This window comes from Molothrus aeneus, chromosome 2 (genome assembly GCF_037042795.1).
Source record: "Molothrus aeneus isolate 106 chromosome 2, BPBGC_Maene_1.0, whole genome shotgun sequence".
In the NCBI taxonomy this organism is placed as follows: Eukaryota; Metazoa; Chordata; class Aves; order Passeriformes; family Icteridae; genus Molothrus; species Molothrus aeneus.
The window spans coordinates 70515003-70659181 of record NC_089647.1 but is presented as its reverse complement, the minus strand read 5'-3'; the positions used below and the strand labels follow the sequence as shown (position 1 = coordinate 70659181).

General features: G+C 34.8%; 1 long non-coding RNA gene across 1 annotated transcript; it reads right to left on the bottom strand.

Annotated features, from left to right (window-relative positions):
* Positions 1–28587: 28587 nt before the first annotated feature.
* Positions 28588–130639, bottom strand: LOC136571198 (uncharacterized). Its single transcript, XR_010785689.1, has 3 exons — positions 130550–130639; positions 31001–31053; positions 28588–30300 (listed from the first exon to the last, which is right to left on the bottom strand). It is a non-coding gene; the product is annotated as an uncharacterized lncRNA (long non-coding RNA).
* Positions 130640–144179: the final 13540 nt, after the last annotated feature.

Sequence of the window (144179 nt, the reverse complement as noted above, 5' to 3'; positions counted from 1 at the left end):
ATTAAATAGCATAGTATAAATAATAAATATTTAAAGGACTGTCAGTGAGAGCCTTGTTCTGAGGGTTTTAATACTGGAAGAAACAAAGAATCCCATACAGGATTTAAAGAGACAGGAGCTACAGGACAAAGCTGATAGTGTTTTGTAAATTATGTGTTAAGTTTTATTAAAAGTGTATGTTTAGTGTCATATATTTTTTCATGGTCAAGAAGGGAGGGGATTGTCCCATTCTGCCCTGCACTGGTGAAGCCTGTTGTCAAGTTTTGTGTGCAGTTTTGGTCAGCTCAATATAAGATATTAAACTATTAGGGAGAGTCCCAAGGAAGGCAACAAAGACAGTGAAGGGGCTTGAGGGGAAGATGTATGAGGAGCAGCTGAGGTCACTTGGTCTGTTCAGCCTGGGGGAGACCAAGGGGAGACCTCATTGCAGTTAAACCTTCCTCATGAAAGTAAGAGGAGGCACAGGCACTGGTCTCTTCTTCCTGGTGACCAGTGACAGGACCCAAGGGAATGGCCTGAAGTTGTGTCAGGGGAGGTTTTGGTTGGGTATTAGGAAAAAGTTCTTCACCCAGAGTGTTTGAAACAGGCTTCCCAGAGAAATGATCACACCACCAAGCCTGGCAGAGCTCAAGAAGTGTTTGGACAATACTCTCTAGTGTGACTCTTGGGGATGGTGCTGTTCAGGGGCAGGAGTTGGACTCGATGATCTTGGGGAGTTCCTCCCAACTCAACATATTCTGTGATTCTGTAAGATTAGAATCACATACAAGGATCCAATGAACAACTGGGCAACTCAGCATAATAATTTTTAAAAACACTCTTGTCTGAATTGCTGCAGGAGTTGCCTTTTATTCTACTCCAATGAATTTTTAAATATTAAGCAATTAACCTTCTACTGTATCGGTAGCAGTTGTTACTTATGAAAAATTTCCAGTGCTTTTTTCTTATTCTGGGACCACATTTTTTCAGTATTTTTTTCCCACTAGAACTGTGTTTCATGAATGTATCAGTTTAAATTTTGATGCACAATAAACAAATGGGTCCTGAAAGTATTATTTCATTCTTTCTTTCAACCCTTTGCAAATGTTTAGGACCTATAATACAAATGTCATCAGATAAGGGTATTAATAAATGTGAAATCTATAAATGCAATAACTACACATGCAGAATTTTAATAATCTTACTTGAATTTCCATATTTAAAATATATGTATAGAAATAACCTAGAAATACAGAAAATATAGGTGTTAATGTAGGTTTCCATCTAAAAGTCATGTTATCGCTTTAGTGCCAGTGGCAATTTGGTGTTGGATTCAGTTGTCTAAGCATATGCACCCAATGTCATTTAAAATATGGTATGGAATTCAGGGGGCCTACTTCCAGGGGTTGGAAAATATGTCAAAAGGTTTATGGTAGTCACATACATTTCTGGACATAAGGCCTAATTTCAGTTTTACCCTTATGTAGGAAGCTAATGTCATGTGATATTCCCCTAGGGGTCTTGCCTGGTCTTCAGTTGCTGCTCAGAAAAGACATAGATATCCCATTGATGTTCAAGCTATATACAAGGGTAATAGGTCTACTAGAGGTCCAAAAGAAGATCTATACCCAGGTTGGTAGCTGGACATCAGGAGAAATCCCAAATGGTGCAAGCCATCTAGCTGATGGCAGCTGTAGTGACCCTGTTTGTTTAGAGACCTAAATTGATATGCTTAGAATCTGGAGCTGAATGACACTCCAGAAACTGTGGATACCACCAGTCACCTTTAGAGGGTCTGGCCTGAAAAACATGCATCATTTGACATGAATCCCTCTGGTGCAACTGCCCAGGGAATCAGTGGAGGTGTCACCTGATATTCTCCATCATTATGCAACAAGTCTACAGAATTAACTTAACTGTATAAACGTGATTCATAGTTGTTCACATTTGACTAGATGAATACAATTCAGAACAGTTTATGTGGCACTATTCATTCCATTCAGATGACAGTCCTGAGACTTCTATTTATTCCTTCCAGCATGTAATTTCCCATGCAGCTTTGTAAGTTTAGACAATCTCTTGAAAGGTCAGATGTCGACTACTTTGATCCATTTCAACATTTATAAAAGGTGATGTTTAACATGGCTTGCTGATAAAACAAACCCCATCATTTTTATAAGAAATGCTTGCTGTATCAACTTCTGAAACACTAGGATTTCTAAACAGAAGTGACTTAAAAAGGCCAGTTTTGAAAATATATATATGTATTCTTCCCTAAATTATATATAGCTGATGGAATATATTCTGTACACATAACTCAGTACTAAAAGGAAACAAACATACTTCCTACAATTAAGTGCACTTCTCAAAATAACTTCAGACACCTCTGTTCTATAAGAAAAAATCATGATCAAAAAATGCAAAGAAAATAGAAGTTGCAGGTATTGGAATAAGATCACACTGCAACATGAAGGGACATTTCTATCAAAGTGGAAAGAGTAATTTGGCAATCTACATTTCAGAACTGTAGAAATCATCAGCTGGCTCCAACCAACCCACCTCAGGACATGGCTGTGACAAGTGATGATGGCGGCACTGCCAGGAAAACATAATGAAGAATGGGCAAAATACTGCACAAGAAGTGAGGAATAAGTGAGGAAAAAAAGCAAAAACATGAGGAACAAGCCTGCAGAAATCAAAGTGAAGGTATGGGAGGAGGTGCTGTAGATGCTGAACCATAGGTTCTTCTTCAGCTCCTGGAGAAGACAACACTGGAGCCAATACCCACACTGCAGCCTATGTCCAACTCCATGATACAAGAGTTGGATATCCTTCTGAGATAAAGGCAGCCCATGGAAGGAACCATGCTCGTACAGGGGAAATGTCGGAGGAGGAAGAAACGTCAGTGAGAAGTTGTTATGGACTGAAATAATCCCCATGGTTGATCTGTTTCTGGGTACACAGTAACAACCATAATGAACAGCTAACTTTTAAATTAAGAATATTGTGTTTGTGAAGGACAGTGATACAAAGTTATTAAATGCATTTTTGTATTAATTCTACAAAAATCAGAGTAGAAAAGAGAATATAGAGCTTGGAGGAATTTTGTATAACTGCTTGTATGTGCAACTCTGGTTCTATTTCTAGATAACAAGACAAAAAACACAGAAAATAAGTACTTCAAAAATAAATTATGATGAACCTTTATCATCCAAATAAGTGTGATATTCTGGTTATTCTCTTGAAGACAAATGTTTCTTTTGTTAATGTACCCGATAACAGAAGGTAAAGATTCAAAATGTCTTCCTAACTTCATGTCACTTCAAAATGTCACTTTCTACAGTATGTTTTTACTAAAAGTGTTTTCGTTTAAACAGGGGTATGACTAAACATTGGAGGACACCTTTGTATCTTTTTTGCAGTCTTTTGTTGAATCTGCAGCTCTATGAATGGTTTCATGTTCCTCATGTGCTACTTCCAGAAGCTGAGTAACCCTTACAGTTGAGGTTACAGAAAGGTTGACACTTTCTGTAAGACTTCTACAAACAAGCAGAATTCACTTTTGCATATTATGTTTTTGTTTGAGGTTTTTAAGTGGGAGAAGTGACTATCAGAAAAAAGTGAATGTGAGAAAGGTTTTAGAAAGTGTCATTTTTTCCTGCATTGGTAAGTAATTGGAACAGTTGTTTTTGCTTTTGTTTGTTTGTTTGTTTTTCAAAAAATGAACAAAAAAGAAGTAAATATTGCCATTATGTTTTGGAAAAAAGCTTTTAGCAAGCATCATGTTACATTGGGATCAGAAATAAACCTCAAAATATGCTCAAAAACCCCCTATTTTTACTAATGTTTTATATCTCGAAGGCTATTCTTCATGTATTATCATTATAAAATTGCCATGTATTGTCCAATAAAAACCCGAGCAATTACTTCTGTGATTTGGTTGTTGGTGGAAGAGTAGGATTTCTACTCTCACTTTCTCCAAATTTTTCAACATCTGAGAGGGCATACAACGACATAATGAAGGTTGCTCTGAATGATTAAATTTCGGTCTGCTTCTGAATCAGAAGCATGAGGGGAAAAAAGGAGGCTGTTTCATTCAGATTTGAAGTAGAAGTTTAATATGCAATGATAAATATAATTCTGCAATCATTGAAAATAATAATTATAAACAATGGAGAGTTTGCCTTTTGGAAATTTCTGGATGAATTCCTGCACAATTTGGTATGAGAACAACGAAGACCATTCTTTGGGTATGTGTTTAACTAAAGGACTTCCTCAGAATCAGTGATTCCACCATAGGGTCAAGTCTGGATGGCTATTACTCATTGTATCAAATTTCAGTAAGTGAGTTGGTATCTATAAAAGCAAACTAAACCAAACAAAAAATACTGCTACACAGGGAACAGATTCCCTCCCTCCAGCATTGGTTCACCATACTAACAAAGTGTTAACACAAAGCTACCTATTGCTGCCTACAATCGCCTTACTACAGCTGGTGTTTGTAGTGATTACAAAGATCCAACCCTGCAAGCAACCATTGTAGAGGAGCTAAATGATTTCAAATAATGGTATGTTTATTCTTTGGTAGCAATAGTTTTAAACCTCTGGGAAGAAAAAAAATGAAGTTATATTGTTAATCTTGCCAAAGAAACATTAGAAACTGTGACAACACAAATGAAAATCCATTTTAGACTGTTGAAGCAGCATAGCTCAAAGTGCTATCAGTACCCAGTCTCTTTTCTTGTTGAAATTGCAAAGTGAATGAATACAACTCAGAAAGAAATGGCTGAGGCACCTGAATGTCAGCACTGAATGTTCAATTATTTTCTCGATTCCTCTGTAGATTTTTAATGTGATGCTGAACAAATTATTTCAATATAACTCTTCACAGGTGATCATTAACTCTGCATTTCTCATTCCCTGGCGCTTAAACTGAAAATCAGGGTTCCCACAAGCAAAACCACTAAGCATTTGAAATGCATTTTGAATGAGAAGTGTAATTGGAAAATATTGCAGTGTTAGAATGCTGAGGCTCAGGAACAAACAGAAAACCTCAAACAAAAAACTCCATAGTAAATCAGGGGCTAGGCTAACAAGTATTTTCTTAATCACTCTATTTCAATGTTTTCTCAATTACATGAAAATTTCTCTAGGTATAATTGTGGTGGGTTGACTACTAGGTGCCCACAAATGCTTTTTATCATTTCTCTTCCTCAACTGGATAGGAGGCAGAAAGTATGCCAAAAAGCTTGTGGGTCAAGATAAGGACAGAGAGATTGCTTTCAAATTACTATCATGGGCAACACAGACTCAGCTAGGGAAAATTAATTTAATATTTCACCATCAAATTGAAGTAGGATAATAAGAAATAAGAACAAATATAAAAAGCTCCACATCATCCCCTCCCTGTCTTCCTGAGTTCAACTTTTGTGGCAAATTTTCAGACTTTCTATAGAGGGACTTTAGGTTGGTGCATAATTTGAAGAATCGGTAAAGGCTGGTTGAAAAGAGCATGAGTTTCTCCCCTGGCTTGAGAAAGATCCTAACGACTGAAGAGTGACTGGTGGGAAGTGGAAGCTCAAAGAAAAGCACCCACACATCTCTACCATATTTTGGCCTTATTCCTCTTTCACCCTGAAAAGCAAGCTTTGATATAAATCTGGTCATTTAAGGAGTTAAAGATGCATGGAAAGACTGTCTGACAAAGGTTAGACAGCTTTTACTGCCACCTTAGTGGAGGTAGGAGGACCAAAGAGTTTATTCCACCTCTTCAATCAACTATAAATTCTGACTGAAAGTAACTGAGACCCTCATTAAGTCCTATTTGCATATTGACTTTCACATCCCTCAGAATGCAAATGAAGAGAAAAGACAACACACCTTATATGTAAGACCACAATCCCCAAAACTCCATTTATAACATGGAGTTATTTCACCCCTTTGGGAAGGGACAAAAATCATAGATAGAAGGGGATTTGAGGCAAAAAGAGTGAGAGGGAAACTCTTCTGATTGCTCAGGATCAGTCAAAAGGCTTTTTCTCTCCTCCTCCCCTGAAGGGTCACTTTTAGGTGACCAACTGCATTGGAGAGGACTTGGTAATCTATCTATCTATCTATCTATCTATCTATCTATCTATCTATCTATCTATCTATCTATCTATCTATATCTATCCTTGTTATTAGATCTCTACTACTATGCATTCTGTCATGACACATATTAATACTCTGTAGTTAATGCATTTATCACCAGCAATGCTGAACCTGCCTTCCTGTTGCTTCCATAAACTCTGCTATTTGTGAATATGGGTCGTGTAAGTCTCATTGACCATGGCCAGACCAGTGGTATAGAGCTGGCAAACTGCACTATTTCTGATCTGTGATTGTGCAATTTTTTATTGAACTCAACCAGGCTGACAGTGCTAAATTGTCTATAATCAGAAATTAGGGCACCCAGCTCCTCTGATCTCTGAGGACCAGCTGTAATGCAGAGGGCTTTATTCTCTCACAGATTTCTATACTGTTAATGCAACAACTTGTCTCTCAAATTCTCTACACGTCAGGGGATAGAGGATAGGGAATGGGTGTTGTAAGCACTTTGACAAAGTCTCTCTCTGCCAGTCTTCTCTCCTCATGTGCTTTCTCTTCTCCAGCATGGGATCCCACTCATGAGAGATAGTCTTTCATTAAAGACATTCATCTGCCAATATGGGTCCTTCCAGCAGGCTGTAATTCTTGACAAATGGCTCCAGATTGTGTCTTCTCTTATCCTTCAAAGACTGCTCCAGCATGGGTCACCTGTGGATACACAGCTCCAACCAGCCTCCTCCAGCATTGGCTTCCTTCATGGGCCACTGTTTCTGTCATGAACCTTATTCAGCAGAGGCTCTCCATGAGGTCACATCTTCTTTAAGGACACATCCAAAAAGACAGCATCTACTACTCCATGATCTGCAGGTGTGGGACCTCTGCTCCCTCTGCTCCCCTGTGGGTGTCCAGGGACTGCAGGGGCACAGCTGCCTTATGATCTTCATCACTGACTGCAGCTCCAGCACTTGGAGCACCTCCTCCCTCTCCTTCACTGACCTTGTGTCTGCAGAGTTGTTGCTCTCACATATTCTCACTCTTCTGTCCCAGCTGCTGCTGTGTAGCAGTATTTCCACCTTCTTAAAAACATCATCAAAAAGGTACTATGAATTAGTTTAATTCTGTATAATACATATATTCTAAAGACAAATTCCTTAATATTTGTGAAGAACTTACCTCTAAGACCACATAAAAGCTGATGCCCTCTCTTAAATACATATTTTGAAGTAATCTTCATATATTAAAAAAATATTGGTTGCATGTAGAAAATGGTGAAGGAGGAGTGTGGAATTGTTTCTATATGAAGAGATGCAATTAAATACTTTCCCATTTATATATACATAAACAAAATGAACTATTTATGGCTTAATTTTCCTTTGTTTTCTGTGTATTAAAGGCATATTTAAACACATGCTCTAATTCTTTCTAGGAAAGCTCAGCCTTATTCCTTTCACCTGATGAAATTTTAGTGCACCAATTCTTATCTGCAAGAAAATACTCTAAGTTTAGAAGTCCTATTAATTTTCTTTCATTTCACTTACAAGACCACTGTACTGTATTGCATCTCAAATGGAATGTCAAATTATGTACTTTGTCTGCTTCCTTTGTTCTTCTAATTAAAGCCTCAGTTAAGGAAGGCCAACAGTCAGTTTGGCATGAGTTGCAGTTCAGCAATTTGTGCTTAAGAGAGCAATTCTTGCTCTCTTACTCTTGTTGATTGGTGCTTTTCTTCTATGGTGCCTTTCAAACAACAGATTTCTTTATGGATTAAAATTACATACAACAAAAAAAAAAAAAGAATTATTCAGTCAGTGAATTACTCACACTCTCTGCCACTAAGCAAATGGCAACACTAAATTATGCTTTTATGTCCAAAGTTGGAAACAGAAATTGTTATATTGCTCCAGAAGCAAAACTGAAAAGAGTAGAATTACAGATTCAGAGAACTGTAGAATATTTTGGGATATAAGGGATCATTAAATGTTGTCTAGTTCAAACACCCTGCTAAGAGGAGGCACATTTTTGATTAGATCATGTTGCTCAGAATCCCATTCAGCCTAACTTTGACTGCCCCATCTATCACCACTCCAGGCAAACCGTCCCAGTTTTTCAACACCCTCCCAGTAAAGAATTTCATCCCTATATCTTAATCTAACCTTTTTTAAATTAAAATAATACCGTCTTGTCTAATCACTAGATACCCTTGCAACAAGTCCCTCTCAGCTCTTGTAGGTCCCTTTTAAGTGCTGGAAGAGCACAGTGAAATCTCCCAGAAGCCTTTTCTTTGGGCCAAGTATCCTCAACTCCCACAACTTCTCTTCACAGGAGAGGTGTTTCAGCCCTTTGATCATCTTCATGACCCTCATCTGGACTTGCTCCAACGTGTCCATGTCATTTTCATGCTGGGGAACCCAGATCTGAACACATCACTCTAGGTGGGGTCTCACCAGAGACTCCACCTAGAGTAATGGGTAGAGTAGAGGGGCAGAATCACCTCCCTTGATCTACTGGCTCTGCTGCTCTAGATGTGAGTGTACATTGTTGGCTCATGTCCAGCCTCTCATCCACCAGAATCCCTAAATCCTTCTCAGCAGGGCTGCTTTCAACCTGTCCACCCTCCAGCTGTTATTAATACCAAGGGGCATAACTTTTCCCTTGGATGTACGAATCTCAAACCACAGCTGCAGTGATTTGCCACTCATTTCTACTTCATGGCATGAAATATGTATCAGCAGCATTTAAAAGTCCATTCCATGTATTGTTTCTTTACACTCAGCAGTCCAACAACATGTTGGAGGGCTTATGTGTCCCCAGTTCTGTAATCAGAATTCCACACAATGAAAACTCCACACTACATCTAGCTTTAGACTTTAGATTACCCTACCTGGATAATTTAAAATCCACCAAAATGTCACTGGACTGCTGACTCTTTTTGACTACCCATGGCAGGTAAGTAGGAAAATAATCGCTGTCCATAGTACTTGTTCATTGCCAACCAATTTCTAAGCTTTCTTACAACTTTGTCGTGATAGTGGGAAGGAAAGTATGGCTCAGCTACAGAATTCAGTTTTTAGTGTTTCCTTGCTAGCTGGTTCAGCCCTGACCAATACATTTCTGTGCAGTATTTTTAGAGTATGTAGATCTATCTTTTAGAAGTTCTTCCTACTTATATGGATACAAAGTAAAAGGGGATGGGAAGTTTTTAGTGAGATTTATTTTTTCTTTTTCCCTAGGAGGGTGTTATTAAATGCATTTTGGGACAGAACAAAACAGCCAAGAAAAAAACAATCAAACATGGCAACAGAAAAAAAATAATCTGAAGTCCAAGTACTGACTGAAGTCAATATTGACATTAGAGCAAAGATATTCAATTTAACAGTATTTGGCTGCAATTGCTTCCCTGAATTTACTTGCTAAAATTATGGAAAAACTATATAGATTTAAAATACTTCCTGAAATGTCAGCATAAAAAGAAAATTTGATTCATATGTAATAAGCTCTCCATGCTATTGTGGCAAACTTTCATATGCTATTTTCATTCTAGTATTCATGACACATATACCTTTTTTTTTTTATTATTATTCTCCTTTAAATATACTGGGGAACTGAATGGATAGTAGGAGGTACATTTTAAATAAAAAAATCCTCCCAAAAATGAAATTAGAGTGAAAAATATTGGTTTATGCCTGAAATAAAACCTCCAGAATATAAAAACTGTCATACTTAATTGAGAAAGTGATCCATCTAGTCTAGTGTCCAGTCACTGACTTTAGTAGGAATAGTTGCAATATGAATTTATATATTAATTTGCAACAGGAAAATTTTCTTATAAGTCCATTAGGTGGTTTTAAATAATGGCCATATTTAAAGCAAAATAATAACATTTATAATTTTTGTTTTTGTTATAATTTTTATAATTTTGTTATAATTTGCTCAGGAGTCTAGATGTACCCCACCAACAACGCTGAGTGCCAGCTGATGGGATGGAGGAATTCTGCCCCAATACAACTGAAGAGAGAAAGGACCCATGCCAAAGGGGCTGTAGCTACAGGCACACTCCACTCCTAGCACACAATTCAAGGTACTGGTAAGGTGTGATCACATCCCCAAATCCTGCAACCCTGTAGATGACTGACAATGTCAACCTCCAGGTGAAAAGTCAGAGTAGAAGGATGATTTCAGCACTGGAGCAAAGATACACATATTCAGAGTTGCTGATGGGGGATTCTGTATAATTTTTATCGGTATTACTACAAAATATTTTTAATATTCATTACATAATTTGTATGGGTAACACATTAATTGGAATAACATTTGAGTGATATAGTTTGTTCATTTTGCTGGTAATTAGATTTTGAGAGTATCAGCCATTTCTTTTTGTGACATTCAGACTTTTAATCCCACTACATGGACCTCCTTCTCATGGAGAGAATAGAAACAATTTTTTTTAAAGCTTTTTCTTTTACTCCTACATGTTTTCATAGAAGCAGTCTTTATACATTTGCAACTAACTTTTTTACTGTCTGACCTTCCTATTTAATAGGTTTTTTTGGGGTTTTCTTTTTTTTTTTTGTGTTTTTTTTTTGTTTTTTTTTTTCTTCAGTTGCATTAAACTGAGAAGAATAACCTATTTAATACTGGACTGTCTTAGGGACAGATTAGAAGGAAATCTCAGAGGAAATTTCATACTTTCCATCTGTGCCATGCTAAATAATATGAAATACTGTAAAATTATGCAATTTTTCTTTGCTCTTGAATCATAGCTCTTACCATCTAAGGATTTTTGCCCTGAACAAACCACATCACCAGACTGAAGGAATGTTTTCAGTTCACTCGCCATTGGTTCCTTCAGAATACGGGCAAGGGACCCAGTGCAATAAGGAAACAGTTTTTCTAGTATATATATCTCACATTTAAAGCATTGACTCAGCAAGAAGCACAGAGGGACACAAGGGACACATCTCATCACCTCAGTTTAACTCGGTGTCTATTAAAATTGAGCTATGTTATGCTTAGTCATAACATAAAGAAGCTGTGGATTGCATTTTCCACATTCCCACAGGGTATCTGAGATGCAATGTTCTTTCTTGGGTTGTGGTACTGCTCCTGGTTGCAGATAGGCTAGGACCACTTAGCCTATTGCTTTCTGCTACCACAGCACTTGCTCTTTTCAAGCTCTTTGTAAGCTCTGCTAGGGGCTGTACACAGTTTAGGACTTATTTCTAACCACAGACCTTGTGGCATTCACCACAGACCATCAGTGACAGATCATTCCCAAGCTAATGCCTTCAGCTGCATGCAAGCTAAGGTAAAAGAAAAGAGTGGAATGGATGCAGGGGTCCAGGCAGTGCTAATAAGTTGCCACGTGAGTTATGAGGACAGTATCCCACATATCTACATGTAGTAAGGCCAGAAAAAAGATAAAAATCCAAAATCTCCTCTGACTTGGTTATTTATCATTTCCACGCATAGTTAATTCTGCTTCATTTTCTCACTACCTGATACATACAAAACCAGCTTAGCTTGAATGTTGCACTCAATTATTCTGAACTCTTCATAAAAATACAGTGCCTGTTCTCCTGGAGTTTTTGGGGTGATAAATGTACTTTGCTGGCCCTTTGAAACTGCTATAGAAAATTCTGTTTAAGCATAGCCTTTCACATTTATCTTTGTCTGGAAATTTTCCTGTTGCTTCTGGTCAGTGCTGCAGACCATATTACTCAGTTTTCCTGCTCTTCTCATTTGGGGGAGAAATAAATTATGCTCTTCCCCTGAATAAAGGGAATCACCAACAAAGGTTACCTTGCTACATTTTTGTTCCTGGAATATGAACAGAGAGAAAAACAGATGTCAAGATACATAAGCAGCAGATTATTAGAAGAATCAAATAAGTTATTTCTCATATAAAAAATGTTCACATACCTACAATTTGCAAAATCACACAGTACACACCTCTGTCATACTAGCTCTGCTTCTGCTTGGTAGAGGTTTGCTATGTTTTAGGGTTTTTTTCTTGTTGTTTGTTTGTTTGTTTGTTTTTTAATACAATCTAAGTATTATAGGATTTCACAGAATCACAGAACTGTTGGAACAGGAAGATACCTCTGGAGCTCATCTTTCCTGATGCCCTTACAAAAAATAGGGCCTAAGACCAGTAGGCTGATCAGTGTCTTCTCCTAACAGGTTTTGAATATCTCCAAGGATGGAAAATATGCAGCCTTCTTGGGCTACCTGTGTTGGTGTTGGATCACCATAGTAGTAAAAATGTTTTCTGATGCTAAAAGTAATTTATGCTATTTCAGATTATGCCCATTGCATCTTTTCCTGTCACAGTCCAGCTCTGAGAAAATAGCAGCTGACCTGGCTCTGGGTAGGTAACAGATATCATTCAAATTTAGTTTGGACAAACAGCTGCTGAAACATTTGGAAAATCCAGTAACTGTTTTCCCACTGAGACTATTAACTGAGTAATAATTAATATGAAAAGTTAGAGAGGAAAATTGTGTGTTTTCAAAGATTTTAATTGAATTTCATCCCCCACTTTAAATACAACAATTTTTTCTTTTTCTCCAGGGACCCAAGAACAGTTAAATAGATAGCAAATAATGCTATAGATAGCATATAGATATAGATAACTGCTTGTATTTGCTAAAAGGTCAATCTTACAGTGTTATGATATCCTGCAAAGATAAAAATTAAAATATGTGATCTGTGCAGTGACATATCATCACAATGAAATTCATTAGTCTCTGATGTACCCCAGTATTTAAAAAGGGATCTGTTTAAATGGGGATCGAGAGGTATATAATAAAAATTTCATGCTGAATAGCACACAGAATTACTACATTGATTTTATTTCTTGTGTTTCTTGTAATCATTTTTTTCTCTTTTTAATATATCTGCTGCTATATTAGCTGTTAGGGCTGTAATTGGTTTTTATTGAATACATACTGTTTCTTCATGAAAATAAAAGCAATGTGATACTATGTGTGATAGTCTAAATATTTTCTGCCCAAACATAAAAGTTGTATTTACACTTAAATCAGACCTGGATTTGACTTCGTGGTAGTGACACAATGTCGACCTTATAATTCCATATCCTCTTCACCAACAGGGCTATATGGCCTTCTGTTAAAATTCTCTTGCACCTGGTATCTATTTGTGAGTGTTTTAAAAAAAAAGTGCATTTATGAATGTGCTTGTGGAATTGGAGAGAGTTGTATTGAGAGTGATGATCTGTACAGAAATTGCTCAGTTAGTCCATTATACAGTATTTACCCCTCATTTTCTAAAGCGATGAACACCAGCATGCTGTAGCCTCCTTCATCCTGACATCAAAGAAATTTTGGATTGTTGTGTTCATTACATGGTTGCCTCCAGCTGGTGAAAATCACTGGGGAGGAATGATACTCTATGCAAGTACAGGTCTTTTGAGAAAACTGGGCTGCCAAGTGCTTCAAAGAAATGCAGTCTGGTCCAGAGAAGATATTGGTAATTTTGACAGTTCCGTTTTTCACTTAAGATCCTAGCACTGAATAGAGGCTTTGGAAGTCGTGCTCACAGTTTAATTAGTTTGAAAAAAAATAGTGGTCAACAAAAATTTTTTAAATGGTCAACTGAAAATTAAAAAAGCCAGTTCCCAGCTTTCTTTAGTTGTATGAAGATATACAAACAAGTAAGTACCATTGCAGACATGCAATGGAGTCAGGATCCATGAAATGATAGCCACAATTTAGCTATGACAGTAGTGATCCTTCCAATAACCTTAGTACACAGGGCAACAAATGAACCACACCCAAGTGTCTAATGTATTTACACAGAAGCAAAAGTCTAAATTAAAAGAAATGTTTAATCATTCTGATAGAAAGTTGGGATTTATCTTCCTTTAACACAAACAGCTCATAACTGAAGTGAATGGAAAATATCCAGTTATTAAAAATATGCTCTTTGCTGCTTCTGCCCATGGTCTAATAATTCTAACACTGTAATAGGAGAATGAACAGAAAGACAATATCTTTCACTGATATTTTCCACCATTAACTTTATGGTAAAAAGACTTCATGGACAAGTAACAATGCCTCATTAAGTATATCTGATTGGGCAGGGTCTTCCAATGTCCCCAGTTTTAGCATATTGTTTAAAATGCATCACAAGCAGAAACAAAGCATTTACCTTAGCACAACTGCATGATTTTCTCCTGCTTTTCTCCACATTTCCTGCTGTTAAACACAGGTGCAAAGCTTTTGTCTTAATTTTAGATGTGGTAAGACACATATCTGAGCACCCTAGGATATTAGTGGATCATTATTGTTCTTGATATTGACATTGAAGAGTGACCTTAGTACCCTCAATTTTTTTGTGGGTGTATTATTCCTGTTGCTTAAATCCATAAATTGTTCTCTAAGGTGTGCTGTAATTTACCTCTGTGAAAAGCGAACAAACAAAATAAAAACAACATGGGAAACAAGCCTGGAAAACATAATTTTACCTTAAAGTTGTTTAGAGATGAGGATAACTTGAGAAGATGCATGGGCTTATTCATAATACACCCTTGAAAGAATTGGCTTCTGGCTCTGCTAGGCTTTCATTGCTTAAGGATGCAGTCACCTTTTACCTGAGATTATCCTATGGAGATCACAAAGCATCTTAAAGATCTGTGTTTTGGACTACCCTTTGACACCCAGTAAGATTCATAAGTCTGTAGTATAAAGAACTTAGAAGTGGTTCTTTCTGTACTTTTCCCTTGCTACTGCATTTTTTTTTCCAGATCTTCCATCTTTGAAACTCCTTTTTGAACAGGATGGAGCTTATTGTAATTACTGAATTACACCTGGGGAGCAGAAAGGGTATGACATTATAAAAAATGAGTCCTAAACTTCAGTAAACTGGATATCTATACTTTCTTACTTAGTGCCCTTTTTATAAGAGTTTGGCTGCAAAATTACTTTTTCCTTTAATGCACCTGAATCTTTCCATTGTTTACACTACTTTAAACTTCATGGAAAGAAATCACTTTAGATACATGCCTCAGTTCAGCTCAATTTCTCCCACTTTCCTGGGCCTTTATTGGAATGGTTGATAATATTTTTTAATTTTTAAATGGATTGAGCTTAAATATTGTTCCAGGTCCCATGGGTGTAGGTGAAGGCCCTGGGAGAACCTGGGAAAGATCATCAGGAGCTGACAACACAAACAGAGACTTGGCAACATCTATGTTTATTTCAACAGGTATGTATATTTCCATCAATAGAATAATTTCATCATCTCCCAGCAGAAAAGGTTTTGGGGGTCCAAGTTGGCAGTCCCAGGGACATGACCCAGCAGTGACCCCAAGAGGCTAAGAAAGCTGGTGGCATCCTGGCCTGGATATCAGCAATAGTGTGGCCAGCAAGGACCAGGACAACGACTGTTCCCCTGAACTTGACACTGCTGAGGCCACACCTCAAGTTTTATGTTCAGTTTTGGGATCCTCACTACAGTAAAGACACTGAGGTGCTGGACCGTGTCCAGATAAGGGCAACTAAGCTGGTGAACCTTGTAAGTTGCAAATTGGATAATGGGAGTATGAGCGATCCCACTCTTTCTGAGAGGGAGTTACGTAGCAATTCCTGGGACAATGAAATATCCCAATTGGGTCTAGCATGTAGTTAAAGGAAAGATTACACAGGAATTCAGCAACTGGAAGTTTAGAAATACTGTCCTAGCATCTTTTGCATGTAATAGATAGATAGGTGGATAGAGAGATAGATGGTAGACAGATAGATGCATTCATACATACATACATACATAGGATTTGATACCTAATTCATACATGCTCTGTTCCATCCTCTGAAAAACTGTATTTGACAGTAACCATAGCAGCAAACCTGATTAGGCATACTTGAAAGACCAAATGACATAATAGAATTTTTATTTAGGGTTTTAGTAAAGGAAACTTAATACTGTATACAAGTATATTCAGTTCTATTCTAAAATGTTTTGGTGGATGAAATGGCTGAAATAGTGACATTTTTAACAGAAGCAAAATATTACTTTTTTCATACATGCTTAAGAAATTAGAGTCAGCATTGTGTGGCTGAACTCATGAAAGTAACCTTTAGTAGGGGTTGTATTTTTTTTTTTTTTTTTCAGATCTGTCTTATGGCCTACATCTTTGGCATCTTTTCAAGCACTTTCTGCTTCTGCTGAGTTGTTTCTCAGAGCGAGTGTTATTTCAAGACAGATTCAGAGCAGTTATTATGTTTCTATTGTTACTTGATGTACTGCTGTAAACAACTCAAAATGAAGGAATAGCACACCCTGGGAATCTACAGATGAAGAATTTCTGGAATCCCTCTTTTCTTACCTGCAGAAAACTGTTACCTTTACAATACTGATCTCCATAAGGAAGATATTTAGTGGCTATTGCAGTGCAGAAGACATCATTAAAGTGAATTAAATACATGGAAATTTATATCACACTTTTGCCCTCTAAGGAGTTATAAAGCAGATAGGACAATTTCTTTCTCAACATGACTTTTACAGTACTGCATACATGATCCTGGAAGCAGGAACTGAAACATACTACTATTCACATCTTAAATTGGCCTTGCTACATTTAGAATATAATTTTCACCTGTTTCTTCCTGGGTCTTTTTGTGAGTTATCATCATATTTAATCAAATAATCATTGTATGTCTGTGTTCCAGCTTGGTTTCAACTTTACTTCTTCAACTTTTCCACTTCTATTAGGTATGAGCCCAAAGCTAAGAAGTAAGCATTAATATCTCAGTTCCTGGACTATTTCATTCACCTAACATGACAGGTTCTGGGAGTGTTTAAAATAGCAAAGAAAGGCAGTCATCCATATCCAAATATATGAGTTAGCTAGGCTGAGTTGTAAGAAGGGATTTCCAGAGACTCCTCATCTGACATAAACTGTGCTTATTTAAAGAAGTACAAGGAAAATTCCTACTCTCTATTTCAGCTAACCAGACACAGGCCAGCAGAGATAAAACAAAGACACTATTTCATTTTACCTAAAACAATAAGTTATTCTTGGTGGGAGGACATACTGAAATTATACTACTGACATGGGTGAACCTCACTCTCTCTGATTGAATTTCAGCCAAACTTTGGTCTACAATCTTGCTTGTAAATATATCCTTGGGTATCTAGGGCAATCTCATTCTTCCTAATTTTGTCTGATTTAAGTAGCCTAAGACAGTTTGTCTCAGTTTTATTGCCCACACAAAGGCATGACATAGCATTGGATGTTAAATTATTCTTCACAGCATTCACCTATTGCTTCAGAAAAAAAATCAGGTTTTCTAAACCACAAAGTGTTGTATGCTTGTTTAGGAAGCTTCTAATCCATGGTTTCTGGAATGCAAAAGTCTTTGAGTTTCATGGTATGCATTGACATCTGTTCTTTATTATAGGTGAGGGTCTTAACATCATGTCAAACTTCCCTGGGCACTTCAGGAATTACTGTGCTTGCAAATTTTGCATGCTTAGCAGGTGTGATATATCAGCCTTACAGACAAAAAAGAAAAAGCATCTCAGAAATGCAACAATATCAGAAAAATGTTTTGTCTATTCTAGGAAGGCCTATCTACTAATAAATGAAACAGAACTCCAAAAGAGTTTTTGCAGTAATTTCACAGTTTTCATAGTTATTAATGAAACAAAGATTTCTCACATATATTTGTAAAATACATGTTAAATACAATGAATACTCTGGACTCATTTTTGATCAAGTGAAGCTGAAACTGAAATTGAAGACTGAAACAGTCTAAAATAAGAAATAGTTTATGCTTTCTCTTTTTGAATTAGTCTATTATTAGAAAATAGCCTTTGTGAATTTTTTTTGAGAAGAGTTTTGAAATGCATGGCAAAAAAAAAAAAAGGAGAAATAATTTAACTTATAAATTACTACATAATCAGTCTACTTTGACATGTATAATCCACTACTTGATGAATACATCCTATTTTAAAAGAAAAAATATTTTAAAATACATTCTCATATAATGAACACCCTCAGATGACTCAAGCAAAATCAGAATTAGTAACAGAAGTGGATCAAAAGCAGAGATGTCAGTAGTAGAAATAAAATTGTTTTAGAAAATGCATTGATACTTATTTATATGCATCTCAGGCATGTGTAAGTTTAACTGTTGCTGAATTATGAAGATGAGGAATCATTAGGGTTTATATTCATGCAATCATACAAAAAAATTACTGTTTTGAACAATTGTGCCTGTTTAATCTTAGAATGTGGAATTATAAGCTTTGGAGACAGCAATAAAAATATTTAAAAGCAGAAACTGAACTGTAAATGAATTATGCCATGCTTTAACATGTTTATAGACTGACATCAATATTTCACCTAGCACAGATTAATCCTGCTTCCATGGGTGGCTTGAAGAGGTGCTTGTAGAAATGGAACTCTTCAAACCTGTATATATCTCTTGACTGTTCAAGTAAAATTGATCATTCAGAGCTTTCTCCACTCATGGAAATTAAAAGTCTTATTATGTTAGAGAGGTGCAAGCCACTCTTTAACCTCTGCAGAGACTGAAGTCTTCTCACCCTAAAGAGCAGATATTTCACTACCAGAAACAAAAGAAATTTAAGGAACTTAAAAAATAAAATGTTATTAAAGTGGGTTTTGATCCATGATAAAACAACTGTAAAATTTTTCATAGGAAACATGCTCAAACCACACACTTTTAATGCATCTGTCCATCAATGTTCCCAGAAAAAATTCCTTATGAAGTATTTGAATGTGCAATAAACATAGTTAAAAGAAATATAGCAAATATTTTATTAAAAAAAATGACCTAATTTAAAAAATCTCAAAAAATGACGGCACAAAAACTAGTTAAAAACAGCTTATAATTGACTATTGTGGTTTAACTCTGTTAAGCAGTTAAAACCAAAGCAGATACTCCTTCAATGTCTTCCAGTATAATTAGGGAAATAATTGGAAGACCAAAAATGGGAAAACTCATGGATTGAGATACAGACAGTTTAATAGGTAAAGCAAAACCTGAACTTTGAAGCAAATGAAAATAAGGAATTCATTCACTATTTCCCAACCACAGGAAGGTGTCCAAGCCTCTCCAAAAATAGGATTCCATCCCATGGTCAATTGTGAAGACAAATGCCATTGTGACCTTCTTCTTCCCCAGATTTTATTACTGAACATGATTCCATACGGTGTGGAATACTCTTTTTGTCAGTTAGGGTCAATTGCCCTGGCTGTCTTCCCTCCCAGATTCCTGTGCACTCCCAGTCTCCTCACTGGTGGCAAGGTATGAGGACTGGTAAATGCCCTGACTCTGTCTAAACACTGCTCAGCAACAACTAAAACATCTCTCTGTCTTCAACAATATTTTCAGCAACTATTGTTTGCAATTGCTACAAATCACTTTATTTTTTTTATATATATTCAAGAAATTATACCTATTTATATATTTGTAATAATCATATGATATGTTTAGATTAACCTTTGATAATGAAGCCCTATAAATATTCCCCAAAATGTGTTAGCAATCTTTACCTATATCAAATTTTTTAACTGGTCTCTGGACGAAAAGATGAGGCAATGTACATCTTAATCTTTATCATGAAGTTCATGTGAACTTGTGCCACTAGGATCTCTGGAGAAAATAATACAGTCTGCCATGTGATCATTTAATTTTTCATAAGCAGAAAAAAAAAGAGTTAAATTCATGGTTCTCAAATGACTATAAAATAAAGATGTATCAAATATAATTTCTTTCTTTGAAAGAATTTTTAGAATAGTTCTTACTAGCATGTGAAATATATGGTACTATTTAATGCTTTAATTAAAATTTAATTCAAAAAAATCTTTGCAATTGAGAATATTGTTTCAAATTGTTCCCTGGGATAAAGTTCCTCTAGGAGGATAGAAATTAATAATATCTTAATATTCTAAAAAAAGTTATCTTTTTAAAATACAAAAATATTATCTGTGCATAAAAACTGTCAAACTGGAATTATTAACTATTACAGTGAAGATGAAAGAGTTCTTTGACCTCAATTTAAAGTTTTTCTACCATTATTTTTCATAAGGAAATGGAAAAAAATCAAGCTTTTATCAGTTTAGGCAAAGGACTATGTCAGAATTGACAAAGTGTCAGTCTATTAGTGAAGAGTGAAAAACTTACTTTCCCTTAATTTTAAGTGTTGTTTTCAACAAATCCATGTGGACTATTAAAGTCCAAATCCATATAATAGAGAGATAAGAAAGGCAAATACAATTTTTGTCATTTATGGCAGATTTGCAAATGTTTTCAAATATTTTCCCATGGTTTTGGGAGTTATGAATTATTCTAATAGCTTAAGAATAAGAGACAGATACGTTAACATGTATAAGGGGTGCAGAAAAGAGATGTACAACATATTTTTTCCTCACAATAAAACAATAAACAAAAACCCACCTATATCTACAACAAAGTAAATGTACAGAAAATTGCAACAGTTTGCTGTACTAATAGTAAACAAATTAACAGTCCTTAAACTGAACACAAAATTTTAGTGAAATGACTTGTTTCACCAATTCTTGATTAAATATATATATATAGATAGATAGATATTTTAAAGTAAACTTGGACATTCTGAAAATATATTTTATTTGGGGGAAAATAGAAGTTTTTATGTAAAAACTCCAGAATTTTTTCATGTAATTTATGTACTTGCAACAGTCCACATTAGATTTTTTTATTCATTTATTAAGATCTATAATTTTGAACTACCAAACAAATTAGAGTACTAAATGATCTCAAAAGGCAAAATAAAACTATATCAGAAAGTGATGGCAAATAGTTTTCTCTGTTGAGGTTTTTTTTATGTTGGCATATAGTTTGCAATGATTTATGTCCTGAGTAAGTCTCTAGACATGTACTCTTTATTCTCTGGCTCACCAATAAGTAGCAGCTCCATCTCTTTGGCCTGCCCTCAGGCCATTAACAACTCTGCAGCTCACTGGCCAAACTTGGGATTAGGCATCTGTGTGCAACCCTCTACCATGACAGATATCCCTTGCTCAGAGACAGCCCAGAGACAGCTTCTGCCATGGCATCAGCTTCCAGATCCTAACACTCACCCCTTCCCATGTTACAGACACCTGGTTAGTATAATGGCATTCCACTTCTGATATCGACATTCCTTCTCGTGGTTTAATACCAAATTGACTGTGCAGGGAGTAAATGGACTTGAACATCAATGCACACTCCCTTACAGATATGTTTAATGTTGGCAAGTGATATATGACCTGCTTTTCCCATAAAGAAAAAAAAAATGTAGTCTCAGAGAAAGCTCATGTTGGCCAGTGCAGAAGTCTGTCTGTGCTGTGTGTGATACAGGTTTCTCCCTGAGTTACTCCAGATCCTGTCAAATAAAGGGTTGGGCAGAGAATATCAATATTTGATCAGCTGATTCAGATTTTTGAAGCACCTGAACAGGCTGTCATCATTGCAGGTATTCTCAGTCAGCTCTTAAAGATTCTTTGCATCTCTCACAGAGACTGGTGTGTCTCTTGGCTTTAATTTACAATCTCACTCCAGTCTTAACCCTTATGATTGAATTTCAGCCACTCCCAGCCTATGTCATTTGCCACAGGCCCCCATTAAATATGGGTAGAAGCTGAGACAATTGGGTTTGTTCATTCTGAAGAAGAAAATTCTCCAGGAGACCTAATTGTTGTCCACACTGCCAAATGAGAGAGCATGGAAAAAATGGAGCCAGAACTCCTCCCTGGTATGGAGAGCAGGGAGTGGAGGAAAGAATGAGACAGAAGGATTTTGTAGGTAACAAACAGGGAAGAAGAAAGGACAACACATAGGAAAGGTAAAAAGGAAAAATGAAGACAACAAATTTCAGAAGCAAACAAAAAATCATAGTATTTTTTGCACCTTGTGTTGGCAAATCCAGACTCTAAGGGCTGTTTGCATTTTCTTTTAGAGGAGTGAAGTTACATGTTTACATTTAGTGACCTGCAGTGGGGTGCAGTGTTTTCACTTTTAAGATGATTTGTCTCTGTTGTTATCTGCAACTTGTGCATTAACTAAAACTTATGCTTTTGAAAGAAGTGACTAAATTCTCCATAGGTGCCAAACATTGATGTGGTTATCTGAAAATTAGTTTATAAACATGAAGACTTAAGGACCTGGCTCAGTTTTTGTGTGATCATAGTCTCAAGCAACAAGCGCAATGGGTTGGGTCATTTTAAGTAAACATAAGTGGCATATTTAATGCTTTTTAAAATTATAATACATTAAATATGGTAACAAATCAATTTAAGAAATTAAATGAGTGTAAAAGCCTATCGATATAGAAACTAAACTCTGAGTTCTGCATTGAAAAACAGAAAAGAGATAGAAATAGTCTTACTTTCTTACCACCTCTAATAAATTAATAAATTGCTGGGTTACAGTTTTGATTAAACCTAATTACAAGGAGTAAAAAACCAATGGTATAAAATTATATTTTACTTTAAATTAATTAAATTAAATTTAATTTAAATGAAGATTCAGGATGTAACTGTATCTACAGAGTCATATGAATCAGACTCCTACTAGGTGTTATATTTTTATCACCAGGAAAATACAGAATGGGTGTATTGGAAATAATAATGTACTTTGGAAAGGCTCAAAGAATTCATTGAAAAAATAGAAATAAGAAAAAGTTCTTGGAAATACTACAGCCCTTAAGGGAGTTATTCTGTGTTTCTTTTTGGTTTCTTATCGAAATTTAACTTTTTATGTTAATCAGTGGTTTTGAGTGTGGAATGTTCAAGTATAGTAGGATGTTACTTAGAATTCATATTCATAACGTACTTTGATTTTCATGGAGACTAATGTTGTCTTTCTCAGGTGGAATGTAAGATTTGTCTCAGAGAAATGTGTTTGGATCTGTGGGACTAAACATGAACTTCAGTTGTCCCTTACATGGAGTTACCATGAGCCCTCGATACAACTGTCATGTATGTGCGCATATAGGTAGTATAAGACTTAAATAGGTGTTAATATATGGCAAAAACAATATTTCTGAATAATCTGGTGACTAGGAGGATGTTGTTTTTACATGGTCATTGCTGAGCAGGAATTTCGGTTTCTGTAGAGCTGTTTGCAGACTGCATGCCAATATTGTATTTTCTTTGTTCTTGTCTGAATATTTTCAGGTTTTGAAAGATTTATGCTGAATTTTTTTGTAGAAAATCACAGGAGTAGCCTTATTAGCAGTTCTTGGTGGGTGCTTTATCTCCTGACTTTTATAGATCTTCTGCACACTGAGAACAAACAGCAAAAGAATACAGACTATCTCATCCTTTTCCAGTGAGATGCATGCTCTGGGGAAGTTATTAATAGAGAAAAAAATAATGATTACATGATTTGTGATGACTTATTATAAGAAATAATGTTTTAAATTAAGTGTCTACTATCTGCATAATACTTCCCACTTTTGAGGGATACTTGCTTTATCCAGACTTGTGAATGGCCCATTCAATTGTGAAAATATTTGCGCAAAAAGGTGTTGTGAACATAAAAAATATAATCAGTTTTAAGAATTTTCAGATTAATTAATGGTTCCCATAGTCATTAATTAGCTTCTGTAGTAGGTAGTGCCTAAATAACTGGCTGGAGGAAAAAGAAAATGAATAGGCAATGAAGGATGGTTTTTAAGCCTCCATGTTAACTTCTGGCAGAAACTTTCAATGAAGCCAGATTTGATTTTCATCCATGCTTAACATCAGTGGTCATGTGCTCTGTTTTGTCATAGGCAGCTACCTGAAGAAGGTTTCTGTGCAAATCCACTGCTGAGAGCAATGATTTTCACTGCTCTAACTGCTATTAGTAATATGTTAAGGGTCTCACACTTATCACTTCTCTCCATGTTGGTCTCATAGTCAAGATTTACTATGAAAAGTCTGGAAATAGCTTCTGATCTTTAGAGGAAAATTTTAGAGTAACATTAGTCTCCACTGTAGCCTTTACACTTTTATTGGTTTAGCTTACTAGGTCAAAGGACTAAAAATATTGTCCAAAAAATAGAGATTTATTTTTTCTATTGCTCTTGTTTTTTTTCTTTGCATTAGGTACTCCCTAACTCTATGAGTAGGGTCACCAGCTTGTCCGACAATATTAGACCATTCAACACCTCCCAGGTTTAAACTAGATTCTTTAGTTGCCCTGAAATATCCATCTTCATTTTTTTTATTATCATGATCCATCAAAAAAAGATTATGGAAAATATTCAAAGGTAAATTGCAATTCCTCGTGTGAAATTTATTTTTATCATTACTGGGAAAGTAAATAAAAACCACAGTATATTTCCATAAATAAATTCTAGGAAAATCAGCATCTGCCTTCAAGCATGTAAGAATATTTTCCTGTTAATACATTCATCAGAAGTTATTCATATAACTTCATGTAAATTAAGCAAATTTAATTGTGTTTTATATATATCCCAGTGTGAGTCTATTTGTTTAAAATACAATTTTCATTTCAATGCCTGTACAGCAAAATATTATAAAGCAAGGAGGAAGAGATAACTTTGTTTTCTCTTCTATATGGCTACTTTATTAGCTATAATTGAATGTGCAAGCTAATTAAATTTTCCCATTTATTTAAAATTCTGTTATAACTCCAGATCTATACTTTGTTCATAGATATGTGAATGGGTCTGTTTGAAAGCCTGTATATGGCTTCCTAAAGTTGGTAAATACACCATTTCTTACTGCTCCCCATTTCTTGAACAATATCTTGCCAGAGATCTGCGATTACGATCCTAACTATGACAAGATTGGAAAATCATCAGGTGGGGTTAATTTGCATAACTCAATTGAACTCCATGGAGCTGTGCTGATTTATGTTGACTGAGGATATGGTTTCACATTTGCAATTCTATGTCTAATATTAATTTCTAGTTAACAAAAATTAGGCTTTTCTGAACACAAAATTATGGATTCTCATTTTATTGTGTATTGAGTTTTCATGGCCAGGTTTTGCTAGTGGGGCAAGTTGTGGGAGTTTGGCAGAGTAGTTTCCATGTCTGACAGCCAATACAAGGTGATTTAAGACAGACCCAAAGCTTGCCAAGGCCAAGCCGATCAAAGATGGTAGTAATGCCTCTGTGATAACATATTTAAGAAGGGAAAAAAAAGGATTATGACACAGAAATGACAGAGGTCAGAGAAGAGTGAGAATATGTGTGAGCATACAGACAACAAGGCCAGGGAGAAAGGAAGGGAAAGAGGGGCTCCAGGTGCTGAGATTCCACTGCAGCCTGTGAAGAAGATAATGATGAGGCAGCTGGCCCCATGCAGCCCATGAAGGACCATGGTGGATGACTGAAAGTAGGCTGTGACACTGTGGGAAGACCACATTTTAGCAAGGTCCTGTTAAGACCCAGAGACCTATGAAAAGAGAAGCCCACACTGGAGCTGGTGTCTTGGTAGGACTTGTGACTCCATGGGGGACCAACGCTGCAGCAGTTCATGAAGTCTGTGGAAAGGACTCACACTGGAGAAGTACATGAAGTACTGGACCCCACACTGGAGCAGGGACTCCTCCCCTTGAGAAGGAAGCAGCAAAAGAAACATGATCTCACTATAATGCCCATTCCTCATCTTCTGTGCCTCTCAGGAGGGTGGCCAGTAGAGCCTGTGAATGAGGGAGAGGCAGGGAGAAGATATTTTTAAGATCTGATTTTTACTTCTCATTATTCTAGCCTGATTTGTTTGATTATTAATTAAATTCATTTCCAAAAGTTGAGTTTGTTTTACCTATGACAGTAATGAGTGAGTAAACTCTCCCTATCCTTATCTGAACTGTCAAGTCTTTCATTATATATTTTCTCCCCTGTTCAGCTGCAGAGGGGAGTGATTGTGCAGGTTTGATGGGCATGTGGCACCACATTCTTATTGATCTAAAGCTAGAATAATGTGAATTACTTCAGTCCTTATGTAACTGAACAAAATCTACCCATATGCATTGAGCAGAATAACAAGACACATGAAATCATCCTCGGGAAATGATTATTAGTGTAATTTCTTTTTGTTTGTTTAAATAAAAGCTACCAACAGGATTGCATGTTCTGCGGTGTGGGGTTATTCAGCTTTTAGCAAGCCAGCTGCGTGGAGTCAAGAGCTCCTTCAGAGAGCCCAAAGAGAAGAAAAAAGCAGCAACCTCTCAGTGAACATGAGTGCCCTTCGGCTAAAGTGTATATAAATTCTATTATCTGATATCTTTCTTCTTTTAAAATTTTAATTGAACATGGACATAAAACAAATGTGAATTTTTACTCTGGTATCTGGGAAATTTTTCTAAACATCTAAGTCTCCACATTTAGCTCATAATAGAAGTAGCATGCTCTGTCCTTTTTGATGATAATGCCACAGGAAACAAAACCAAGCTGAGAAACAATATAAATGCACTGTTGGAGTCTTGTTCAATGTTATGTGTTATTTTCTTAACTCTGAGAGTTGGAGGGTACGGAAATAAAAGCTTTTAGCAGAACAGCCCATATGGTGAATTCATAATGTGTGATCAGGACAAAACAATTACTATGACTAGTCCATGAGTGTATGTTTCAGTGATTTTAATTAGAGATAAGAATATTTTCATACCCTCAGATGCATGTCATGATTTTTGTCTTGCTTTACCAAAATCTGCCCTTCTATTTCTAAGGGCAGCTACAGAATCACTGAATCACAGTAATGAAGAAGAGTGGACTAGTAAGGAGAGTAAAACACTGCATGCTTTGCATATTTCATTAATGCTATCAGATCTATTGCTCTTTTGATGAGAAACTCATGAAGTGACACAATTACAGTCACAGGCTTCTATTAATATATGAAATAATTCCTGCAAAAGTCAGAAATAATTTTTTCAAGGTCTTTATCTGTGGTTTTCACATGTCTTTGAACTTATTATCTGCAGAGATGCTGCAAAAAAACCCAGAGGTCTTTCCCATTAATTAAGAAGGTTGGGTGCCTGTTGGAGCCTGAGTTCCTCTTTTAAGGAAACAAGGTAGGATACATGGTAGTTGCATTCAGTCCTAACCATGCTGTGGAGGTTAAAAATGGATAAGGCTGGATTCAGAAGTGGCTAAAACACCTGCATTCTGGAAATGAGGTTTAGACAGAAAACAGAATCTGTGTTATAGATAATGTTGTTAAAGGAGAGTTGTTCAGGCCAGCCCATCATGAATAGTAATGAGATATAGACTGCTGAGACAGACAGTTGCTACTTATTGGCAGTGATATATTGAGAGAGAATGTATCAAGTAAAATCCCGCAAGCTGTGTGTGTTGCTATATATGTTCCAAGTCTGTAGAGTATGCAAAGTCAGGGGTTTCTGACACTGCAAAATTCATCAAGCAGTCTGTGCAGAACTGTAGCCACAGAGATGCTAAGAACATCATCATTACCAGGAAGCTACCTTGTAAGGAATAAAAACCAAAAAGACCCCAAACTCCAACAACCAAAAAACCCCAACTTTTAGTAGGATATAAAGACTTTTTTCCTTGGAGTGCTGCTGTACTGACCAGATTTTAAGTAATGTATGGTCTGTGACTTGTAATAAAGTCGTAGTCAGTTATAAATGTGCAGCAATTTTTCAATGAGCTCTTGATCATTTGTCTCAGATAATGCATTTTTAAAGGTACTTAGTGTGGGTAGAAAGGATTGTAAATGAACACTTCACAATATAAATCTTGACTTACTATACAACAGCAATAAGAACTCAAGATGTCTGTACAAGATGGATACTAATAGCATGTTCCCAGTGCATATACTTAGCCCTGAAATAAAACTACATGAATTCACGTGTCTACTGATTGCTAAAGCTTTGTCTTCTATTTTCATGTTTCTTATTTTGTTCCATTTCTTTTATTTTTATTTTTAATTTTTCTCCTCTGATGTTGCTATCACAAATTCCATAGGCATGTGGTCTCATAATTTTTTTCTGATTTTGAGAAAACTACAGTCCCCATCCCACACAAGAAATGAATTTGCAAAGAAAGCCAACAAAATCAGGCAATACCTTTGTTCCTACTGATTACTTTTTTATACATGGGTCCCCATACCATTTGTTTTGGAATGAGTGTGTTCTGAAGACCTGTAGAAAAATGGAGAAAAAATTCTTTGCAGGGAAACCCATGAGTTTTTCCAGCTTAACTTCTTGATTGATAAGTATGTAATTTCAGAGCTAGATGAGGTTGTTCTGAGTCTTGTACAACTGTGTTTTGAGCAGCCTGAGGAATGAAGATTCCATAGAAATTTAGTTCCACAATCATTTTGTGAAATGATATCCCATGTGGGCCAACATGCTTATAATTTCTGTGGGAGTTATGTGTTGGAATTGTTTCTTAACAATCAACATGGTGTTACGACCTGCACCTGAAGGCACGGGGTTACTGGAGTTCTTGTTAATAGATCACTTGGAGAAAAATAGAGTGAAACAACACTGACAGACCTGTACTTTTATATATGTATATATAGTTTTATTTCAGAACAATTTGATTGAAATAGAAAGCAGGTATGTAACTGTTTTATTTATTATATAGCAACATAGAAGTATAAAAATATTGCTTAGGAAAATACATAGGAGAAAGAAAGAAAGAAAGAGAAAGAAAGGATAAAAGTAGAAAGTGAAGAGGAAGATGTCACCACCCATGTAAGCAGTGATGAGACTCAAATGTGACAGTTTTGAGGTCCATTGATTGAAGTGATGGGTGCAATCTTTATCTCTTGGGGGTGGGGGAAGCCCATGAAACACAAAGTTCAATGGTTTGACCTACATTCAGGTTTGGGTGGGAATGCTCAGGTACCTCCCATGAGCAGATAAACTTTTACACTGCCTTTTACAACACTGTGGATTGTGCAAAGTTCTATGGTGGAAGGCCCCAGAAATGAGCCTGGGGGTGTTTCAGTGGTCTCTGGTGGCTTATAGCACTTTTCAATGACATGACTGCTGTTTTGCCCTGCTTCTCTCACTTTAGTAGAGTCAGCAGTGCCTATCAGAGGGTAAATGGCATGAGAGAAGCATCACACTACCTCAGAAGAATCTGCATCTTATTGATCTTTTTCCTTATCTGGCCAGAAAACAGCTTGTTTAAGGCATTAGTTGCAGGCTATCAAGTACACAATAATTCTGGGGCTCAGTCATTTTGTATATAAAAAATGAGTTCATCATGCTTATCCTTTGGTAGTGGGTGTTGACCCCTTTGTTTCATGTGGATCAGAATTTTTATCATCACACAGCCAAGCCTCTCCTCTTCCCCTTCAGTTTGGGGGTGCAAACCTGGCCTCAGCAAAGTAGCTGCTGCTTTTGCAAATAGCCAGTTGTTTGAGTCATTAGCCTTTGACATTTCAGCCTCTCATATATGGTACATAGTTGTGATTTTTGATCTGACATAACTATAGCTCACAGTTAAAATTTTTCACTCACCTTGATTATATAAATTAGTTTCAGTTTTAATTGCTTCACACTAGAAACAGCTTTTGAACACTGCAGAGATTTAACCTTTGCAATTTTGAAGATTTACTTAATTTGCCTCTATTCATGCCTATTTACTCTTTGCTCAGTAATAATCATGAAAACAAAGAGGGTAAAGATAGGAGCATTTTTTTGCATTTCATGACAAATTGTATACAGTATGCTCTAATTATTCTTTCAGCATGCCACCTGTGAGGGGTTCAACACTCTGGAAAAGGCATGAGGCCCTCCCATTGCTCTTCCCCCAAAGACCTTCTTCTTTTTATAATTTCTGCTACAGCATACAAGATCTGGAATGTTCTCCTGCTCATACTGCAGGAGGAATGCTGTCACCTACAGAATCGATAGTCTGGGAAAATATTTTGGGTGCCCTCTCTAGTTACTTTCTTCAGAAACTGGTCAAAGGAATCCCACAGTAGCAACAAATAGGTGCTCTGACTCACCATAACACACATACAAATTGCAGATATAGTAGTACAACCTGTCACCTGTGGGCTAGCTTTATAAAATACAGTGTGTCAATTTAGCTCTACATCTATTACAAAGATATCACCTTATCTTAGTTTAAGAAACTGTTGATCACCTCTTCCCCATCTCCAGAAAGAAATCTGAGGTCCAACGCATTTTCCTGGGTCCTGGTACTCTTCTTAGATGATGTTAGGCCAGGACTGAGCAGCTTGTTAATTTCTTCTCTGCATCATCCTTCCACAGCAGTCATTTCTCGTGTAACCTGTGAGGGGATGTGCAAAACTGGTTACTTTTTCCAGTCACAGGTATCTGGTTGTCCACTACAGATTGAAGTAATTTCTTGCTTCACATTCCTTTTCACTTGTGATAACTTTCATGACATCCTAAATCTAGTTTAAGTTATTGTTAAACTGGGTTGGAGATGAACAGTGCATTTGTGGGTGAGAGATCAACTATTCATCATTTCCTCCCTTTCAATTTTAACTGGACAGATGGTTTTACAAGACCCTCAACTCTACTTGAGTTACAATACCTCCCACTGCTTCTGTAAAGTGTTTGCAATTCAATATGTGTGGCAAAATAACTTCAGGTCTCTTCCTGCACAATCAATGCCCTAGATACTAAGGAACCGGGCTCAAAAGTGACTCGAGAAATCTAAAAAAATTTTTTACGTGGGCATTCAACCTAAATACAGAATCAGAATTAACCAAATTTCACACAGCCCTAACTTCATATTTTATAATAATTGTTTGATATTCATTTTTCCATTTCCCCTACAAATTATCAGCTGATAGTTCTTGTGGATTTTTGTCTTCATTCTTGAATTTGGTCTAACTGATGCAGTGTCTGTTTTCAAAAATCTGCCAAACTTCAAAAACTGCTGATGTTATTAAAAAACCCTGCCTAGAAAATATTCCTTGTGCAAACATAAACCATGAAAGAAATACTAGGATCATTCTTACCTGTTTGTCTCCATTCTGGAACTCATGCTGCCTTTTGTATTACAGGTTCCATTCTGTACAAAAAAGCATAACATATTAGCTCTTTGTTCTTTGGTTGGGGTTTTGTTGTTTTTGTTTGCTTTTGGGTTTAATTTCTTAAAATCTGGTCATAAATTAAACTCCATACATCATTCTTTCTGAGTCTCTGTTATTTAGAATAGGAAATTTCTCTTTCCTGCACTATTTTCATTTGAAGTCGATACTACAATACATAATCGCAAAGATTATCCAAAAAATGGAGAGCAATTTTTTTTAAAATTAAATCTGAAACTATATATTATGGTCTTATATGCTTCTTTTAATTAATTCTTTTTAGTAATCAATTTGCATTAATCATTTAATCGCTCAAAATAAAATTTATTAATAATTTAAATACCAAAAATATATCTCTCGAATTTCTTGCTATAATTTCCTATATTTATGTAACATATAAATTGATGTATTATAGTTGTAAAAGGCTGTAAAAAGCTGTTAAACCTCTTAATATTTGGAGCAGGATTTGCTACAAGATAAAATTTCAGCAGTGGAGCAGTTTCATCCTTTAACATTTTCAGGAAGAAGAAGCATATTTGCAGAAAGAGATTAGGGAGAGCACAGGTAGAATCAGGCAAGCAGAAATGACTGAGGAGTGTCAGGTTTCCACAAGCAGAGGATACCAAAGGCAGTAAGACAGAGGTAAATTGTAGATGAACAGAAAATGAGAATGGGAGCATTTATCAAATCTCTAACCTACGCAAGATTGCAAGTAAAAAATTAATATAAGGAAAAGTAAAGATGGGGCAAATAGCAGAATAACAGCAAACAAGCAAACATACTGTTCTTTCCTTGCAGTACTGGACCACAGAAATACATAAAAATACAATAATACTTGTTATTGTAAAAGACAATAAAAACCCCTCTGCAATAAGCAACTATATTTGGTGTTGATGAGATGGGTTCATAGAACTTAGAATTACATAACTCATCTTCTCAGCATCTCCTGGATGAGAATACGAGGTACTTTGAAGGAAAATAGAGAAAAACTCAAGAAAACAGCTTATCCTTGCAAATTTCCTTCTGATATTTCCATTGGTAATATAGTCTTGTTCTAGTATTGTCTTTTGTTCTCACAGTAGTAAATGTAATTCATAATGAGGAATAGCAGGGAAAATACTGTAGTTTTAAGAAACTACAAACACAGAGAATGGCTTTCCTTCCATCTAATTTTTTTACTAATACCAATATCTGGTATAAATATTTGTTTTCCAATACATGCTATAGTACTGAAGTTTTGAACACCATCAGAACAAATTTGATTTAATTCCTTTCTCTTCAGGATTGTACACAACTATTTTTTAAAAAACATCAGCAAAAAAGATCTACATTATATTTGATAATTTTGGGCATCCAATAGGTAGATGTGTGCATACTAAATAGGTGATTTAAGTGTGGACTTATTTCTCCATACTTATTAAAATTTGTCTTTACCATTGCTACTTCATATGCATCATTTTTGACAAATACAATTTGAAATTACAAGGAGTTTACAAGAATGAACAGTATATGAAGGCATAAATACCTTGTAAAGAATCCACTATGAAAGAACTTAAAAAATGAATAACTATGTGCTGCATATTTTGGGATACAAAAGAACTGAAACAAGAAAAGCAACAGCTGAACACAACACTATTTTCTCTCAAAACTTTTATTCTAGGTTTGTAAATGCTACAATGAAATATATAAAATGTAAATATATCTTACATAAAATAAGATACAGGTCTCTCAAGATGGGCTTTATCCTGAGATTCAGATACTAGAATTAATTGTGTCTACAATATAGCTGTTAGTAACATTTTGTGAACTCTGCACTTTTGTTTTTGGATTACGAATTGAACTTTTATTTAATCTTACTTTTAAATGGGGTTGGTCATGACCTTCAAAATGTCAATTGATGTTTGCACTGCAGTTTTAACAAAGGCCATTTGAGGACTAAGCTGAAGACATTTATCATTACTCTAGGTGGTGATGGAAGTGAATTACCCTGAGTACAAACACACTTAAATCACTTAAAAATGGAAAAATATAAATGGAAAAGAAAAAGAAGTCTCTGACCAAGGATATATTTTGATGTAGGAGTTGTCTATATATGATCATGCAGTCCTCATCCTACAGATCATGGTCTTACATACAGATTCTGAGTCAGCACACCTTTTCAGGCATATATTTACACTACCCTGCTGCCTCACAGCTACCCAGATTATTCTTATTTTAAGGACCATAGTTCAAGATAAAATATACATATTTTTTATGTATTTTACATATACATACATAAATATATTATGAGCTTGAAGCAATATTCTTTGGAGCCACATTACATATCAGGATGATTTTCACAGAAAAACTGCAACAATTTATCAGAGTATATATGGAGTATCCTGGTACAGATCAAGAAAATGCTGAAACACTTTGTTTCGGCTGAGATCCTCATTTGTGTTTGACAATTTTGCACAGGTCTAAGGCTGCATTAGTTAGCATAAATTAGCCTAAATTAGCATAAGAACTTAAGTTAGATTAAGTAGTAATACTATAAGGAAAACACATGAAATGGAAATAATGATAAAATAAGAACGCTTAAGAGGTGCTGAATGTTCCACAGCTGACATTTAGATGTATTTAAACACAGAATGAACAAATTGGACTAGTTAGCACTAGTTTGACTTCAGATTATCAGAATGAAGAGCATTTTCTTGAAACATTTATATTCAGATAGCTTCACATTAGTGATTTTATGATAACAGTATGTCTGACATAGAACAGTGAGACTTGGTATTTGCGTTCAGAACACAAGGCTGATCAAATCAGTTTTGCAAATAATGTTTATATGTAATTTCACCAAGTTTTTTTTTAGTGAATGTGCATATTAAACAAACTTGTAATAGTTTACTTTTTTTTTAAATTGTTATACAGCTCACAAACTGATTTATTTTATCATTTCAGTTCCTTGAAATAAGTTCAGCTATTATTGTTCAAAATTCTGACTTCATGTCACCTCTGCACAACCAAATTCCTTCCTTTTCCTTTTATCAGCTTAATCTCTTCTAGCACTCAATTTTCTGTTGTCAGATGTTTTGTTATTACTCTCTGAGATTTAACAGGGAATTTGATGTCCCCAGTAATACATCTGATGTATCTTTTTTTCTAATAAAATCATCAGAATTTATATATTCGAATACATTTGTACATGGCTGATGAATTGAACCTTTGGTAGAATAACAGTGTGTTTAACACCACTGAGCAGACACCAAAAGGTAACATGGCCTACAAATTCAGTAACAGAAGGGCTTGAGTGGGAAGATGTAAGTAGAAATATTGTGAGTATTGTGTCTGAAATGAGCTGTAGACAAGATGTCTAATCAAGAGAGAAACTGGCTAAACTGTGAAAAAAGAGAAAACAGAGAACTAACCCAAATTCAAAGTTCTTACTACAAAAATGGTCTTTACACCCATACTTGCTTAAAACCCTTTACGGGTGTCATCTAACTACAGTCTTGTTCCTGTTCTGGAAAATCTAACTTATTTATGTCAGTTCTCATTAATATCTCCATCAAATATCCTTTAAGTCACAGCTGACAATGGGGAAAAATGGGACTCAATTAGATATTTTTGTCTTGGCAGTGGGAGAGAAAGGGTAAAAATCCAAATTGCACCTGAACCTCTTTTAAGTTTAGAGCTGCTGTATTTTTTTAAAATATTTTTCCTCAGCAATTTAGAGAAAGTAGTGAATAACAAAAAGACACAGTGAAGTTTTCATGACAATTTTGCTTTTGGAAGAGCCAGAGCAAGAAGATCTGAGGTTGACTTCTGGGAGCTGGTAAGCTTGATGAATTTTGAATTTGTGCAACCATTTATGCAACATGCAACTTTTAGAGAGAGTGTAATAAATGGATAATTTGAGTTGGGAGTGGGAATCTCTAAGAGTATATAATTCACCCTCCACTCTTTATACTTTTAGGTATGTCTAAAAGTATATATGAATCAGAGGTATAAGTCGCCTTCAACACCAGTATTCTATTAACTTATGCAAGAGATATTGCAAAGGAACAGAGCATCTTCAGGGGTGGCAGAACATGTCTGTAGCAGTAATTTTGGTAACAGTTTGAGTTGACTGCTGATTTTGTGGCAGTGAAAATTACCAAATAAATCTTTTTGATGTTGAAAGGCAGAACTATTAGTCCTAACCCATGCTGGCAACAATAGAGTAGGGAAACATAGGTGGGAAATTTAGGGGTGAAATTCAGGTTGCTATGGTTCTGACCAGCAGGGAGTCCAAGTCTCTTGTCAACAAGGCATCTCTTATGTAATACTGCTGGCTGCATATGCAAAACCTAAAGAAACTGCATGGGACAGATGTATTTCCCATTAACTAGAAGAAAACCAACCTGAATAAAAATATCATGCAGTATTATTTTCAGTAAAAACAGAGGGAAAACCAACAGGCATGGAGGAGTATTTGGACTTGATGTAGACAAAATCTTTTTACATGAAGACAGGAAGCATATATATAGAAAAGCAGCTCTATTACTCCAGGTACAGAGCCCTGCTTGTGTCCCTGGGGCCTTTGGGCCATCAACACAAGACCCTTGAGTGCAAGCTGTGGGTGCTGTCCCTGAGCTTACAGGGGGATGACAGCCAGATTTACTAGAGGAATTGATTAAGTAATTGAAAAAAAAAAATTATGGTGATTTTTCATAACAGAGAAAGATAACAGAAAGATCTCTCAGGATGCCTGGTATAATTTTTTTTTTTTTTTCAGTATGTTCATTATTAGCCTGGAAAAAGCTAAGGGCTGCATCTGTGAGCTTGTTTCTGTGTGATGGAGAGCATTGAATGCAATTTTTATTTTATTAAGGCTTGTCATAACTTAATATTAAAGTTATCTGATGAAGTACAGATTTGATATGTAGAGAGTGAGGGGGATTGAAAATTTAACTGACTCATCTGGGGTTAGGTGGGTTGGACTATATAGACTCCAGAGGACTCCTGACTTCCACAATTGTGTTGAATAATGACTAAGATTCTGTCAAGATAATGTCAATTTTGTTTACATAATGACTAAGATTATGAAGATATTATGGTGTTTTCTGTTGCCACAAGGCAATATAGAGTCAGGTAACCTCAAGAAGAGATCTAGGCTACTCTGTGACATAAAAACTGAGGTTGAGTGAGATGGGAATAGCACGTTGTTAATAATTTCTCTATCTCCCCCATATATACACATGGTCTGTAAATAACACACACATGACAGTAGAAGTGTTAGCACCAGGTCTCGAAAAATCAGATTATTCACTCCAGCTTGTTAATTTCTCCAAATACTGAGAGATGTGCAACAGTTTCAATGTCACCTTGGCCCTTTGGCATGATGGCAGTTGTGCATGGAGGTGTGTGGGCTGTGTGAATGCATGGAGACTTATTTTAATTATTCATTACTTCTCAAGTTTGATAGCTGGTGTGAGCTGCCAATGATGACTTTAAAAAAGTTAGATTTTCTATTTTTTTTTCTAGTTTCTACTCAGGTGAGGTCTAAATATGATCAAAGACTGGGACAAGGTTCACATGAGCTGTTACCTTTGGGAAGTATCTTTCTTTATTTCATTTCCAATGAGCTTGACAAGCACTTGTCTACTGGTCGTGTCCTCATGTGTAATTCACACATATTGCAAAAATACTTCTGAGACAGTAACTTCAATAGAATTGCTTTGAATATGTTTGAAGTTCAGTGTGATTAGGCTGGAAAATTACAGCATCATCAGTCTTGGGACTGCAGAATTACTGCTGTTAATATACTGATTCAAACTAGGACTGAAAAAGGTCATTTCCAACTTTGTGGAGCAGCATACAGAGAACTAACACATTAGCAGAAATTGGAAAAAAAAAACAAACAAAACCCTTCAGTCAAAGGATTATTTATTTATTTATATATATTTCTTTGACTCATCTAGGAATCTGGAAATGGATTATAGCCCTCTATTGCGATACAATTAGGCACATATTATACAGGACTTCTAGTTATTTGGGTTACTTTTGGTTTGTTACATGATGGCAGAAAGAGTGCAACATTTTCAATAATACATTTTTTCCCCCCAAACAACCAAAACACTGTCTTTGACCATTTATTCTGAGCTTTTGTAACAGACACATACTCAGAGGGACAACCTGACTCTTCTAAAACTTCTAGAAAAATTAAAGAACAAAGTAACAGGGTTCTTATCTTAGTGCCACTGTCTCTGACATGAAAATGAATATTCAGGTGATGATTGTAAGCTTATGATCATGGTCAAAGGAAAAAGAAAATATTAACTATAATAAATCACAGACAGAATTACTTGACAATAAAAAGAAACATTTTTGACTTAAAAATCAGTTCTGGATTTCTTAGATATATTTCTTTTGTTTCACATGTGAGATTTCCAAAACATATGTTGAATGTAGAGGAGACATACAGCAAAATATCCTTTCATTACAAAATTTAATTTTTTTAAAATTCAATTTTTACTTGGTTATCAAACCTAGATATCCTATGTGCTTATCTCTCATTTTAAGCCTGTCCTGATGAGAATTAGCTAAACAAAGCATCTCAAATTGAGCTATGAAATTTACATGTTTGGAAGTGTGACTGCCAGAGCCTTGGGAATGGTCAGACTGGGAAGTTTCCTTAACACTTGAGAAAACTAAGGGTTTCTCTACCTTTAGAAGATCAAGGGGGATTTTTTTTCTTTTTTTTTTTTCCTTTGGCAGCTACCTAGTAGAACATCATAGTGGTGACAGGAAGACTTTTGTCCTAGGTGGACAGCAGAAAGATGAGACAATGAACAAAAACCTAAAAAACCTGGGAAATTCTGTCTGTTCAGAAAATCTCTCTCACCGTGGAAGTGATAAGTGTTAGAGGAAGTTTTTAGAGAAAGTGTGGAATTTGTGCCATTGGAGATTGTTAAAAGTCAACTAGAAGGCCTTAATGGTATTAGAGAATATTAAGGAACGCCTTGGTGCTATTACAACAATTAAGTGATATTTAATGAGTATTGCATCAGTGTGAAAGCAGTCCATGAATAAACACATGGATAAAACTATAGAATTTTATTCTTTTTTATCTTTTTTTTTTTTTTTTTTCAATCAGGTAATTATCTGGGGGTTATTGCTTTTGCATGTTACAAAAAAAATTATCCAGGCTTTTCCTTTAAAACAACATCTTGTTTTAGTGCTTCATTAAATATCACAACTCACACTTAGATTTTTTAAAAAAAGATTTCAGAAAGAGAAAGGATGTTTTATAGCTAAAATTCAGGTTTACCTACACTTAACTTGGCAGAGTAATTACTTTAAAAAACAAATGACTTGGAATTTATTCTAAAATATCAGAGAACAGAAAAAAAAGGGTAAAAACATTTTTAATGCCACATAAGATGATGAAAAATATAGGAAAGAGAAACTGTTTTTTTCCCATATGAAGGCTTCAGGTGGTCATGGCAACAAGAATATAAACCAAAAACCAAACAGAAGAATAAAAGCTCTATTAGCTAGGGAAGCTGAAACACATTCAGGATTTAATATCAAGAAAGTATGTAAAAATTAGTCCACACTTACTGGAAAATCTGGAATAGTATCTTAGAACACTTAATTTCCTGTTATAAGAGCCCTTGTATCTCACTCATGAGTAAATAACTTTCATCAGCATTTCTAGGACGGGAATGATTGTGAATATTTAAACTCAATAGCAATTTAACCTGACCTTAGTTTGGTCAATTTATGGTAGTGATAAGACGTAACTTTTATGGGAGCAGTTACCTGCTACAGCAAAGCAGAGCTCAATGTAATGATAGACTAAGTACATTACCCCACTAACTCACTGTTTATACTCTGATTTGAAATGTGAGGTGCAGTATATCTTTGAGAATAGGGAAAAAGGAAAGAAATCTTTTCTATTTCTACCATGAATGAGAATTTTTTCTAAGTTTCATCAACTGTATCAATTAATTGCTAATAAATTATAAGGATCAGACTATATTTTCATGTCTTAAACATGTCCTGTGCAGTTCACAATGAGAACTGAAAAAACAAAACTGTTTTTGGTAGCACATTTGGTCACATCTGTTGGTCTCACTGTCTGACTATATGCAAAGAATAGGAAAAAGTTGCTCACATTTTGAGCTATTTCATCAAGGAATTGAAGATTGTATGAATCCACAGTAGAAAATGTTGTTATTAAAAGCAAAAAATATTTGGAAACTCCGAATTTAATCACGTGTGGAAATAAAAATGGACACTGTGTGGAATACCTGACACTGATGACAGTCAGTCTATATTAACCATCCCTGGTTCAAAAATGTGTTTACAAAATCTGAGTAAATGTTAATTATTTCAATAACATGGCACATGGCAGCCACAATCTCTAGCCTTAAGAAATATGTTAAGTGGAGATATGAAGGCAGAAAGAGGGTTTACATTTGAAGAAACTTCAGTTGTCTTATGTAAAACACATTATCTGTGATACTCCAGGATGTGTTCTCTTTTCTGTCCAGCTTGTGTAGCATGCTGAAACAGATATGTAAATTAATACACACATACACACACAGAAAGATGTTTCAGGAAAAATCTCAAAATGTTTTTCAAACCCATTCCCTGCCATTATGTGCTTACTCAGGTTAATATAACCTGTCAGAAAGAAGAGGTGCTACCACTAGGCTGTCATAGCCATGGAATCATCAAACTAGTATGTGGCTGGTGCTCTGCTCTGTGGTATTTCAGTCAGTGTGTTTGACATTTCTCAAAAAGCATTCTTACTGAGAACTTTAATTGCTCTTTAGGTGCTTAGCTAAAGCAGAGAACCCATCTGTTACAAGACTTTCAAAGTTTTTTTGAAGGCAAATTAATATTTAATTTATTAATGTGTACTTATTAATATTACTCTATCAATATTAATTTATCTTTTGAATACGTTTTATTCTACACAATTTACAGGCAGGTAATTATCACATTAACTATCAGTTAGGATGTAGCTATAGCTAGACTTAGAAAGTTGGTTAGGCTTTTTCTTGTTTGGTAGATTTTAGGGGGGTTTTTTGTGTGCATATGTGATTTTTGTGTTTGATTGTGCCTTGTTTGCCTTTCTTTTACTTTTCTGAATCTCTCAATGTAACTTAAGTCCATTTTGCAAGTTATTTACAAGAGACTTGGAAAACAATTTATCCCCCTTACATTCACAGCAGCTTTTCATCTACTTGAATACTATTATCATATAACTACTTCTCTGTTATACAATAAGCAGATAGAATGCTCAAATATCCCTTTTTATTGTTTTAGTATACTATGGTCTCATTTTGTATGCTATTATCTCGCACCCTCTGAAAAAGATAATATTCCTATCCAGTAATTCAATATACCACATTCTGGAAATTCTGTTGCCTTCTTTTATTCCCCTAATTACTTGTTTCCTTCTTCTATACATGCCACTTTAATTTCAGTTCTTCCTATTGCTGCCAATCTTTACAGCCAAAATCAGTAAAACAGAAATTAAGTGAATAAATAAAGAGGAGGGAAGACTGGTGCTTGGCAGTTCAATATTCAGTCTGGCAGAGCTCTTCATTGCTTCTTTACTGTTTATTTTGGCTTATAAATTCTGCACTTCAAACAAAATCTACACATTACTTGACAGAATACAGTAGTGCAGCAGTCGTGGAGCTGTCTCAGATTTGTGTGACAGAAACAGTGTAAAGTTACTCATAGATTTGTAGACCTTGATTTTGTGGCATAATATAGGCTATACTTAGCAGAAAACAGTTGTATCAGTTCCTGTGAGATTCCTCTATGTGTAGGGAAACATTCAGCTGTAGGAAAGATGACAAAGATCAATGCATTACATTTGAATCTTCAAGAGGAACAGTACTCTTATTTCTCCAATTCATATCAAGAACTGAAAAAAAAAATCCTGAAAAAAAAATATTCTGAAGCTTAATTTTTTTCAAATATATTTTTAAGACAGTTGTGACAAAATCAATTACTTTACTGGTATTTATATATATTTCATAGACAATGTGAAGATATAAAAGTCGTTCTGCAGTTATGTTTTAGCATATGTAATTACATATGTCTTAAAAACACTATTAAAAAGTATCTATAGGTAAAAACATGTATAAGATATATCAGTAAATGGATATGAAAGCTTGTGTTTTTATTGTATGTAGAAAAATATTAAATGGCCTGATATGTCCAGTTTGTGTTTTTCTGTGGATCTTAAAGACCATCCTATTTTCAAATGAAGGAGACACCATGATTGATGGAAATGGAGTGCTGAGAGGAAATTGACATCATTTACTTCCTTTTCTATCAAATCATTATTTCAACCTGCCAACTTCCATTTTATTTTAACTCTCAGGATAAATGCAATACATGTAATTCAATTGCAATAGTAATGCAATTGTAATAGCAATGCAAGAGTAGCAGTATATTTCTTTGCTCACAGGAAGCTGTGGTCAATGCATGGTACACTCATCATATGTATGTCCAAACTGCCAACTTTGTAGCCAGATGTGAATTTATTTAGTAGTTAAAAAATAAGAAAATTTTTAATACATAATAAATTGACAATTAACAACTAGACCCTCTAATCCTGTGTCCAGGTTGCAAACAGCAACTTAGAGGCTGTGTGCTTCTTTTTCACAACCCTTCATTCATTCATTCATGTTATGACACTGCCACCTTTGATGATGTATTGGGTTCATTTGTCAAGTCCTGTGTGTTGGGGGCTGCAGGGGTAGCAGGGGAGAAGGAGGCAGGGACTGGTGCCAGCCTGCTTTGCAGAGGAGCCACAAGTGTGAGGAGGAGAGAGATGCAGACAAGGTCCTGTTGTGGACTGACCACAGCCACCCATTCTCAGCTGGACTTAAGGGTTAGGGAGAGGGAAGAGTCGGGAAGCAAGGAATGAAGAAAGGAGGGCGTTTTCAGTTTTTACTTTGGTTATCACTATCCAACTCTACATTTAATTGGCAATAAATTAAGCTAATTTTCCCCAAGCTTTGTCTGTTTTGCCAGTGATGGTAAGTGTGAACTATGAATTATTGTTCACACTTATATATGAATTATTATAAGATGCTTTTGCATCTTATTCCCCACCACCACCCCCCTAGAAGAAGGGGACTAGAAAAGCAATTGGCTGGTCTGTCAGCCAGTCAAATTCAACTCACCACACTGTACTAGTTAATAATTTTTTTAAATTAAATCATTAAAATAAATTAAATTAATATGTATGCTTTTATAAATAACATTATTATATTCAAATATTTTATTAGTCAGTTGTGGAATTATAATTATGTTAAATTAAATAATGCAGCATTGTTCTGGGAAAATCTTACTGCATTTTCTTATCTCTTTCCAAATTTACATTCTCGTCTAGCTTCCGGTTATTATTTATTTATAAAACCTTCATGGTTTTCTGTCTGTATATGCTGAAGGCCTCTATGTTGGGGGAAAGAGGTGTCATTTATATTTTATAGCCTCCTTCCATTTGCTTCACAGGAAGTATAGATTTTTTTGCTTGTATGTTTTCACTATTTATTTTTACAATAAGGTTTGCAATTCCAGATATTGATTTCCTTGGAAATGTCTTAAATATTTACCAACTGTTGTGGTACATTTCTGCTCATATCTTTTTTGTCTAAAATTCCATAGTTTTCAAATTCACAAGAGTCACTTTTGTAAAACTGGCCTTTTCCTTTCACCATAAAACTGAGATCTACCAGAGTGCTCTCCCATATTGGATAAAGGTCTTACAGAGGAAAACAATTTTTTCTCTGCAAATTGTAAATTCTGTAGATATTTTATATTTGAAGTTTGAGCATCAGAGTATATCACAGATTTGAGCACTGCAGGTTTTATTTTTCAGCTGAAAATCAGTAAGCTATTGCTTCATGCACTGGCTAACCTCCTCCTAGTGTGTTTTGGGGACTTACTGTGATATATTTTGGTAATGGAGTCCAAACAATAAAACCTTCCTTGACAAAGTGCACTCTCATTCCCCTTGTCCCAATTCAGTTTTAATTGCAAATGCTATGAATAATATTCCTGATTTTAATATTTCAGTCATGAGAGTGTTCCTAACACAGAGATGTATCTACCGACTAAAGTGGTATTTCCATTTATTTTGATTTAATCCTTGATTTTGTACAGGCACTCAAATAATTGTTGAAACACAAGTTCAAGATCATAAAAGTGTCTCTCTTGTAATTAATGAGATAAAATTTATTTTAGATCAAATTAATTTTTCTAATACTATCCATAATATAATTAAAAACTGAATTAGAGAATGGAAGGAATTTATTCATATGCTCAACCTAAAGCTTTCCTTTTAGCAATTCTTTTCACAATTCTAGGGATTGCTTGACAGCTGACTTCCAGAGTCAGCTACATCTTTCCTCAGTGATCAAAGAGGTGATGGGCGTTTCCATGATTGTAACATTTTAGTGAGGGCAAACTGAGATGTTCTTCACCCAAAGAACATTCCACAGCCATAACAAAGCACAGTAACAGAATCCTTCATACCAAATGTGATCACAGGGTTTGACCTCCGCAATCTATATCTTGGTCTCCTGAATTCCCTGATGCAACTACTTTGTATGCCTCTGACTGGTGCTCATATTAATGTGCTAGTTGAATATATGTGAACAACCATTTCAAGATAATCAAGAAGGGCTATCAAAACTATGCAATAACAGTTTTTAAAGAATGATGTTGACATGTGAGACATAAATGTTTTACTAACACAGATATTAGTTAAGTCTGATTAAATGGAAAAAATTCAGGGAAATACTGAGCAAATCCTCCAAAGATTATTGCAATATATATTTGTCATGCTCTTTGAAAAGAATTATTTCATGAAGATTCTCATGTCTGAAAATTAGATTTCTCAGTTTAAACCATGCTTTCACGGTAGAATGAAGAGTAGTGGTATATGCTTCAGAGGAAAGTGAGCCAGACTTCCTTAGATAGCCATTGCACATGCTTACATATGGTCAAATGAATCCCACACAGCGTGACTAAACAGAGTTCAGTCAAGTTGACCAAAGAATTTAAGCTGTACAGACTGAATACAGACTGAATGCTTTCTTTAACAGCTCTTATTTCAAATTGTATTGCATCAGTATTTATGCATCCTAAGAGAATAGGGACAGAATTCACTTTGTTTAACTTTGAGGAGGAATTTCCGAAACACAACCTAAGATGGATTTGTAGCATTCAGGATTATTGAGCATCTAAAATTTATGAAGTGGTCATAGACTTTATAGACACCTACTTTAGATTAGGTGCCTAACTCTTAGTGGGATAAATTTAGGAAGAGATTTCCCATGGTTATTAATCACTATCCACCTTTAAAAGATAACATAATTGAAATACTTTTACAAATATAAATATGAATACAGAACAATATATTTAACTCCTTCCTCTCATCTTCCTTGCAACTGCTGTTCATTTGGGGAACCAAAAAATAGAATTTAAATTCATATTGATGAAATATTTGTCAAATAAAAAATTCATAAATCTGAAAATTCAGAAAAATTAAGAAAATTATAACATTGTTTTTCATGTTTTCTTCATATTAGACATTCCTCAGTGACTTCCCTCAAAGTCTGTTTGTAGCAAAATTTTGAAATAATGAAATGTAAATAAAAATCTTATTGTAGTTGCTGTTATTATAAGTGTCAAATGTTAGGTCACATTATTACATTTCATATGAAATGGTCAGTTTAATGTGTTATGATTGACAAGTACTAACGGCAGCATTGCTGCAGTCAGTGAAAAAATTAGTCATTCCAATAGAGATTTTGATGTTAATTTTCTATGAATTTACTTATGTTTGCAAAAATTATCATCATATATGTAAATTAAAACATTTTATGCATTTAAATTATCATATATTATTTATTGAGACAGCTGTCAAGATTAAGCCATTTAGAATTTCACCTTGAAGGTGCTGTTGGTTTTGGCTTGACATAGCTGTTGTGACAGCAAGGAAAACATGCTAGGAGCTTCTAAGTAGTCTTTTTTTAGCTTTTATCCAATTTTGTCTTGTAGTTTTTAGTTGTATTTTGATGCCTGAGCAAAAAAAAGAAAAACTGAGATAAATCCATAAACCGAGATAAACCCAGTACAATTTTCAGAAGTAAATAAAAATGTCAGATAGTGTTTTTATTTTGGAGCATCTTTTTTGGCATACACTGTAGAGCTTTGATTTTTTTTGGGGGGGGGCATTTTTTAAATTTTGAAAATCAGCAAATCAATAGAGTATCTCAATGGGTGGTACTGCATGCTAAGGTAAACAAAATACCAGGATGTCTGAATGTGTTAGGAACCTTCTTGGTCCTCAAGGTCTTCAAATAATTCTTACAGATGTGCATAGGCAATGAATTCAGAATTCAGACATCAGAAACCTAAAATTGTACATCTTCCCAAACTGCCACAAATTCAGTCTTTATAAACAAATACTAACCTTAAAATCACATTTACTTTAACATTTTTATCCTCCAAACTATTTAGTAGTGTTCTCTAGAAGAAAATTTTTAGATTGTATTAGCAGTGTCTTAGCCTAAAAAATTTTCTTCAGAATTGCTAGTAAAAAACTTTTCAAGTTAGTTACTCTGCATATGTCACAGTGAAGAAAGCTAAGGAAAATGCAAACAGCTTGAATACAATTATTTTAAATAACAATTAAGATTGTGGAGAACAGTAAAAAAATAATGAAGAAAAATAAAATAAATGGAAAGCATTATTGAAGAATTTAAAACTTTTTGCACTTAGTGTAGATACACATCTGCACATATGTATTTTCATAGTAATTCTGACTGATACACAGATGTTTTACATTTATTTTACACATGAAAGTAATTGTTTCAGGAAAAAAAATGCTTTAAAATATGCCAATTTATATTGTCTGTGCTTTTTTATGTTTCTATGAGGTCACATAGGTATTGAAAAATGGAATTTAATGATTTCTGAACAAATGAAAAGAAATTAACATCAACATTTTACTAGAATAAGAAATACTCTCCCAATTTTTGACATGAATAACAAAAATCTTACAAATAATGTAGAATTTTTATAATTTGGTTTTAAAAATAGTATTTTTCCAGTCTTTTTGACATAATTGAATCAAATTTTTCTAGGAAATATATATATTTATATATATTATATTTTTATATATTTATATATATGTACAAACCATTATATGTATCTATGAACTATTAATATATATTCACCATGTATTTTATAAGTACATAATTTTGGGGGGGTTGGGGAGTTGTTGGGGTTATTTTTTGTGATTTATAGTCTGGTCTTACTTAACAAGAAATATATTGCAAAGGATGTGACATACAGACTAGTAATAACAATAATAATGAAGGGCAAGACATGAAAAACTTTCTTTCCACATTCCTGATTTTGTAAATGAATGAAACAAATAAATAAAAGAAGCTGTGCATGTTTCCACTATACTGGGTGCCCATCCATATTCTGAGATAAATAAATGAAGACAGCAGCTTTCCTAAATATGGGTTTCTAAATTTTACCAGTAGTTAATTTTACAACCAATGGGCTAAATCAGCTGATGTGTATTGTCAGACTTAACTCTACAGTGATTTACACTTTTTGTTTCTGAAAAGAGATCTTTCCATATCTCTCTAACAACAAAATCAGATGACAAATCTGGAAAGTACTTCCCCTCAATGTCTTGTGGCTTTATGATTTCTTGGCTGATCTCTGTCATGGTCTGGTTCCACTTTCAGCCATGATTATTGAAAAGAAATGTAGTGCTAGTTCAAAATCAAGCCTAAGGACTGGAAATTTACACATTCCCATTTGAATTGCTGTTGGCTTCACAGATAATATTTTGTGTATCACAGGTCCTAGAACTCTGCACATTGCTTTAAAGACATTTAAAGCTGATCCACTTTCAAATGCTAGAATTCTACTGCATGTAGAAATAAAGCATACCTCATAAATGTTAGGTATTGCTCTGAATTTTCCCTATGCAAATGATTGTAAGTGGAATCTAGGCATAAAAATGGTATGATGTTTTAGGTAGAAGCATTCCCTTATGCTTTATACAACTTCTTTGTGTTATCATCACAAAAATAGATGTCTCAATGTGGTCCATATAGATGTACACAAATAAAGATCAGGATTAATTTGTTTTGGCTTTACACATTATCATTGGCAAAATACCTAGCTGCTATTTTTGGTAAGTTGTTCTTGTTTAGAAAAAGACTGTGGTTTGTTTTTGTTGTTGTTGTTTGTTGTTGTTGCTGTTTTTTAGGGGGTTTTTGGTTGTTTTTATTTTGTTGGTTTTAGTGAAAGTTTTTGGTTTCTTCTAGTGAAAGTTCTTAACATTCAGTACAAGAAGACTACACATAGAATAAATATCCGTTTCTCATACATACACTCCAGATTTTTATTGGAACTGGGTAAATATTGAATATCTCAAATCATCAATGAGAAAAAAAATCAATTTGAAAAAGTTCAGGGGAAGAAGATAAAAGTAATGTCTGGCCTAAAATAAGCCAAAAGCACTGTCTATACTTGACTGGCAAAGATCTCAGATCTGAGATTCCTTCTCTCTTAGTTGAAAGAAAAGGGAAAACATCCACTTTCATAATTTAAAATGCTTTGGGATATGCAGACCAAAGAGTCATTGATAGGAAGCAAGAAAGGAGGGACTTTAACTGGCCTCATGTATATTATAAATAAATCAAATAAACATTGCATGATTTCAGAGCTCTCAAAATCTGTCCTTGGTCTGTGCAACTGTCTAATAAATCCTAACTTGCTACAAGAAGCCTCATGCTCTGAAAAATAAAAGTAAACAAAAAATAGAGAAATTGCTTGTTTGTTTCTTGTTTCTTTAAGCCTTAGGGAACATGCTACTCCATCATGTCCTAAGTATTTATGGTCTACCTCACTAAAAGGATTCTGAAATTTATGTAGAGATGTATCCAAGAGAATTTAAAGCTATGCTATAGCATAATGCTATAAAAGAATATTTTCTGCCTATCTGTGGTTCCCATTTCTTTCAAATTTGTATTCATATGATTCTCATACACCTTCCCAAATAAAGTTCTTCTGAAGATTAAACAGTTAAAAAACCCAAAACAACCAAACAAAAAACTTTGCAAATAAACTGGAAGAAGATATTCTTTAATCTGTTTGTCAACAGAAAAATTCCATGAGGCAATATCTGTAACTATTCTCAGACCACAGGGCTCATGCACATTCTTCTGGTTTATCTGAGTGAAAATCAAGTTCTAAGCTTATAAAAACCCATAATATTCTGGGTTTTCTTTCTTGTCAAGTACAGTATTTCAGAGTTTATTTTTTATTCAACTCTGCCATGACTCCGTTTCTCATTTCAATTTTCTGCTCCATGAAAGGCCTCTCATGCCCTTTTAATATCTCATCCTCTTTATAGGTAAATTCAGACGTATTTTAGCTTTTTTTTCCCCCTCATATTCCCTAATATTTTCAACATTCACCTTGATCCTGTAGCCTTGGCAAGTTTCTCTTTCCTCCAATGAGCCATATGTCAATTATTGCTTTTATCCATGTTTTCTCTTACTATAAGGCACTTGGCCATGCTGAGTAACCAAACCAATTAAAAACACCAAAATGTTTTTTTTTTTAATAAAAAATAATATTACATGTAACTACTCTAATTGAGTCAATATTATTGTGGGGTTCTTTTTTTTTGGAGAATTCCAGGATTACTAGGAACAGTGGTTTTCAGCACTTCACCTCCCATAAAACCCCAAACCCTTAATATTTTTCACTTTAAAAGCAAAAACAAACCACAATCGAATTATTGTTCTCATAAAACTCTTTTAAAATAAAGAATTCAATAGTGTATTATATAACTAATCTTTTTTTTTATTTTAAATTACTATAATTAGATTTTTATTAACAATAATATAAATTAAAATCTGAATGAGTACCTACCTGCATTTTTACATTAATCACATAACGAAAAGTACAAAATTTATTAGTGTTGCACCCCGAGAGCAACATTTAGTTAATTAATACATTGAAAGCATTATTTCTGTATAAGCAGATTCATTCAATCAAAGATTACTTAATTTCTTCAAAGATGATTGTTACAGAAATAATCTTTTACTTTGTCAATAGAAATTTTAAATATTAATAGATTCTGACTTGACTGCCTTATCTTGGGAGCCAGAAGTTATTAAGAGGATTTTTAAAGGATAAGACTAACCCCGGGACAATCCTTTCTCAGTGAGAAAACTATCACAATACCACATTTGCATTCTCAGAGTGAGGTAAAATGGTGAGTCGGTATTTTTTATTAGGCCAACTCTCATATTTGGGGAAAAAACTAAAAAATAAGTCTTGCAAGTTTTTTTGGGTTTTTTTTGTTTTTTTTTTTTTTTTAATTTGTACCATACATTCAGCCATATAGTAACTGCTGACCTTACATTTTATGACTATATATACTCCAGGAAGAAATTGGGGCAGTTTAAATGTAGTGCTCAGTGTTTGCAAATCTTCAAGTACATCCACTGCTGTCCATCGACTGCATACAGAACCTATGCACCTTCTTCAGAGGATTGCTTCAACATGTGCTGAAGATATGGAGGCAATTTTGACAGCTAAGCTGGTTAAAATGATTCCAATATTATAGTTTCAAGCTTTATCTATGTAAAAGAACAATTTCTACAGCAATTTTAGGCTGGTGCAGTGATTTTAAAGCTTGGGAAAAGATAAAATCTAATCAGTATGGCTGCATGATTAAAATAACGTGACACTTAGGACCATGATTGATGAGGAATTTGATTTGGACTATGTCTGGAGTTGACCAAAGATTTGTGAGAAGCTACATAGAGGGTGTTGTACAGAGCCTTTTGGTGAGCAGAATTCAGTTGAAAAAGAAATGTGTTTGAAGATTATTTTGGCCAACTGTTATAAAATATATGCTTCTTGTGCCTCTTGCACACTTTCAAAAAAGAACATATAAGCATGAGTAAGACTGTGTGTATTTTTTGGTCATATAAAAATTCTTTGAAAACTTAAGGTAGCTGACAGCAGGAAAACATACCATTCCATGGAAACTGTAAATCAGTTAGTGTTTCAGATTAGGAGTAATTTTTACCTTACCTCAGAAGGAATAAATAGATGACATTCACAACAGGATTTCTTTTTTTCTCCAGAAGAGCAGAATGCTCACTGGAAGAGTACTGCAGGATTCATGCATTTGCAGGTACAACTTTTGCTTTTTCTCAGGTAAGAAAGGATGGAAGAGAGCAGGAGGGTTCTGCTGAAGGTCAAGAAAGTCATAATACCATTTGTGGAACAGAGCATTTAATTGGTATTCTACTTGCATGGTGTCGACCCTGAACCGATTGAGTTACAGTGTTGCCAGAACCTAGGAAGTCACACAGCATTAATTTGAACAGACCTCCAAGGGTCTCATAACTTTTCATCCAAAAAATATTGAAGAATTACAGAAATCAAATTTGGTTTTATTTTCAAGTAACACAGTCAAACAGCTCTTAAAGTTAATTAAATTATTTAATGCGCTGAAAGAAAAAAGTACCACTTACATACTGATACAAGTAAAGCAGAGAAGGAGGCACAAAATTTTTGAGTGCTGTCACATTTGACATAACACTTTAACTTCTCATTAATGCGGACATTTAAAAGATTTATTTTTCTGTAAATCTTCCTCACAAAAAGCTAACAAATACATGAGTGTTGAAAGGATGTTTTATACATTTAATACAAATATCTGGAATACTGACTTTGGAAGGTAAATGAGGTAAGACAAGAAAAAGCTGGCAGTGTGGAGACCTTTTTCCCCTACACAGTATTTTAAGTCAACACAAAAATCCCACAGCTTCTAAATTGTTGTGGTGCTTTTGTCTGAGGGAAAATTAATTTTCTTCACAGCAGCTTGTATGGGGCTGTATTTTGGATTTGTGCTGAGCACAGGGTTGATAATATAGAGGTATTTTCATTATTGTTCATCAGGACTTACCCAGAGCCAAGGCCTTTTCTGCTTTTCCCACTGTCACACTGATGAGGAAATTGAGGTGTCCTGGGAGGTTGGGAAGAGATATAGCCAGGACAGATGACCCCAACTGACCAAAGTGACATTCCGGACCATGTGGCATCATGCTCAGTACATAAAGTGGGGGAAGAGGGAGGAAGGGAGAGACTTGGGGAGTGATAGTGTTTGTCTTCCCAAGCCACCATCATGTGTGATGATGTATGGGAACCAGCTCTCCTGGAGATGGTTGAACACCTGCCTGCTCATGGGAGGCAGTGAATTAATTCCTTTTTTTTTGCTTTGTTTGTGTCTTTCTCTGTTAAACTGCCTTTATCTCAGCCAACAGTTTTCTAGCTTGTACCCTTTAAATTATCTCCCTGATCTGCTAGTGGGGGAGTGAGAGAGCAGCTGCCTGGGGCTGGCTGAGGTTAAACCATGACAATAGCAGCTTTTCATAATTTTGTGCCTTTCATTATTGAATTAGCTAGACAAAACTTTTTCTAGTAAAACAGTGCACACTCTATTTAAAGCTTTTTATCCTAAAATACAGAAAAGATTTATTTAGTTAGGGCATTAAAATATAAATATCTTTTCTATAAATTGAATGCCACAAGATAAAGAACACAGGATTTCTTAAGAAATTGAATGTGTACAGTTCATTTCATTTAATTTATTGCTAGAATAAGTTTTATTAATGCAGAAAATAAATTACTGCTAATGGGGCAAGTTAATATTCCACTCTTTCCTAGATGAATTATGTATAGTATGCTTTGTTTTTGTTTTCTTTCTGGTGGTATCTGAAAAACTATACAAGAATTAAAGTGTTTTTATCAGAAAATTTCAAAAATTTTTCTCTTGTTTGATGATGATTTCTTTCTTATATTATTTCTGGCTGCAGATTTATAGCTGTCAGGACTTCTCTATGTAATTAGCATGATGGAAAGTCCAATATTTGGTCAGATAAAGCAGTGTGTATTTAAATAACAAGACAGGTTGATAAGTTTAATGAAATGGTGTGCGACATTATTCAGCAAAGTTTTCAGTTAGAGAAAAGGTCTCCCATGTAATACTGTGAGATTTAAAGTTTTCTTCTGTTATCTCTAAAGTAATTAATATAGTTTGTCTTTTTTACAATTTTACATATAATATCACTGAAAAATATAGATCTAAAGACGAGAATTTGAATGAAAAACTTTCTGGAATTACACTGACTATTCAGAACCAAGGTTTGAACCTTTGTCTTCCATTTCTTATGTAAATTGCCTAATGCTAGAGTCCTTTCTTATGTCTGTTAATACATCAGTAGAATTTGCTTGTTTCACAGTGACTATCATAATCCACTATAATACAGATATGAAATGACAGATATTTTAAAATAAAAATAGACTTTTTCTATAACAGTTTAGCTCTGTTCTTTCTAGTTCAAGCATTAACAATGGCGATAAAAATTTCACATTTCTGTAATAAATGTGTTGATGATACATGAACTAAAAAAGAAAAACTGCTCTCATTCACTTATAGAAAGGTTTAAATTGAATCAAATTTACTGAGTGGAGTAGTATTGACAAAATTTGTTTTCCAAATTCCCTCTCTGTCCTGAACTGGTCTTTAAATTATATCGAGAGGGAAATTCCATTATCTATTTAAAACTAAGAACAGAAGAGAGAATTTCAAGGTCATACAATCTTCCAAAAACTGAATTCTGAGCAAAGCTTTCATAGATTTTCTAATAAAAACTTGTAATACTACAGCTGACAAGGATTTCATTCTGTTGGCAGTATACCATATAGAGCAATATGAATGTTATTTTAAGAGCAATCTCTTAGCAAGTATCACAATCTGTTGAATCCTTATGAACTAATTTCTTTTTTTAACATACATGGAAATTAGCAATAAATAAATTGCTTTTCTAGTTCTGAATTTCATTTACTCTTGGATATATACCTCATGATTTCTGATTGCATCTCCTAAGTTCCTATAATACACATTAACTAGGAAATAATTAGATTCACTCAGAAGCATCAAAATGTGTTCTCTCTCAAGCACTGGTAGTTTTCACTTGTCCTTCAATCACTTCATAACTAACTACCTATTCTTTTTGCAGATAAGTTTCTTCTTTCTAGGTGGAAACACAAGTAACATTTTGAAGACAGGGATGTTCTTACTGTGCTGACCCCCCATCACTCCTATATTATTGACTATCAATAGATCCTTGATACTCTTTCCTTTTTAATGACAAAAAGGTTAATATCCTATTTCTATTTCACTTATGATTACTTACTATTACTGGTAAAATATTAATTCTGGTTATTTATTTTTCACATTTCAGCTTTTGGGATATTATATCTACTTTTTCATTTCTCTCATCAATGGAATTTATCCCTCTTAATCTTCTAAATTAAATCTACAAAGTCTGAGAAGACTACAACAAAGACAGTGAAACTGGATAAGTATATCTTTCCCAGATGGTTCTTAAACCCTAAGATAAATTTGATCTGTTCTTTGAAATCTTTCCAACTTTTAAATTAATTTTTTTTTTTTTTAGGAATACTGATCACAGCACTTATTAGTAGTCTCACCAATAATATCTTCAAAAACTTACATCATCAATATACTCTTATATAAAACTTAGTTTTAAATATTTTAATTTTGGGGTTTTTTTTGCTACACAGAAAAAATAATTTATATTTTTCATAGTGTCATCATAGAAGATAATTACGTGTGTTCCACATTTCTAGGGGTGCAAGATGAACTTAATACTCCATGAAATGTTTATAGACAAACGAAGGAAGAAGCCACATGAACAAATAAGAGACACTCTAAAGAAGGTTTATGGAGAATATCTAAATGGATCAAATAATAAAAGAAAAACTAAAATGCTGCTGACAGAAAAGACTGATTTTCTCATATTATGCCTTCCTCTAGAAGGTTCACATTTAGGAATTTTCAATTTAGTCTTTTTCTTGTTTCATCTTGAAACAGAATACTTCTGGTAGTTAAGCTGAGTGAAACCATTTTGTTTTACTTTGACTAAACATCAAGGTGAGTTTCTCTGGATTGTTACTGTGACTGAAATAAATTATCCTGCATAATACAAAACACAAGTCTCTGTTGTCTTTCTGGGAATAGACTCTGTACCCAGGCATGACCTATAAACCACATGTACATGCTAAGTTCTGCTTGTATCTTTGGGGCTTATTTTGAAAAAAAAATAACCAATGCATAATGAGAAGAGTTGTCAATTCTTTGACCTTAGGCCCAACAAATTCAGTAGAAAAACTACAGGACTCATGAAGTACTAGGGCAACTATAGTGTACATACAGATTTATAAAGAAAGTTAAACAAACTAATTCTGACTTGCCTTGATAAACCAAATTAATTGCTTTGATACTCTATGAAGGAGAAGGATTTTTTTATTGTCATTCTGACAACTTTGAGCCTTACTTACTGTGTGGTTTTCTCCTTCATATGTGTTTTTCATGTTTCGTTTACCTGTAATTATTTCATAAATTGCTTCTCTCCTCTGTCCTATTTCCAGATAACATTTTGGAAAATTTTGTGGCTGAGTTAGGTTATAAAAACTATTAAGATGCATCTTCAGATTGTCACTGTGGATAATCAGAACACATCTATCAAAATTTTGGGAAAATAATTTCTACTCAGAGTTAGAGGAAAATAAGAATATATTTTTCCAAATGTTTTTCTTTGAAATACAAGTAAATATTAGTTTTAAATGCATTATTAGCAATTAGGTATACTTTTTTCATCTTGCTACTTCCTAGAAAGCTGTGTGCTATCACTTTTACATCCATATGAAAATGGCCTTTAAAAATTGAGGATTTGAAGACAAGTATTAAGAGGAGGAGAAAACCTACCCATGATAAAAATGACATCTTATAGGACACTGAGAAATTCCTGATATTACTTTCTGACTTTTGTGTAGCATATTATTTTAATATGCTAATCTAGCTTAGAAATGTTCCAATTTATAGATGCCAGTTCCTTAATTACCTCTAAGTAGTCTATTAATGAAAAAAAAGGAAGTTGTTTTAGTTTCATTAAAAAGATCCTTTGTCAACTCTATTCTCCTTTAATTGTTCTTCAGTACATTTGAGCTTTCAAAGGGAACTAATCACTGTAGTCTCTACAAAGGGGAATTGTATCAGTCTGCGAGAATTCCTAGGAACTGCAAACAAAAAAACCTAAGTAGAGGTACAACAGTCCACATAATTTTAGTAGACTTTCAAAAACCTTGTGACAAGGTGCCACACAAGCAAGTACTACAAAAAATGGATAACTGTAGATAAAGATGGTATATTTAATCATCTCATCTCTCCAAAAGTATATAAAATACCTAAATGAAAAATAGATTATCATTATTACATTCCAGTATACAAAAAAAAATTAATAATAAGGGATTTTGAGGTTATATCCTAGTTTCATACAGTTAAATACTTCCAAGAGTGATTTAGAAATTAAGTTAATGGTAAGGAAAATACTCCAGAAAACAGATTTTTTGATTGATTAGTTCTAGACAGATTGAAAAGAGTGAGAATATTTCTACTTAATAGAAGTCACAATCAATAAAAAGAGAAGGTGTATTACCCTACAACAGTTGAACTTTTCCTTAACAAGCAAATGCTTCCAATATTTGAATTCCCACATTCGTGTGTATAGTCCTAGGCCTAAGGATTTGGATTTGAACTAGTGCAGTTATGGTGGTAATGGTACTTCCTGATATTTGGAAAGTAGAATACTGAGAAGAAATATTAACTAGAACATATAAAAGTAAATTTAATCATCACCAGTCAAACAGCAAAAACTGACCTCTTAGATCAAGCTAGAGCTGACTTCAGATTAAAGCTCTAATCCCATCAACAGCTATTTTTGCTAATGTAACATACAATTTTTTAAATTAAAGTTTAGAATAAGTTTTAATCAATTCACTTCAACGTGGAGTATTTCCTTCAGTTCAATTCACCAAAAACTAACCCTAAAATTTTCATAAAATCCTATATTTCTACTCAGCAAAAAAATGTGCAGAAATCAAGTCAATGATCCTGTATTGCCAAAATCAAAGCAATTTATGTGTATATAGACTCAGAATAGAATAGGAAAGATCAGCTGTGACTTGCATCCCTCTGCAGTGGAAAGGGATAGCAAGGTATACGAATTCTTTCACAGGAAATAGAAAGTGAGCATTCCTATTGATATCTAGCCTACCTTGCTGTATCATTTAACACATGATTTTCCAAGTCAACACTTGATTACAATGTTTGAATATTTAATTCTGGAGATTTTTTGAGGAACTCCTTTACCATTATATAAATAATTTATGCATTTTCCATTACTATTGTAACAAAGCAACCTTACAAGCGATTTGTCAAAATTCCTGGAAACAAAACACATCTAATCTATAGCTGCTGAACTATATAGCAAATATAACATTCCTCAATTAACTACAAGTTTATCATAGTAAGATGTTGTATTTCTCATTCATTGCTTATCCCAAATCTTCCTCAGTGAGAAGTGGAAAAAAATCTGTTTGAAACGGCAGCATTCAAAGTGGGTTTCATAATATGATGTTGGGACGGTTCAGCAATGAATACCAAAGCCCCAGTTTTATTTAGGTTTTGATTACAGGAAGGAAGAGGAATATTCTAAGAAAAGATGCAGATTTAAATGAGAAACAAGGCTTCTTTCTTCCAGGAAGAAGGAAAAAGTAGGTTTCTTCTCATGCATTTTGACATGTTTACCACTCAGAGAAGTAATGTATTTATAGGAGAATCCCAACTTTTATCCAGTTTTAGAAGTGTCTTAAACACAGCTTGAAAAACACCAAGAGCAAGAGAGTAAAGGTTATTGCTTCCCTGGAACCAAATGCCAGGTTCATACAAGGCCAATACCCTGAAAGAATTCCCTTATTGCAGGATACTTCTTAATACCCTAAGCCACTATAAAGGAGCTAATTATTCTTCCATGTGAGTGAAAGGAATTAATTAGAAAAAATCCTGAATTTTTATGGAATGTACATGAAGAGATGCGGCTTCAAACATTTGAGATATGTCAGTAAAAGATGCTTCTAGAGACAGAAAATTTCAAGCAGGTGACACAGAATGCTGCCAGTTCTAGCTGTTCATCATCACAGAGGAAAAAAAGATCACCATAAAGAGGACAAGCTGGGTAAAAAAAGCCTGGAAATTGAACTTATAGTCAGGGTGTTTTCATTTTTATTGTTCTAACTATGCTGACCAATAGATTTTATTTAATTATTATGAAAAAATTTGTACATGAACAATTTCTATGTGTCCTAGTTTCTCTGAACTAAATTAGAAAAAGGAAAATTTGTTTGTATCAGCACACTTCTGACTTTAATTTAAATTCTGGTGCAAATCACATTTCTACTAAAATGAGCTGAGAATGATTTTCTTTGTTATTGATTTTAGATTCTGTGGCTTAATGCTCTATGCTTACCCTGCCTAATTAAATAAATCAGCATTTTTCAAGACCAGAAAATATGTATACTTGTATGGGACTTTGTATGTCTTTTGAGCTAATACTCTGTTAGGGGTAATACAGTATTTTGCTTCTTGAATGTGTAATTTTCTTTGGAGTGGTGTTTAGAAATAATTATATATTAATGTTAAACTGTATTGCAGGCTTTTTTTTTTTTTCTGAAGTAGTCAATTCTTAAAAAAAAAACTGTTTTCCATTCATATGTCTATGACTTATTTTGAGGGAAAAAAACCCCTAACAACAGTATAGTTTTATGTGCACATAAAAAAAAACAAACAAACAGATAACAAAAACCCACAACACAAACCCCTCAAAACCCCTAGAATGTCAATGACCATGTAGTCAGGAAGAAAAGTGAGAATGCCAGAATATTGTGCTGAAGATAAGGCCTGTAGGACAAGTTTAATTTAGAAGTTGCCATTTTAAAGGTGCTATAACCAGTAACATTCCCTGAAGGTTTCCTCAGCTGTTGCAAGCATGTCTTGATGATATGCTGATTTCATTTCAGTATTTCATAAATACTGTGTTTGTTAAACTCTCTTAAAAGGCAGTAGGAGCTTTTCTGTGCTGCCTGTAGTATGGATAACTTCCTGTATTAGCTCCAAAAGCACAAGGGCAGGAAGTTTTCACTATGCACAGAGCAATGACATTCAAACAACTTCCAATAATTCTGGCGCTGGATCCTTCTCTGAGTATCAGAAATGGGGTCATACTTAGAGGCAGGTCAATGAGCACAAGTACAGGGGATTCTCACCTATTTTACTTTTGGAGGTCTCCTGGCATCCATAGGGTTAAAGACTGTAATTTTTGTTCAAATTCAGGTTCTTTACTAGAAAACTGTTCAGATTTAGTATATTGCCTTCTAAGTATATAAACATAAATTGCCAGTTTTATTTTCCAATAGTAGCAAGAATTTTAAAGACCCTCGAATGTTTCTTCTCAATAGTTATCACATTTTCACAAGCACCTAGTTTCATTCACTAGCTATAAAATGTTCTTATCTTAATTTCTTACTACTGTCTCTGTCAATTCAATGTAAGTATAATAATATTGTGATATGAAAGAACATGAGAAATAAAAAAAGGAAAATCTGAAGCACTGTTCCTAATTTTGCAGAAACCATAGTACAGACAAAAAAAAAAAAACAGAAAAGCATTATGAGTCATTAACATATTGCTAGAAACCTTACTTTTTAAACTTCTCTATATCAGACTTAAATTTAACTGCATTTCCCAAGGTTCAGGGCATGACCTGTTTCAAAGGGTCTGTGCCTGTAATCCCTATTCTTATTTTCTGCTATCAAGGCATACAGGAAGTGTGCATGACCTGGAATGCCTATTTTTGGCTCACCAATACATTCAAGCCAGTACATTTAGAGGTTTTCCAGTGTTAAAATAACTGCAGGTCCACCCTTCCCCTTTCTGCTTAAGATCTGCTTCAAGATTAAATCCTTGCACTTTAAAATATAGGAAAAATTATGACAGAAATGTACCTAACAAATTGAGATCTGTTTTAATAGAGGTAGAGAAAGTAAGCATATTTTGAGAATTTACTTCAAAGTAACAGAGGAAATTTGATTTATAACACTTTCAATACTCAGTCCTTTTTGATCAATGCATTCTGCACTGTGAAAAATTATCCATACAAACTAGCTCCTAGAAAGAATTGTAAGAAATTCTCCCTCTTGACCCTTCGAGAAGAAATGACTAGCATTTATGGAATACCTATCTGAATGTCAGACTAAATACTATTTCCCTATTTTTATTTCACAGAGTATTTTTATTTTTTTCCAGTATGAGTTTCATTTATATCTTATGTTCATTTGGTTCCTACAGATCTGCACAAAATACAACCTACATACATCCACTGCATTTTGCCATTAGACACCTAAATAGTCTAAATCAATTTTAAACTGATATCTGAGATAATAATCTGAATGTTAATGCCAATAAATTTGTAATAACACCTTTTACAGCAAAAAAAAAAAATCAACCATTTCCATTTTTATAGAACTGTAAATAGGGAAAAATCATTATTAGTATTTAAAATACGCTGGTGAAAGATTCATTTTTTAATTTAGATAAATATTTTATAGCTTTAGAGACAGATTTTGTTATACTGAATTTCTCACAGTAGTGTAACCTGCTTTTTAATTTTGACTCCTAATCTGTGTTTCTAGATGTGTCCTTCATGTAAAAGCCCCGTTTTAACTATGAAACTATCAATATGAATTTCTCTAAATATTTTTTTCACAATATTAATACTGATGAATAAAATAAAATTTTAAACAATTTTTAAATCCAAAGACGCGAGATAAAATTCAAGTTGACATATATGGGTCAGCTGTTAAACATGTATTAGCACTTAGATCATAGTAAAGACTACCAGTTGGCTAGTGTCAGTCAAGGTTCTTTTGTGCTGTCAGTTTGGTCTTAAAATTAGGACTTCCACTCTTAAAGAAATGTAGTCGGGGGAAGATTCTTAGACGTGCCACTTCATAATACCTAAATTTGCAAACCACTTCAACTAAAAAAATAATAAATGTTATAGTCAATCTCCTCTATTTACTTCTGTAGATCTCTGTTCTCTGCAGACTTGGTAAACCATGTGATTCAATGGGCACTGCTGTTTTTTAAGTCTTTGTAAGGTACAGAATATGTGTGTATGTAAATGTGAACATATCTCACAAGATCTTGAACTGTGGGTAGAGATCTAGATACCCAGCAATAACCCAGTTATCTACTAACACCTTTATGAACCTTCTTAGGTACATATAGTGACATTTATACAACTAAAATAAATATGATAGGGACTGTAATGTGGCTGGCATTAAAAACTTCCATATTATTAAGCACTATTTTTCTCCAAACCAAGGTACTACTTGCAAACAATACGTTGTAAGTGGTACCTGATTCATGCCAGCTCCCAAATCAAATCCAGGAATTGTTTGGTTAAATACTGACTGGAATGGTCCAGAGCCATGCCTGCAGATCATTTAAATAGCTTAATATTTCAGAGGAGTGAGATCCATTGAATGAGAATATTTTCAGGGAGTGTCTGATTTTCTGGCATAGATATAGCCTAGCTGAAACAGCACATCTAGAAATGGAGGGCACTTAAATTCTTAGTATAAGGAATATAAAGTAACCAGGTTGTTCCAAAGATGTTGGAGAGGCAAGATCTATCTCCCTGAATTATCAAAATCATATGAACTTGGTCCATCTATTCATCTGACAAGTCATGGACTCTATATTATAAATAAGGAAAAAGAAGTAATGAATGCATGGGTACATATGCAGAACATGTTGAAAACAAAACAGGATACCACAAAAATTAGGTCATAAAGTGAAAGGCATGGAAAGACAAGTGCAACTCCCTCTTTGTAAAATGCCTATTGAAGTTAATCCACAGAACTACCAGAATGACTCTGGTTCATCAACATATTCTGTTGACATTGTGGTCTTTTAAGCACACCAAATTTTACATAAGAACATGATAAAGTCAGTAAATTCTCAAAAATTAATGCAGAGCTTTGGAGAGGAGTAGTTTATATATTATCTTTATCTTATAGCTCTAATAACAATAATGAAGAAGCTCGAAAAAAAATGCCCACTTTGTAAAAATATGTGTTTGTACCTGTCCACCATAGGATTGTTCAGTCTCATCTCCTCAAAATCTCAGCTTGGTTTGAGATGTCACAGATTTTGTTCTGCTTGACTCAGGCAGACACTGAAAAGAGTAATTTAATGCTGCAATGAAGTATAATAAAGCATTCAATTCACAACCAGTGGCCTTCACCCATGTGCTTCAGTCATCAGAAGCCTGTAGACCAGTTTTCCAGTGACAATATTTCTGTTATGTTTGTTCTTTTTTTTTTTACATTGAGCACTGATTTAAAAAAAATGTGTTTCTTTTAAACAATTAGACTGCATAATATGAGTTGAACTCCAGTTGCCTTTGGTAGCTAACTTAAAGATTTTCATTTCCAAGTTTATTTAATGAGCTTTATTAAAACTGTAGAAACAGCTGAAACAGTATTAATATAATATAATATAATATAATATAATATAATATAATATAATATAATATAATATAATATAATATAATATAATATAATATAATATAATATAATATAATATAATATAATATAATATAATATATATTAATAATACACACATGATACATGTTCTGGTGTTGTGACCTGCCACTTGATTATTCTTATTCTTTTCAACATTCTTTCTTTATTTTTTTGGTTTTCATCTACTATGCTTATTATGAGGAACTTCCAATTTATATTTTCTCTTGTGAAGGCCAGCCATAAAGAAATATTATCAAACTAGATAAATGTAGTGGCTTGCAGAAGGACACTTAACTTTTTGTAACATAAAAATATTTGGATTTTTACAGTGTTAGACTTTAATATTAATCTTATTTCCTATGACAAGATGGAAAATTACATATTAAATTTGAAAAAGCACCCTTAAATTGTCTGTACAAACCCACATATTTTAGAGAAGTATGAGAAAGGAAAAGTGCTAAGAGTGAGATTTTTTGTTTAACTTCAGCATAAGAAAGTAACTAAGTATCTAGGCATAACTCACATTTTAGTAGTTGTCAATAATCAGTGCAGCTGTACCCTGGGTATAGTTAACATTATTTATCTGCTTTAAAACAGAATGAATCACTAGCTGGAAATGCCTCTCATTAACTTGAAAAAGAGCTTTGATATGACTCCTTGACTACATTTTTGAGAGTCCAAGTGTCTCTGAATCTTCACTTTGAGTTATCAGATCTGTGAAAAAAATATAAATCAAAATTTCAATTTTTCTGTTGCAGTTGTATAAACACAACATAGCTTCTGATTTCAGATTAAGTAGACTTGCATTGCACTTTATATTTACTTACTTATTTGTTTATTCTGAGAGAAGTTTGGACAATGGGAAGGAAAAAGAAAAAAAAAATCTCAGACTCTCCATTTTTTGATTCACATTTTTTTGCCTTACCCAGTTTATAATGTTTTGTGTGAGCAGGGGTCTTACAAGAATTTTCTACTATTGGTCTATGCTCCATGACAGCAAGGCACAGATTCCAGGCCATTACCCCCCAGTCTACTTCTAGTATTCATTCTTTGTGGCACAGCCTGTAACACTGTCAGATTAGTTATGCACATTTAACTTACAAGGATATTAAACTGCTTTTAACTGCACCCCAGGCAGATTTTTAACCTTGTCCAGTACACAGCTGTATCCTTTATTCGTTGGCTCCCTTTAAGAACTTCTGTAGTTCTTTCAACCAAAAGGAAGAAAAGGAAATGGAAGAAGACAGAGAGATAGAAGCAAGTCTTTCTTATAGAATTCCTGTCTGTTGGACATATAAGGTTCCTGGAATAGATCAGACTCTTATTTAACTTTTCAGCTCCTATACAATGTATGTGATTGAATTATGGATACTTTCTTAATGCATACTTAGTGTAGAAGAGCTTAGAAAATATACACCATCATTTGATAAACTCTTTAGCTAGAGTCGGTTAAATCTTTAATATATCTAAAGGCAAGAAAATGTGTGAAATTGTTGATTTAATGTAAGACAACTAAAGAATTAAAGAGTACAAAGCCCGTGAAAATAATTCTATAAATGTGAATTTCTTGTATTGGAACACTCATTTTTTATTTTTTATTTTATTTGATCCATTGTAAGCATAACTTCAAATACCCTGAGAAAATAAAAACTGTAAAAAGTAAAGGAAAAGCCCTGACATGGCTGTGTTATAAGACATATTATCTCTCATAATCTAGAGTTTCAATACCCATTTACACACATAAATGTCATAAAACTATTGTAACAATATTTGTGTTCACTCAGACTATAGCTTCTCAATCAATACTTTTTCAGAAGGCTTAACAAATTTTAAATGGCTTTTTCATACTCTGCAAATCCTGACAAGCAAGCCAGATTTTTTGCTGTCACAAAGTATAGGGATATAAATTCATGTTTGGCTTCATTTTTCCATCCAGTAAATAACTTCACTGTTTCCACTGAGCAAATGGGGTGTCAGTCAGAAGAAGTGACTCATTTAATGAAATGTGAGTTCACACACAGCATAGTGTCTTAAATGCTGCTGTGTACTCCAACCAGTTTAGTACCTAGCATTTAAAGTGGCAACATTTTATTGAAGCACTGTAATAGTAACTTTGTTAACTACCCACAACTGTCACAAATATTTTCAATCAACATTTTACTTCATGAAGCAAAGCTGTGTAAAACTTTCATTACAGAAAGCAAGCCCATGCAAAACAAGATTGTGTCGTGTTTCATTTGTGAATGCAAAACTCATCTCAGTTTTCTGGCACTATCTGAAGTACAGGAAAGATTCTGGTAATGTATGACTGTCTCTTCTTGTGAATTTATTTATTTTCTTCCAAGTTCTTGAATATAAAACCACATTGCCCATAAAGACTGCTGTTATCTTCTTCCTTATCGTATGCTCTTGGCAAATATATTCTACTTTATTATATGATTTCCTTTCCAAAGCTTTCTGTCATAAGGAATGCATCCAAATAAAGATGAAAGGGGCACACACAACTGCCAAAAATATCTAGTCATTTTGGAGAAGTTTTTCCAGCCTCTTCCATTTTTGAAAGATTGCTTTCTGACTGCATTATCTGCTTGTTTTTAACTATTTTTTTATCAGTTGTTCTTTTGGAGAAAAAAGAAAAACTGGAAAGTCTGCAAATATCCTGCCAGTCAAAGAAATCCTTATATAAACCCCCCTAGCATTTGGAGGTGACTTTTCTAGTTTGTTTCTTTAGAAAGGGACTGATGGCAATCTCTGTAGATCCTCTTAGAGAAACACAATATGGAAAAATAAGGAAAGGCACCCAAAGAAATCATGTATTGCCATTCATTTCCACAAGGACAGGAATGTTTTCTAGGTAAAAAATTTATGGCACATGCTCTCTTATAAGGGGTGGAATAAGTTAGGACGATTAAGAAAAGCTTGTCAGTTTTTGGGTTTCAGGGTTTTTTTTAATTATTATTTTTGACTTGTCCTGAATTCTATGGCATTCCACAGAGTCTAGTATTTACACTTTTCAGTGCATATATCTTTACTATTATTTGTGTGCATAAGTCATGTAAAGTGAGGGATGTCACTGTACATTCAGATTTTTTGCCTAATAGCTTGAAAATGAAAATTATTCTGTTCAATTTTCTTTTCAGTGTGTTTCTTTATTGTTGAACAAAATCCCCATGAATTAAAAATAGGCATGATGGTGTTACTGGAATGATGGTATTTACTAAGAAAACTCATTAATAATCTTTATTAGAACATGAAAAAAACTAAGAAAAGGTAGGATATGCGAAGAGAAATGTTTTGTAGAAAAACCTTACTTAACGGCAGAATTTATCAACAAGAAGATGGTCTACTTTAAAATTTGAGGAGTGGTAAAAAGTACATGGTCCTTGACAAACATTTTTAAATCCTGATTGAATTTAGCCACTGCTAAAGCACTCTGTAGGAATCATTACTGAGATGCAAATAAGCCTTCTCTACATCTTCTTAATTTTTTCCTCTATCCTTCCTAGTTTTTGCTCCTAACTTAAATGCTCCAGAGAGAAACTAGAAATTTCTTTGCCCTAATAATAAAACAAGTTATGGAAAAAAAATAGAATGTGACCATTTACATAATCTTACTAAACATGGTTTGGATTTTTAAATGAAATAATTGGAAATTCTTTTTAAAAAATCATCATATTCTTAAAACTACTTTTAGGGGACACTGGGTTTTGAGTTTGGGTTTGATTTGGTCTGGAGTTTTTTTCCACTCTGAGGTAGATTTCAAAATGTTCACAAATATTCATAGCAAAATGTTGCTACTTTTTGAATAATTTTGGTTTTCAGTCTCTTCTTCAAATGTATACATTCTATATGGTATTTGCCTGTATTCTTCTACCTAATTTTGCAGGGCCTAGGAGAATAAGCAGAAAATAGATCCATTGGGAAATTATGCAAGCAAAAGTTTCATAGAAATAATCTGCTAGTAAATTTTAATGGCTTTTATTTCTTATTTCTCACAGAATAAATTGTTGGGGGGTTTTTGTTGTTTTGTTGGTTTTTAAACCCAGCAACAAACAATGAGCTCTACTTATGTAAATGGATCCAAACAGTATCACAGCAAAATTTTAATGAAGAAAAATTTGATTTGGAGGGGGGTAGGGCAGGGATATTAGTGAATCCAATAGGGTTGAAATGAGAGTAGAGTTTTATGCTTCCCATTTCCTTCAAGTTTTTCTGAAATATGGCTATATGAAAGGGACTTTCTTTCCATCTCCTTTTTGGAAGTCAAAAATTATATTTCATTGTCAAAAACATTACCAAGAATATTTCATTCATATAACAGGAGTATTTCATCTTCCTGTGTACTAGCATTATAATTCATTTGTAAAATCCCCAGAAATATCCCCCGTAGTTTTTCTATATTTAATAATTTCCTCTGGATAATTTATTTCTGTTGATTAATCCTAATGATATGACCAGCCAATGGACATGAGGACACCGGTAGATACTACCTCTGTGGAGTCTTTCCTGGTTCAATCAAGAATGAACATCTGTTAGTCCAAAAATGCAGGTGTGCCATAAATATTATCAAACTTGGAAACAACCTGAAGAGAAGCAGAAGAGATATCCTCTGCTTTTGCTAACTTAATCCTCATAAATATATTAAATTCCAGAAATCTAATATCTTGAGTTATTTCATACCAAAATCAATGGCAATGCCAGAGATTTCCTTTAACTGTGGAGCTTTGTGTCTTAAATTAATGTGTTATGTATTCTGAAAAACTAAAGATTCTGTTATCCCTATAAAAATTTCTTCAAAGCTAACAGATAAAAGTAGAGCCTAAAAACATGAAGAAACTAGAACTAAACTACTGATCCATATTCTAGACCAAAACATATATAAAATATAGTATAAAACTCCAATATAATTGGTGGAAAAAGATCATCATTAAAAAATTTGTGAAGGAAAACCAAAATCAAATCATCCCTTCACTATTGAATCAGTTGTCCATAGAAATCTAAATAGTAAAAGTTTAAATAGTCCTGAAGCCAGAGCCATGTGGGCTGCTCACGTTCATTTAAGGCTAAGGAATCACACTAACTGTGGTGTGGGACAATGACTTTCATTAATTTGCATAAGGTGAGCCATCTGAAAATGAGATCACAATGTCACCCATTCCTAAAATATAACTCAGGTTTGACAGTACAAGAAAAGGCATCTTATGGGTAGTTTCCATTCACAGGGATTTTCCTGGCCTTCCTTTCTCCCTGTATTGCAGCAGCACATCTGCTCACACATTGAGCTAGTTCATGCGGCAAAGTCACCAGGGGAATAGGAATGCATGTCTGGATATGAAGGGAAGAGGAACAGGGTCCCATCTTCTAACCATACAGCCAGTCTTTTACACAGATCTGAAGTGGGAAATGCAAATTACACCCCCCCACACTTAGTAAAAGTTATAAAGATTAGATCTCTGCAGGGGTTTTTTTTTTGGTTTATGGGTAGGATTTTTTGTTTGTTTGTTTTTTTTGGGCTTTTTTTGGTATTCTTTCCTATGGGAGCACCTAATACACAGTAAAGGCAATGAATCAAAACATACAAGAGGAGAAGGATCCTTCTTTCTGCAGAAAAGTCAGTCATTTGCCTGTAAATACTTGACTGCAGTTGAGGTTCACTTCCCTGTTTGATCCCCAGACCTGTACAGATCTAAGCTCCAACCCATAAAGAAATGTACATACGCCCTTCTGAGCACATACATGGGAGTCTACTCCTGTGGAGAGGATGGGTGCAATAAACTGGGAGAGCATGAAATAGAAAGAAAAATATCCAAGCCTATAAATAGAAAAGTGGGACACTGAGAAGGAGCACAGCAGCCAGCTGCCTGCAAGAATAGCAGGTAGATAAGATGATTTTTCCTTAAGGTAGTAATTAGGAGTGGAAAAGCCAGCTGTGAGAGAGAGCGACTCAGAGCAATAACACTTTTTTAGAGCACTGTCCATCAAGCCTTTCTTACCCCTGCTCTTTACAAAATTATTTATGAATACTTTCTTACATGAATACACACAAAAGAAAAGCTGGTAGATTTTCATAACAAAGGTTTTAATCCTAAAATAATTTGTGCGTAAATAATACCATAAAATGTCGTTAATTTCTATATTTTCCCAGAAGCTAACACATAAGTTAGCAGGACAAAAAACAATTGCTCAGGAAGTTGTTGTGATAGTTTTCTATCATGTTCCCTCAAATTACCTTGTTCTTCACTGCAAAAGTGTTATTTATGTATTACAGGACTTACACAAATAAAACATGACAGCTCTGCTGAGTTGTACATTGGATTTTAGTGAAAGAGTGATTTTGGAAAAAATTAAAGTCAGTCAAAAAAATCTCGGGTTGTTTGATTATTTTCAAACTGATTTGGTTCCAAAACTCATAAAATTAAAGACTAATAATTTTATTTTTATTAAATTAATTATATATACATATATATGTAGATGTATGCAGATAGATAGATGTAGATACTTACATAGATGATATCAATGTAGGTACAGATGTAGATATAGATAGATATAGATAAAATAACTGTACCTTCTTAATAAATTGGAAGATTGAAATACAAATACAGATGTCTCTAAAACAATATTTTCTCATAAAAATATAAATAGTCAGACATGCTGACATTAATTTTGTATGACAAAATTAAACCCCCCACAATATTTAAGGATGATGAATATCACTGCCTAGTAAAATCATTCATGTTTGATTAACATATCTATTAGTGATGTTAGTTTACCACTGCATAATATTTTCAGTAGAAAATTTTATATATTATTATTTCAAAGATTGCATTTCTTCTTATTGATCGAAGTATTGAATCTTCAATAGAAATAAATGGCAGCTAATCCAATTTACATAATTTGGAAAAAAAGAATTCTTAAATCTTACTTTTCCTCTTTTCTTTTTGAAAGAACAGATTTTTCCATGCTTACTTGTGACTGACGCACATGCTCTTTTCTGGATTTTGTAACCTGGGCAGAGCTAACCAGCAGTGGGTCATGTGTAAAAGCTGCCCAGTTATGAAATCTACAGTTTGTGAGAGGGTTTTTTTTCTTACTAATCAAGCCTTCCTCTCTATTTCTCCAAAGCAGAAGTCTCTAAATGAAATAGACAGTCTTCCTGAAACAGATTCCTTGTGTTTCTGCAAGACCAGTACTTGTTTCTGTTGTGATTGGTTTTCCTCCAAGTATTTCACCAGGATTTGCTGATTGAATAAAAATATTAAAACCATATCAATACCATATTAAACAGATTCACTATTGTAAAGTCTAAACAATATGATATTAGTTTCTCTTTCCATTTGTCTCTTGTTCAGGTATTTTTTAAAATCCGTGTTAAAATTAAATCTGAAAATTAAAAGTGCACAATTTTTTCATCTTATTTATTAAGTTTTAGAATAATCTGCCAATGAATCTCTGCAAGGGTTGAGTATCTATTAGTGGGAGTTGACAGACCTGAAATAGATCACAGAGAATTTTATACTAAATTGACCAATTAAAACAGGAAGCTTTTCTTGGAGATTCATTTCTCTGTGCTTTATTATTTTTCTGTGCTTACTTGTTCATAGCTGATTGATGTTTCTGTGAGAAAAGTATAATGGGGCAGATCTTTTGAAGGCACTTTTATTACACAGGCAACACTGTGAGAATAATTATACAGTCATAAAAAAAATGCCAAAATATCTTCCCCATCTCAAAAGACACTTTCTGCAAGTGCCAGTCAGAAGAACCTGTCATGACTTCAAGATCTGTTTCTTCAGTTGTCAGGGAGATGGCACAACACATCATAATGTGACAGTCCCCTTGGGGGGGCCAAAATGTGTTAAGGGATTTTACTCCCTAGGATAGCAAAACAGGCTGTTTTAAATGCTATTAAGGCCATAACTCTGACACAAGACCAATTTTCCCTGCCTTGACCAGAATTCTTGAGCAGAGCAGTCCAATCCAATCTATTGAAAAGGCCAGTTGAAGCAAAGAAAAAAATTCAAAAGACGTTTTAGGTTTTGGCACCCAGTTCTGAAGACAGCTGGAGTCAAATGGCTTTTTAGTTCCAAGTACTATTTGGTGCACTGTAAATTCTACATAGAAATAAAAACAGAATTAAACTTTTGGTAACTAAGAAGGTCATGAGGAAAGATTTGTCTTAAAATGTCATCTCAGAATCCCAAATAGCATGATGTCAGTAAAATTCAGGTGTATATATCACATCAAGTCCATAACATTTCCTGCAAATAGCTTGGGAAACCTCATTATAACTTTAACTTCTTCAGGTGATAAAGGTCATGTTGTAAGTGGTATTCTCTACAGCTTTTTGAAACCAGAAAAATGTCTTGTGGAGAAAAACTGTATTAAAACTGCTGACCTATCTTTTCTGTAAGATCATCAAGGATTTCAACACAGAGATACACAGAATAAATTGAATAAAAGGGAAAAATAATCTGAAGTATAACAATACTGAATAAATTATATTAAAATGCAGTACTAAAAGAATCATTTAATAAAAACACTGTACTTGGCTGAAGCGTCCAAATAAATTAGTGTGCTTAGTTGAAATATATATTATGGTGATGCTGCAAGATTCTCACCTGAAATAGATTCTTAAATTTAAATAACATATTTTATTTTCTGATGAACTGGTTGTTAATTTATAGCACTTTTTCTGCAGATTACTCTGGAGAGACAATTATCTTGAATCGTTATTTCCTTATGTGACATTGGTTTTTTTGATTTATAGTTCTTTTATATGCTACATCTCATCATGGTTATAATGGACTTCCAGTCTAAGAAATAACAGGTTTGAGCATTAATTAACACATTGTTATTCCCATTTTGGTCTATTTTTCAATGTTACCTACAGCTATACAGAATTTTTCTCTTTCTTTGAACCCACACAGGGAGCCCAGAGTCATGTCCTGGCCTGGGAGGGCCACAAGCACCACACTTCTTCTGGCTGTGACTGTGGGGTACTGGTCTAACTCCACCATAAGTGCACACAATTTTATTTTGCTCAACCCCAGGAGCTTTATCCCTCTGACCCAGAGGAACATTGGATGACTGTAACACCAAAGAAAAGGGTTAGGAATTGAAAAGATTTTGTCTATTAGCGAATCTTCCTACTCTTACTTGGGTCTGTTTGTGTTGGCATTGTTTGTTGAAGTCTGTTAAGAGTGAGGCCACCCTTCATATACTCTCGTATTATTGTAATTGAGTTAGCAACAACTACTTGTTATATCTTCATTACACTGCTGAGATTCTAAGAAGGCAAAGTAAGCACTTTTTTTCCCCTAAAAGCCTTTTTGACTAACATTTGGATCTACATATATGTATTGAAGTCAGTGTAAGAACAGACTTCAAATTCAACAGACAGTATGGGGTAAGGTCAGGTACAGAAGTAGACACCTGCACCTGGGCATTTAAATTACCGGTAATACAAGGACAAGACTGAACATAAATGCTCAGTGGCATTTGACATGCCTTAACATACATATATTGTTTGAACTTCATCTGACCTTACAGAAAGCATGATTGTTTTCAACACCTCATGTCACATATTCCATATATATATGTATATACATGTATCTATTTCCCACTGTTTGGGCAATGACTGAACCAAAACCAAGGTTTACATTGGCTGTAACAGGAACTTAGATATGCAGTTTACATGTAGACATCTACATGTAGATGTCACAAGGACTACATAATTTCAGTAACGTCTAAGATTTAACATGACAGTAATGTTTGCCTTACTTTAGAATTACATCAGCTGTGAATGATACAAATACACACATTAAAGCTTCACAGTTTTCACTTACTCTTTTACTTCCTTCACCCATATTTATATTGGGTGAATATTTTTACCAAAACACATCTTTGAAGATAATGGGTCCCAAGTTATCTCATAGATATTTAAATGTAAAGTTTGTGATTACCTCTAAGTCTTGCCAGAAAGCAGGAGTCTGAAAAATATGTGATTGTTCTAGCCTTCTGATGGATCTCTAGAAGCAGCAGGTAAGGTGTAAGTATTTTACAAGATCTACTGTCCCCTAAGGCCTAGTTTTTCAAACAGAGTGAAAGAAAATGCATTGGCTGATGTCACAAGTTTAAAAACACATATTGAGTAAGTAACCTTTTGGGAAGCCAAATCATCAAATTTGTAGACCCGGGCCTCACATACAGGCTTTGGCTAACTTAGAAATGTAATGGCAAAGAGCACAAGTAAATTTACATAAACTTGAACATCTTGCTCTGAAAATCCTGAAGGACTTGAATTCCTAAAATTGTATATTTTATCTAGCATGTTTAAGTTTTGACTATGATGAAGTTTTTGAGACAAAATGTTTGTAATGTGGCTACCTATATTTAGCAGTGAGAATTACAACCAAAAGGTGGCACTACTGTATGCACTAAACATTGGGTCTGAAAGATTATTACAGAATACACTGAATTGGAAGGGACCCATGAGGATCATCAAGTATAACTCCTGACCCTGCACAAGACCATCCCCAAGAGTCACATCATGTGCCCAAGGGCATCATCCAAATGCTTCTTGACCTCAGTCAGCCTAGTGTTGTGACCACTTCACTGGGGAGCCTGCTCCTGTGTCCAACAACCCTCTGGGTGAAGAATCTTTTTCTAACATTCAATCTAAACCTCCCCTGATGCAATTTCAGGCCATTCCCCGGAGTCCTGTCACTGGTCACCACAGAGAAGTGTCTGTCCCTCCTTCTCCCCAATGAGGAAGTTGTAGCTGCAATGAAGTCTCCTCTTAAGTCTCCTCTTTTCCAGGCTGGAGAAGCTCAGCTGCTCTTCATAAAGCTTCCCCCCAGACCCTTCCCCATTCTTGTTGCCCTCTTTTGGACAGTCCCTAATGACTTGATATCTTTCTCATGTTGTGGTGCCCAAACCTGCACACAGCACCTGAGGTGAGGCCACCTCAGTGCAGAGCAGAGGGGGAAATCCCTTCCCTTGCCCAGCTGGAGATGCTTTGGCTGCTGCCCCCCAGGACACAGTTGACCCTCCGGGCTGCTGACTCATGTTCAACTTGCCATTGACCAGAACCCTGAGGTCCCTTGTTGTGGCACTGTTTTCCAGCCTCTCATTCCTTGGACAGTACACACAACCAGGGTTGCCCCAGCCCAGGTGCAGAATTCAGCACTTGCCCTTGTAGTACTTCATATGGTTGGCGATTTCCCAGTTCTCTAATCTGTCAAGGTCTCTCTGCAGGGCCTCCCTGACTTTAAGGGAGTCAACAGCTCCTCCTAGTTTTGTATTGTCTGCAAATTTGCTTAGTACCCCCTTCCAGTCCTGTGTCCAAGTTATTTATGAAGATGTTGAAGAGCACAGGACTGAGGATGTAGCACTGCTGAACCCCACTGGTGACAGCTCACCAGTCTGATATTACCCCATTCACTGTAACTATTTGTGCCCAACCCGAGAGCCAGTTTCTCACCCATCACATGATGTGTTTATCCATCTGAATGTTGGACATTTTTTCCAGGAGGATCCTGTGAGAGAGTATCAAATGCTTTGCTGAAATCCAATTGCTGTTTGGAAGCCTTATATACATACTCCTACATGTACTTGTACTGTGATTTAAATATATTTGTGTTTATACTGTCCTACTGCTGTTTGTGATTATGAATGAAGAACAAGAAGCAGAAATTCCATTTTTTTGTGTTACTTTAGTGACTTTATACTTCCATTAAATCTTTTAAATTCACAGACCAATGGCAAAAATAGGATATATATACATATGCTGAGAAAGTGGAATAAATGGATAAAAGTTAAATAAAAATTTTCTTTAGAGAAGTGTAGTGAAACTTAGTGGCTGAAATACTCTGAATCTCAGAAGATTTATTAATTTTGAATGGGAAACATTGTCCTAAGAAAATTGTTTAGACTTGGGGTAGCCACTCCATATTCTTGTTCTGTATTTAGAGAACATACATTTTATCTTTTGTAATAAAAGTGAAATATTAGTTTCTGGCAAGACGGTTGACCTAAAATAAATTATAAAATTAACTACAGTTATTGCATATAACCATTCTGGATCAAAATCAAAGATTTGTATTACATTGCCTTTTTTTACACAGAAAAAATCTATCTATTTAAAACTGTTAATTTCAAGAAATAGAAGTGGTCAACATAATTTGTAAAATATGATCTTAAAATGGGTAACAAGCACTAAAAATGGACAGCTTGAACAGCACAGTTTCCTAATATTCCAGAATAAAATTCATATGACGTACCTCTTGAATTGAAGTTAAACATGTTTGTCTTACACAAATGTCTCTTAAAAAATAAATAATAGTTGTTAAAGTTTTTCAGTCTAATGAGAGAGAAGTTACATTTTATCTTTCTTACTGTATGCTACAAGTGTTTTTACTCTTTCTCAGTAGTTATTTCACACTGCTTATTAATATCTCCCTAGCTGATCCCTGGGTCTTGGTAGCCTCACCACTTATGCTGCATGAATGCAACTTTACTGCTTTGAAGTCAGTCAGCATTTTCCCTCTGAAATATGTTCTTGGTTCTGTGAACAGCCTACAAAGGCAACTCCCATTGTGAAATTAAGAAGAGTTGTAGCTGGGACTTGGGCCCATCCAGCCTTCTGAGCTGTCGTTCACAGTTCCAGCAGGCTTTGAACCCCAAACTCCCCCATGTGTTGTCATACTGCTCTTCTGAATTCAGAGAAACACTGATCTTACAGTCACCACTGTGGTGAGACAATCATATTATTTTAGATCCTGTGAAATAGAAAAGCCAACATGGTTTTGGAGCCACAGACAACTCAAGGACACTCAAGGCCAAGTGCTGTAGGTGTAGCCCAGCTGCTCAAGAAGGGGTTAAGCTTGAGCAGTCTGACCACAATCCCCAGTCAGTGTGTACAGGCTGGCCTCCAGGTCAATGATCAGTCCAAGTGGAAGATAAACTTGGAAAATATTCAGAAAAACAATGGTGTTTTTAATTCCCCTTTTCCCCCTCCACAAAGGCAGAATATTTTTCTATGACATTTTTTAAATCAGTCAAGTTGTGATGGATGCACTCAACATCATATTAAAACCTTTTCTTGCTAACACCTCTGATACTAATCCTTTAAGCCAACCAAATCATTCATTTGTGACACAAGTGAAAATATATGGGAAACAATGAGCAATGTCAAGGACTCTGTACAGAACTCCAGAGGACAATTAGTAAAGGTTAATGATTTAGGAGACCCAGAATCAAAGGAGAGAAGTTCAAACCAAGTTACCTGCTAAGAATATAATTATGTCTAAGCTAGAAATCCAATATTTCTCACCACATCAGTAAAAATAAGGCTGACAGACACTGACCTTCTATGTTCTCAAAGAAAGATTGATTATTTTTAAGGGAAAAAAAAAAGACATTCCTTCTTCTGGTTATAAGATATCAGAAAAGCAGAAAGTAACTTCAGTTCTCCCACATCTCTGCAAGTAGAGACAGAAAGAGAAGAGCTGTTTGAAGTACTTTTTTTGGCTTTCCTTGATTTAAAGTTTTGAGTAGCATAGGAGGATACTGAAAGTTTCTGATGGCTTTTAAAGAACAGGTGGAATTTAACCTGACCTACTGTAGGAGAGAACTCCCAGGAAAAAGGAACTGAGAGAAGACAAAAACCACAGGTGAAGCCAAGAGAGCAGACACGAAAGATGGATTCACAAAAGCTAATTTTATACTATACAGGCTGACTTCATAGAGCTGTCTCTATAGGACTTACTGAGAGTCAGATGTAATACAAAAAAAATCTAAAATTATTCTCTTATTCTGAATTATCTAGTGGACTTTCCTATCTTTTGCAAGTGACTAGGGAAGTTAGTGCTTTTGGGCTAAATTTACAATTTGGGTGAAATGAAGTTTGATAATCAGAACAGAAAGAAAAAAATTTACTTAAAAGTCAGTAATTAAACCTGAAATAAAAAAATTTTCTTGTTCTTAAAAGAAAAAAAAAAACATCACCACCACCACAAACAACAACAAAAAAACCCACAGAAAATTAATTTCTAGAATTTTAAAGACTCCCAGATTGATGAGAATTCCTGAGAATATTATTTGCTCAGAATATATTCTTTTTCTCTCTTAAAAATATAAAAATGAAGTAGAGAAATAATGAAGTAATGAAGTAATAAATGGAGTAATGATTTTAAAATTTTGAAAATATTTTTTCTATATTTCTTGTGGCATTTATGCCTTCTGCCACTCTAGTACTCTTATCAGCATTTCTCTGAGACTTCATGAGAATTCACTTATGCTAATATTATGAATTTTCTTCTAAGAGGAAAATACTATTTCAGAAACAGGTGCAAAATGCATACAGAAATTGAGTTTCTAGAATAAATCTATATATTGTCTTGATATAAACTTCACTACAGGTCACATAAACTTCTCAGAGCTTCCTGAGTTATCCAGTTATGAGACATGCATCAGGTCAGTGGCACTTCTTTCTTCTTTTTACTCAATACTTTAAAATTGATTGATACCTGTCAAACAAGGACAGGAAGCAGAGGAGCAGGTTTACTTAACCTATGAATCTGTCTCTGTGCAATCACAAGTATGGTCATGTATATGAATTTTTATATATGTATTTGTACACACATATATATATATATTTATTGTTCTGCTTTGATGAATTTCATTGTCTCCTGCTCAGTATTTGTAGATGTTATTAATTTTAAAATGCAGTATAGAAGGAACACACAGAGACTCCCTGTTTTTCATTCTCCCTTAATCCACCCACATAAATGAACAAACAACTCTTCCCACTGAACACTCCCTCCTAGCACCTGGGAATGTTAGGAAACTGTTACCTTCCTTCTGCTTTTGTTTGTAGAGAGCTTAAAAAAAGATCTCCAGATTTCAGTGTTGACATGTTTGGCCGAGGAAATAATTGTTACAAAATGGAAAAGTAAGCAAAAATCAACAAATAATGGATGCAAATTTGCATAATAGTTTTGATTGAAAATTCTCTAGAAATGAGACTGAATGTTTAAATGAACTCATTAATGCACTAGTCTTTTTAACCTAGTAAAGTAGTAGTAATTTTTGTAATTATTATTCACTGCTGAAAAAAGCCTTAAAATAGCTGTGTTAAAATAGGGTGTTATTAGAAAAAATTTAAAATATAAAAAGGACAAGAAATAAATACCAATCCTCTCACAGAATTGTAAACCTGGAAAATTCTGGATGTCTATTTGCATCCCAGACTATTTAAATAGGGTTTCTATTTTATTAATATTGAGTTTTAAAACAATTCTCTAAAGAAAAAAAATAATTTGAAATGTTATGTAGAGATTTCAAAGTAAAAACCTGTAGTCTGTAAACTTACAAAAAAATATCAATTGGAACATTTTGTCTTAATTAGAATCAATTAAAACATAGGTGAAACTATTTAGGAGAAATTGTGATCCTGCTACAAGATATTCCTAATTTTGACCCTTTTCTGTTTATGGTAGTGTAATTCAAATTCTCTCCTTGTGGCACTCTGTCTTTATAATTTTCACTAGGATATCTTTGTTCATTTGAGTAGATTCTCTGCCACTAGCCCCTGGTGTTTTTTTTTTGGTTTCCTGGGTTTAGGTATCTCAGTGCTTGTCATTCTGGGTATTCTAATTCCCTGAGGATTTTAGTTCCCTTTGATTTTATTCATATGCACTGATTTCACGAAGATGCACATACCCAGAGCACAGATACTCCTTCTTTTGCAGTAGTGCACCCCAGCCTTCCCTTCATAGCCCTAACTGTGATACAGAAACACAGAAACATAGAAAAATTCTATCATGAAGGAAAAGCAAGTGAGAGACAACTAATGATGGAGTCAAGTCCACTGAAGTTTATTGCAAATTGAGACTCTACAGAGAGCAGACATAAATCACAGAGCAACAAATATTTACCAAAAGGCGAAGAATGAAATATGAAACCCCAAGTGAGGAGGCAAGCACAAAGAGTGAATCAGAATATTCACTAGATTTTTTTAAATTTAAATTTGTCTATTTATTAAAGGATTAGTTTTTGTCTTCATGCTGCAATGGCTTTAATCAGCTAATCTGTAACTCACAAAAAACAGACTGCAGTCTAGGGCTGACAAACCAATATACAAGATATGGCATTGAACTTCAAGTACCATTCCAAGTATTAAAATGAACAGTTGGACTGTGTGTATTTGACTAATGTCCTGGGTCATTAGTGATGTAGAAACAAAGGGATAACAAATGGTTTTATCATAATTCTCATTGTTTTCAGTTGGGAGACTGAAAAAATTTATCCAGCAAGATATCACGACATCGGTCCAACATAAAACTGACATGAGGGGCAGCTAAGAGAGCAAAGAGAAGAGAAAATTGGATGCATCCTAAGCCCTTACTCTTGCAGTCTGAATTAAAGGCTTTTTAACAGCTATTGCCTTGCAAGTATGGGGCCATTCAGTGATACACCCTTGGCTACACCAGTCATATAAGACTTTGCCAGCACCATTCCTTTCAAAATCACTTTTTCAAAACTGACAATTTTTTCCAGTAGTGATTTAGGGAAGTCTAGAAAAAAATTATATTTTCTGACTTATTTTCTGCTTCCAATAGACCTAATTTTAACCACTTGGAAGTAGAATCTTCTGACGTAAATGGTCAGGTATAACTTTCAAGGACTTTGATAACATCTGTTTTTTTCTACAGTATCAGATTTAAAACAATGGCACTTTTCTGACAGAAATTAAGTTACTTCTCAGTGCTCTGTCTCAGGGTATTATGGAAAGGAAAAAGGATATGTTAACTATTAAGGATTATCAATATACACTGTATCACGGAGTGGAAGATATGAGGGGCAACTGGAGACAGATTAAAGAGAATCAGAAACAAATCAAAACTACATATTCACAGCTTCCTGCTGTGATAATAATGAAAGAGGATGAGTTTCATCCAAACCCCCTGAAAATTACAAGCCATGAAACAGATAAAAAGCTAATATTTATTGAGGATAAGTCATTTATGTTTTATTACTTTTAACATTTTTTAAAGATTCAAAACTAGTAGATGTTGTAGCAGAAGTGAGTTAGATGAGGAAGTAGGGATTTAAAGGAAGAAAAAACATTGTCTTTACAAAAAATGATCAAAAAATAATGAAAAAAGAACAGGAATACAAACGCAAGGAAGGAGATATTTGTGATTCAGCATCTTTAGAATGAGCTGGATTTACAGAAGCGACATTTTTTTCTTCATAACTTGATACTGAGATTTTTGAAGATGTTAACATGATTGCAAATGTATTTGTGACAGGGCTAATAACTCCATCTATGAAACCTAGAAAAAATCTGAGTAGGAATAATAAGACTGCCTGAAGCATTTACATTTTTTGACACAGAGAGGAAAAATCTTATTTAAAGAACTTGAGAATCCCTTTTTATTCCTCCCCATCTTCATAGATGCCTCTTCTTCCTGATAAGATTGCCATGAAGTTGGCTAAGCAGAGTCTTCAGTTTCAATTATGCACACAACCTTGAAGATGTTAGATTTTATCACCTGCAAAGATGGGCATCAATTATGTATGTGCAAGCCAGATTTTCTAGGAAGTTAGAATGACAGAATGTGATGGAAAATACTGTGAATATTTTCTCATTCTCTCTCCACTGAGAGTTTTCTAACAAATATAATTTGATCATTGGTTTTGATCACTGATTCGGCTGTGACACTGGTAAAAACAAATGTTATTTATATGCTTCAGGGAAAAAAAATATATTTAGCTTCTGGATATATTGCTCATATTATAAACAAAATGAATCCATGTTATTATTTCACTTAGATTTCACAACAGTGTAACAGAGGTAATGGAATTACTTGCACATAGCAGGAAAAAAGTAAAGAGAAAAGCAGGCCCTTTTTTTAAAACATTTTCCCAAGATTAAGAGGTCTGAATTAGATTTTTCAAAAGCAAGATGAAATAAGGTTTTAATTAACAGATTAAAGTACTTTGTTCCTATGTTGGGCCTCCCTCATTGTTTTAAGATAAATTTCATCAGCCCTAGAACACAAGACTTCCTTTAGAGGTGCACTAACATTACATATTGAAGACCAATGAAGATTTAGTGGGTGAAATATTCTTTGAAACATACAATGTTGGTCAGCCAGAATTGTTCCTGAATTTGGATTGTACTCAAGTGAAAGGAAAGAAAGAACATTTTAATTTTCATGTAAAATAATTTTCATTAGAGAATTGGGCAAATTAATAAAATATTTTATTTCAAAATGAGAAAAACCACTTGGATTAACCCCAAAAGAGTTGGTTTTTTTTCTTTAGCTTCTTTAGCTGAATCACCAGACTCCTATTGTTACAGTTGTTCTTATTCTAGATAGATTTTTTACAGTTTTGAATGTTCCCTCATGATATAGCATCAGAAGGATTCTAAGGTATGGAGTTCCATCATGTAAATTTACTTCATCAAATAAATGCATATATCAGAAATTCATCCTCAATAGGGATGGAAAAAATCTTGAAATATTGGACTTTATCATAAAAGACTGTGGAAGAAAAGGTTAGACATGTAACCAGCTATTTATTATAGAAACCTAAATGTAAATCTCATATTAATTAATGAATTTAGAAGATGGAGCAATAGTTTCAGAAGGAAAAATTCAAGAGACAAAAACCAAAATATGTTTTTTGGACATCATCTAAACACTAGTTGCAGTGAAAGCACTTTTAAAAATGCTTCTGTATTAATGATTCATATTAACATGACAAGAATTAAACCCTTCACCTTATTAGCCAATATGTGGTCCATGAAAAAAAGTGAAGACATTTTCAAGTAGCTGAAGCTGGTGAAGAAAATTATTCAACAGGGCAGATATCATCTTTTGGCAGACAGCTTAGCAAAACAGAGTTGAAGTTTCTAACAGCTCATGTTCCTTTGTTCATTCCCTTTCTTCTCTCTTTGATCACTGCTTTGGCAGCATCTATTATATTACTGAAAAGCCCATTTCCACTAAATGGCTGTGTTGATTTGGAGTGACAATGTTTTTCAGTCACTTCAGTAAATGAGCATTTCTCCTCAGCAGTTTTCTGAGAAGTGCCAAGAAAAGAGAGTACTTTCAAAAAACTCTGAAATTACATGGCTGGATTCGTGAGATAACTGCATTACTACAACTGATGCCTTTTCTCTGTTGGACAAAATAAACCCTTAATAATAACAACAACAATGACAGCAGACACCTGTTTTAACCCTAGAAGATACTGGGAGTGGGGGGATGGGGAAGGAATACTAGGAATATTTTGTGTCACTTTAATGACCATCAAAATTGAGAAGAGGAGATTACATTATTTTCTACGATGTAATTGTGTCAGAGGAGAGGTGAAGTTCTGTGTTTGGTATGTATATTACTTGTTCTTTTCTCAAATAAACTTTTGACTATTAGATTGCAAGACATCAGCAGCAACAAAGAAATAATAAAAAGGAATTCTCTAGAGACATTATGCTCAGAATTATGCTTCACAGTTTTTTTTCTATGAAGAGGAGTGATCGTGGATGATAGAGAAAGTTCCTGATGGTGTTTATTTAACTCAATTACTAGCATTTGAGTGATAACTTCTCTTTAGGCAAGTAATTTTCCTATATCATCCACTGTGCTGAAAGGAATAAAAGTAATTTCTAGTCCCTGACTGTAAGAAGCAAGTCAGACACAAGACATTTTGTTGTCTGCAGAAAATCACAGTAGCCTGGTCCATTATGGGATTATTTGTGCATTGAGTCCATGTGAGTTACTGTCATTCCTGTATTCTGGGGAACAGATGGTAATAGGTAATTTAAAGTGAGGAGTGCTGACTTACTCTTATTCAGGAATTTCACAAAATTCTTCTACTTAAGTAGCAATTAGAAGTGAATAATTTTGCAATTTTGGTTTGGAGTGGGACAGAAGGAAAACAAATATTTCATTTTTTTACCAATCCTTCCCAAGAGCAACAACTGTTGCTGGCCCAATTTGAAAAGGGTAGATAAAATTATTCTAAACATTCAGAGAAAGCCTTAGTTACGAAGACTTTGGATATGCTAATAGAAGTCTTACACCTTTCCAGTTTAGTATTTGTATACTGGGGTGTTTTTGCCAAAATATTTATAAGAGAGAGAATGAAAAATAAAAATATTGTGATTTGGAGACCAATATGGATGACAGAAGGTATGGGATGAGTCCCTGAGCTAATAAACCTTTATTTAGTCAAGCAAATTTATTATAGAAAACAAACAAAAGAAATTAGAACTTTCATTCTGCTTGGTTATCTTCCTCACTTTCCCACAATATTAAGTTTATAGACTCATAGAATCATTTAGGTTGAAAAAGACTTTAGAGATCATAAACTAGTTCACTAGATGTTGGCTTCCTTTCCCTGCAGGAACATTTTTGCTGCTCTAGGAAGGTCAGGCATAAATTTCTGTTGCTTCCTGCTATGCAGCTGCTGGTAGTTACCAGTCCTGTGCATCACTAGATTAGGCACTTGCCTCTATGCTTCTCTCCTATCTCCAGGACCTTCTCCAATTTTGAGAGCTTTCCTACAGCTAGGATCTTCCCCTTATTCTTTCTGGACTTCTTCTTTTCTCAGCCTCCTCTTTGTTTCAGAATTCCTTATTTTTTGTAGCACTTTCTTTCTGGAACATCAAGTCCCTGGTTTTCACAATCAAATGGACAGTGTAGATAAACAAATGCTCTCAGTTTTGTAATTTTATGGGGCTTTGTCTCCTGTCTGTATTGATTGGAGGATTCACTTCTGTTTAATATAAGTGTTTTCCAAATTTGCAACAAGTTCATACCAGGACAACTAGCAAGTATCAGGCTTCCCCTTGAAACTTCAAGAACTCACTTAAGCACATTTACTCACAAACACACAGACATCCAGTTAGATTCCATGAGTTTACATTCAAAATTAATGACTTATTTCTCCTTTCTTTGATTCCATTTTTTTTTTGGGGGGGGGCGTGTTGGGGTTTTTTTGGTGTTTTTTTTTTCACATACAGCAGATGGGAAAGTGTTTTTCCTCAATAAGCAGCTTTTCTATTAATAAACAGACTTGTGGAGAGAAGGGAAAAATCCTTTCCATTTGCTTTTGAAATGTGAAATGGTGATCCACATTGTGCCAAGCTGAACCCTTGATCATTTTGTTTTCTGGCTTTGCAAAGTCTGCTGTAGATACAAGTTCCTGCTAAAATAGAGGGATTAGGGAATTTGAACAAAATTTCATCCTCACCTGTAATACATATTAATCTATTTTTTAATTCCTTACATGAGGAAACATGGATTTTTCATCTGGCTTCCTCAAGTCCAGAAGAGACAACCTGAAGGTTTTTTCCTGTATAGACTCTGAAAATATGTACCATTTCCAATTCTGACCATAATTTATCTGTAGATATTGCTGGTCTGAGAATAAACTTGGGTTCAGCTTGGGTCACAAGTTGCCATGAATTTCTGGAAAACATACAGAAACATATTTCTGTCTGGGAGTCTTTCAGGTTTAGAAAGAGCTGAGCAAGGTCTTGAAAAGTTCATCACTACATTATTATTTTATCAAGTTGCCTAAATTCATACAGATGCTTGGGCTTTAATCTAAACAGACAAAAGAAAAATCATTCCTCTTACTACTTTTTTTAATAAACAGTTTTACTGCTGAATTGATTCACAACTGCATTAGCTCAGAGATCTAACCAAAGTTCTCATGGAACATATTTTTTTGCAGCTGCACTAATGGAATGGCAGGAAACATTTCAGACAGTTCTGCATCTGTTACAAAGGATACAATACTCTAATGAAAGAGACTACATCCATTGGATCTTGCATCTAATTCCAACAAGTGTATCAAACATCTTAAATATAACAGAAGGAATAGTATTAGAGTGCTTAATATTCTGTCTATATACAGATGGATTTCACCTTACCATCTACACATTTTTGAAGCTTAAAGTTTTTGGGGTTTTTTATGGTAATGATGGAAGATTTTATACCATAGTAAACTAATTAATAGCCTAATCAGGTTTCACATAAAAGAAAATCTTCAAAAAAAAGTATAAATATTTAAATAGTTTTAATATTTGGATTCATGAAGCACACCTCTGTTATTTCTATTATGTTTTGTTTTGCTGGGATTTTTTTGGTTGTTTCTTTTTTTATATACTTCTAGTTTTACCACACATTTTACTATGACGGTTATTAAAGACTTTGAGGATAGGACATTACTGCAGCTATTTTAATGAAAGATTTTATTCAAATTCCTACACATAGTCTGATAAGAATTTCTTAACTGAGGTGTGTGATGTAACTGTTTAATTTCTCTGGTGTTTACTTCATGTCCTTTTTATTTGTATTCTGTTCAAAGCATATGGCAGAATACCAAAAAAGGCAACCAGATGTTTACCTTATTGTTGGATAATACTTCCTGAATTGAATGAAACTGCAGAGAAGGTAAAAGGGATTGCTATTTGTCTGTAGCCAAAATATCAAAAGTAGTTTGGAGAAATCCAAAAAGTTTGATGAGATGAAGGTAATGTGGAATCATACAAAGAAAGAGTTAAAAAAAAGCTAGGAAACAAACAAACAAACAAAAAAGGGTAAAAGGGTAAAAAGGGCAAAAAGGGTAAAAGAAATTTTCCTGGGGATTGACTTTGTTGCAGTTCAGTAAGACCCTGAAAGTCTCTGAACTCATACCTAAACAAAAAGCACACCCTTACCTAGGAAGGACAAAGAAAGAAAAATGGCAGATTTGTTACCAATTCCTTTTATTTCAAGTTTTTAAATAAATCCAATTCTATTCTGTTTCAAAGAATGCCTTATCTCAATGTGTTTACTAATAATATATGCAGGTAGAGTTTTCAAGGATGACAACAAGTGAAGGGAAAAATGTTACAAGAATCTAGTGAAAGCAAGGCTTATTTTGTTCCTACTAGATATACTATTGCTCAGTTGCTGATTTTTTTTTTTTTTTGGTAAAATTTCTCTGCTAGTTGTGGTCTTGCTCCATATTACCAGATTTATGTTTGGTGAAAAAAAAAGTCAAAATTTTACTTCACATACCCACCACATTTACTGCATATAAGTATCTTCTGCTGGTTAAGAATAAAAACACAAGTAATTTTTCTTTGTAGTGTTAACTGCTTTGAACCAGCAGTTCCAGTGCCAGCATGATATGCAGCAGAGCACTCTAGCACAGTGGACTTGGGAGTTCTGAACTGGAGCAACCTCAGGGGCAGCCAAGAAAGCCACTGGGAGCCCCCAGCTTGTGCAACAGCAGCTGGCAGACTTGAGCAGGGCCACAAGCAGTGGTGGCCAGCAACTTGCTGCACACCCAGGACCTCAGCTGCAGGTGTGTCCTGCTTTCATGACAATACTGAACATGCAGAAGTGAGCACACCCGCGGGATGACTGTCCTGGTACAGGAAATCCTCTGCTTAGTAACAGATGTCAAGGAGGAAGTGACTAAGGGGAGGAGCATGAGGGAGCCTGAAAGGTAGATTACTGGAATCACACTCTGCCTTCCCCAGGACAGGCCAGACAGGCAGACAGGACACATGGTATGGAGGATTCCCTGTCTTTTCTCTGCCTGGCTGAATGTGTTGACTCAAGCAGTCGGGGGCAATGGTGATAAATTCCACCATGGCACAGCAGACACATGACTGAACAGTGCCATGACTTCACAGGTACAGAGTTTTGCAAGTGAAACTGAACAATAGCAAGCAGAAAAGTTCCTCCAGGTTGGGATGTTGCTGAGGTTAAATTGTCCTACAACCTGTGTCAAAATAGCTTCCATAAAGAAGATAACTTGCAGACACAGCTGGTGAATGAGTCAAGGACCTGCTATTTGTGAAAACACAAGAACTGGTGGATTATGAGATGGATAAAGGCCATGTTGGGCATAAAAATAATGAAAACATAGTTTTCAAGTTATGGGGACATAAGGAACTGCGTTCAGCTTTGGGTGTCTCTTTACAAGGAGAACTTTGAGGTGCTGAAGTGTGTCTAAAAAAGCTGTTGAAGGGTTTGGAGCACAAGTCTTGGGAGGACCGGCTGAGGGATTGTTTATCCAGAGAAAAGGAAGCTATGGGGAAACCTTATTCCATTCTACAACAACTGGGAAGTAGGCGCAGAATCACAGAGTTCAGAACCACAGAATATTCTGGAAGGGTCCCACAAGAATCATCAAGTCCAATTCTTAGGTGAATGGCCCACACAGGTATTGAATCCACAACCTTGGCATTATTAGCATCAAGCTCTGACCAATGTGATGATATGGGGGTTGGTCTCTTCTCCCAGGGAGCAAGTTTCATGATGAGATTAAATAAGGGGCCTCAAATTGTGCCAGGGGAAATTTAGATTGGATATGAGGAAAAATTTCTACTCCAAAAGAATTGCCAAATTTTGGAACAGGCTTCCTAGGTAAGTGGCTGAGTCCCCATTGCTGCGGATATTTAAAAGACCTGCAGCTGTGGTGCTTAGCAACATTGTTTACTGGTGGACTTGGCAGTGCTGAGTTAATGGCTGGGCTTGATAATCTTCAAGGTCTTTTCCAACCTTAGCAATCCTATGGTTTTATGAATAATAAAAATTTATCTACATGATGGAAAAATATTTATTGCATTTTTAAAAGAAAGCTAATGATATCTCAGTTCCTGTCTTGATTTCAGTATTTTTGCTCTCATTACAAATTGCTTTGCATTTCTCAAAATACTGAGATGATGTCAAATACTCCTATTAATATGGGCAAAAGGAAGCATATTTAACAGAGATGATGGGTAAACATTTAATGAGGACACTTTGAATAATTCCTAGCTGTCTATAAATAGTTGACAAAACTGATTATGAATTTAGGCGTCGTGCCTGGTGTATGAAGTGAGAAAAAAGCAATCTGAATAACTTTAAAGCTTGTCTTTGAAGTGCTAAGGGTGATATCCATTAGGTCACTTAGGTTTTGGGTGGGGGGTTGTTGGTTGGAGGGTTTTTTTTAATTTTACTGCATTATGCTTTAATGGACTTATCGATGAGGTAGTTTTTAGGGAATTCTGAAATTCCTGTATTTACTGTAATTTGATAATATGGTGTCTGTTTTCCTTATTATTCAATTACATGGTGGTAATTTAAATACTCCAAACTACACTATGATAATGAGCTCTTCAGGGAATTAAACTTAAATCCGCCTGGTAACTGAAACTAGTAAAGCACACAGCATCTCACATATCTCCTGACATGTTATTTTGACATCCTATGATACCTTTACGCTCCCTAGTTCTCCTGATGGAGCTGTTGGTATTGCTAATTTTGCCCAAAGAGCTGAAGGTCAGGATTTTTCAATCCACCCAGATCTGTTATCTCTGTGCTGGGTTAATTTAGACATCATCAGAGCATTGATGAATATGGTCGAGGACCTGTAGAATACTCCTTCTCTTGGTGCAACCAGTGATGCCCCAGGATCACCTTTAGCATGGTAAATAGCAGAGTATGTCTTGCTGTGCTTTCTTCATGGTTATGTTTTAGTTTTGGTTTTGCTACTCTGTGATTCCTAGGACATGTAAATCCTTTCTTTTCCTCAACTCATGGAAACCAAATTTCAAGAAAACACTGACATTGCACAAACCAGAGCTACCTTTTAGTACAGTGAAATATATTCCTTCTTCCAGAATTCAATTGTATCACCCTATTTCCCATGAATAACATTCTAAAGTTCTGTCACATTGCCAATGCTCTTCAGTTTTGTAGCATTTGCAACTTTTGTCAAGTTCTGTAGGCACAGTCTGGTCTTTCTGGTATGCCTTTGGTCTTGCTATGTTTCTTTTTTTTCTATATTATCTCTTGGGTAGTCCTTATATATATTGTGCCTGTGTGTACTTAGCCTTGCTTTGATTTCTGAGGCTCACATATAAAGTTATATTTATGCCTATTTAACCTCAGGATTTGCCATATATATTTCATGGCATAATTTGCTACCAATGTTAGCTTTAAATGTCTGCCAAGCAAATAAAAATAAATGTGAAGAACAGATGATAAAATGCCACAGTTTGTGCAATCACTTGTTTTCAGGCACATTTCACATAAAATAGTAATTGTGGAAGCTTCAAAGACTGTCTGAAAAACATTAGGTACAACCATGTTTCTGCCTTCTGGGCAAAACTGTTCTAAGCAGTTCAGTTCCAGCACTGATTCAATAGTCTTTCTTTTTTAACAAATTTTGAAATGCCATTGTCACTGATACTATAAAAAACTATTGGGATCACCCAATGGCTGGTGATCCAGTGCCTCCAGAAATTTTAGTTTTTGCCAAGAAATCTGGGTGTTTTTTCCCAGGCAGTTTTAACCAGCTTCAGCATATTCTCTTCTTGAGCTACTTATGTTTGACTCCTCACAGCTGAGGCACACAGTCAGGAACAGAGCTCAAATGGACGATCAGCTGCTGAAGTACATTTTATGACAAGATTAATTATTTCTAGAAGTGCCAATTCCTTAAAGTTAATCTGAATGGTTAGCTTGGATTAAAAAAATGACATTGTAGATATTTGGAGCAACAAGCTATGTTCCAAGACGTTTTGAAAACACTTGAGGCTGACGTATACCGGGCACAGTTGACATTCTGTCTTTATAGCCAGGAAATTGGTAAGAATGTCAACTGCACTGCACATCTCCAGCATCTACACAATAGATGACATTTCAGGGAGATTGTGTATTTTTAGCTTTTTAATTATTTTGAATTTTCAGATTTTTTTGGGGGGTAGGAGGGGACAAGCAAAACATGTTTGCATTTAATTTAGACAAGATTCAAACTTTAAATAAATACATATTCACATTAAAATTTTGACTTTTATTAAATTCCTATATCAGTAAATCAATTTCCAGAATTTCTTAAGTATAAATAATAGCTTTATCTTGAAAAAAGATTTAAAATAAGAATATTCTCAAACCTCTAACAGGTAAGATTTAGGGTTTTTTCTGAAAGAAATGCTGTAGTTATGTTTTATCATACTATTCCAACAGTGTATGCCAGACAGTTTTCCTAGGCTAGAAATATTAAATAAATAAATAAATTTTATTTTTCATTTCACATGAAATAGAGAAGAAAATTCAGATACATATATACTTCTCTACTGTCTATTTGAGGCAAAGAAGACTATTTCATCAATTTATTTAATTTGTGTCACTGTGACAGCAAAGTCCCATAGCCTTAAATTAATGCAAAAGACAGAGAAAGATTCTATTTCAGTTTGTGAAAAAGTTCTGCAACAAAGACACAATGGGCAGTTAAGTACCCTGGGCATTACCACAGTTTTTGTCTTTATTTCATCAAACTGACAACACAGTCACGGTCCTTTTAGCTACAGCTTACACTGCATTTGTTGTGAAAGTTCTTGAGTGTTTTGGCAAACTGAGAATGCTCAGCATGAATTTCATCTAAGTAAAAAATCACAATGTGACTTGGAATTAGGTACTGAGCCCTTTTGAAAAGAAGAAAGGGTACTAATATTCTCAGGTTTTAAAAGAATACAACCAAAATACATTTTCATTTTTCTGCTTTCTACACAAAAGCAAACTATAAAATAAAGGAAACAAGAACTAAAACAAGTCTCTAGAAATTATCAATCTCTAGAGAGATTGATATCACTCTCATCTCACCCATTTGAACAATGTATGAAGGCACAGCTAGAGAACCTGTGAAATCAAGGCATATTAGTGCTTCTTGTGCTAAAATGCGATTGTATTGCACAGTATCATAGAATTGTTCAGGTAAGAAAGAACCTCTGGAATTCTTCTACTTCAGTGTTCCTTTTAAGAGTAGGATCAATTACAGTAGGCTACTTAGGGCTGTGTCCAAGTTGAATTATTCATGTCTCCAAGAAGGGAGTATCCACAACCTGTCTGGGAAACTTGGTCCAGTGTTTGACCATTCTACAGTAAAAAAAAAAGCCTTTCCTTGTGCTTACACATGATTTTTTGTATATAAATTTGTATCTTAAACAAGTGCCCACCACAGTTGTCCATTCACAGAATTAATTGATATTAATTAATATTATTGAGAGCTGGTTTTCTTCTTCCCACCCCCAGCAGGGTATACCCCATCAGGTATTTAGACACATTGGTAAGATTTCCCCAAGCCTTCTCTTTTCTCCTTTTCTCTTCTCTTCTCTTCTCTTCTCTTCTCTTCTCTTCTCTTCTCTTCTCTTCTCTTCTCTTCTCTTCTCTTCTCTTCTCTTCTCTTCTCTTCTCTTCTCTTCTCGCTAAACAGTTCCTGTTCTGTCAGCCTCTCCTCACGTGTCTGACACTTGAAGTCCTTAATGATCTTCATGATCCTTTGCAAGATTTACTCCACTATGTCCATGTCTCCTTCCTACTGAGGAGCTCAGACATGGACACAGCACTCCAGAGATGGCCTCTCCAGTGCTGAGTTAAGGGGAATAATTAACTCCCACAATTTCCTGACAATGTTCTTCCTAATGGAGCCTGGGAAGTTACTGGCCTCTTGTTCTGCAATAAACAATTGCCGGCTAATTTTCAATTTTCTGATCATCAAGCTCTTCTCTTCTCCAGATGCTTCCCAATACTCATGTACTCATGTATGGATTTATTTATTTCCAGCTACTCTGAATTTTCTTTTGCTGAAATATTTGACATTATTATTGGCCCTTTTCTCCTTCCTATCTGAGCAGTTCTTCCTTAATTTTTTTTTGATGCTTTGTTTTTTTTTCTTTTCTTTCTTATTTCATAATTTCTTTAGATGCATCCAATGTAAAAACTATATAGTGCTGTACCCAAAAAACTTAAAAAGCATACACTATGCTTATGCTTTCAGAAAATACACACTTATTCTATTATTTACTTGTCTGTATGCATATGTAAACACAGACCATTATGTCATACATATAAATGACACATACATATATTCATAAATATATTTAAGATTAAATGTATTTAAGTATCAATTATCAGAAATAAATAACATTATATAATATATTTAATGTAATTCATATGATAAGTGTTCTTAATATATTTCTTGAATATTTAATATGTTTTCAAAAGAGCCCTATCTCTATTTAACAGCAAAATAAGCCAGGTATCTCCAGCTGTATTCAAAAATTAATAATATTGAGAATATTCCCTAATGTTTATGATTTAAGTATTTATGGAAAGTTTCCTTCCCTGCCGCTGATTTCACTCCCTTTATTTTATATTAAAAGTGGTTTTAATTTTAACTTGATTAATTCTCAATGTAAGTTACTGATAACTTACTGGTTTATTACTGGTTGTAATAAATCTTCATCCATGAAGCTGAGAAGCTACAAATCCATCTCTACTCTGTAATACAGTAAATAGTTAAATGCACTGTATATTGATATTCATATTATATGATTTTTTTCCTTTTTTGGAACAAAACTTGGCTAATTTTAAGAGGTCAGCCAATACAAAAAGTTTATTAATAGAATGCTCAACTCTTCTTTACTAAGCTTTCTTTTTTTTTTCATAAAATATCTGCATTATGAATGTGCTTCTATCTTTGAAGGATGTCAGTGGAAATAGGCAGCCTAATTCCAATTTTATGACATCTACATTTTTGCTCTGTGTTGTCACAGTCATCATTTTAAGAATACATTTTGCAGATTTTATCTATATATCTTTAGACCTTTAGACATCATAACTAAGGAAATCAACTATAAAAATAAAACACTATGGGTTTTCTTTTCTGTTAGTATATAAAACCTCTAACAGAAAATAGTTCCATTGTAGCACTCTCTTTTTGCTGGAAGACTTTTGAAATAGCAGAAAATTATTCTCTTCTGTCTGTGGTTCATTGTTCTCTTCGGACATTTCCTACTAAAATTAACCAGAGCAGGCTCCATTTCCTATCTATTCAATTGCTTTTATTGGGTTATATCATGCCTGTTCCCTCAAATTGCTCAAGGATTCAGCACATAATACAGAAGAAAACCCCCCCAGCCGAAAGTTATGCTACTGTTGGAGTGACATCTTCTATCAGCATTGTCTTGCTTACCTCCACAATTTCACTGTGCTGGCATCAGAGCAGGAGCAATTCTTTCCTCTCCGTGGCCATGCTGAAGGCCACTGTGAAGTCTCTGCAGTACCTAACTTCAGTGTATAAAGTTTATGTTAGCAAAACAATTATTGAAGGTCTGTTCCTGAAAACTTCTACAGCTGTGAAATTGTAATTTAACTAAAGTCTAGTGAGAATCACTGACTTACCTTAATGCCTTTGTTGTACTTGCGTCTGGAGTTACCAGTTATTTTGAGTCTGACAAAATAGGACTGTTTTCCTTAGTTAATTAAAATCTTAGATGCTGTTTTAGCTTCATAGAATTGTTGGATTTAATTTGGCCCTTCTACCTAGTTACTTTCAACCAGGCTGGCTTATGCTCAAATGTCTGTCATTTTCTAATAGTCCATTTTGGAAACCGGGTAATTTATTATATTAAACATATTTCTACTCTGTCATTTACCTCTAACAGAAATACAGTCAAGAGGCAGCTCATGAATGTATACACAATTTATTACAAATATGGAATGTAAATGTAGAGGGGGTAGTAGGGGCAGGAAAGATAATAATATAATTTGAGGAAAAAATGAACACAAATAGTTTAAAGGAAAATAATTTACATGCATAATATAAGTGGGAATAATTCCAATTGACAGAAAAATAAAATTATCATAATATAATAAGGGCATTTCATAATAGAGTTATGAACCTGTTGTATTGTGCTTGAAGTTTCTAAGCTGAAAGTAAACTTCATCTGCAAAGATCTCACCCCTGAACTGAGATAAATGAGACTGATACCTCAGCAGAGACAGAGAAAACCTATGACAATTAGCCAAGGCATTTATAAACATACCTCTTACATGATCTTGCAAACAAGGACTGGAGAAGTGTTATTACCCCAAAGCCTTCTCATTTCCAGGCTCAACCATCCAAGTCTCTTAGCCTTCTGTCATAGGAATGTCTCATGGGAATTTCATGAGGTTCAACAAGGACAAATACAAGGTTCTGCACCTGGGTCAGGGCAACTCAAGTAACGGGGCAGGCTGGGAGACAGAAGGATTGACAACAGTCCTGCAGGACTTCAGGATTTGGGGATGCTGGTGGATTAAAAACTGGATATGAGCTGTCAATGTGTTCTTGTAGCACAGGAAGTCAATTGCATCCTGGGCTGCATCCAAAGCAGCATGGCCAGCAGGGCAAGGGAAGGCATTCTGCCCCTCTACTCTGCTCTGGTGCGATCCTGTCTGGAACCCTGCATCCAGCTCTGGGGCCCTCAATGCAGAAAAGACATGGACCTGTTGGAGTGGGTCCTGAGGAGGGCCACAGATACACAGAGATGGCTAGAACTCTCTTGTATGAGAAACCTCTGAGGGAGTTGAGATTGCTCAACAGGAGAACAGAAGGTGGGGAGATCATATTGTTGCCTTTCAGTATATAAAGGGGTCTTACAGGAAAGGTGGGAGAAAATTTTTAATAGGGCCTTTTGCTATAGGAAAAGAGACAACAGTTTTGAACTAAAAGGTAGATTTAGATATATGTCATAATTTTTTTTTTGAGAGGGTGTTGAAACATTGGAACAGGTGGCCAAGAGAACTGGTAGATTCCCATCCCCATTCCAGGTCTCTGAGGAACCTTCAACCTGTAGTTGAAGATGTTTGTTCATTGCAGCTGCATTGGACTATACAATCTTTAAAGGTCCCTTCCAAATAATACTATTCTATGATTCTATAAACATTCTTAGCAATATAGGTATTACACAGATTTCTGTTGTGCTGATAAATTCTAAGGTAAACCAGAAAGGCAAAGCTTGACCATGATTTTCTGAAAATGTGAATTCATACCGTTTCCAGCTCCACCAAAGAAGCCTCATTTTACCACAGATCATAAAAATGGAAGGCAGGAGGGAGACAGTTCTGCAAGTTATCTCCATCTGCTTCCCAGCCAGTCTCTCAAGCTGCATGCCAAAATTAGCATGTCACCTCCCAGCAAGTCACAGAAGTATTACTAATTAAAATATTATCAACATGTCAGATTTGATTTTAATCAAGTAATTACTAGTGCTGTGCACTAAAGTAGATCTGAAAAACACTGGAAAGTGCATTTTAATCCCTTTTCTTCATTTGTTTAATACGCACTATAAAATTGTTCTGAGTAAATCAACTCTGTCAACTAATTCAATTTTCTTTCCACTGTGTGAAGACCTCACTAAGCATTATACCTGGCAGCTTAAGAAAGTGGGCAGTGAGCTAGGAAGTACATGGAACTAAGAGCCTAAACCGCTTCCATTTTAATACTTTATTTTTGGCAGATTCATTAAAAATTACCCATTACTTTGAAAGTAGCTCCTCTCTGGATGTCATACATAGATGCAACAAATTTTAGATAAAAATCCCAACTTATTAATTAATGAAAATCCTGCAAGTCTTCCCTTCCTAAGTGGCTTCTTTTATCATTTAACTGCTTTAAAATACAAAGAATAAACCAAAATGTTTTATGAGAAATGTAAGAATGTAAACATTATCTATACTGGATTAGGTACATAACCTTTTGTTTGTTAGATAGTCTAGATGGGTTGGTTTCAATGGTAAAATTTATCACAGAAAATTTTAGCTGATTAAAATTCATGCATCCAGTTTTAGTAACTCAAATGCCTAAGATCTGGCTAAAGAATTAAGGCTCGAGGTGGGCTCATCACCAGGTTTTAGATCTAAATTTAGCATTCAAATGTAATTGGCTAGGCATGAGTCCAATGACATGATTCAGTTTCTAGACCACAGGCGTATACCATTAGGTGGAATGCTCTTGGGAATACTGCAAAATGATAATTCTGACAACAGAAATTTATACTTTACTGGAGCAGTATCTGGAAAGTAAATGAGATACAGCAGAACTTGTTAAATAAAATGAAATATTCTCTCTTACACTACTGAAAACTACTACTAAGTAAGTTACTTCTACTGCAGCAGTAACTTAGATTCTTTGACATGGGCTTCACCAATTAAACTTATGGTTAGTGCCATTGAGGTATTTGAGTCAACACTTCCTCCTGTCTGACTGGTGTGAGCCTGGAACTGCTAGAGGCCTTAGTCCTGCAGGAAGAGCAATGACAGGCAGCTGCATTCCTTTCCTAGTTCACATGTACATATTGCAACCACATACCTAGGTAAAGGGGTTTAATAGCATTTAAGAAGCCTTAGGTAGATTTAAGATGTCTCCATGAATGTAGCATACATGTCACACCATACATAAGTAGCTGAAATGGTAGCTAAAAACACCTGGGAGTCACACTTCAAGTCCTCTAAAGCAGCATCAGACTGCTCTGTTTAGGATGCTGAACCAATTTCCAAGTACAGAGTACAGCTGCTGTATTAGGCATCTAATTTTACATGCAAATTTACCTCTCTGCAAGCTGGAGTCCATCTTGATGTTTAATAACGCTTGCCATATTGCCAATAAAAATCTCCAGTTTTCAGTCTCTTATTTATCTAGTTTTTCTATATTTGCTAAATAAACTGAGGTATTTCTGGTTTTCTGGTTTTTTTCTTTTTTTTTTTTCCCATGCAAGTCTTCTATGATTTTAAGAGCAATTTCTCTACACCTCCTTTGGTACTTCTGCTTACTCAGATTTTACATTAGTGTAAGCAAATTGGCTTCAGTTTTATTATACTATCTCTGAAAGTAGAACAATATAATTTCCTTTGTATAAAAATCTAGTTCTTAGCATAGTCCCCTGTGGAAACCCAGTTTTTGGAAGAAGCTATTATGCTGCAGATAAACTTATATGAGAATAAAGTGACTTTTCTCCCTAGTCAATTTAGTCCCCAAAACATGATGTCAGTTTTCATGTATCCTGTTCTGCCCTGAACAGATGAGACTAACATGATACATGAATGAAAACATGTGTTTACAGAAATCTGTAAATAAACTAGACTTTAGTCCTTGAGGAGCAGACCATTTAAAGGAATTTATTAAAATATTAAAGAATCACTGTGTGACAAGGTGTGAGAAGCAAAGTACAGTTTTTTTGTGGCCATGTTGAAAATGGATGAGACTTAAATAAGCAACATACACAGTAAGACAAAAGGGAATGAAAAAAGTGAATTTCAAAATAATTTCATTTAAATATATGCACTTTACAGTTTTACTGCACTGCCCAATAATTTATTTTAAAAGATGTTGTTCAAACTAAAGTTCACACAGATAAGTCTTCCAAAATTACTGAACTAAAGAATTCACTAGTATCCTTTAGGAGTTAATCATATGTTTTCTGATCCCTTCTTGATTTTTCATGCTGGAGATACTCAGGCATCTTTTGAATAAACTTTCATAGAAAACATGTAAATTCTGCTGAAGAAAAACAATGAAATTATTTTAAATTTATCTGTCTACAAATGGGAACAAAATCACACCCATATATGAAATATGTTCCTGAGGTCTTCAGGTTAATGAGTATTAGCGGACAGAAAATCTTTACACTGAGGGTGATGAGGCACTGGAAAAGGTTGTCCCAAGAAACTTTGAATGCTCCATCCCTGGAAGTGTCCAAGGCCAGGTTGGATAGAACTTAGAACAACCTGGTCTAGTGGAAGGTGTCCCCGTGGCAAGTGACATGTCGATTTGAAATAGGGGTACATTAGGGTCCCTTCCAATCCAAAGCTTTCTATAACTCTGTAAATAAATAAATAAATTCAATACTCTAATAACCAGTGAGATACTGAGGGATCTGAGTTCAACCATGATTCAACACACAAATGATTGAAGCTTTTGGTTTTGTTTTTTTTTTTTTATTAAGTCCTAAAAAGTGATGCATTCCTGTGGGATAAAGATAAAAGTAATTGAGAAACCTAAACTAATTTCTCTTTTACTGAACTAATGTTAGAACATATGTGACTGAAACTAGCCCCATATTGCAATCTTGAAACATACAGAAGATAAATCCTGAGTAACAATGGGAGGTAATGTACTGGGATTAAGAAATGGGAACTGTGAGCCAGATGAAGTAACAGCTTGACTAGAAACAAGGCTTTTGACATAATCTAACCATTCTTTATTTGCTAATGTAGCTAGAAGAAACATTAGAAGAAAGTCTATTTGTAAAAGAACAAAGCTGAAGATCATAATATGCCCGTGTCTGAATTTAAGGAAAAAGTCAAGAAGCTGGAAAGGGTATCACATAATGTTTTTGAGAACTAAAGAAAATTGTGACCTTTTGCCTTGGATTAGAAGGTGGGTGTTTGCAAGTGAAGGAGCTACTATCCTGTTACAATTAGCTGATATCCTTTACACAGATTTTTTAAACAAATGTTTAAAAAGTGCTGCCTGAGACATGTCAGTGAATTACATTTTAATGCCTTCAGGGAAATATTAGATAGAAAACTAACACTTTGGCACAAACTTACAGAAGGTTTCCCACTACTCTAAGAATTTAGCAAAATGAACCTTAAAATAACATTGAGAAAATCACATTATGACCCACAATTTTTGCTTTTCTTCATTCAGTGAAAATATTTTAAAAAAGACAAGGTTATTTTTTTATTTCAATATTTTTCAAACTGTTCATACTTCATTTGTAGTATGTTGACTGTCTTTCGCTTCCAGTACCCCTGGAAATATATCTGTAATGTCTCAGAGAAATAGACTCAAGTGTGTTCTGCCTGTCCAAACTGGCTCAACATGGCAGAGCTTTAATTCAAAGCCTCTTCAGCTGCCAGCATAATGATACACTTGAGGAACTGGGCTGATTATCTCAATCACACTGACATCCAATGTAGCAACACACTTTTTAGACTGAAGCTGGATTGCACCATGGCATTTGGAACATGAGAGCTTGTACTTGGATGGTCTGCAAAAGTATGTATGTCTTTATGTATGCACACAGGCATTACAAAATAAAGATATCACTCCTCAGTGTCCTTTCATCTTTGAAGAGAGGATGACAGAAAGTGACCACATCTTTCCAGAAAAGAGCCATAGGATCTTTCATGTCTTTCATGTAATATTTTTATTAGTACCCCCAAAACATGTTTTCTCTTTTTTAAAACAACAGCACAATTTTCAGTGTCTTGAAATGCCTGAGGAACCTTCAGGTTACTTTCTGAAACTTTACTCGATAGATGTATGTGTAACTAATTTTCAAGTTAAATTCTTTTATTCTTTTTTATGGTTTCTAAAATTTTCCTAATGTTCATTACCTTATGTTTCACATTCTCCTTCATCTAAATTAATGGAAAAAGTAATTCATATCTAATTTTCTGGAGGCTGGATGTCTCATCTCCCATGTCTCCCTATTTGGCTCTTAAGAAGTAATATTACCTTTCTTAGGCTCCTCCTGACATGTATAGGCTACATTTATACCTATAATCAGGTAAATCAGTAAACAACACTGAAAATAAAACAGACATCTTTGAGGTGCGACAGTGAATATAATCTTCCGGTTTGGAAGCGTATTACTAATAACTGTTGGAAGGATGTTCTTGCCAACCAGTTATGCATTTCTCCTGCATTGATTTTCTCTTCATCATACATATTTTAATTTAGATATCAAACAGAGTCATAAATTAATATTTTACTTTGACAGATATCATAATCAAAAATTTTGAACAGATGCTATTTTTACAAGCTTCTCAATAGAGAAACAACGGTTTAGTTCTTAGTGAAATGAGATCTCCCCAGTACTTGGCATTTATTTGGGTCCCCTGCAGCCACAGCAACTGTGCCTTTTAAAAAAAAAATTGGTTCAGTTCAAGCAGAAATTATTTTTCCTGTCTCTTTTGAGTGGGATTAAAATATCAGCTTTTCAGAGCACTGGTATTTTATTGTATGCAAAATATTTTTTAGAATATAAAAAATACTTCTGTTTAATATTTAAAACAAAAATGATATCTTAAGGAAAGTTTAAAAACATAATTTTCTGCTTCTGAAATGAAAAATGCAATCAAAATTTTAGTTTTTACAATGCATATACATCGGGGAGAGGGTGAGATATGAGAGTTAATTTCAACACTAATTAATGGTTTTCAAACACCATATTAATTATAATTGCCATTAACTCAGAAAAGCCTTATTCTGAAAATCACAATAGGATGGGTGAATGCATCAAAGAGTTTAATAAAACCAATATAGATAACACTTGCTGGCTATCCAAGAGAAAAGACATTATTATTTTGATAGAGTTTATGAATAACTACCAGCATTTCAGATATAAACAAACACTTCAAAAATTATTGAAGGTATATTTTAGCAGATACTGTGAATTTGCATACAGGTAACCCATTTCTGGGTTCTTTAATAGATGCTTTTCTTGCTTTAGCTTGGGAGTTAGCATCAGTCTTACTACATTTCTATTGCTATCAGCTATAATCCTCAGAAAAGTTATAAATTCAGCATTTAAGTGCTTTCCACAGTAATGAAGATCTTAGGTTTCTCTGTTTTCCGCATGTTAGTCTGTCAGTTTTTTATGTAGATACATTGTGGTATTTCCTACCTGCTTAGAAAAAAAACCTTCATTCATGTTTGGCCAAATTAATTAATTCATTATTTAGGTCATAACGGAGAACCTTTGGTACTTTCTGTGCTTTATTCTTTTTTATATACAAATTCTTACTCTTTTCTTTCCATGATGTTCATATTCTCTCTTTTAAAAATATATTTTTATGTGTTGCTTTACTTTTATTTGCTCAGTTGATTTACTTTCTAGACCTCTTATGTCAGGAGGCTTTTGTGTGTGCATGTGTGTTTGTGAGTAGTATTTTGCTAAATCAATATTTAGCAACTTTTGTTATGTATTGAGTCCTTTCACTACAACTGTTTCCTGACAGTATTTTAAAGTGGTTGTTGTCAATTTTATTTGTGACCAAATAATGAAAATATCAATGCTTTTCATGAAGTTAATATACAACATATTTTCTACTATATTTTCTGGCTACATGCTGCTCAAATAGAATTATAACATCACTTTTCTCCTAGAGAGAAGGGGATGAATTTACATCATTACTCTTTGGTCTTAACTCTTTCAACTTCATCTAGAACTTGCAGTCTCTTTGTTATTTATTTATTTGGCATTCAGTACCAAGATTTGTAGCAACAGCCCCCTCAAGACTTGTGTGTATACTAATGCACAACTTTATCTCATATTCTAAAACTTCAGATTCTCCCTGAGTGTTATGCATAGTGCTATTATCCTACCCATAGTGCTATCGTTCTAGTAACATTTGAAATGTATGAGGGATTCCTTAGGCCTTTATTTTCCCTATGAAAATTCTTGGCTCTCAGAAATCTGATGCTCCCACACAGTTCAATGCTGTTATGAAATTGTTATTTTTGCTTTGGTGGGTTTTCTTTTTTTTTTTGTTTGTTTGTTTTTTTGTTGGTTTGGTTATAAACTGGTTTTAAAGATTTATATTCTTAAATATTGGCTCTTCAGAATTACTCCTGTGGCATTATTTTGTTCTTTACCAGAAGTTGTCCAACAAATAAATCATTATTTTTTAAATAAAAGCACACAATAAAAATCAAGTTATGTTCTTATACTGCTAGCAATTTCCTGTTTTCTGGTGTTCGCATGTGGATGCATATTATAGTGGTCCAATACTCATAACAAAAATACATCATTCTATGTCACATTTTATAGATTCAAAACAAAAAAAATTAGCTTACTAAATTATTAAAAAAAACCTCCAGTCATAAGCTATCAACAATATGATAAATAAGACTGCAGATTAACCACAAATTTCCACACTGAGTTTGTATTTTGGTTTTCATGATACTAAATTGTAAATCACTGTTTATGGGAACAAAATAAAAAAGCAAGGAAGAAAAACAGAAGTATCATAAAACAGTAGAACTCCTGGAAGAATTACTGATTTATTGTTTTGCAATAAGAATTGTGTGCAAAATAGCAAAATTGCAAGTTAAATTGTCAAATATTGTATTGGGTCTGGCTGTGACAGAGTTAATTTTCTTCATAACATCTCATATGTTGCTGTGTTTTAGACCTTTTATCCAAAACAATACTGATAACACACTAATGTTCACAGGGGTCTTATGTTGAAGGAAGAGACAAAGATCTGACTCCATATTTCAGAAGGCTTGATTTATTATTTTATTTATTATTATTTCTATTTATTATATTATGATATATATAATCATTAAAACGATACTAAAACTAACATTAAAACTATACTAAAAGAATAGAAGAAAAGGTTCTCATCAGAAGGCTAGGCTAAGAATAGAAAGGAATGAATGATAACGAAGGCAGCTGTCTCAGACTCTATCCAAGCCAGCTGGGCTGTGATTGGCCATTAATTATAAACATCCAAGATGGGCCAATCACGGATCCACCTGTTGCATTCCACAGCTGCAGATAACTATTGTTTACATTTTGTTCCTGAGGCCTCTCAGCTTCTCAGAAAGAAAAAATCCTAAGGAAAAGATTTTCATGAAAAGATGTCTGCAACACACTAACATTCTAATTTTTGTTGAAAAGTGGATACAGCATCAAGACCTACTTTGTTGCTCACCTTGTCCCCTTGGTACACAGATTAGGAGGTGCAGAATAGCCAGGGAAGAGTCATAACGATGCAGACAACTTGAACAAATCAGAGATATTCTGGACCATGTAATATGCAGGTGGGAATGACCAGGTACCTCCTCTGAGGAGGAGAGGGGCAAGCTTGACACTGTCTCTTGCAACAGACTGGATCTGTGGCATCTCTTTGCCTTGTGTGCAGTGCTCTGGTGCAAGGCCTCAGGAATCAGTCTGGGAATACTGCAGAGGTCTTTATGGACAATGACACACCCTCAGCTGCTCCTCACATGAATGCCCCATGGATGTAAAATCCTTCACCATGGGGTAGGGGGTTTTACAACTGAGCCAATTTGTGTAAGAGAGGATGGGTGTTCACTCCCTCTGAGCCGAGGTTATGCCACACCCCGAAAACTCATTTCCATCCCCCTTGGTTATGGGGGAATCTGTGCAAATCTGGCCTCAGAAGATGGGGTTATGGGCTGTGGCCTCCCTCCAAAGCAAGTGAGAAATGATTTTCAGGACAGCTGCTGGGTTTGATTTTCTTGTGGATAAATTCTTTTCCCTCAGCCTTGCTTATTTCTGTCTAGACCTGAGATAAATGGACAGAAGTGTCACCTTTGTCTTATCTCAAATTCCCTTAGGCAACTTAACTCACAGTCTGAATTTCCAGTTCAGAAGGTGTACTCAGGGAGAGGTGAGCTTAGGTGGTTGCAGCTTCTTTATAGAGTTTTGCCTTAATGGGGAAAAAGTTCTTCACAACAATGTTTAAGCCATTGACTATAACATTTTTGTCTCTCACATCTTTAAAGATCATGCAGCTCCAACTCCCCTGCCAGGGACATTTTCGTTTGCTCAAAGCCCTGTCCAACTTGACCTTGAACTCTTTCAATTATGGGGCATCCACAGCTTCTCTGAGAAACTTGTTCCAGTGTTTCATCACTCACAATGTAAAAAAATTTCTTCCTTATCCAATCTAAATCTACCACCTCTCTGTTGAATACCATTGTCCCTTGTCCTGTCAGTACAGACCATGGCAAAAAGTCTCTTCTCATCTTTCTCTAAGTCCACTTTATATACTCAAACATCACAATCAGGTCTTCCCAGAACTTTCTCTTTTGTAGGCTGAACAGCCCCAACTCTCCCAGTCTTTTCTCATGGGAGAGGTTCTCCATTTGTCTGATAGTTTTTGTGGTCCACCTCTGGACTTGCTCTAAAAGTCTATGTCCTTTTTTCTCCAGACCTGAATGAGGGGCTTCAGACCTGGATGCAGTACTCCAGGCAGTGGTCTTACAAAAGCAAAGTAGAAGGGGAATGTAAGTTCCCTTGATCTGCTGGTCATGCTTTTTATGCAGCCCAGAATGGATTTGGCTTTCTGGGCTGTGATTATACATCGCTCCTTCACCTTCACCTTCGTGAGCTTCATGTGCGCTGCCTCCTCAAGCCTGTCAAAATCTCTCAGGACACCATCCTGTCCCTCAAGAGAATCATCTGTGTCACTCAGTTTGATGTCCTCTGCAAACCTGCTGAGGATGCACTCAATCCCACTCCCTATGTCATCAAAAAAGATATTGAACAATACTGGCTGCAATATAGAGCTTTGAGGACATTATTTATTAGCATTCTCCTTTTGGACCCAGAGTCATTGACTAGAAGTTGTTGGATATGGCTGCCCAGCCAAATTTTCATCCATCAAATATTCCACTCATCAAATCCACATCTGTTTAATATATAGACAAGTATATTGTGTGGTGATGTCTAAGCTACTCTCTTCCACTTCAGTTATGTTGGGGCGTGATATCTAAATCCCACTGTAGTCAGTGAAGGTTTTGTCTATACAATAAGTGAACCTTGGGAAAATTTTCAGCTGATCAAACACACAAGAATATTTTAGACTGAGCTGAATAGACTTCTAGATGTCATTAACTACAGTGGGAATTTTGGACACCCAGCTTGCAGACAAACACCCAATTTCAGAAACTGAATTGCACATATGTGTAATCTAGTGCTGAAGTGTATTTTTGACTTTGGTAGTATGTCTCTGTCTAATAAAGTTTGTTTTACTTACAGATCTTTTTCTGTTAATCCTAATGATATCTTCTCTCCAAAGTGTTTTTGCAGGTTTAAAATTAATATAGCTACAGTAGAACCCATAAAAAAATCACCTAAATTGACTATATAACTTTGCTGAGTTAGCCATCGCTTAAAATATTAGATTTTTTTTTATTTTGCTTTGAATGTGCTGGGTGAACATCTTTACAGAAGTTTTTGGTATTAAAACTTAAAAGATTTAATTTTTTTCTATACATAGCTGAGGATGGGGGATTTACATTACTAATATGGCTAAAAATGTCTTGGAGCCAAATGTTGCACTTTTTCATGATAGAGCAGCAGATATTCTCCTCCTCCCCAAACTCAACCAATGTTTCTGAGGTCTAAACCATTAAACAACTGAAAAAATCTTTACATAATGTCTTACTTCTTATGTCTTTATATAAAGACAGATCCTTCCTCGTGTAGTTTCCTCTTCTGTCTCTATCTCTCCTCTCTTCTCTTTCTCTTTTCCTTTCTTTCATCCAAAAGACAGAAATATCACTTGTATTGAGTTACTGTACATTTTAAGGAAATCAATCAAAAGCTGGGAATGAACTACACTTGTCTGTTGCATTCTACATCTATGATGAGTTGGAATATGCCAGCTGTACAGCTTGTCCACAGCTGTTGTCTCTCAAATCTTTTTATAATATCCATTTTCTCTCCAACATTTACAAAGTTTATAACTGCAGTGAGAGCTGATCAAAATTATTCTAGTATGGAACATGACTAGTGTAATAGCTCTTGATTTCAAGCTATGCATAGGGATTCTATACCAGAAATAATTCTTCATATAATGCTTAAGACAGCACAGATGTCTGTGTTTGATCTAAGAAGGCATAATTAAGGAGAAAATGCTGACAAAAATAGAGTATACATACCACCAAGTAGATCAGAGGGGAAAAAACTGTGCAGAGAAAGCTGAAATGATAGTATTTGGGGAGGTTAATGTGTAGTTTGACTGTAAACCAAAAGACCAATACAGAGGATGGAAAACAAACAAACAAATGAAACCAGACATTAACTAGAAATATCCTACCACCACCAAAAAAACGCATTTGAATACAATTTGCTGATGAAAACTGAAACATCTCCAGATAATTGTTTTGGTGTGTGAATACTTCTACTACCAGTTCACAGTAAACTGCAAGAAGAAAGCTTGTTAAGAAGCCAAGTTAAATACAAATCAGTGCATGTTTAAATGCGTATACGTGTATCAGAGCTTGAACTCCAGTACTGAAACCATAACACTGTGAAATTCTGGACACATGAAGAAAACAACATATGCTCTCACCTGTACAAAGAGCATCTGTTTCCCTGCTTACTTAAATCTTTTTCATATCCCATGAGACCTATTGCAGAGTCACAGCTGATTTTGCAGTTGCTGAATAGTTGACTTTTGTGCCAAAAATCAATGTAGTCTGATGTGCTCCTGAAGTCTAAGAGAGCCAAACAGCTTGCCTTTCTCTATTATGATAAATGAATTAAAAAATAAAACAATCCATGCACATGTCCCTGACTCTGAAATCTAAGGTGGTATATGTTCATTTTCTTGAACCTTATTTTCAGTTAGCCTCGGTGGCATATTTATACTAGAGATGCAGTTGGATTGGCTCAAAATCAAGGTGGGATAGAGTTAGGAAATAGGTAGTGCTCAAACAGTGTTCAAACTTTTCCTTTGACAATCTTTTCTTCAGAAATACGGACATATACCATGTGAGACTTCTGTTGACTCACGGGAAACAAATCAGCCTTTGGGAGGAATGGGTTACAAGCAGACCACTGGCAAGTAGGATTGTAAAGGACCTTTCATCTTGAAATAACCCTTGATAAATCTGCATGAACAAGAGGCCAATGATCGTCCAGCACAGAACAACTTTAGCAGTGCCTGGGTCTCTGCTTGTGTACCACTGCCCAGGGTTCCTTTGGGGATTCCCCCTTAAGCAAGGAAACAGATACTTTTCAAAAGCAAGGCAATGGAAATCTGTTCAGTCAGTGTTTTAGCTGTGTATTTGTGGCTCTCGGCCGCTGGCCTGTGCTGATTCATACACCAACCTTAAAACATGTTATAACACACAGAAATAGTAGAACCTGGAATAACTTTGTTGGCTACAGGAAATAATGTCTGGTTTCTATATAGAATCATAGGATGGTCTGGGTTGTGAAGGACCTTAAAGATCATCTATTTCCAATCCCTCCTGCCATATCTACCAGTATACACATTTATGTCAATAACCATTTTATAAATCTATATAAACACATATGTAGATATACAGGTGCAGAAAGACATGTGCAATTATAGAAACCTACAGTTGTTTTCTTAAAGAGCCAGGGCTGAACAAAGGTGATGCAGGGTTTAGTTTTTGTTTTCTAGTGAAATCTTCCTTGTGGGAGAGATGAAGAGTGGGAATTTCTCTCCTAATTGAAAAAAAAAAATAATGGAGACTGGGGCTGCACAGCTAAGGAACCTTTTTGGAAAAGAGGATGCAATAATAAAAAGAAATATAGAGTGTAGGGATGACATATCATAAAGAGCCACTAAGGGGAAACGCAGATCCTGAATTTCAAACAGCATTCTTTGGCTTTCCAGAGTTACAGGATTCTTCCTTGCAAAGGTCTCTGTAGAAGGGTTTTTAGCACGATCACATGAGATTTATCAAGTTGATTCAAATGAATCTTTATATCCAGCTGATCCATGGTCCTGTGTGACCATGCATCTGCAGCATCTATAGTTATTATCTTAAAAGGACTGCATAACCTCTCTGAACCACCATTACTATTTGTAAACATCTGTTCTCTTTGACCATTTATGGATCCTCAGAAACAGTTTATGCTCATTACTTACATGTATTATCAATACAGAGTTTGGTCAATTCTGCATCAGAAACTATGTGAGATAGATTTTGGGATGGTCAGATTTTCCATGGTAATTAACACATTTAAGTAATTTTTAACCATCAGTTGTCTTATGAAGCTTTTTAAGCCACAATATGAAATACAAAAAATGTCAATATATGTCACTTCAATTTCAAAACGTAATTATTAGTCAAAGTTATGAATTATTATAAATAATTGTAAAAATAAATTACATTTTAAAATTATGTTATTCTTTTGTGTACAGAGAATAACAATATTTTATATGTGATTAACAATAGCAATTTTAAAAGACATCTACTCTTCAGGAAAAAGAAAGAAAAAAAAAAGCATACAGGCAGTCCTCACAATTTAACTCTATTCATTTGAAAATCAAAGATATATACTTATAGCCCAGTGATGGGCTTGGTTTAGCTTTTTAACAACATGAAGGAACAAATCAGAGAAAAAAGGATTTTTTTCATGATGAACGAAGAAGTATTTCATCTATGCATGGCAGATCAAGGGTTCATGTGTATCTGGTAAAATCCTCAGTGAAAAAATCAAAACCAATCAGACAACAATAAGAGATCTGTTTCATAGAGGCTAGTCTTCTGAACATTTGGGCTATGAACTGATTTTAGCATGTGCTCAGTCTACTGTCACATATCCAGGGTTTTGCTTGTAATGAATGGCCAGCCATAGTCTTCTGCACTCTTAGGTCCTGTCAAACTATAAAGGACAATTCTTTGTATCTGCAGCATTTTTTATTTATGAACAATGATTTGTGCTGTTCTTTTCTACAAGTCACAAAATTTCAAGGAGCTGTGAGTCTATGTAAAACTCCTATCTCCATGTCTCTATGGAATTAGTAAAAGACATCACAGTATAAGAGAGCAGGGAAGAAAAAAGGCAAAGGTAAATTTTATGAAAGCTAGCTTTTATGGGACAAAGAAACCAATGAAAGAAAAAACTCATTCCTATTATTTGCAAATTGGTAAGAACATAGTTGATTATTACGTGTTGTAGAGAAATAATATTTCTTCTAATTAGCTCTTTTTGGTAAACAAAAAGACCAAAAAATTTAAAGCTCCTTTCTATCATTATAATTATAAAAATAGTAAATGAGCATTTGACAAGCTTTTACACTTTAACCTTAAAACTTGTCGTTCTGTAAATACCAGCACTTAGACTAGGCTTTATAAAAATTTCAGTTATATACTTCCTACAGTATTCGGCAACTAAATTGGTTTGCCTTGGCTGCTTGAGACACCCTTGTGAGACAACCTTGTGAAGGTTCAGAAGTTATTCATAGGAGGAGCAGATGTGTAGAAAACCAGCATAGAGTTACAAGCACTCACACAAAGTTATAGATCATTCCTAATTCTCATTTAATTGAATAAATAGGTGAAACAAGAAAAATAAAAATCAAAATTAAAAAATCCCCCACAACTCACAACAGATTACAGTAGTTTATCTGTATTTATAATCTTAGAACCGTCCAAAGGTACTAAGCTATCATGCTGCACTCTGAGTGGTATAACAGCAACTATTTCAAAGAAGTAAAGTCAGAATGAAGAAAAACAATTTCTTGCTCCTAACGGAATTATTGATCCATTATTTCTAATCCTCGTCTTTTAATCTTGTCAGAGGTGAAGAAAAAATAGAAATATGTCCAGTAGTGCAAGAGGAAACATCTGTGGCTTTATGCTTTTGTACAGAAACATGCTCTGTATGAGGTATGTGCCTCGAGTTCTTCTTCAACCCCGAGAGAGCTTGAATTAATTCACAAATGAAAAGTTGACGGAGTGTACAGGTGGAGAGGATTAGCTGAGTGAACTGAACTTCCACTCCTCGTGCAGCAGTTGGTAATGGAGTCTGTTAGAACTGATGAGGAATGTTTCAGCAAGCATCTATGTGCTGAAATATTCATAATATTGATCACAGTGACCACATCAGCTGAATTTTCTCAGATCTAGGGCAAAAGAGTTCATGAAAAAGAAAAAGAAAGGTTACCATTGAATAATCAACTGTTAGGGTATTCATTAGACAGGAACTCTTCTGTTCAAGTCTTAGACTGATAATTTAGAACTGAGTTTGAGCTTGAAATAATAAATATCTAAGCCTGTGCTAGTCTGCAAATATTTCATTCATAACAAATAAAGATAAATTTGTAACAAGAAAAGGGCTTTATGTTAATATGAAAGAGATACCTAAAAATTTTAGATGAATAATACTCTGGAAATATGTCTGTATTAGCCATTGGGTGTGAGAGACATATTAAAAAAAAATAGGAGGTTGAATTTACGTTTCTAATCAATTTGTCAACGTGATTTATCTTTTCTTTTGCCCAGTCCTTTTCAAATGTACCTATTTCGAAGGCCGTGTAAGCCCTCACTATCTAAAGGACTGCAAAGTGGTACTGGTTACCTGTTGTGCTTTACTAGCTCAGTTTTGAAAGAATACCTGAGATTAAAACAGAAAATTTAAAGTTCTACTCTTTAGAGAAGTGCTCCAGAGAAAACTGGCAGTTGTATATTTATGTAGCTCGATGATTTTAAAATAGCACTGTTATTTTTATTTATTTTTAATAAGTATGTAAAAGTGTTTTTAATGCTGTAATTAATTCTGTCAGAAATGTTGTACCTAAGAAATACTCCTATATGTGCTCAGGAAAGCTGTATTTTTAGTAATTGAAGTGAAAATTCACATTGTAGTGGTTCTGCAATAATTTGTGACCAAGTATATCAGTATATGGAAGGCCCAACCATGGAAGGAAAAGATATCTATATAAAGATAAGATATATAGATATATAGATATATAGATATATAGATATATAGATATATAGATATATAGATATATAGATATATAGATATATAGATATATAATCTTCACTCCAAATAAGAAAGTGAAGTTTGTTGATGAGGTAAGAAATGTTTAAATATTTTCTTGTGAGAATCATGGAATTAAAGTGCTCAGGGCCTCCTTCTGGTAAACAGAGTTGGCGCTGGGGAATTAAATCAGCAACAATCTAATGATGTTGTCCACAAGGCCTTTCTTGCTGAAAAGGTATATAAGTAATTGGCTTATTACATATCATTGCAGACCCCTTGAAGATTCATTTATGGAGATAGGAGTCTGCCCAAAGGCTGTGTAAAGTTCCAGAAAGGCAAGTGCAAGGTCCTCCACCTGGGTCAGAGCCACAAAAATGATCAGAGTGCTGTAATCTTCTCTCCTGTGAAGAAAGGCCAAGGGCTACTCATCCTGGAGAAGAGAAAGTTCTGGGAAAACCTTATGGTGGCTTCCTGATAACTAAAGAGAGCTCATGAGAAAGATGAGGAAAGGCTTTTAAATAGGCTTTTAAATTCAACCTCCTATTTTTTTTAATATGTTGAAATAGGACAGTGGTAGTGGTTTTAAACTGAAAGTGGGTAGACTTATATTGGAAATAAAGAATATTTTTTTTACAGCGAGTATGGTGAAACACTCTAACACCAGGTTGTCCAGAGAAGTTGTGGATGCCCCATCATGGAAGGAGTTCAAGGCCAAGCTGGACAGGACACTAAGGAACCTGATCTAGTGAAATATGTCACTGACCATGGCAAGAGGTTTATGAATGAATATTGAAGGTCCTTTCCAACCCAAACCATTCAATGATTGCTCATTAAATCTCTTCATATTTAAGCAAAAATATGCATTTAATTTGCCTCAAGGAGTAAAATAAAAATTCACCAACAGAATTCAGTTAGTCTGGGTATACACTGAAACACTGACATACTTCAAAATAGGATGTAATCAGATGTAATTGAATGTAATCAAAGTTTTGCCCATTCTATACTCAGCTAAGACCTTCTTGTACTAGAATTTATATCCCATTTTTCATCTTGTTATTCCTATATTCCATAGTTTTCAACACATATAGGAGTAAAGTATTCATGCTCTAATAATTTAGAAAAACTTTTAATTAAGTCTTTAATTTTGCTCTTTATCCTTCTAATTAGATAATAATAGAAATAGAAATAAACTAGTAACATTTCTCTGCAGTAATTGTATGGTGAGATGTGGAAGGAGAATTTTTATCAGAGATGCTATGTGCTGACAGTGCAGAAACATCTCCAGAAATTAAAGAAAGTTATTAATAATAGTAATGACAGTCCTGATCATCTGCTAATCCTTGAAAGAACCGAATTACTCAGACTTTCACTATGGGAAATTTTTAATGCTTCTGTGCCATTAATACATTAGGATAACACAAGACAGCCTAAATGTTTGCCCTCTATGTAGTCTCTAAGTAATTGATAACAATCTTTTTTTTTTTTTTTTAAATTTAGGCATACCTAATATGAAAGAGTCAACATTTGGCCAGCATGTCATCTCCTGGAAGACTAACAGCCCTGCAAGATATTTAAATTCCTAGATAAATACTCTTCATCAAAAGAAAATATCCTCTACAATGTGTATCTTTCAAAGCCATATTTCAAAATTAATCACGGTTAAAAAAAGTTAAGGACATGTTGATACATTGTATTAATATATGAATCAAAACTTTAAACCCACCTCTAATTATATAATTTTCCTTGAATTAGTTAAATTTAGTATTTCTAAATTTAATTTTCAAAGATGCAATCTTTGTTGTTTTATCAGCATGTGTAATTTAAAGGTCAAAGTAAATGAAATTCATTCTAGGTTCTGTCACAGACTTAAATTTTCCATTAAGTAAAATGAGCCTTGACTTTAGTTTCTCATGAATAATCAGGTTCATTGACCAGAAAATTTAAACAGAAAATTATTTAAAATGAGATTTTTTTTATTAAAGTGTGAGTTATTATAATGCACTCTCATAGAATGTGTTTGATTCAAAATTAATGAAAAACCCCATAGAGAAGAAAAAGAAAAGACTGGTTCTAGGGCTTAAAATTAATTTAATGTTTATTTAATTAAATTAAAATTCTACCTTTCTAATAATGTTTCCTCCTTTTAAAAATTATTGTAATTGTTGGAATTAATATGATATTAGATTAAGGAAATTAATTTCAAGGAATACATTCATTATTTTCAGTTTAATAAGGTTTTGTACATGCAACAGCTTTTAAGAGAGATGTTACTCCATGTATTTTCAGGAGCTGATTGTAAGAAATACTGGGTGATTTAATAGGTTATTTTTGTCTTTTATGGGGATTTATAATCTGTTCTATCTTCTCTAAATGAAAGGAAATAAAAAAGAAGAGTTGTCTTATTCAAACTAAAATCGTGGAAGTCTCAAATCAGGTCTGCTTGATGAATTTCTAGTATAAAAGACATATTTACTTGATTACAAACAGCTGAAATCGCCATATGGTTGAACCATCAGCCAGGGAACAAAGTAATTGTCCCATGGATAACAATAATGTGAACATTCTCTTGAAATATTCAGCATCATTTCCAAGTTTGAGGCATTTTGTCATGTGGTAATTTCTCAGTGGATTTTTTCCTGGCTTCTACCTTATTAGTGAACAGCACTGCGTTCTTCCTTTTCTCTAAAGTTTCTTCTATCCCATGTATTTGAATTAAATATAAAGGGTGGTGCAAGAAAACAGTGCATTATTTTTTATTTATTAAAAATAAAGGGTAGTGAAATTTTTAGTTTCATACTGATTGTGGTTTAGTGTTAGTATTTGCAGGATTGTTCTTATACTTCTATGCATTCCACATTTATTGGAAATAAATAACCATCTCTCCTTAGAATTAAAAGAAATGAAAGAAATGAAAAGAAAAAACTATTCCTGGTATTCTTGGTTAAACAAGAACAAATAATCATCTTGAATACTCCTGTCAATATATGCAGCAAATACATTTAATGCAGACTTCTATAATTTTCCTTTTAAAAAAAGAAGAACTTTATAATTTGCTTGTTTTTCTCTTGCCATGTAGCTGTTTATTGTCTACAGAGAAAAGGACTGTTAGAAAATATCTTACCCCTTTATTTCCTTTCTTCCCCGATTCTCTGGACAAATTATGATTCTCAGTAGTTACACCATAATTGTTCTTAAATAGCTTGACAGACCTCATATCCAGCTCTCAATTTGAATTCAAGTAATATTTGATGGAAAGAAGAGTGTGAACTAAAAAAATCTTTGAAAGAGAAAAATAAATTATACTGCTAAGGTCTTCTGAAGATAAGGTGAAACATGAACATTTAATCTAAGGAGATTAAAACACAACCGAAAATATATATACATAAATTTAAAAACAGGCTTCCTTTGGAGGGAAAATAATAATTCCAAAACAACAAAAGAAACAATACAAAATTTAGATATTAACTTGGGAGAATTAAAAACTTGCAAAAAACCATAGTTCTGGTAGGTGTTGACGGGACAGTAGATAGCAAAATAAATATGAGTTTGATATGCCTTTGCCTTAGAAAAGATGCCTGTATGTTTTGGAATATATATGCAATTTTATTAAGAAAAGAAATGTCTAAAATAGTTACATTATATAAGTTCCTTATAAACCATTACAAATATTATTATACCTACTAGAAAAGAAATTAATAAGTTGAGAAAAATAACAAACATTAAATCCTCATTAACATGATAATCTTCAGAGCTGCTAGTAAGGGCAATAAAAAGAATCTCATGAACAACTGAAATTAGCACAAAACCAAGACTTGCTTGACATTTGGAGAGGAAAAAATGGTGTAACTGTGTGAAGAAGTGTTTCTTTTTTTCTTTTTCTTCTGTTTTTTGGAGAAGAAATGTTTACAAATACAGTAGATTTATAAGCAGTTATTTGTTTAAAAAAGACAAAACAAGTTGTCTCTATTTTCTATCAATATATATATGAGAGCAAGAAAGCACTCCAAATTCCACTACTGATACTAGCTTTAAAGAATACCAAAGTAGACACTATATAGTTAACATATGACCTTTACCTACTTGTTTAAGATTGCAGTGGCTGTAGACTTAGCAGGACATTCTGAACAAAGCTTACAACAAACCATGTGACATTTGAAGACCATGTAAAACTAGAGATGCAAGTAGGCCCAAACAGCAGTGTATTCATTCTCCACAGTCTTTACTTTCAGGGTCTTCCTAGGTGCTTTCTTTTCTGACTGTATGAAAGCTTATTTGCTGCCATTTTACTCAGCCAGTGTGCAGTTATTAAAAGTTACTCTCAGTTTGCAAGACAGAGCACTGTGACCATAACCTTTCCTTTCATGGAAACCTTTTAATTCTCATTCAGTTCTCTTCTTTTAACTGAGGTTGGACCTACATCAAGAAGGAATAATATCTTCATGCCCTTAAACATAACCTCTTCATTTTTTCCTACCGCCTGTAGCATTCTATCCTTGTCCCAGGTGTACAACAAGGTCAAAATCATGGTCCCTCCTACACTGTTAGTCAGAGATGGCCTCGATGTGGGATTCCTATGGCATTTCTGATCCAGATTAGATAGTCTTTCAAGTTGTGTGACTGAAATACATATAAAATTTTCCATGAAAAAGACAGTGTCAGCACTTCCTGTCCCCACTGAAATTCTCAGAAGTTCAATGTCCCTTCTTTGTTATGAGTAGTCTGAAATTTCAAGTCATCTTTTTGTGTCAGTAAGATTCGTCTTGAGTACTTTTATGCCTTGGAAGTGTTTGTTTGTTTCCCATTTTCTCAAAAGGTTTGCATTTGAACTCAATTTAAATGAGAAAGGGAAAAGCTAGACTTCTGTCTTGGGATCTTTACCTCTAAATCTAAATAAGTATATCACTCTAGTTATATTTTTATGTTAGTATGTTTTCATTCCTTGCATATTTATTAGCTATGTTGCACATGACTAAAACACAAGCCTCTCTTTTGAAGTGCAATTCATAAATATCAAATGAGAATTCTTAGTCTGTAGTTCGACTTCGTATATTGAGAATTCAGGTGGTGAGCTGACTAAATTGATTTTTTTTAATTGAAGATAACAAAAACCATATGGTTCATCACAGATGAATTAATATTTGAAGGGACTGTATGAGCCTCAGTTTTGCATCCAAGATTCTTCAAGTTCAATCACTCATTCATCTTTTTCCATTTTTGTTATAAAGCATTTTTAGGTTTAAATAAAAACATTAAAAATAAAATAAAAATTTTTGAATTATCTATACAGACTAAAATTTAACATTTTTGAGTGAAGCCACACTTCAGTCTATTTTTCCACTGCACTTCCTGACGATAGATGAGAGCAGAATTCAATACATATAACAAAGCCATTAGATTTAGGCTATTCCAGATAAACATGTAAAAACATAATAAAAAGATAAAACTACTTCCAAAGAAGATGCTGCTATGATTTCTTTCTTCCCAATAATGAAAATTACTCATACAAATGTACATTTATATAGTTGAAGTTAGATTAAGAAATGATGGATCAAAAGACAATATTTGTATCACTTGAAAGTCATGAACAAAGTAGTCATATATGTCATAACTCTGTGATAAAGTTTAGTATTAAAAGAGATAACAAAGTTACTTCCATTTGTAAACATTACATTTCAATGTTGTGTTCATTCATCCTGTTTGGATGAACTATTTCAAGATTAAGCTTTAAAAACACTTGTGGGGCTCAGACAGACTGAGAAAAACCAACCTCCCAAATATTTCTCCTCAGCTGTACTTCATGCTAAGAAATAGAATAACATTAAATATAATAAATATGCAACTGAAAAATAAGAATAGACAAAAAAGGTTCCTTAATGCTTCTCTTACCCTGAGAAAATGATTTTTAAATAGCGAAAAAATAAAATGAAGTTTAAAATCTAATGAATTCAAGTTAAAGAGCTATGCTGTCCTCAGAGCTTATCATCCATGAAAGATAGAAAACCAGAAATGCTTACTTAAAGCAGATTTTAGAGATGCCTTGTCCATTATCATTCTCAAAACAGGATTATCACCAAGACAAAGCCAGATCAGTCAGATTTGAAGCAGGAAATATCCACAGACATGGTTTTTAATGCATCCCCTCTGGACAATATTTTACAGTGGTGAACTTTCTGCCAGCTGGAAAGGTTTTTCCTGATGTTTAATCTCCCCCTCAAAACAACTCTGCTACACCATCTGCAACAACAGGGAAGCATTTGAATCCGCTTTCTTTGAAACTGCCCTCCAAAAAATTATAATGTCAGTTCATGAGGCTCCTCTCCACCAGACAGTTCTTTCAGTTTGACCTCCTTCACAGGTCATGCTCTAGCTCTCTCTCACTATCTTGGTAGTTGTCCACTGGGCCCTGCTCAACCTTTTTTTTTTTTTGAGGCATTTTTGCCATGGGGCCAAGTAAAATACAACTGGGCCTGGTAATTCAGATGTAACCTCCTCAGGGCTAAGATGAGATAATAAAAACAATGGGATAATGATTTTACTCAACTTCTTGCTCTCCTCTTCCTAATGTAGCCTACTATACACTAAACCTGCAATAAAAGGCACACTTTGGGCTTACCATAATCTTAGTGCCTGCAGTAACACTGAAGTGCTTTTCAGCTAAACTATTTTTCAGCCATTTTATGTTGTTCTCAAGCATATGGTCACTCTCATCAAGGTTCAGAACTTTGTACTTCTCTGTGATGAAGATGAACATGCAAATTTAATTGCTAATAATGTTGAAAATGTTGTATGTGAATCCTCCTGCAACAAGACATCGAAAATATTTCATCATACTGAGTCTTCATCTATTGTGTGATTTAACCATTTGGATAGTGTATATTATATTTTCCTATATGTGTGTGCTTAAGCCTGGAACCTGCTAAGCTGATGGAATTTTAGGTGAACACTAAGATTCCCAACTAGGTCAGTCCCAAAGCAATATTTACAGGAGCTAAATATATGAACCCAATTGACTATTTCTGTGCCTAAAATGTTACAATGTTGTGTACAGAAGGCAGCTGTTAATTTTATTCATTCTAGATCATAAACAAAACATAATATATTCTATGTCTCATTGTACAGAATAAGTACACCCAAATATTCGGGGAGATAAGATTAGACTGATCATGTTTGATACCAGTTTTGTGGAATCATTTCATAGTTCTCCAACCCAAGGTTCACTGTGCCTTTCTGTGTTGCTTGTGCTGGTCTTTCTAAGCTTTCATCATCTCCTTTGTTGCTGGGTCTTAGAACTCAGAAATCTCAGTGGTTTCTGCCCTTCACCACACAATTTATTTTCTTAGCTCCAGCTACAGTCAGTAGTGATGTGGCAGTGGTATCTTCAGAGCTCTGGATTCTTCGGTTCTACAGACCAGATGTAGCACTAGCACTTAGGACACTAGTAAACCAATACAAACTTCTGAAAAATCCTTCATAATGACTAAATAAAATTGAAATGTATCTTTCCATTTATTTTATAGCCTGAAGATAAGGAGACTAATCAAATATATTAGTTACAAGAAGATTCAAACTGCCAATATTTCAATGTAACATTTTTGATGGATGTGGAGTAATCCACTATGTAGGTAAACATTATGTAGGTAAAATATTGCCATATACAACATGGTAATCAAAGATGTATTTCTGGTGCAAGTTGGAACAGCCTGAAGAAAATCTGATTAATTAGTTATGGCAGTTTACTGTGTTTCACTGAGAAGTTATACACTGTAAAATTTTAACTGAATTGAGGAATATTCTTTAGCTGTTTGTCCTATGAACTTCTGAGATTGTTTACAGCTTCCCTCTAGCAATAAGAAATAGTTTTCTATGGCATTGACCTTTAAGCAAAGAAGACTTTCTAAAGTACTAGAAAGAAAACAGCTGACATAAGCTCTGTGAACTTTAAGAGAACTAATAAGAAAATCTTAGTGCAGATGTGAAGACAGACTCTACTCTCATCGTTGTGCTGTAATCAGTATTATGTGAAGGTAGACTAATGTATTCCTCCTCAGTGTTACAAGACTTAAAGGACCTAGCAAATAAGTTCTACCTTCAGAGATATTGCAGAGTCTTGGTGGAGGCAGGACTCTTCTTCCTTGAGCTTAGACATTTAAATATTCAGTGTAAGGATCATTTTTGTCCATGATTAACTAAGGCTAATTTAACAGGCAGTAGATAGATTGGTAATCACCAAAGGAAATTCATACGGTTTTAGATCAGAGCTCAAATTTCTATTAATTGCCCTACAGAGCCTTTATTTCTCCTGCTGACTAAGAGCAGCCTAGGATGATTAGCACAAAAGTAGAACTCAGAACACCTTTCTGCTATTCACACCTAAAGTCTGTTTCAGCTGGGGTGCTGTAGGGTGTCTGAGATATTCTTGCGGGCATATGAAAGAGAACATAAAGACAATTCATGTTTGATTTTTATTCTGAAAGGACAAGTGGATCTGAGGTAGGATACCTAGCAAACTCAAATGTTTAGAGGTGCTTCTGTGTAGGCTATTGAATTAATACCTCCAGATTCTAAGACAGCAGAAGTCATGGCAAACATCCACCATCAAAGTTTAAGGATCTTTATTCTTAGGGTCTGAAAGCAATTTTTAATAAAAATACCTATGCTGTCCATCACACTCTGTTAACTGAACCTGTTTCTGACACAGTGTTGGTAGTGTGCTCGACCTGAAGGAGTCTTTCAAAGGTATTTTGTAATTTTTATAACATTGCTTCATTTATTTAAATTAGTTGAACCAAAGCCCATAGTAGAATAGCAAAGTCAAACACTTTTGATCATACATATCCATGCTATAACAGGCTGAGTGAAATTTACAGAACATTTTGTTAAATGACTGGTATTTCAATGACACTTAGAAAATTGGAAATAGAATAAGTTTAATTCAAAATTAGTATTAAAACACAGATATGTTACTGCATTCAAGAATGTATTCATTTTATATCATGTTTACACATGGCCTCAATTTATTTTCTGGTTTTATGGCAATTAACCACTGTTAGAAGTATTCAAATTGCTTCACTTGATTTTTTCTGAATGTTATTTTTTTATTTGCTCTTATTTGTCAAAGTTGTTATTCCTTCTTAGACAATTAAAAAAAAATCATCAAAATTGTTTGCAATGGTTTCTCTTAATGAGCTGTCATGATACACAGCTTAGCAAAAGACATAATTGTGTGTGTGTACAGAATTAATAAAAATAGATTCTATAAAAGCCACATAGTTTTATCATTTATATCCTTTATTTCAGTACTTAAAGTTTCTGAGTACCCTGGGATGTTTTCCAGCAGAATACATTAATGCATTATGTTACTCACAGGACAATGGATTGCTTTTGACTTGCTTTTGATGTATGAAGTATCTTCTTGGATGGGAGAAAGATTGTTCATCATGAAATATAATTAATTTAGCAAAATGAACATTTCCTCCTTAGTGTCTTCATCTCCTTATATTTTGCTCTACTAATGCTTAGTTTTACATGTTGCTGTTCCTATACAGTTGCCACAACTTAAGAGACAGTTATATAAATAATGTCTATAATTAAGTTATTCTATTTTCTTTGGTTTCACCAAAATTTTATCTAGTATTTTAATTAAAACCTGTAGTTTGGTTTTGTTGTCTTTTCAGTATTTTCTTCAACATTTAATTCATGTTTTAATTAATTAAATCAACTCCCTAATTAATCAAGGTCTTATTCTAAAATCAAATTAATTTTCTTCCACTCCAGGCTGCAACATCCAGTTCTCCAATTCAAAACCAGTGTATGGCCAAGTCTTCCACAATGTCTACACTACAAAGAGGAAACATTAACAATGCACTTGTATTTACTGCAAGTATATAACTGTAAGTTTGATGGCTTTTCTGATAAGAAATTTTACAGAAAATGGGACCACAGAAAAGTTGCTGGCCTAGATTTATTAAATCATTTTGTGTAGTAAAACACAGGATACCACATTAGCTATTTTGGAGAAGGTGAGAATTGGAGTAAGAATTATGTGATGCAAGTGGCTTTTGAGATGGAGAGTATGCGTCAGACTCAGCCTATTAGAAGTATTCAGATATGATAAGCTCAAAGAGGTATTCTGTTTTATAACTTCATGTATTATTTTTTAGGGGAAAAGAATCTGTGAAGGAAATTTATTTGTGATTGCTGTGGTTTGACACTGGCCCAATGTCAGGCACCCATAAAGGCCATTTGCTCACATGCCCCTGCCACAGCTGGGCAGAAGAGAGGAAACAAAAAACGACAAAGTGCTCATGAGCTAAGCACCAGGACAAAACACTTCAAGGGCAATAAAGGCTCAGCTTAAAGTTTCAAAGTGAATTCATTACTAACAGAATCAGAGAATGATAATGGGAAGTAAAATAAGCCCTCAAAACACCTTTTTTTTCCCTCCCTCCTCCCCCCCGATAGTACAGGGAGAGACGGCATGGAGTTTTGGTCAATTTGTCACCCGAGGTTTTCTTCCACTGCTCTGGGAGAGGAGTCCTTCCACTGTGAGACCATGGGGTCACTTCCCAAGGAAGAGAGTTCCCTCTGAACTTCTCTAGCATGGCTCCAATCGCCCAAGCAGCAGTCTGCCCAAAACTGCTGCAACATGAGTCCTTGCCACAGGCAGACAGTCCTCCCAAAACTGCAGCGGCATGTGGCCACAGAGTCCAGTCCTCCAAAGGCAGGCTGCTCCAGAGAGAAGAGACCCTCTCTCTTCACCAGATCTCCCCCAGGATCACAGCCTCCTCCAGGCATCCACCCACTCCAGCATGAGCACCTCCCTCACGGGCTGTGGGTGGATCTCTGCATCCCCCTGGACCCCCATGGTCTGTCAGGGCACAGCTGCTTCACCCTGATCTCACCACAGCCGTCAGAGGAATCTCAGCTCTAGTTCCTGGAACACCTCCTTCCCCTCCTTCTCAGACCTCACTGACCTTGATGTCTCCATGTTGTTTTCCCTCACATTTTCTCACCTCCTCCTCCTCTCTGGCATGCCCCTCTTTGCTTTGATTTTCTTCTTAAATGCATTATCACAGAGGTGTTACCAACCTCTCTAATTGTCCCAGACTTGGCCAGCAGCATGTCCATCTTTAGAGGCATCAGGGAGTGGCTCTGCTGGATATGGTGGAAGCTGCCAGCAGCTTCTCACAGAAGCCACTTCTGTGGTCCTCCCCGCTACCAAAAGCTAGGCTGTGCAAAACCAACACATTTATGTTGTGTTGTGCCTGTATAAGTTGGACTGTTCTGTTCCCCCTATCATGCAATGGTTCTGCCCTGGTTCTCCCTTCCCTCCTTTATGCTGCCAGTTATCCCAACTCTCCCCCAGCTGCCTTGGAGATTATTGCACCCTTTCTCAAATCCCTCCCCAGTGCCCTGTCCGTCACTCGATGCTACCACCCTTCTCTCTAGAAACTTCCAGCTAGAGTCGAGTGATTGGTTCGGGGACTGGGGCCCCACCCTCAAGGTATCCCCGTTGGTGTTCTCCCTAAGTCAATCTTTTGTATCCCACTCCCCTCTGAAACCCTATTCGTCCAAGGACTGACTCCTCCCTTGTTTTCCTCCCTCCTTATCAGCTGTTGCAACTCCCCCCCCTTCTTCTTTGGCTGTTGGTTCCCGTGGGACTCAATAAACCTAGATTCACCACAGCTGGAGAGCGCTCTCTTATTTCTGCTGACTGTAGCCATAAGCCAAGCCACAAGGTAGCCTGCTGTGCTACCACAAGGTAGTGCTGCTGTCACAGCACAGAGCGTTTGCCTTAGGTGGTGTCCCGAACCACGGAGATCGGGATAGTGCCCCCGTACTGCTAGTGGTGCTGGATAGCTAGCCGGGACGTCCGAGAAGGATGATCAATCTTTCTCCAGCTGGACCGCTTCACATTTACATTAAGTTGAAGAAAATCTAATGCATCAATGAAAATCAGACAACTGACTGGAAAGTGTGAGTTCACCTTGAAGAACAGGCAAATGAACATGAAGTGAAAATAAATGCTGCAAAATGTGAGGAAGAGGAATTAGAGCTTAATAGCTACAAAAATACATTGTAATATAAATAGAAAAATCTGCTATATGAGGCCTCTTTGTGGCGAGTGGCTGTCTGTACAACAATGTTCAAAACTACCACAGGCACATTTACATATTATCACTTCAAGCCTGAAAATAAGTTTTCTCAGCAATCATGTGTTTTATGAGAAAAAGATACAAGAAATTATAAAGGAGACTCTAAATGTACGTCAGGTATTTTAGGGGCTTGCTAAGTTCAATAGGCCAGTGGAGGCAAGGCTGGTGTAGCTCCATGTCCCCAGTTTGTTTTTTTCCTGGGTGATTTTCTTTTTTTTTTTTTTTTTTTTTAATATCCTGCTACTTTCTTCAGTTTTCTAGAGAGTGTATCTTAGCCTTAATTATACTACTGATCAATATCACCACTTTTGTATTTGGTAAGTGGGGATACTCTTCTAGTATCTCAACTTATAAACTAGTTTTAAGCATTCCCTTAGGGTTTTTAGGTCATTCTGGTAATGAAAACTTCTCTTTTTGTGTTGTACTTTACTTTTCATCATATTTAAAATCCCAAATGTCTTTATAAAATTCTAGGATTTAAAAAAACCCCATACTTCATTATATTTCTTCTTAATGAGGATTAGCTTACTCGTCTTCATAAATAAAGTACTCTGCATTGCCGGTAAAGCAGTATTTCCACATGAAAGATAGTTTTATTCATTGCACTGAATGTACCTTTCCCTAAAGAATAAAAGGGAAGAAAGATTCCTATGGTTCTTTCTTCTCCCTTTTCATTCTTGCCTGTGTTTACTTTAATCATTTAGAAGCTAAGAAACTCAAGATTAATTCCCTTAGAAACTGAGATTAAATGATGGACAAAGCATGCAGGAAAGTTCTGAATAAATTGCATTCAAGTGAGCAGACCAGAATGGTTGCCTGCAGATTGCTCCTTAATAAAATTTCAGCATAATCAAAAAGCAAGGTCACGTGCAGACAATTACTGCCAGCGGTGGTGGGACTTGCTCTCAGCAAGTTGGCTTCAAATAGATGTAAATTTTTTTTGTACTTTATGAAAAAATGTAGGCAAAGTGTATCAAAGGGTAATGAACGTTTCTAAAACTGGTGACATCGGGTTCAACCCACATCCAATCGCACACACGCACACTCAGCTTAAGTATACACATGTGAACACCTAGGCATGCTATGCAAGTGCATGAGGATTGACACATATGCACAAGGCTTCCACTAAAAAGGAAAAACAAGACCAACTATTGACCAAAGAAGTAATGAAAACAGAGAATACAGTGTGCACAAATTATAGTGGGAGGGGAGATGCCAGTTTACATTTATATATATTGAAACAAACTTTTATTTTCCCAAATACTAATTTGGTCCTTTTGTTGAAACGGGGATGTTTTAAAAGCAAAAGTGTCTAAAGTAGAGAAGCAAAACAGCTCAGTTAATGTGCTGCTGATTTTCACACAAGGCTTAATGGAACATATATATCACATAAAAGAAGATGAAAAAAAGAAAAGTTAGTGACAGTTTTCATTTGTATTTCTTTAATTTAAGGAGATCTTTGTAGTTTTTTGCATGAGTTAGCAGTTTAGAGAATAATCAGTTTTCACTACTTGCTTTTCATAGAGCTGTTGAAAGACTTTATTTCTAAAGTTGAGCTCAGACAATGTCCTTCTGTGTGCTCTGGGTGACTTACTTATTTTGAAAATGTGGATCATTATATGTTATGACACAGCTTAATATTTCCCAATAACGAGGCTCTACTCTGCAACTATTACTACTGTCTCAATCACACAATGGAAGAATAAAATTTTTAAGGACTTTGTAGTAGAAAAGTTCAGCCCTATAGCTGCTTGGAATGGATAATTTATACCAACCCCTACAGTACAAGGAACTGCATTGTTACCCATTAATGTGGCATCAAACATACAAAAAGAAGTGTACAATTGTAAAAACGATGGTAAATTTAAGCCACAGAGTTACCTTGCTTATAGAAAGAAAATGCTGGAGCCATGAGAATGTCAGTGAAAATCTTCACAGCCTAAGATATATTTTTATAATGGGAAAATAAAATAGAAAATTAAATCCTGAAGTGCAGTTTTTCCAGGGAAAGTTGCATTAATTTTTTTACAAATGTCTTTATTTATCATGAATAATGACTAAACCATCGTGTGCAGAAAGAACATGAATACTGACATATATTTTTATTGTGACTACGGTGCCATAAAACTGATTTACTCAACAGAGAGAGGTAAAAAAACAAAAGAGAAAACCATAACAAAAATACTCTATTTCTGAGGGGAAAAAAAGGAAAGCAAGAGGCAGTTTTCCCCAGTAAGAAAGACAGCAATTTGGGATTTCTATGCAAAGAATTGAGGAAGCTTTTTGTTCATTTCTTTGTAGATTTGTGTAAGGGTTTTTGCAATCCAAAGGACTTATTTCATTTTCTTAATATAAAATAATACTATTCATTTGAATTACTACTGAAATTTTCACTAATGATTTTTTATAAGTTGTTGATGTTATATGAAACATATGGTTGTCTAGTAATGGAAAGGTCATATAGATAAGTAACAGAAATGTGCAACAACACTTTAAAATATTTTATAAACAGCAGCAACTGTTTCATTTTAATTTCTATAAATTTTGCCATCTTTAGTAAAAGATTAATACTAAAGGTGTTCACTTAAGTATGCAGGAAAATAAAAAGAGGAGTTGAGCCTATCTACTCATGAGTGGTGCCTTATTCAAATTAACTTATCTTGAAGGGAACTGAAACCAAGTACACATCTTAGTTTACCATCCTAACCTGATTTGAAGAGGGAGTGGAGAATGGCTTTAATGTTGTTTATATCATGAATGTTTCTGCTGTACAGCCATTTCCTTCACTTCTCCTGCTGCTGTGAAGCGTCTGCACCTTAAAGACAAGGTCAGACAGACTCTGGAGAGGAAAGAGGGTAGCAGGGAAGGTGCTTTAGCTGTCCCCAGTAGTGTTAGTGTGATAACACCAACTAGAATGACTGGGGCTAATGAAGGAGAAAGAATTATTGTCAGTCTTGCTTTGGACAAACACTGGCAAGAGCTGGTCAAGAACTAGCATATCCAAGCTAAAGAATGCCAGCAAACACATCTATTAAAAGACTAAAGAGATAGTGTGGGTCTTCAGGATTGCTTTGAAAGGAACAATCACTTTCAGATGGAAAGTGCTAAGAGTGGACAGTTCAGATGGAAGCCCAGTGCTGAGGCTCTGCTGGCATTACAGAAAACACTTAGATGCACATGAGCCCATATCTTGGCCTGTCAGCCTGTCCCAATCCTCATGGCTCTGCTGGCCATGCTGGGACTGTGTCGCCAGGGATCTGCCATCCTGTGCTGCAATTGATAGCAAGGCTAACTTTTTCGGTTGAAGCAAAAGTTTCTAACCTTTCCCCATCTATCTGAATTCATCTTAACTTTCATTCACCACGCAACCAACATGCTAACATGCACGGCATATAAGTGTACATTGGCTTAAAAATAAGCCACCATGTAATATTTTTTATTGCATTTTTAAGAATACAGTTGCAAAATGACCCAAGCCTTCCATTTTGCTCATACTTTATTACATAGAGAGCACCTTATTGTATAAGAAAATAATAAACTGTTGCAGACATCTTTTCACTAAAAATCCTTTCTTTAGGATTTTTCCTTCTGAGAAGCTAAGAGGCCCCAGAGACAGAATGTAAACAATGGTTATCTACTGCTGTGGAATGCATCAGGTGGATCTTTGATTGGCCCATCTTGGATGTTTATAATTAATGACCAATCAAGGACCGAGCTATCTCAGACAGAATCTGAGCGAGCTGCCTTTCTTATCATTCTTTTCTATTCTATTCTTAGCTTAGTTAGCTTTGGAGAAAACCTGTCCTTCTTTTTCTTTTTAATATAGTTATAATGTAATATATATATATCATAAAATAATAAATCAAGCCTTCTGAACATGGAGTCAACATTCTCGTCTCTTCCCTCATCCAAGAACCCCTGTGAACACGGTCACAATAAATTTCCATAATTTCCTGTTTTGTGTGTATGCCTGTTTACCTGTACTTATGCCTAGCTTCAGAACTCATGGTAGGAGCAAAGAAGTTTCATGTAGCTAGAATTCTTGTCTGATGTGAATGCTTGTCAGATAGGTGGGAAGTTAAATCAAAACAGATTCAGCAAGCTGTACTCTTTGTGTCAACATCTGAATACATAGGAGATATATATGAGCTATGGAAAAACAGCACTATGATGTAAATACAGTGCAATAATGTTTTTCTGTTTTGTGCTTTTTAATGAAACCTGGAGAAGCTGAATAACAGAATGAATTCAATCCTGAAAGCATTCTAAAAAGCAAGTCTTCTATCCTTTTTTTTTCCACACCCGCATTCACTCACAGTTCTTTTACAGAGTGAAGAACCAAAGAGTCTGTATTCACATAATATGATAAAAGCGTGCTGCTCTGTTATAACTGGAACTTAGAGAGTGATAATGGAGATAGCTGCTGCATCATTAATATAGTCACAGGAGAGAATAAGACAATACTTTTGTAATTAAATTTATTTCAGGAGCAGCATGTTCTCTTAGATGTTGTTGATATGCTTTAAATCCTTTTCTGTATTTAAATGTCAAAAAAAAAAAAAAAAGAAGCAGCAAGTGTTGCATGGGAGTGTTAAGGAGGAAAAGGGAAAGTTTACATTCAAAATATATGTTTAGCCTGAAGTGTTAGAAAAGCTTCTACTCTGTGTACCCTCAAAGTTACACTATTGATTAAATTAGAATCAGTACATCCTCCTCAATAACCACTCAGTTATCACTGTAATATCATTCAAAAAACTAATAAAGAGACATAATATCTTCAATTGTTAACTATAAGTAATTTTTAAATTTTTAGAAAAACGTGAAAATCATATTTTTTTTAAGGTGAGAAAAACTAGTGTTCAAGGGGAAAAGTATCTTTATGCTATTCCTCCCATATGCGTTCTAAGTTTTTCTATACTTAAAATCAGACTGATTATGTTCCTTACTAAGGTCAGTTCAAAGACTGCTGTTCTGATATTCTTTCTGTGACTTAGTTTATTGATCACAGCATGGCAGTCTAATTTGAGAACTTATAAATATAATGATTATTTTAAGTTCTACTTCCTGATTTTGGTCTAATCAGCACATTATCTGATTAAATAAGAAAGTAGCTGCAGATTAAAACTTCTAAATGAAGGTGTATTCCTATGAAAGAGGCATTTATGCAACTATTATGCTCAGTGGAGAATTGGGTAACGCCCTCAAGGGAGCCTATGGGCACCTTTATACAAAGCACTTAAGTTACCTTCTCAGTTGCCAAAATTTCACATACCTGGAGTTATTTTTCTTGCTTCAAGGTCTGGCTTCCTGTATCTGGGCCAAAACCGTGCAGGTCTCCATTTGGTATTGTTCCTGGATATCCTTGGGAATGCATGGAAATGGATGCCCACCTCTGGGTAACTGAAAGGCTCATTTGTTTTGAGTAACACCTTTGTCAACACTGAACATTTTGATGTGGGGTGAAATTTTAGGAAATTATATAATTGTGTTGTACTGGCATGGCAGAGACATGCATGAGGCTCTTGGGCACTACATGGGACAGAAGGGAGATGCTATTCCAAGGTAGCAACTGGAGATAGGCTAGGATAAGCTGGGACATTCAGACACTTCTAATCAGCACCATTTAGGCAACAGAATTAAATTCTGGTTCACTGTTAGATATAATGACAGCTTCCACATCTAAAGAACTCTTCAGTTTGCTATACAGATGCATATAGTTTTATTTAAGAAGACTTAAAAATAGCTGCTGGAAGTTACTACAAAGGACTTATGGAGGACCAATGCCTTTCTGGAGCAACAATTGGATGCCAGGCAGGTTACTATAAGCTTTAGTAGCTGTAATATTCAGTACTTATGTTTGGATAACTAAATTTGGCCCCTGCCTCACACACTGATATTAAAATGTGTATATCCTGAACTTCAAATTAGTAGGAATCATCTGAGAGTTCCTAAGGCATAATAAACATCTTCAAAGGACAAGACAGGGGACACATAGAGAGCCAGACCTTTCAAGAAGACTCATGTTACATTCATGCAGAATAGCCCAAGACATCTCAAAGAACACTGGGTGTTTAAGTGCAGGAAGAGGAATCAAGTCATAGATGTTTATATCTGAAATATTATCATTCACTTGTTCTAAGCACATAGAGCCATCTAAAGGAAATCTAAAATACATTAGTTGAATTATGCTTTTGTGAGCCTCATTCTCTCTTTTTACTTACAGGAAAACAAACTGCTTTGTCTTACATCTGCATATGTAAACATGGGTGAGATTAATCTTGTTCTCAGTGTGAATGAGACATCATTTGCAGAAATGATGCCAGGTTATGATTTGTTTCCACTCCTGTGGTTACTAGTTGCACTAGAAACTCCATGTAAGTAAATGTTGAGATAAATTACCAGTACATAAAACACTTCAGTAAAGGAATAAGGTTAACTATGGTCTTGCTGTGTTCTTTCAAAAAATGTGGTTTTATTTTTCATCTGAGTTGTACCAAGACAATTCAGGACATTGAGGAAAAGACAGACCTTGAAGAGTTTAAGGAAAGAATGAAATGCATGCTCTTCTCAAAAAGGTAACAGGAACAGACATATTTGTGGGAAAAAAAGAGCAATAACCACGGAAAAACAATCATGCTGACTGCTAATTTTGAGAAAGGACAGGGAAGATATAAGATAATAAATGCATAGGAATACAGGGAATCAGTGCCCACTGATAAGGAGCAAGGACTGGATACTGTCATGTCTGAGGCAAAATTTTGTAGAGCTGTATTTGACAAGATCAACTTAGTAGCTAAATCCATGTAAGAGGAAATATTGAAGATTTAGTAACAGGAATATATGTTAATATATGGCATATATGTTAATATATGTATGGATGGCTTATATTTTTTCTTTAGCTTTTCCTTTATTATAAAGCCTTCAGGCAAATTATTTGTGAAATGGACTTTCCAGTCTTGAATGATCTTCTGCAGAAATATACAATTTCAGTTTTCATTTTACATTTTTTTTTGAAATAAATTTAGTTCTGCTGGTGAATTTGCCTGAGCTGAACATCCTTAATATTATTTCTGTAAAAGTTCTTATACAATATATTGACTAAGTTAAATGATTAGTTGTCTCCAATTACTTCAACTGCGCTTATGCTTTCTTTCTTTAGAAAAATCTATTAGAAATTATTACAAAGTGGCACTTGAATTTCTTTTCAGATGCAGTTTTTAATTTTAATAAATTATGTTTCTTTTAAATATTCTTGAAAGGATTTCTTGTTCTTTGTTTCATTTTTAATGAATTTTTGCAACTCATTATGATATATTGTAAAAAAGTTTTTGAGATATTTGAGAGAGTTATAAAGTAAAGAAATGTTTAAAGTGAGACATTTCAACAGAAGTGGAGGTTTGACTAGGCCTTAGAGAATTTTAATGGGAAAATCATCAGAAATAGAATATACTGATGTTTTAAACTATCAGTGATCCTGGACTGAGAGAAAGAAAAACTTAAACTTTTCACAATTGCTGGTCCTTTATTCTTGTTTTACTCTTATGAATTCACATACGAAATAAAGCAACTTATGTATGAATGAATAGATATGCTTCCTGTATATAAGCTAATCCACTTAGAAAACTAAAGCATATAGGAAGAAAACAGTCCAAAAATAAGTGTATGTCATTCAAGGACATCTTTCTTTCATCTTTCCATTCTAGAATGATGCACTGTTATCAAAATCATTCTATGGGAATTTTATGCAGTATCTCAAAAAAGGTATTTTTAAGCTTTCTACTTCAGTTTCTGTCCAATCACGTCAAGTCATTGAATGAATGAGGCACTGAGTTCATGGTGGGCACGCTGCTACTGCAGTGCCGTGCTATGGAGCACAAGAGCTTGGAGAAGTTTGGAGCACCATTCTGTTAGCTTGGATGTAGTATCAGATTTATATAATGCCCTGACTTCCACCTTGGTGACAATTGGGTTAGCACAGGTCAAGACAACATCTGTCTGAAGACATATCCTAACACACAGCTTAGTAATACTGCCCAAACATCAGTCAAAACCCATTTCTATCGAAGCAGGGATGTCTAAAAAGGAAATTTTTTCTTCAGGTATAAAATTTACTTCAAATATCATACCAGAAGCAAAATGCAGGGAAAACCTCTTACTTATTTTACTATCAGGATTCTTGGAAATCCTAGCCATACTGTGCTGCAAGCTATAAACATGCACATACTTTCATAGTCCCTGTGTACATCTCTTCATCCAGACCATGGAATAGGAACAGGGAACTCTCCATATTTTCCTCAGAAACAGGTTGCACACCAGTTCCTATCCCAGTAGAGGCTACAGCAGAATCAACCTAACAGTACCAAACTCATCTGTTTCCTGTGATTCTTTGTATTCTTGGTATTGTTGGTTTGTTTCAAATTATTTACTGAGTAGCCCAAAGGGGATTAACAATGGAGCACTAGATATATGTTTTCCTATGTTTCTAGTGACTGAAGAGCTCTATCTTTTTGGTGGCGCAGTAAATTGCATAAGGCTGTTTTAATAATAGGAGCCTGAAACGTAAGATACACAAAATTCTTCCTTCCATTCTCAGTAAATATATATTCAGAAAAAAAACCAAACAAACAAGGAGACCAAAACAGCAAACCCCTCCTCACCACATACTTAAATTGTGTTTCTTTGTATCAGATTATATCTATAAAGAAATAACTTAATAAATAAATGTTCTCATTTTTTTTGTCACATTTGTCACTCACAGTAAGTGACTGATTAAACCCATTAAGGATCAACAGCATTGAAGTGATTGTATAGTTTCAGTCACTTGGTGAGAGGGGAGAAAAAAGCCTCATAAAGACTGTTTCTTTTCAAGGATTTGCTTTCTTCTATTGATTCTGATAAGGTATTTTTGCTCAATGTTTCAGCTTCTTTTAGGAGGTCTCAGGAATTAAGTACTTAAAAGATATTTCAATTTATTTCATACTACTATTATCTGGTGAATAAAGATCTTTCTTTACTGCAGTGCAAGAGAAATGAAAGCTCTTTAAGCCATTTTGAGTTTGTTTTCAAGCCATATAGTAACAGGACATTTTGCAGTCTACCAGGAGACAAACAATCTGCTCATATTCCCGATAAATGAACAGAGTGATCTTTAGGAACTCCTGGGTTACCATGGATACCATGTATTCTAAGTCACATTGTTTCTGAATTAAAAATCAGTTTTCAAAACTGTTAAACATAACAGAAGCAGGCATTTTTTCCTTTGGTTTGTTATATTTTTCTCTTTTGTTTCTGCCATAAAAGGCATAGTAATACTAAAGGTAGGGAAAAAAAATTGCTACTCACCGGCAGTCATTTACAACTTGGATCTTCATCAGTTGAGCTGTCTTCTTTAGTTGCTGAGTGATAATGATTTCATTTTATGCAATTTTACTTTGGACTACTAAAGGTTGCTATGGAAACCTCAACTCTTTTCCCCTCTTCACATTCTTTGAACAGGTAGTAAGTCTCGCTATGTGGGGGAAGTGGCACTGAAACATTTCTTGAAAATCAGCTCCAAATTGCTTTTGCCATTCATAAGGCAATGTGAAACTAAGATTTTTCAGACAGTCTGGTAGAAGAACAAAATATTTTAAAAAACCAGAAAAAGTTTGAATCTCTAATATCTGCCAAACTTCTGTTTTTTGACTCACTGAAATGTCATTTTTTGCTTGATTATAATGGTGAATATAAATGATTCCAGCATTAATCAACATAATAAAGTGGTGCAGGATTTATTCTCACACGGTTGCTCTTATTTTCAGGGGTTTTTTTTAATTTTTCAACCTCTGAAAAAGCCTTTTTATTTTCTTTTGATTCCTCGTGTTAAATTAATTGTTAAAACACAAACAGTGGATACAGTTAGATAGTTTCAGCACCTTCAATTTACTTCTAACACTGTAATTGGTTTTTGGTCCAAAATTCACAATGTCTAATCAGAACATCTAAGTGGGTTTCTAATTTGTCTCAACCTTAAATTCAGTTCATAATTTAGAATATTGAAGCATTTACTTTCAGGCCAGTCTGTAATTTGGCCATCAAATAATTTAGTTCTTTATATATTACAATCTAGTTCTGTGCCCCATCTCTAAGCAAGCAAGCCAGCTAATGATCTTGGACTTGTATTTTTTTATATTTCTTTTTAGTTATGCAGAAAATAAAAATCTATAATTTTGCTTCTTGTCTTGATTCTTCTCAGTCTTACTCCTTACTTGGGTTTATAGGCTTTGTTTGGAAAACTTCCAATATCAAAATTAAACAACACAGAAACAAAGCCAGTAACAAATCTTTGATGGTCATTTCTATACGAATTTTGACTGCCAGAATTTAATTTAGTATTTTTAAAATATTTTAATTAGGCATTAATAAATACTTTACTTGACTTTTTAATTTCCATTCAAAATGGAATTGAAGGGCAGAAGAGACCAGAGCCTCCTTTGCCAAGACCAGATGTCGCATTGTTCGTCTCCCAAATTTGCTTGAACAATATCCAAATATAAATAATTTTGTTCTGCTACATCAAAAACTTCTTCTTCACCAACATCAACAACCACTGTGTTCAAATATATGTCTTATGTTTTCTGTTCATTCTGTCTAGTAAGCCAAATGAATAATTTTTTTTTTTTTAATATTGGAGTGACAGATTTTTGCATGGGCATTCAGATTTGGGGAAGTTTTATGAGACATGAAAATTCCAGACACATTTATCTCCACTTTTTTTTTACAATTTTATTAAAAGTGCAATTTAAAAATCAATATAAATCATTATTTTCTATATTTAAGTAATTTCCATTTTTACCTTTTTGACCTGGCAGAAAACCAAATCCTGATATGTATGCAGGCAAATATGGTCTTTCTCTAAAGCTCATTCAATTTCTTCTTTCGTTAACTCTTTTTTTTTGATGGTTTGCTTTTTAGAAGATATTTAAATATCATAATTTAAAACTTTGTAACCAAAACCAGAAGAATGCTACTCTTTGTTTTGTATTTTTTTTCTATACCCCAAATAAATTCTGGTATGGCATCTACTCTTAGAAGCTTAAAAAAGTTCATACATGGTAGTTCAGGTTCTCTAAAATGATTAATGTTTTGATAAGCACACCACAACACATCCACACAATTCACATGACACATTAACAGCCTTGTAAGGGCACTGCTGCATCAAGTTCCCTGACCTTTGATTATTAGCTATAAAATGTTATGACACTTTATTTAAAGGAAGTTCTAAGGTTTTAGTTGTGTTTTTAGAACAGATTTAGTCAAGAGGACATTCACTCATGAATTTAAGAAGCACCATTATATGAAGAATAACATAAGTATTTCATAGTTTTTAAAACAATGATACTAACAATGTAGGCAATAAAAATTGCTGGACTTTGCAGTGGCAACATTGTGGTTACAATTGTACTTGATGATCTTACAGGACCTTTCCAACTGAAATTATTTATAATTCTATATAAAAAAGAAATTTATTTACTGAATTTTGTATATTATCAAGTGTCCCATCAGCCCCCCCTACTCCACCAACTCTTGTATGTTTACATAGTTATATACAAATAAATTTAATTTAAAACGTAAGTCTAAGAAATCTAGGGAGATAAAAGACTTTGAGATGCTTGAATTTTGGTCTAAAAAAACTAGTTACTTACATTTAACCCTTGTCAACTTTAAAATAATTTCTGTATATTGGAATTCTGTCTGAAAATATATCATATAGCCTAAATTAATTCACTTAGAATTGAAGCTGAGGAAAAAGGCAACTGTGAGATGGGGAGAAAATAATCTTAAGATCAGATCTTCATTAAAATCAGGATTTAGTGTCAGATTCCTCAACAGTCATAAGGCTTTTGCAACCAATAATTTTCTGCCTGTTTTTTTGTTTTAATAATAGTGAAATAATTTAGTTGATACTATCTGTGTTCAATAATTCTAGTCAATACCAGTAGGTACAGCAACAGGTAATCAATATTATCTGCAATATTTTCTTCCTGTAGGCCTGAATATTGGTAGTAACTTTGAATACCAGAAGATAGGAGTCTACGATGCAGCTGTTGTCTCCATTTTCCATATCAGTTTTCTAGTTAAATCACTCACCTGTGCTGGCCCGTGTTAAGCATGAATACTTTGTCACCAGCAAGTGTTGGGCATTGGTAGGAAAAATTCCTCAGTTTCTTCTGCTATTGGCACGAAGAATGAAATCTTCTAGAGAAGGAAAAAAAGGACAAAGAATGCTATGGATCGAGTGTATATTTAGCATCTAATATAGTATCTCACAATTGGGCATGACAGACCTGGAGGACCTAGGCTGCCTTTGCATTTTAAATTAGAATGAAACTACCGGAAGTAAGGGTATATGATCAAGATCACATCACTTACTGCCAAAGTGTGGATCAGCACCCAATGACAAAGAGTACTTCTTTTCCTAGTCATGGTAGTTGTGAACATCTTTGCTTACAGTCATTCTTAATTTAGAGTAGCTGGGCTGAACATGGGAAGATTCCAAAAAGCGTCCTCTTTTGGTCCTAGAGAATAATAGCATTAAAAATAAAATATAAACAAACAAAAAAACCCCTGCAACAAAACCAGCCAAAACAAACTAAAAAAGGCCAAAAAGGAAATTCAGGTGTTCCACTACATGAAGCACTTTTAGTTTCTCCCCATAGTAGATTTCTGCATTCGAATTTTACTATCTGGTTGTCTGATTCCTGACCATAATGAAAGAAAAAGTGTAGGTCTACCTGAAAAAGCCTGCATGATTTTCAGTTACCATTTGATAAAAACATCCCATTATGTAGGTCAGATACAGTTATTTTTATTACTTTTGACAAGTCTTTCATTTTTCATCATTATTACACCTTTTTTCTATAAGGATATTGATCCAAGAAACCAATTCCATACTCTTTCACTTGTTATTTTGCTACACATTCTGTTTGAGGTCACCAACATTAGATAAAACAATGTCTGTGCTCATTCAATGCCACTATAAAAAAAAAATACTTTTAAAGTAATTGTCTATACCAGCTAGTTAATCTTTAGTTGAGTGTAAAGACTGTCATTGTGGGTGTAAATTCTTAATGTCTACCTTAAAAAGTCTGTAAAAGCTTTACAGATGTCATTACGGTGATGGCTGGTATAGAAATTCATGGGATAGATGACATTATGGATGGCAATTCATGGAGTATATTGGTCTTTAATGAGAATTTGATTAAGGAACACACTGAACTCTTGCTGCAAGTTCTTTCTGAACTGTTTACCTCCTGTGGCAATCTTTCAGTAAAGAGGGCAAGCTGATGGAAGATCTCTTGCAGTTCAGTGGTAATCAATACAGGGAGAAAACACCTCAAGAGAAATTTGAAATAACTTACAGAGGGCTGAAGTAATTAGATGATCTGAAGTCATAGAAACAGATGGAAGAGGGGGAAAGCATAATGGAATGAAAACCCTTTAAATTCTCATTACAAAGAAATGAAAGATCAGTATGGTTATAGACAAATATTAGTCAGTTGCTTTTGTTCAGTCTGACTCGACACATTATGAATGACATTTATTCAACCCTCTGCTGTCTTTTCAACCACAAAATTCATATAGATTTTGGTGCATTTATTGATATTCTTTCTCTTTCAATATTGTAATTACAGTCATTAACTTACTCCTGGGAAATTTTGAAATGCTGCTCCGCAAATACGTGCAAGTGGAGATCTGCTTTGAAGTTGAAATACAGACTATCCAGGATGCTTTGTTGCTCATATATGTAGGCAGATCTTCCCCTTAAGAGCTTTGTATGAAACCATGCTATAACCTCACCCTGTCATGAAGAATTGACCTTAGAAGCAATGTTTTACGTGTATAAAGTGGGATTTTTACCTTTTCACATTCTTCCCATCTAAAATTTTGGAAAAATACGCATAATTTATCTCTAATATTTCTCATTTTCCCCCCAAATTATCTCAGACTGATAAACTGCTTAAAGTATAGATTTCACAATATCTTTGATAGGCAATTACTTTGTAATCTTAAAAGATTAATTTAGCCATTTTATATAAACTAGATGAAAAAATGAAAAGAATATTGTCATTATGAAGTGCATTTTTAGGTAGGAACCCCAAAATTTATAACAATCCTTTTCTAATAGTTAAAAAAAAAGCTGTTTTCCCAGGCAAAGAACAACAGAATCATGAAAATTGCATAAATTTTACTGATATTGGTTTTCTGATAATGCTAATATTCCTTTCTTCTCTTCTTCTACTTTTTCCTTTAGTATTATCTTCTTTTCTTTTCTCCTTCCTTTCCTTTCACCTGAGTCATGCTTAGCTTTTCAGGAATATTTCTTAGTAAACCATCAGAAGGCTTTAATCATTTTGAGGGTTTTTGAGGGTTTCTAAATGACATATAGATTACATATCAAGTTATCACCACAAAGATCTTTTATGTTTCCCTTATATTATTTAGACACATACAATTTAAAGCTATTTTTCATCAGCTAACTCTGTGATGCTGAAGTTGGAAAAAAAAAAAAAAGGATGTCTTCTAGCTTTAAAAAAATCCTAAAATAAGTATCTATATTTTGTCTTCTCCAAGATTCTCTGTTCAGGAATTCTCTGTCAGTGGATGTATAAAATAATAGGTGACGCTCCACAGTCTTTCTCCATAACCTCTACTACAGTATTTTGTGGCTCTTAGAAATTTGACTGTTTCTGTTGTAAGGATCTGAAGTCTTGCACTAACATGGTACAACTGTGTAATCGTGGCTCAGGCTTCCAATAAAATTGGTAAGTGGTGAGAACAAGCTGTAAAAATATCTGTTCAGGCATAAGAAACATAAAAGTTCAGATGGATGTGTATCTTAGGAGGAAATGTGCATCCAACACAGTATCACCAGGCAGTCAGAATTGGCCCACTGGGTTCAACATTGCTGTGGCTTCATTTGGAGTACTGAGTGCAGTTCTGGTCCACATTAATTTGAGAAGGATCTGAAGGTCTTTGCATGCATCCAGAGGAGGAAAGCTAGTGAAAGTGCTGGAAGACATTTCTTGTGAGGAGTGGCTGAGGAGTCTGGGTTTGTCTAGTTTGAAGAAATGGAGGCTGAGGGCTGACCTTACGGTTTCCTACAACTTCCTGGGCAGGGGAAGTGAAGGGAGAGATGCTAACCTCTTCTCCCTGAAATCCAGTGACAAGATGCACAAGAAAGGTTGGTTCAAAGCTGTGCCAGGACAAGTTCAGACTGGATATAGGGAAGCATCAGGAGAAGGTGGTCAAACATTGCAGGCTTCCTTGAGGAATTGGTCAATGCCCAAAGCCACTGTTCAAGAATCATTTGGATAATGCCATTAACAGCATTAACTTTTGGTCAGCCCTGAATAGTTCAGGTAGTTGGACTAGAGGATCACTGCAGGCCCCTTCAAATTAAGATAGTCTATTCTATTTCCTTCTATGCAGAAACTTGAGGAGTCAAAAGGAAAAAAGATCACTTTGAAAAGGTATGAAATCCTGATAGGAAAAACACAGAGTTGTCATTCCACTGTTAGCAAAATCACTGGGTGGTCAGTAATCAGCTGATGTATATAAATGCATAAATATATATTAATATATAAACCTGCTGTATATAATGCCATTTGAGATTAAACCTGGTCAAAAGTCTCCTAACTACAGATTTACTATGCCATTCTTCATGTTTTCAGTGTATAATTAAGATTATTGAATGAAAAATGCACATAATAATGAAGTTGATTTTAAATCAGGAAAATTGAATTGGCATTATGCCAACCTAGCACTTCATTGCATTATGCTTTTGAGTTCTATTTACTGTACTTTAAATAAGATTAGCTTGCTAGTGGTTGGATAGATACTGCATATAAAAATCATTTGTGGGAGGGCAAGCAGCAAGCACTACTTTGTGGTACATATAAAGTAGGGCAATTTATAAGAACTAAAGTCAGATAAAAACATTGGCAAAACTACAGTGATTTAAGCCTGGTTTCCTAGGCTTACTCTGCCATTTTCATTTCTTCCATCTCATATATTTTGAATTCCAGTTTCAAACATACCTACGCTGGATATGGATCACAAAGAGAATTAAGTTTCTATATGTTTTGTATATTATTGGTGACCATGTAGGCAAGACTGTTATATGTATAAGTATAGTAGAGGCTTATAAAATTCAGATTTTACTAAATCAAAATTATTAAAGTATACAGTAATTATACACATATATTTTTATATATATACATATACATACACACACATATGTATATTTTTGAAATTCAGCAGTGACGATTTCTAGAGGTTAAAAAGATTGCTGTGGAAATTGTAGGACTGTGAAAACAAAATAAGAATAAAAATCAATTGGGAAAAAGCTTTCTTTTCTTAATTAATTTAGAATTTTGGGAAATTTCAAATGCTACTAAACGACCTTTATCTTTAAAATTTGGGGGGCAGGGGGGAACGGACACAGGACTTTTTTGGTGTTTTGACCTTTAAGGGATTTAAAAATCTCCATGGAGCTCCCCATGGGCACTTGCCAAGCAATTTACAGATGCCATTTTTTGTGTGTTGTGGCTCAGATGAGCCCTTATCAATTAAAAGTTTTTCTTAAAATCTGAGTTAATCTGAGTTATATTTCTTATAGGTACATTCTTAGAATTTAGTGTGTGCATGTCACATAAGAGCTCTTGGTTACTTATTGGAGTTGCAAAGATGCAACTCTTTAGAAAAAGGAGTCTAAATTCCTGCTAGAGCACCTGCAGTCTAGTTTAAAAAGCCAAATGAAACAAACCATGTTTTAAGGACCCACCATTCTATGGCAACTTACCCAGCTAATATGATATCAAACAAGTTTTTCTAAATTTTCAGCTTCACTTTTGTGACTTCTCTTTTTAAAGCATTAGTAGGTTTTTTTCCACCACATGAAAAAGAATAGGTCTAAAGTCTGCCTTCAGTTTCAAGAAGACAATTTAGCAAAAAAAATTCATCTTTTTGAACAAATACTAAGAGCTATCAAAAGCTTTTGTACCTGAGAACAAAAATCACCCATGTAAGACACTTTCAGATATTTTTGGAGTTTTCAACTTTTACTTTAACTGCTTCAGTGTAAATGACTGAACCCACTACATCTTTAGGTCTCTTTTTTTTAAAATATATTTACCTTAATAGACTATCTAGACTCATGCTTTTGTAGGCATGAAAAGCAAATAATTAGGAAAAAGGGGAAATTGGAATGACAGAATTAGCTGGCAAAGTGCAGAAATTCTTAGAAGAAAATTATTTACAAGAAATTAATATATAAAGTAAAATTAATCCAATTAAAGAGACAGAGAAAAAGCTAAGGTGTTGGAAGAGTTAAAAAAAACAGCTCATAAATCTAAGCATCTCCTTTTAAAAAGCTTCACCTGAAAATCTATAAGAATCTAATGAAAAAAAAAATAGCAATAAATAAAACAACAACAAAAAGGTCACCTTAACCCACTGAAGAGTACTTCTATCATTGTTCTTAAGTGTGGTACTCTAGCTTGCAAAAATACACATTCCCATTCTTGCATTAAGTAAATAGTGGTAGAAAAGAAGTATCAAAACAAAATACTTTTTAAATAACTTCTCTTAGAGATTATTATTCTAAACCTATTTGTCACTTCTGTATGTACTTTATTAACCTTGCTCTAATGTTTTTTCCTCTACAACTGCCTCAAGTCTAGACAATGTGCTTGATATAATCTGTTATACAGAAAGAATTTTTTTCACCTTTCACATAGATATCTAGAACATGGTTTAATATTTCATACCAAAAATATTCCAAAATATCTTCAAAAGAAAGCACTTGAAAGTAGAGAAAAATAATTCCAAATGTTTCTGGAATGTGGCAAAGGTCATCTGGGTTTTTTGGCACATAGTTCCATGAAAGCGAATCCTAATTCCCATCACACTCTTGTATTCTGTTTCTAGCTTCTTCACATTGCCTTTTATTCCCACAGCTGAATTTTACTTAGTGGGAGCCTTTAAAAATTGTTCCCCAGTTCAAGATCACACCTATTGCTCCAGAGAAAAAGAAAAGACATCTGATTTAATAGTGATATTTAGAGTATGGAAATTCCACTGTCCTTCTCCTTAACTTCCCTTTGTCAGTCCTGCAAAGGTCCCTCAGGAATTTTTGTTTTGTTATGGAAATTGATAGTTATAAAAAAAATTTAAAAAATAAATGTTCTAGTAAGTTTTTGTCTATATTCTGCTGTAACCTTACAAGTATAATGCAGGAGATCCCTTTTCTGTCCTTCAAAAATGAGCCCCGAAGGCAACATCCTGGATCTATTCCTCATTCTCTGAATAGTTTAATGTAATTTTCCAAGTCATTCTAAACCTGCCTTTAAACTACTCTGCTCTTCAAAATATTTTTGCTTCATATGGGTGAAACAGGACATGACATAAATAAACATTTTATGTTTCTCCATTTCTTGTCATTAATGTGTCACATCAATAAAAAGAACGCTCCTGAGGAACTCATTTTTGTTCTGGAAAGGACTGTTACATGCTGTCTTCGTCTGCTGTATGCAACCCTAGCACATAAAATTTTCAAAGCATAAGAAAGTTAATCCTTTAACAACCTTAAAAAAATTAAAAAAACAAAAAGAAAAAAGTTTAGAAAAAATTGAACATGCACTATATCCTGAATTAAAAAAAAAAAAAAAAAAAGCTGGAGCAGAGGAAACTAAGAGATTTGTCTTAATAAATTGCTGTCTTTTTAATATAAAATGAATACCCTGCTTCAGGAAGGACTTGTCTCTATGATCCTACTCATTTATGAGACTCCATCCTTTATTTGTACTGATTATGTGAATAGCTTCTGTTAATATTTTAGGGTTTATTCCATCACTTTAGCCAAACTAGTAAAATATGAGGGCATATTTTCAGTCTAACCATCTCCAAAACAAAATTATCTGTCACAGATATGATTTATGGATATCAAATCTCACAAAAAGTTTATATTCATCTGCTCCAAAAAGCTGAATACATTAACTATCACATATTTCTCAGCAGCTATGTCCATACAGCCAACTGGCTCTTACCGCTAGGTACACAGAAGAAAATCTTCTTCATTTTACATTCCTCATTGCAGGATCATATCCCAAACTACTTAGCTAGTCTTTTGGCCTTCAGTAATCTTAAGAATGTCACAGAATACCAGCTGGAAATGGGATTTAGGATTAAACTCTCAGAAGTTCCTACCTGGCAGTACTTTCAAGCCACTATAGCAGCAAATAGCAGTGCTAGCCAGTAGGATGCTGTTGTTGCAAATAAGCAGCAGCTTGTATTCAGCAGCTTGCTGCCAGCCAGCTCCAGTTGGCTGAAGAGCTTGTGCAGCTGTTTTCACAACAGCATCAGCAGTTATCCCACCCCAGCTGCACCCAGGAGGAAATGGCAGCAACTTAAATCAGCTGCTGCTGAAGGGTCTTGGATATGCTTTACTTGTTAAAGCACCATTGATAGGTCCATAAAATAATTATCAACATGTCTTCTGCAATCTTCTCTAGCTGATGCAGCCTAGGAAATAGGTCAAAAAAGAAATAGCTAGGACTAAAAGAAGGAAATTTTTCTGTACTAAATGTAGTTATTGGATCCTATCAATGTATTTATTGGGAGTAACTTGGCCTGTTTGAAAGACTTGCAGTCATATCAGCCCAGGTTGCTAGCAGTAGTGGTTTTGGCCAGGATAGCATTAAGTTTTTTAATTGTTGCATTTATGGTGTTTGATTTGAATTGTTGATAAGAACAGTTTTGGTAATACAGAAATGTGCAGTGTTTCACACACCGTCAAGGCCTTTTCTACTTCTCACTGTCCCTTGTCAGCAAGTAGGCTGAGGGTGACAAGAAGCCTGGAGGCAACACAGATGGGACAGCTGAGGCCAACTGGCCAAAGGGATGTTTCATAACATCCAGCATCATGCTCAGCAATAAGAGCTAGGAGACGAAGGAGGAAGGAAGGACATTTGGAGGGATGGTGTTTGTCCTCCCAAGTCACCATTACAGGTGATGGAGCCCTACTCTCTAGAGATGGTTCATCATCTTCCTGCCTATAGGAAACAGTGAATGAATTTCTTACTTTGCTTTTGTTTGCATTCATTGCTTTTACTTTACTTACTAAATTGTCTTCCTTTTAAGCCAATATTTTTCTCACTTTTCTGATTCTTTTCCTCATCCTGCTGTAAAAGGGAGTAAGTGAGAAGCTGTGTGGGGCTGATCTGATGGCTAGTATGGTTAAATTATAACACCAGCCCATTACCCAAGAGAGATCGTGGTAGTAGCTTGTTATTCAAAGAAGATGTTCATAATAAATAGAAACTGTAAATGAGGTATGGCTTGCATCCTGATCTCTCCCCGCAAACAGAATATTTTGGAACTTACTTGTCAACTATCTCTGCAAATGCGGAGTACACCTTCAGGAACTCAAATCAGCTCTGCTCTGCAATCTCTGTACTGACCTTGCTAGAGACCTCCAATACTTCTGCAGACACAAAGCAGGTAAAGCTCATCTTGAATAAGCCTGCTTCCTCCTCAGAAGACAATATATTTTCAGCATGCTTGCTCCAAGACTTACCAAGAAGGAAAAGCAGAAAATAGGAAAAGGAATCATATATATGGTATCGAGATAACAGGCTATGATGTTAAATTACCATATATTTAGTATCAGTGGAAAGTGTCAGTATTAACAACAGTCCTATAGTACATTAATGGATTCTAGCTTAATTTTGTTATCATGTATTTGGATTTTTAATGTTATACTGAACTATTCTATTAAAGGATTATGGATATGAATCCACATTAATCAAAGGCATGAAATTCAAAGTCCTCCTCAACTCAGCATTTCTGAGTGACTGTGCCAATGAACTAATTCACCTAGAAATGTAAGAATGCAAGATCATGGGATAGATTGTGCAACACCTCTATATTATCTTAACTAGTTTTACCCAATTCCATGAATGGCAGTGGAAATTTAATTTTAAATAATATCTTCCTTTTATTTGTGCATAGAAAGTACACATAGCAAATAGTTGTCCAGGTGCACACTGATGGAATAGGAACACTTTAAAAGTCTTACTTATTTAAAGGTAGAGGGCAGCAGTGTATTACTGCTGCTTTCTTTCCCAGACAGTTCAAGGTCAAGGACTGAGGCTGATAGATAAAGGAGTCTCCATGACTCTGATTTTAATTACTATGTTTTCCTGACAGCAGGAGTATAGGCTATCCATTGTTTTCCTGATAAGAGATGTCCTTAAAAGCTGAGAGTAGATACGTTTTGATATTGATGACCTGACGACTTCAATGTCAACAGCACATGACAGTTTATCTTCCTTATTCTGCTCTACTTTTGGTTGCCACACATCTACATAGTCTGCCATTCTCTGCCTATATATTTTTTATTATTTCTTTTGCATATTTCTGCAATCTGAATTGTGAGATAATTAAGTTTGTGATGTCCTCCTGGCTGTGAGAACTATGCAGTTTAATTCTTAGGTTACATTAAAACTTAAGATCAGGCGTGGAGTTAAATTAAGAATTTGTGAACTCTTCAATAATATTATCAATTTATTTGATTTTCACCCATGCTGTTAGCGTTCAGAAACACATAATCACATAAGCGATTATATGCAGGTGCTTTTATTAAGAACTCTGGGTGTCAGGAATAGTCAACTCAAATCTGACTCTGACCATACATTCGAGATGATCGTGTTTTTATATTCTATCATTATATAACTTTCATGTTAGTTATTAAACTCATATTGTCCTGTTGTATACATAGATTTCAGCTAAACATAGCCCCCTTAAATTTCCAGCATAGTTTCTCATGATTCTTCTCATGATTATATAATAATTATATTTAATTACTAAACAATCATCACATCTAACAATTATATCATTTATCATACTGCTTACGCAGGTGCAGTGATCTGAGGAAACACAAAGCCTAACATTTTCAGAGTTCTATCTTTAACATTTTCCAAGGCTCCACTATCAATGCCAGTGAAATCAAAGACAAAACCTGAGTACTGTCCAGGGAACAACATGGCCTTTAGACTTTCCCAACAAGAAGGTGGACAGCCTGTTCTGCAGGAGTACCTCCACGGACTGTATGGATGCCAGCTGTGTCATGAATTTTGTCCTCATGTCTGAAGAACATTTATTGCTCATAGCTGTGTATAAACTTGATGCAACTCTCAATAAATATGAGGACTTGTATAACACTGACAATGGGACTCAACACATTTCCATTTACTTTTGTTTTGCCCTACACATCTGCTTAGGAATAATCCTTGACAAGCAAACCTGGGACTTTGATAACCTGCTTAAGTATGATAGCGAAGTTCCACTGAAACAGATGTTGGTGTTATCATGTGCTGTTAAATGAACTGCTTAGCATTTAAATCTTTGTTTAATTATTTACAGTTAAAGACATTTGACTGTAGATGCTGAGTGTTGAAAAGAAAAACAATACTGACTCACTAGTTGTTATTGTTAGCTCTCTGTGCCTAGTGAGAAATTCTTCATATAGTGAGCAGGAACACTTGGGTAAAACATTTTGATCAAGATCTTGGAGATATACAGGGCATAGCATTGACAGTGAAAAATTCACAAAACTTATTGTAACTTTGAATCTGTTTTGATTAATTTTTCTTTACAGTCAGTTGTCACACATTCATAGATCTTAGAGTATAAGGAAAAGATTCAGCAGGACTTTGAAAGTTCTATGAAAAACTGTGTGAAACAGTATTAGAAGAGAAATATTAAGAACCATTAAAAATACCCTTTTTCTACCTCTCTACCCCCCACTTCATATCAAAACTTGCAACCTGAATACAGAGGAGCTTTTGTGGCAAAAGATAGCATGACAGGGAATTGTGTAATAAAGTGTTCAGGCATGTCAAAAGACTATCTTTTATGGCTAAACAGAGTC